The sequence below is a fragment of the Trachypithecus francoisi genome, unplaced genomic scaffold, assembly GCF_009764315.1.
Source record: "Trachypithecus francoisi isolate TF-2019V2 unplaced genomic scaffold, Tfra_2.0 Lachesis_group8, whole genome shotgun sequence".
Classification (NCBI taxonomy): domain Eukaryota; kingdom Metazoa; phylum Chordata; class Mammalia; order Primates; family Cercopithecidae; genus Trachypithecus; species Trachypithecus francoisi.
Genome location: NW_022681473.1, coordinates 80,775,818 through 80,919,996, shown reverse-complemented (window position 1 = coordinate 80,919,996; position 144,179 = coordinate 80,775,818). Strand labels below are relative to the sequence as shown.

At 35.6% G+C, this 144,179-nt stretch overlaps 1 long non-coding RNA gene across 2 annotated transcripts; it reads right to left on the bottom strand.

Moving 5' to 3' along the window:
• Positions 1-51,575: 51,575 nt before the first annotated feature.
• LOC117080330 lies at positions 51,576-135,919 on the bottom strand. 2 transcript variants are annotated; one of them, XR_004435785.1, is made up of 5 exons: positions 135,882-135,919; positions 120,715-120,792; positions 115,759-115,915; positions 112,627-112,718; positions 51,576-52,335 (listed from the first exon to the last, which is right to left on the bottom strand). It is a non-coding gene; the product is annotated as an uncharacterized LOC117080330 (long non-coding RNA). The 2 variants fall into 2 exon arrangements; XR_004435786.1 differs by lacking the exon at positions 51,576-52,335 and adding an exon at positions 109,682-109,787.
• Positions 135,920-144,179: the final 8,260 nt, after the last annotated feature.

The window sequence follows — 144,179 nt, the reverse complement described above, 5'->3', positions numbered from 1 at the left end:
GCTGATGTTATTTATCAGTTAAAGAAACGTTTGGGCTGAGACTGTGGGGTTTTCCATCTATAGGATCATGTTGTCTGCAAACAGGGATAGTTTGACTACCTCGCTTCCTATCTGGATGCTTTTATTAATTTCTTTTGCTAATTGCTCTTGCCAGGACTTCCAATGCTATGTTGAAAAAAAGTGGTGAGAGTGGCAATCCTTATTTTGTGTCAGTTTTCAATAGAAATGCTTCCAGTTTTTGCCCATTCAGTATGATATTGGCTGTGGGTTTTTCATAGATGATTCTTATTATTTTGAGGTATGTCCCTTCAATACCTAGTTTGTAGAAAGTGTTCAACATGAAGTAGTGTTGAATTTTATTGAAAGCATTTTCTTAATCTATTGAGATTGTCATGTGTTTTTTGTCTTTAGTTCTATTTATAGGATGAATCATATTTATTGATTTGCATATATTGAACCAACCTTGCATCCCACAAATGAAGCCTATTTGATCATGGTGGATCTTATTTCCCCTTTGCTTGTGCAGCTTAGTTTGACTAGAGTAAAATTCCTGGATGGAATTTATTTTCTTTAAGAGTGTTGAATATTGGCCCCCAATCTGTTCTGCCTTATAGCGTTTCTGCTGAGAGTTCTGCTGTTTGATGGGGTTCCCTTTTTAATTGACCTGACCTTTCTCTCTAGCTGCCTTTAACAATTTTTCTGTAATTTTGCCCTTGGAGAATCTGGTGATTATTTGTGTTGGGGCTGATCTCCTTATGGAGTATCTTATGGGGGTTCTCTGCAGTTCTGGAATTTGAATGTTGGCCCGTTTAGCTAGGTTGGGGAAGTTCTCATGGATGATATACTGAAATATGGATTCCAAGTTTCTTACCCTCTCCCCATCTTTGGGGACACCAGTGAGTAATAGTTTTATTCTCTTTACATAATCCCATATATCTTGAAGGTTTTATTCTTTCCTTTTGTCTCTATTCTTATCTGGCTGTCTTATTTCAGAAAGCCAGTCTTCAGGCTCTGAGATTTATTGCTCTGCTTGGTCTACTCTGCTGTTAATACCTGTGTGTACATTATGAAATTTTTATAGTGGGATTTCAGCTCTACCAGGTCAGTTATGTTCTTTTCTATACTGACTGTTTTGTCTGTCAGCTACTGTATTGTTTGATAGTGTTTCTTGGCTTACTTGGATTGGGTTTCCACTACTCTTGCCTCTCAATGGTCTTTGTTTTTTTCTAGCTTTTGAATTATATTTCTGTGATTTTAGACATCTCAGCCCAGTTCAGAACCCTGGCTTGAGGGGTAGCACACTCCTTTGGAAGCAAGAAGGTACTTTGGCTTTTTGAGTTGTCAGAGTTTTTGCACTTGTTCTTTTACATCTTTGTAGGCTTTCCTCAGTTTCTTCAAACTTTGAAGTTGCTGACATTTGGATGGGTTTGTTCTTCCTTTATCCCATTTGATGACCTTTAGGGTTTGATTGTGATATAATGTGGGCTCATTTGACTGGCTTTGTTTCTGGAAAATTTCAGGGGTTCGGTGCTCAGCTCTCAAGTCCTGTACTGCATTAGTGTTTCCTAATATAGAAGATTATTAATTCTGCATCTTTTTTCTTTTCTAATAGTCCATTCAATAGTATTAATTATCCTCTAAGCACTGATTTTGCTGCATCCCACATATTTTGATAAGTTATATTCATTATAGTCATTTTCATTTAGTTTGAAATATTTTTAAATTTATCTGAGATGTGTTTGACCTATATGTTATTTAGTAGAAGTGTGTTATTATCCAAGTATTTGGGGATTGAAACTATCTTTCTGTTACTGATTTCTAGTTTAATTCCATCATGGTCTGAGAACAGACATTGTATCATTTCTATTCTCTAAAATTTGTCAAGGTATGATTTATGGCCTAGAATTTGGTCTATTGTGGCAAATTTTCCCTATGTCCTTGAAAAGAAAGTATACTCTACTGTTGTAGAATGAAGTATTCTATAGGTGCCAGTTAGATCCAGGTGATTGACAGTGCTGTGCAGATCATAGTATATGCTTACTGATTTTCTCCATTCTAGTATAAGAACCTATTTTGTCTGATTTCTATTAATGTAGACTGATTACAATGGATTTATGGTCTGTAATGTAGCCTATCTTGGTTAATAGTCTATGTGAGCTTAAGAATACTGGATGTTCTGCTGTTTTTCAGTGAAATAGTCAATAAATGTTAATTATACCAAGTTAAATAATACTGCTGTTCAGGTCAACTATATTCTTAATGATTTTCTGCCTGATTGATGCATCAATTATTTACTAAACAGGGGTGTTGAAATCTCCAAATATTAGTAAACTTGTCTATGTCTCCTTTGAGTTACATCAGTTTTTGTCTCATGCATTTTGATGTTCTGTTTTTTGGTGCATGACCATTTAAGACAGTATGTCTTCCTGGAGAATTGGCCACTTATCATTATATAATGGCACCCATTATCTCCAATATATTGTTTTGTTCTGAAGTCCATTTACCCCTGAAATTAATATAGCTGCTCCAGCATTCTTTTGATTAGCATTAACATGAGGTATCATTCTCCATCCGTTCACTTTTGACTTAATTCTTTATAGTTAATTTTGGCTTCTCATAGACAATGTATAGATGCATCTTATTTCCTATCTACTCTGGCAATACTTGCATATAAATTGTGGTATTTAGACTATTTCCCTTCAAAATAATCATTAAAGTAATCAGATTAATATCAACCACATTTCTAACTCTTTTCCATTCATTGCATTTGTTTTTCTCTGTCCCGCAACTTTTTGATTTTATCTGAACATTTTGTATGATTTCATTTTGTTTCGTCTCTTAGTGTATTAGTTATCTTCTTTATAATTTGTTTTACTTTCTTCCTTAGATTTTATAATATATATTTGAACTAATATAAGACCACCTTCACCTAGCACTATTTTGCTTGAAGTGTAATATGGATGCCTTATAACAGACTACCTTCAGTGCTTCCCTCCTATTCCTTGGAACATTTTTCTTTATTTCACTTTATCCACATACTATAAACACTCCATACATTGTTATATTATTACCTCAAAAATTATTTTTTATTAAATACAAATAAGATAAATACAATATTTGATTTAACATTCCCTATTAATTCTCTGATGTTTCTCCTTCCTTTATGCAGATCCAAGTCTCTGGCCTGTATCATTTTTCTGATGCCTGAAGAAAATATTTTAACTTTTCTTGCAGGGAAGATTTGCTAATAACCTTTACTTACATTTTTTTGCTTAAAATAAAATTTATTTTTCTTTTACTTTTGAAAGATAATTTCATTTGCTATTGGATGATAAAACCTTTTCTTTTCCAAAACACAATACATATTTTAGACTATTCTGTTACTTGCATGGATTTTGAGAAGATACCTAGTTTCTTACCTTTATTCTTCTTGTTTACCTCAAATAATCAAAAGGATCAGAATCCAGTTTAAAAGGTTCTATTGAAGCATAAGGCTGAGAATAGATATTTAGGTAGCACAGACTCCAAAGGAAGGGGGTCAGGGCTCTGAAGTTAAAAGTTAAAGTCTTTCTTATCTAAGCCAAAAAGATAGAAATTTAATAGTATTGTAACAATTTTCTATACAAGACTGACTTATGAGTTACAACAAATTAATTTGTTATACCTTGTTTTCTTTTATGTACAGCTTTTGTTCATTTCTTTTCTGTTTTAAAAGAGTGCATTTAATATTTCTTCTTAGACAATGTGCTAGTCATAAAGTCTTTGAGTCAAAGGAGTAAGAGGAAAGTTAATTTATAATGAAGATTAACAATAAGAGAGGAAGATGTCTTCCCTGGCATTCTTTAGTCTTTAACATTTTATAAAACAATGTATGTAAAGAACAAGGTTAATCTATAAGGTAAATAATGATTATAGCTGCCTGTTTAGTTGACTGAGGTACCATAATTGTATTAAGGCTCAAAATATTTTAAAGTTCTAACAATTTAGATTTTAAATTATTTATTTTCATGTTACATAGTAAACAGTTTTTCCTTTCAATTTTCCCATTGTCTTTGATTTTCTACAGCCTGCGTATATTTGCCTGTGTGTCATTTTGTTTTTATTTTTAGGGGACTGGTTTTTAATGTTTGTTGTTTTCTGGCCTTCCTGAATTTGTGGTTTGGTGATTGTCATTCATATTGAAAAATCTCCTGCCATTATCCATTATTACTAGTTTTTGTTGTTGTTGTTGTTGTTTTTTGAGACTGAGCTGTCACCCAGGCTGGAGTGCAGTGGCGTTTTCTTGGCTCACTGCAACCTCTACCTACTGGGTTCAAGAGATTCTCCTGCCTCAGTCTCCCTAGTAGCTGGGATTACAGGCACACACCACAAAGCCTGGTTAATTTTTGTATATTTAGTAGAGATAGGGTTTTGCCATGTTGACCATTCTGGTCTTGAACTCTTGCCTCAAGTGATCCACCCGCCTCAGCCTCCCGAAGTGCTGGGATTACAGGCCTGAGCCACGACGCCTGGCCAACCATTATTACTTCTAATTATTCTTCTGCCTTGTTCTCTCTTTGCTTTTTGTAATATTAATTGTGTATATATTACAACCCTTTGAAATTATCCCACTGTTCTTAAATCTACTTCGTTCTCTCTTTCTTTTTGCATTTCAGTTTGAGAAATTTCTATTGACGTAACTTTATGCTCACTGATTCTTTTTTTTTTTTTTTTTTTTTTTGCTCCTGTTGTGTCTACTGAGGTGCTCATCAAAGGAACTCTTCACTTACTGTACAGTGTTTTTTTATTTTCTGGCATTTCTTTTTGGATTTTTCTTAAAGTCTTCATCTCTCTGCTTATGTTATTGAACTCTCCAAGAGAGAGTTCTTGGATCTCATGCAAGGAATAATTCAGGGTGGATCCACAGAGTAAACTGAAAGCAAATCTATTCAAGAAGTAAAGAGCCAAAATAATGGGTACTACATGCCCAGAGCAGGGCATTTCCAAAAGCAAGAAGAGGAACGCTCCCATTTTATTAGGTTCAATGTTTGTTTATATATGGGATAATAAAACGAAAAAAAAAAAAAAAAAAAAAAACATAGGGGAGGTGTGTTCTATTACACGGACTCCTGACAAAGTATTGTTCATCTTTGTGTAACTACTGACTTTTACAAGACTCTATATGGTTATCTTTAAAGTGAAACTTATTCTTAAATGAAGAATGCTTTTGCCTTTAAGATAACAGGACATCGGGACATTCCCTGAGTCTTTTAGGTGTGGGTCTGTTTAATAAACATATTAATCTGTTCCCTTCTTCGTAAACATCTTGTGGGCAAGAATGCCTAACTCCTGGTAATGCACCAAAGCAGGTCTCAGCCTCATTTGACCCAGTCCCTGTTCAAGATGGAGGCATTCTGGTTCAAATGCCGTGATGCTTACATGACTCCTCTTTTCTTGCATGTTGTCTATTATTTTCATGAGAGTTCCTAACATATGATTAATAGTTATTTTAAATTATTTATCTATTAATTCCAAAGTCAGTGTGATATCTGAGTTTGGTTCTACAAATGATTTTTTTTTTTTCTGCACACAATTTTTTCCTTGCCTTTTGGCATGTGTTGTAACTTTTTGTTGAAAACAGGTTGTATTATATAGAAAAAGAAGATCTGAAGAAAGTTGGCCTTTATTTTGCGAATTTATGTTAATAGAGCTAGAAGTAGTGCTGTATAATATTTGCAATATCCATAGGTACCTTAAAACATCAGAATTCTATTTTGCCCATATTTTTGTCTCTTATCTTCAGTTTGGACTTTTCTAAATATACTCATCACACAGGATCTGTATCTTGCAACTCTTTAAGCTGTTATTGATAGTTATTATAAATAATGGCCGGGCGCGGTGGCTCAAGCCTGTAATCCCAGCACTTTGGGAGGCCGAGGCGGGCGGATCACGAGGTCAGGAGATCGAGACCCTCCTGGCTAACACGGTGAAACCCTGTCTCTACTAAAAAATACAAAAAAACTAGCCGGGCGCAGTGGCGGGCGCCTGTAGTCCCAGCTACTCGGAGGCTGAGGCGGGAGAATGGCGGGAACCCGGGAGGCGGAGCTTGCAGTGAGCCGAGATGGCGCCACTGCACTCCAGCCTGGGCGACACAGTGAGACTCCGTCTCAAAAAAATAAATAAATAAATAAATAAATAAAAAATAAAAATAAAAAAATAAATAAAATAAAATAAATAAATAATGGAAGCCTCTTGGTGTGCAGGTGACATGTGGGAGAGAGAGGGCTTTCTATAGTCTTATAATTAAATCTCAGTCTTTTAATGGGCCTGTTTCTAAGGGCTATGATCTTCACATGTGTTACTCCAGTGGTATAACATTCTCCCTTCTGCCCCCAAACATTCTCATTACTTCCTCCCTAGCTACAGAACTCTAGTCTACCTGACAGCCTAAACCTCAGTAACTATGTATTTTATTCCCCACTGGTGAGATGAAAGACTCGAAGATACTGGGGTGAAAAAAATTCATTTCTCCCAATGGTATAAGACAATGACAGAATCTTTCCAAAAGGCAAAGCTCTGGGCACATTTCACAATGATTACTTTTTACCTCTACTTCCTGAATCATGAGGGAAACTTTTCCAGAGTTTCAGCATTTGAACAGGTTAGGAGTCCTGTTCACAAATGTGTGGGAGTTCTCTTAAGACTTCAGTCCATAGGAATTTCTCACTCTAATGCTAGTACACTCAGCCTCAGAAATTTGTCCGTTACCATTCCAGTGTCTGTACCAGATTATGGTGCCAGAGTTTTCTGCTCCAGGTAAAAGATGTCTTAGTTGTGACTATCTGAATGCGCTTATCTTTCCTCATTTCCAGATAGGAGTATGTCCTGCAACATCAATTTTTTGTTGGGTCCATGAAAAGTTATTAGTTTTCGATTTTCCTAGATTTATCTTGAAGTAAGAATGGGAGTAAGACTTTAAGCACTTTACATAGTGAGGCTGAAACCAGACTTTATCATTATTTTTTATTTAAAACATATTTTTTCCTTTAAACTGTGCTTAAAATATTCCCACTTTGAAATCCAAGTTCATTTATAAATTGTTGCCTTTTTCTGTTTTTAAAATATTATATTTATATTTGAATGAATATGGATGTATATATGTGCTTTATTTATTGTTTTATACCTGTTGAGTTATGTGGATATTAAGACTTATTACAGGCCGGGCGCGGTGGCTCAAGCCTGTAATCCCAGCACTTTGGGAGGCCGAGACGGGCGGATTACGAGGTCAGGAGATCGAGACCATCCTGGCTAACACGGGGAAACCCCGTCTCTACTAAAAACTACAAAAAACTAGCCGGGCGAGGTGGCGGGCGCCTGTAGCCCCAGCTACTCGGGAGGCTGAGGCAGGAGAATGGCGTAAACCCGGGAGGCAGAGCTTGCAGTGAGCTGAGATCCGGCCACTGCACTCCAGCCTGGGCGACAGAGCGAGACTCCGTCTCAAAAAAAAAAAAAAAAAAAAAGACTTATTACATGTTCATGAATTAAAAGAGTCTTTAATCTAGAGGAAAACGACACCGAACAGGGACTTTAAACGTCATAGGAAAGAAACTGAGCTTTTATCTTGGGCTTTTATTTCTAGTTTACCACTTGCTCATTGAGTCATCTTATAAACTGGAGTTTTCCATGCAGAATTGGAATGAAGGCTTACTGATAACAATGTGGTTAAAGAGCTTGCGAGAACTCAACTAAACTAATCTATTTCTATTAATATGAATTAAGATCATTGTCACTCAGGACTACAATTGCTTTAATTGGGATATTGACAGAACAGCATGAGAACGGAAGAAATCATGCCTTGTCCTGCCTTATAAGGTCAAGAAAGGTACAATGCAGAATGTAGGATATTCCTTCTCATTCTGTATCTGAAAGATGAGGATGAGTTTTCTAAGTAGATATGTTTGGAAAATGCTTCCCATGCAGAGAGAACCTTGTGTACAGGTATGCTTTACAATTTCAATAACACTGCAGCATTTCTCAAACATAAAATAAAAACTATAAAGTTAACAAAGATAAAGCTAAACAGGAAGCAGGAGATAATAATGGTAAACATCTTAAATCCAAATACGTTTAGATTTTTGTCTTAATGTATGGAACATTTTTATAGTAGAAAAGTGACATAATCTGATTTCAGAAACATCAATGTTTATTATAGAACAGATTTAGATTTTTTCATTACTTAATCGGGAACTTCAGAAGATATTCAAAAGACAACAAATGACTAATGTAGAATGAGAATTAAGATGTATGTAGATGAATTCTACATTAATAATCCCCTGAATTTTGAGCACTAGTTTCATGATTTCTCCAAAGTTTAGTTTCATTATTATAAAAATAGGGAATGTAAAGTATATTTTAAAAAATTAAAATATACTTATTAAAGTGAGAACTCTAAATCTTACATTAAAGAAGTAAATGAGTAATGTACATACAAATATCCTAAGCCAGTGCCTACCTAGCATAGTTCAGATTCTTCCCTGTTGGTGTTACTCATCAAAGCTTAAACTTTATCAAAAGGAGAACAGAAGTTACTTGATCTTTCTTGCTGTATTTTCCAAAGATAACTCACAACTTTCCCATATGGATAGTTCTTTATAACATCCTTTATTTTAATTCTGAAGTCATTTTTTTATGTGTTTTCTCTTCCAAAGCCTGTTACAAAAATTATCAGTGACTTATTTTCCAGGTTATACTTAGGAACACTTGGTCTCTAAAGGCACGAGAGCAAAGAAGATTTTGAAGCCAGGTGGCAAACATAAATGTAAGAAAATAGGTAAAATCTAAGAGTAAAAGCATTTAAATGGCCTTTTAAATTAAAATAGGAGAGAGCAAGAAGAGAAATCATTATGTTGGCAGCAAACCGAGAGGAGAAAAACAATGAAGAAATTGTAATATTTTCTACCACCTCCTGCTTCAATGAGTTTACATTTTGCTTCATTGATGATCATTTCGGTGGACTGTTTCAGTTTTTCCAAGAAATCCTTTATTTAATTGAAATACTTTGATCTTTCTCTCTTTCTCTCTTTCTTTCTTCTTCCTTTCCCTTTCCTTTTTTTTTTTTTTTTTTTTTTTGAGACGGAGTCTTGCTCTGTCGCCCAGGCTGGAGTGCAGTGGCCGGATCTCAGCTCACTGCAAGCTCCGCCTCCCGAGTTTACATCATTCTCCTGCCTCAGCCTCCCGAGTAGCTGGGACTACAGGCGCCCGCCACCTCGCCCGGCTAGTTTTTTGTATTTTTTTTTTTTTTTTTTTTTTTTGGTAGAGACGGGGTTTCCCCGTGTTAGCCAGGATGGTCTCGATCTCCTGACCTCGTGATCTGCCTATCTCGGCCTCCCAAAGTGCTGGGATTACAGGCTTGAGCCACCGCGCCCAGCCCCTTTCCTTTCTTTCGACAGGCTCTCACTCTGTTGCCCAGACTGGAGTGCAGTGGTAGGATCATACAATGACCGTATTTTATAACTCTTTCCCTACCTTCCTTATATCAATTTTCCTCTTCCTTACTCTTTCAATATAACTTATTGACTTTCAGCTCTGGTCTAACAATTGAGCTAGGTCATAGGAAAATCATGTGAGGAAACTGCAATTTCTGCCTATATGAAGAGCATAATCTACTGAAGGAGAAAATTCATCCAAACAAAATAAAAAATGAATAAATACCTTTGGCAGTAGATCTACTGTCTACCAATATAGCAAAGTTTATAGTAGATGGAATATAACGTGTCTATTATGGAATCCAAGCAGCATTTTTTGACACCTCTATGGGATAGGCTAAGTGCTGTTTATATTACTTTACTTAATCTTTATAATAATTCTATGAGATTGTATTATTTTCCCTATTTACAATTGAGGAAAATAATGTCCCAGAGCAAGAAAATTGTTGAGCTAATAAAATCAGCTCCTTTATGATATCGGTCCTTGACATTCTTAACTTTGAATTTCCCCTAGATTACAGTATGCATGGGACAGGCTGGCCCCTACATAAAGTGCATATTTTCTGTGAATTGAAATAATATGTGTTCAGGATGAAAAGTCTAGAAATCCTAGAGGTAAGGTGTTCGCTCTGATTTAGGGTGAGAAGGAATGTGGGTAAAAGAGAATTGAGGAAAGAGCTTTATTGTAATAGTTGATCTTTGATCCTGGTATTCAGTAAACATATGCTTGCATATAAATAGGGTCTTATTGCACACCTATAAAAAAGCATACTTATTTATTTGTTTATACCATTGGTTACACAAAATTGTATAGTTATATAATATCCTCAGGCCTCAACAGCATTTTTGACCCTCTACATGTAGGTAATCTTGAAAAAATGATTTTGTTTTGTTTTTTGTCTTGGTGACAAAATATAATTCTTAATATAATTCTTTGGAGAAAGTCATAATTTATTTAAGATTTTGTCATGTGATTATTTTCATATTTTGTGCTTTTTTCCTTTTTTTCTTATTAACCTTGTAACACATTTCTTACAAATTTCTTGTAATGCATGTTTATGAACACAGGTAGACTCAAGTTTAACAGCTTAACTTTCTTTTAGAAATACAATTAACCCACTCTTATTTTATTGTGTATTTAGTTAAACATTCTTTTAAATACCAAAATATGCCTAAAATCTAAAACTCAAGTATGAGGTTTTCATAAATATCTGAACTCTTGAGCTCTGATGTCTGTCTAAAAAACTCCATTTGCTTATCTTTAGGTTGGAGCACTATATTCACTTGAATAGTCGATAAAATATAAGCCATAGTCTATCATCGTTATTTTCGCAATGAAGGACGTCATAATTTGCCCACTTTGGTCTATTTAAACTTACCCAAAGAAAGAAATCTGCTGAAAAATGCCTTTAATCAAGCTGAACCATGTCTTACTTTTCTCATCATTTTAATCCTGCCAATTTTGGCACCTCATATTTGCGTTTGCTCCTTGATTTTCAGTATTTCTGCTCAAATTTCATCACCATCACTGCAAAGCAAATTATATCATTTAATCACTTTTAGGGAAACTGTTGGTTTTTTAGTTTTATTTTTTTAAAGATATTATTATGATTATTCTTACCTGCAGGGCTCTTAAAAGCAGACAGAGTATTATTATCTTTAGTAACTCATTTTATATTATGAATGTATTCCCATTATAATTGAGATGTATTATTTTCATAATCTATCAGATTTTGCAGCTTTGCAAATGTTGATAGTGGCTATTATCAATGCATCCACAAAATAAGAGATAATTTGCACGTCATATTCTATTCTTCCTTGCACTTAATGCAATAAATTCTACCTATCTCCAAACGTTCATTTTGTTCAAACTAGCTCTCCTATAAGAACTTGTCCTTTGATCTAACTTAAATGTCTCTTACTTAATTGACTCTCACTGTTTTTTGAATTCCTGAAGATATAAGCAGAGACCACTGACAATTGACTTCATTATTCTTCATACATACTTTTGAAATGTTGCTTGTTCTTCTCTAAACAAGCACTTTTCAATGCATATTCCATGCAACAATGGTATCTTACATACTGGGTTGGGATAAAAACCAAAATATTTTGTGGTCAAAGGAAGTCAGTAACTGCCAGAAAACATACACTTTTTTTGGATGCACATTAATTTATTAGTGATTCTGGGTCCATTTAACACAAAGAAGCATGTTTAACTTAAATTTCCTCAGCACTTCTGAATCATTTTTTGTTATAAGCTTCATTTTTCATATAGTATCTCTGAACACCCTGCAAAAAAGTGCTTTGAGAATTACTAAATTTGCTCCTTTTTAGATATTTTAACCATTTTGCCTAGTTTCCATGGTTTGTGCATTTTATTACTTTAATTTTTAATAATATTCTCATATTTTTGAATAATTATGTTATAGACTATATATTCTAGTAAGGGTCAGATTATTATGAAGTAGAATAGAAAAATGCTCTCAGACTCTTACAGAACTTCATAATTTTAAGACATTCTGATATCATGTTCACTTCTCTTTTTGTACTGAGGAAGAATACCACCACAAGGATACCAAAATAAAATGGTAATCTGTGTTTACCATAAAGTTCTTCTTATTCTTTAGCCATCCAGATAAGAATACTTTCTTTTCTTCTTGAAAATCTCATGGTTACATAGTAGAAAAATAGTATGAAGTCTAATTTTGTTGGAATTTTCCTTTCTCTATTACTACATTTTTTTTTCAAAGGATTGAATATTCCTGCAAGGTTATAAAGGTTAGCACTTCAGTTCTTATTTTCAAGAACAGGAGAACAAGATAAAGTGTTAAATGAGTTGAGCCAAAACATATCTTTGATACCGTTGGGTAACAGCTGGTCCTTCATCCGGTGAATTGTGCCACCTCTAAGCAAAGAACTAGCCATTATTCCAATAGAGATCAAGAATGAGAAATGTAAACCAAAGGAAAGAATAAAAAGTCAGTGAAACATTTGACAGTTTGATATGACCTATACTCTAATGAGTATAAAATATCAATAAAAATCATAGCAAAACAATTGTTGCTTTCATTCTGATAATTTTATATTCCCATATAAAGCAAAATGGTATCTAAAGCAAAATAATTCACATGTGAAGAAGTGTTTTAAGCAATAAAAACCGTCCCATTTACTACCTTAATACTCTACTTTACTAGAAATGGAAAAAGAGGTTTATGCTACCAAATAAGGAAGTTCAAAAAGTATTGCTTGGGAGATTGAAAAATCTTGATGGTATATCTTTATGTTCCCCATATAATTACTTATTTATATTGTATTTAATGTGTATATCAGATGTAATTATTGTATGGACCTTTATTCACAGGACCTTACAGTACATCCCTCATACTGTACTGAATCACTCCTTTCATCCGTTATATATTTCTCAATGTAGATTGGTTAATGACACTTATTTCTTTAAAAAATCATTTGTAAGACTCTAATGATTATGAAATAGATCCACATTATATGGAGGGGCATTCAATACTCCTCTCAACCTGGGATCAATTTGCCTGTTCACCAGCATCCTCAGTTCCCAACTAGAGGCCGCTGGTGCACTGTGGTCTTTGTAGGGTGTGCAGTGTACAGACATTCGCATAGGTTGCAAGGTGAACAAGCCCTCTAGTTGAGGAGCGTGATAGCTTTTCGTCTCACCATTTCTTGCTGTATATTGCATTGAATTTTTGTCATTTTATGAAGCTCTTGTATTCTCTTACTCTACTGTCAGTTTTTCAATTCACTTAATTTTTTTATCTGAAATATATTTTCTGTTGTTTGTAATCTGACAAATTCATAGGTATTCTTCAAGACCCAGTTCAAACATTTATTCTCTGAGGACTAATGTGACTCAGAATTTGTAACTACCTGCTACGTTTTCAGTCACTTGCCTGTAACCCCTACTATCATGTTTACTCCATGAAGGCAGAAATAGGTCTCTATATTGTTTTCCTGTTATTGTTATAACAAATTACCACAAATACAGTGGCTTAAGAACAACACAAATTTATTGTATTGCAGTTCCAGAGGTCAGACATCTAAAATTGGTGTTAGTAGGCTAAAGGTGTCCTTCTAGAGTCTCTGCAAAAGAATCCATGTATTTGTATTTTCCAACTTTGAGAGGTTGCTCACATTCCTTGACTCATGACCTGTTCTGTTTTCAAAGTCAGCAGTGTGGCGTCTTTAAGTCTCTCTCTCTGATTCTGATATTCTTTTACTTTTAGGACTCTTACGTGATTATATTCAGCCCACCTGGAGAATCCAGGATAATCTGCCTAACTCCATATCTTTAACTTAAGCATCTGCAAAGTCATTTTGCCATGCAATATAACATATTCACAGGTTTTGAGGATTGTGACATACATATCATTGAAGGGACATTATTCTGCCTAACAAACATACTAATCACATGTTTAATATTCAATATTTATTAACTGAGGGAATTTGTGAGATTTCTAGTTATTAGCATTTATGGTAGACTTTTACTAGATTATGAGGTTCTTTAGGCAAGGGAGCATGTTTTCTTTATCCCTCTATTCTCATGTCTTAAGTAATGCCTGTTGTATAGTTAATTCAAAAAATTATTAATAGATTCCTTAAGAGAGACACAACTAAATTCTACCTTTAATAAATATAGCTAAGAAAATATCTTTTTATGTATATAAAATAACACTTTCCAGAAGTTATGCATTTTGGGTCTATTAAATCTCATTTCAGATATAGCATCAGATCAGAAGGGAAAGCAGAAATTACTACACAGAACTGGCAGCCTTTCATTTGGAATTTCTAAGTTCTCTTTGATTCCCTTTTGGGGTCATTTCTAAGCTATATTCTCACTTATATTATCAATATTGGTGATGCTGATTCCAGTTCATAACTATATGTAACTCAGGTCAGTATAGATTTTATAAAGCAGTTCATATAAAATAATCATATGAAAGTGATAAATAAAAATTAAAAGATCACAATAATATAGGGAAGAAATATATTCTTTGACAGTAATATCAATGATCTGAGTTTTCTAAGTGGTTGCTGTATTTTACACTTAAGTTTTCCTGTGCTGGTGCAACCTATGTGTCACAAGCAATGAATTATTTGTTCAAGAGATGCATCTACAAGGTGTGCCAGAACAATATGATTAAATTACAGGCATTCTTTCCAACCTTGCAGCCCACAATCATGGTCCCATTATCACCTAAAAACAGTATTCATTTTTCTGATACTTTCAAGTTGAGTAGTACATAAATGCTACAATATAACAAAATCTCCTTCCTCTGCTGACATGTTACGCAGTGCCAGGATGAGAGTAGTTGCTGACTATGTAAATAGCTGTTGAATTAAATTGAATTTTTAAATAATAGATCCTTATCCCTTCCTGTTTTCAACCTATTTGTCTCATCTTGTATAAGCACTAAGGTAAATTTCTTTATTCTAGCTAAGTAAACACTATTCATGATTTAACATATACCATGTGCTACAGTCATCTAAAATGATATTTTATTTACTCCTATAAACACCTATGTTTCACACTATGTTACTTATTCTTCTACATTAGCAACCTTGTGTCAATCTAGTAACTCCAGCTTTTCTTCAGAATTTCTGAATGTGTTCTATAAAGGCAGCATTTTATTTGCTTATTTCATTTGGTGTACTTACCTTTTATATTTAAATTTCTAGATAGGAGAGATCATGCCTGTTTCTTATCATCCCTCTTTAAATGTTTTTAAGAGGAGAAAGTGTAAAAAAGAAAATACTGATCTTTGAATATACCTTAATCATTCCTCACTTTAAGACTCCTGAAATGCTTTTCCTCTTTTCTCTCCCTTTTTAGGTTTGTTTATTTTTCTAAACGCAGCTCTATGTCTTTCTATTAAAGCCTTTGCCAAATTGTGCTGTCCCCTTTGATCTGCTTCATTAATAAAATTGAGTATCAATTATTTTTGTATCATTTACTTCAGAGTTTGCCAATCTCCCCTTGAAGATTAGAATAACTTGGACGTAAATAAATATGTAGATTATCAGACATTTCTCTTATAAATTCTGATTCAGTAATACTGGGTGGGGCTTAGGAGTATAAGACCCAGATAATTTCTTTCTTCAGAGAAGTTAGGCAAATGCTACCGCCATTCATTGACAATTCATGGCATTAGCAGCATTAATGGCAGGTTGGGTCCTTACTGTCTATGGTTCAAATGTCCTATACACATTTCTACTGACTACTGGCCATTTTATGCCCCTGAAGAAATGTACTCTATGTTTTATGGTCTGAACATAAATCCTTTCTAATATGGAACTGAAATCCATTTCTTTATGGTTTCCACTTACTTCCTCACTTTGACCTTTGGGGACACAGCGACCAAGTTAGAGGTTTTTGATACAGGACAGTCCATCAATTAAGAGAAACTGGCTGCCATACCCACCCAACTCCTTTATTTAAAAAAAATCAAAATGTCAGTTCTGTTGACATTCTCCAAAGTCAAAATTTTACCATCCTAATTAACAACCTACCCTTGACCTATACTGTCCAATACAGTAGCAACCACCCACATGTGACAACTGAGGAAATGAAATGTGACCAATGTGTCTAAGAAACTAATTTTATTTAATTTTAACATTTAAAATTTACATTTATAGTCCAGGCGTGGTGGCTCACGCCTGTAATCCCAGCACTTTGGGAGGCCAAGGCGGGCAGATCACAAGGTCAGGAGATCGAGACCATGCTGGCTAACACGGTGAAACCCTATCTCTACCAAAAATACAAAAAAAGTTAGCTGGGTGTGGTGGCAGGTGCCTGTAGTCCCAGCTATTCGGGAGACTGAGGCAGGAGAATCGCTTGAACCTAGGAGACCGAGGTTGTAGTGAACCGAGATTCTGCTACTGCACTCAAGCCTGGGTGACAGAGCGAGACTCCGCCTCAAAAAAAAAAAAAGGAAAAAAACAAAACAAAACAAACAAAACACCATTTATATAGCCAGACATAGTTAGGTATAAATTTAGAGTACACAGAGACCACTTTAGGATATGGTTGCCTAGTTTCATAAAGGAATGAGATAAGCTGAAGCTTTAAAGTAGTTACATGTGAAGAATAACAATGATAGTTGCAATAGGGAGAAAGGTTATTACGTTTACAAAAGACTAAAGGTGTAAGTTTATAGACATATTAATTAGTTAATCTGAACTTGATTCATTAGAAAGTAGTTTTAGGAAAGCTACATAGTTGTTGATAATGTTTGGATAGTTTTGGTTGGACATTTATGTCATTGTGAGGAAACTCAAATTTATTATAGAGGCAATAGAGAATTATTGAGAATTTTTAAACAAGAAAGATCAATGTCCAGAGGTATTTATCTAAACAACTTGTTTATAATAATTATTAATAAATTTGTTTCTGAAAATAATAATACTAAGGCATTAGACTTCTTATGAAAGATCGAGTGAATATTTTTGCCATAGAAAGACAAATAGAAAAGGCAAAATTTCTTTTTTTTTTTTTTTATTATACTTTAAGTTCTAGGGTACATGTGCATGATGTTTATATCATGTATAACTCCCCAATGCAATCCCTCCCTCCTCCCCCCTCCCCATGATAGGCCCCAGTGTGTGATGTTCCCCTTCCCGAGTCCAAGTGATCTCATTGTTCAGTTCCCACCTATGAGTGAGAACACGCGGTGTTTGGTTTCTCTTCTTGTGATAGTTTGCTAAGAATGATGGTTTCCAGCTGCATCCATGTCCCTACAAAGGACGCAAACTCATCCTTTTTGATGGCTGCATAGTATTCCATGGTGTATATGTGCCACATTTTCTTAATCCAGTCTGTCACAGATGGACATTTGGGTTGATTCCAAGTCTTTGCTATTGTGAATAGTGCCGCAATAAACAAACGTGTGCATGTGTCTTTGTAGTAGAGTAATTTATAATCCTTTGGGTATATACCCAGTAGTGGGATGGCTGGGTCATATGGTACATCTAGTTCTAGATCCTTGAGGAATCGCCATACTGTTTTCCATAATGGTTGAACTAGTTTACAATCCCACCAACAGTGTAAAAGTGTTCCTATTTCTCCACATCCTCTCCAACACCTGTTGTTTCCTGACTTCTTAATGATTGCCATTCTAACTGGTGTGAGATGGTATCTCATTGTGGTTTTGATTTGCATTTCTCTGATGGCCAGTGATGATGAGCATTTTTTCATGTGTCTGTTGGCTGTATGGATGTCTTCTTTTGAGAAATGTCTGTTCATATCCTTTCCCCACTTTTTGATGGGGTTGTTTGCTTTTTTCTTGTATATTTGTTTGAGTTCTTTGTAGATTCTGGATATTAGCCCTTTGTCAGATGAGTAGGTTGCAAAAATTTTCTCCCATTCTGTAGGTTGCCTGTTCACTCTGATGGTAGTTTCTTTGGCTGTGCAAAAGCTCTTTAGTTTAATTAGATCCCATGTGTCATTTTTGCTTTTGCTGCCGTTGCTTTTGGTGTTTTAGACATGAAGTCCTTGCCCATGCCTATGTCCTGAATGGTACTACCTAGATTTTCTTCTAGGGTTTTTATGGTATTAGGTCTAACATTTAAGTCTCTAATCCATCTTGAATTAATTTTCGTATAAGGGGTAAGGAAAGGATCCAGTTTCAGCTTTCTACTTATGGCTAGCCAATTTTCCCAGCACCATTTATTAAATAGGGAATCCTTTCCCCATTTCTTGTTTCTCTCAGGTTTGTCAAAGATCAGATGGCTGTAGATGTGTGGTATTATTTCTGAGGACTCTGTTCTGTTCCATTGGTCTAGATCTCTGTTGTGGTACCAGTACCATGCTGTTTTGGTTACTGTAGCCTTGTAGTATAGTTTGAAGTCAGGTAGCGTGACGCCTCCAGCTTTGTCCTTTTGACTTAGGATTGTCTTGGCAATGCGGGCTCTTTTTTGGTTCCATATGAACTTTAAAGCCGTTTTTTCCAATTCTGTGAAGAAAGTCATTGGTAGCTTGATGGGGATGGCATTGAATCTATAAATCACCTTGGGCAGTATGGCCATTTTCACGATATTGATTCTTCCTATCCATGAGCATGGTATGTTCTTCCATTTGTTTGTGTCCTCTTTGATTTCACTGAGCAGTGGTTTGTAGTTCTCCTTGAAGAGGTCCTTTACATCCCTTGTAAGCTGGATTCCTAGGTATTTGATTCTCTTTGAAGCAATTGTGAATGGAAGTTGATTCCTGATTTGGCTCTCTGCTTGTCTGTTACTGGTGTATAAGAATGCTTGTGATTTTTGCACATTAATTTTGTATCCTGAGACTTTGCTGAAGTTGCTTATCAGCTTAAGCAGATTTTGGGCTGAGACAATGGGGTTTTCTAAATATACAATCATGTCATCTGCAAACAGGGACAATTTGACTTCTTCTTTTCCTAACTGGATACCCTTGATTTCTTTCTCTTGCCTGATTGCCCTAGCCAGAACTTCCAACACTATGTTGAATAGGAGTGGTGAGAGAGGGCATCCCTGTCTTGTGCCAGTTTTCAAAGGAATTTTTCCAGTTTTTGCCCATTCAGTATGATATTGGCTGTGGGTTTGTCATAAATAGCTCTTATTATTTTGAGGTACGTTCCATCAATACCAAATTTATTGAGCGTTTTTAGCATAAAGGGCTGTTGAATTTTGTCAAAAGCCTTTTCTGCATCTATTGAGATAATCATGTGGTTCTTGTCTTTGGTTCTGTTTATGCTGGATTACGTTTATTGATTTGCGAATGTTGAACCAGCCTTGCATCCCAGGGATGAAGCCCACTTGATCATGGTGGATAAGCTTTTTGATGTGCTGCTGAATCCGGTTTGCCAGTATTTTATTGAGGATTTTTGCATCGATGTTCATCAGGGATATTGGTCTAAAATTCTCTCTTTTTGTTGTGTCTCTGCCAGGCTTTGGTATCAGGATGATGTTGGCCTCATAAAAAGAGTTAGGGAGGATTCCCTCTTTTTCTATTGATTGAAATAGTTTCAGAAGGAATGGTACCAGCTCCACCTTGTACCTCTGGTAGAATTCAGCTGTGAATCCATCTGGTCCTGGACTTTTTTTGGTGGGTAGGCTATTAATTGTTGCCTCAATTTCAGAGCCTGCTATTGGTCTATTCAGGGATTCAACTTCTTCCTGGTTTAGTCTTGGGAGAGTGTAAGTGTCCAGGAATTATCCATTTCTTCTAGATTTTCTAGTTGATTTGCGTAGAGGTGTTTATAGTATTCTCTGATGGTAGTTTGTATTTCTGTGGGGTCGGTGGTGATATCCCCTTTATCATTTTTTATTGCGTCTATTTGATTCCTCTCTCTTTTCTTCTTTATTAGTCTAGCTAGCGGTCTGTCAATTTTGTTGATCTTTTCAAAAAACCAACTCCTGGATTCATTGATTTTTTGGAGGTTTTTTGTGTCTCTATCTCCTTCAGTTCTGCTCTGATCTTAGTTATTTCTTGCCTTCTGCTAGCTTTTGAATGTGTTTGCTCTTGCCTCTCTAGTTCTTTTAATTGTGATGTTAGAGTGTCAATTTTAGATCTCTCCTGCTTTCTCTTGTGGGCATTTAGTGCTATAAATTTCCCTCTACACACTGCTTTAAATGTGTCCCAGAGATTCTGGTATGTTGTATCTTTGTTCTCATTGGTTTCAAAGAACATCTTTATTTCTGCTTTCATTTCGTTATGTACCCAGTAGTCATTCAGGAGCAGGTTGTTCAGTTTCCATGTAGTTGAGCGGTTTTGATTGAGTTTCTTAGTCCTGAGTTCTAGTTTGATTGCACTGTGGTCTGAGAGACAGTTTGTTATAATTTCTGTTCTTGTACATTTGCTGAGGAGTGCTTTACTTCCAATTATGTGGTCAATTTTGGAATAAGTGCGATGTGGTGCTGAGAAGAATGTATATTCTGTGGATTTGGGGTGGAGAGTTCTATAGATGTCTATTAGGTCCACTTGGTGCAGAGATGAGTTCAATTCCTGGATATCCTTGTTAACTTTCTGTCTCGTTGATCTGTCTAATGTTGACAGTGGAGTGTTGAAGTCTCCCATTATTATTGTATGGGAGTCTAAGTCTCTTTGTAGGTCTCTAAGGACTTGCTTTATGAATCTGGGTGCTCCTGTATTGGGTGCATATATATTTAGGAGAGTTAGCTCTTCCTGTTGAATTGATCCCTTTACCATGATGTAATGGCCTTCTTTGTCTCTTTTGATCTTTGATGGTTTAAAGTCTGTTTTATCAGAGACTAGGATTGCAACCCCTGCTTTTTTTTGTTCTCCATTTGCTTGGTAGATCTTCCTCCATCCCTTTATTTTGAGCCTATGTATGTCTCTGCATGTGAGATGGGTCTCCTGAATACAGCAGACTGATGGGTCTTGACTCTTGATCCAGTTTGCCAGTCTGTGTCTTTTAATTGGAGCATTTAGTCCATTGACATTTAAGGTTAATATTGTTATGTGTGAACTTGATCCTGTCATTATGATATTAACTGGTTATTTTGCTCGTTAGTTGATGCAGTTTCTTCCTAGCCTCGATGGTCTTTACATTTTGGCATTTTTTGCAATGGCTGGTACCGGTTGTTCCTTTCCATGTTTAGGGCTTCCTTCAGGGTCTCTTGTAAGGCAGGCCTGGTGGTGACAAAATCTCTAAGCATTTGCTTATCTGTAAAGGATTTTATTTCTCCTTCACTGATGAAGCTTAGTTTGGCTGGATATGAAATTCTGGGTTGAAAATTCTTTTCTTTAAGAACGTTGAATATTGGCCCCCACTCTCTTCTGGCTTGTAGAGTTTCTGCCGAGAGGTCTGCTGTTATTCTGATGGGCTTCCCTTTGTGGGTAACCCGACCTTTCTCTCTGGCTGCCCTTAAGATTTTTTCCTTCATTTCAACTTTGGTGAATCTGGCAATTATGTGTCTTGGAGTTGCTCTTCTGGAGGAGTATCTTTGTGGCGTTCTCTGTATTTCCTGAATTTGAATGTTGGCCTGCCCTACTAGGTTGGGGAAGTTCTCCTGGATGATATCCTGAAGAGTGTTTTCCAACTTGGTTCCATTTTCCCCCTCACTTTCAGGCACCCCAATCAGACGTAGATTTGGTCTTTTTACATAATCCCATACTTCTTGCAGGCTTTGTTCATTTCTTTTTTTTCTTTTTTCTTTTGGTTTCTCTTCTCGCTTCATTTCATTCATTTGATCCTCAATCGCTGATACTCTTTCTTCCAGTTGATCGAGTCGGTTACTGAAGCTTGTGCATTTGTCACGTATTTCTCGTGTCATGGTTTTCATCTCTGTCATTTCGTTTATGATCTTCTCTGCATTAATTATCTAGCTGTCAATTCTTCCACTTTTTTTTCAAGATTTTTAGTTTCTTTGCGCTGGGTACGTAATTCCTCCTTTAGCTCTGAGAGGTTTGATGGAGTGAAGCCTTCTTCTCTCATCTCGTCAAAGTCATTCTCTGACCAGCTTTGATCCGTTGCTGGCGATGGGCTGCGCTCCTTTGCAGGGGGAGATGCGCTCTTATTTTTTGAATTTCCAGCTTTTCTGCCCTGCTTCTTCCCCATCTTTGTGGTTTTATCTGTCTCTGGACTTTGATGATGGTGACGTACGGATGGGGTTTTGGTATAGGTGTCCTTCCTGTTTGATAGTTTTCCGTCTGACAGTCAGAAGGACTGTCTGTTGGTCTGTTGGAGATTGCTTGAGGTCCACTCCAGACCCTGTTTGCCTGGGTATCAGCAGCAGAGGTTGCCGAAGATAGAATATTGCTGAACAGCGAGTGTACCTGTCTGATTCTTTCTTTGGAAGTTTCCTCTCAGGGGTGACGCCACCCTGTGAGGTGTGGGGTGTCAGACTGCCCCTAGTGGGGGATGTCTCCCAGCTAGGCTACTCAGGGGTCAGGGACCCACCTGAGCAGGCAGTCTGTCCGTTCTCGATCTCAACCTCCGCGTTAGGAGATCCACGGCTCTCCCCAAAGCTGTCAGACAGAGTCGTTCGCGTCTGCACCGCCCCTGCTCTTTCCCCTAATGGGCTGCAGCTGTGCGCTGTCCGCAGAGGTAGAGTCTACAGAGACAGGCAGGCTTCCTTGAGCTGCTGTGAGCTCCACCCAGTTCGAGCTTCCCAGCGGCTTTGTTTACCTACTTAAGCCTCAGCAATGGCGGGCGCCCCTCCCCCAGCCTCGCTGCTGCCTTGCGGATAGATCGCCGCAGATGCTGTGTTAGCAGTGAGGGAGGCTCCGTGGGCGTGGGACCCTCCCGGCCAGGTGTGGGATATATTCTCCTGGTGTGCCTGTTTCCTTAAAGCGCAGTATTGGGGTGGGAGTTACCCGATTTTCCAGGTGTTGTGTGTCTCAGTTCCCTTGGCTAGGAAAAGGGATTCCTTTCCCCCTTGCGCTTCCAGGTGAGGTGATGCCTCGCCCTGCTTCAGCTCACGCTGGTCAGGCTGCAGCAGCTGACCAGCACCGATTGTCCGGCACTCCCTAGCGAGATGACCCCAGTACCTCAGTTGAAAACGCAGAAATCACCGGTCTTCTGTGTCGCTCGCGCTGGGAGTTGGAGACTGGAGCTGCTCCTATTCGGCCATCTTGCTCCGCCCCCCCGCAAAATTTCTAAAATATGGAAATTATTTTGAGACTAAATGAAATGGCTTTAAGCAGTTCAATAAGATTAAAGACTCGAAACAGTAGGTTACACTACAAATGACACCTTTAGGAGAATCTCAGTTGGAAATTGAAAATGAATTGCATTGTATGAAATATATCAACTAGATTTCTATATTGGCATTTTATGTATGAACTTTCATTCTCTTCATTCTTAGGCTGTCTCCATAACTCCTGCCTTTGATTTCTTGCTTCCATGGCTAAAAGATTTAGAAGGTAAAGATAACATTATTTGGACATTACTTGGGATTCTAATGAGGAACAAATAGACACTGAATGACTAAATAAATGGATAAGGTGGAAAAATGTCACAAAAAATGATATAATTGAATATTTAAAATTTCAATTAAATTTGAATATTGAAGAAATCTACACAATTGCATTTACTCGTGATTTTTATATATAATATTACTATCACTATTTTATTTTTAAAATTTGAGCTATACAACTGGTCAATTTAAGAGCTTAGCTATTTTTCTATCTCTGTAATTGCTAATGTTACAAATCTAAATTTCAGTTTAAATTTTAAAAATAAGATTTAGACCATTTTTCTATTCCAAGTCTAAGGTGTGTTACTTTGAAGACTGCGTGTGTAGAGTGTTTCACCAGTGGGCATTTTGAAGGCAATTACCATGAGCATTTATAATAATTGTTAAATAAGTGTATTTATTTATTAATTATTTTAACACACAGTTACTGAGCTATCTACATGTTCCAAGCACTGATTCAGATAGAGGGATACATGGCTAAAAAAGAAAACCAGATAATTTTTTTCATCTTTCATGGAACTCACTTCTATTGGAAAAAACAAAGAAACAGCAGAGAAATAAACCATTAATATCATGTCATGCAACATAAAGGAGTATAATATAATATTAGTTAACAAATAGTAGAGTGAGTTTTCTTCAGGTCTGTGCTCAAAAGTCACCTACTTAGTGTTCCATGGTACTTTATATAAAATAGTATCCACTTTCTAGTATTTTATATTCTCTACTTGACATAGACGTATGCTTGCTATGTATATATCAAGAAGACTATTGATACATATTTGTATTTATATATATTAACCATCTCTAATATATTTAGCATATTTCATTTTTTACTTATTTAAATTTAAATCTTCTCCATTAGAATGTAGCCTCCAGGAGGGGAAGGACTTTTGTCTGTTTTTTACAACTATATACCTAACATTACAATTAGTGTTACCTATTAACAAAGGGCCAATAAATATTTTTTAATAAATAAATGTTGAATTTATATATTAAGATATCAATATTTTAGGGAGTAATTCTATTTTACATATTTATTCTGAAGTTTTAGTGAAGCAAAACTCTCCCTGTATGGAAAATGGCATTAATAAACGCATCACTTAAATAAGCCATTTTTTACTTAATCCTAAAGCATATTCTTACAGGCCAAATCACTATTTTACCACCTTATATCTTTCTGATTTTCTGTTTTTGCAGATTTCTGACAGAATGAGCCAAATACAAAGTAAATAGTGTATTACATGTAATAACAAAGTTTATAAAGAATCAGAATTTTATGAAGCTGAAGCTGAGTATTATAATGTGGATAAACATCTTTAATTTGTAGATCTGCAACTTTACAATTGATAAAGCAATTTTAAAAAGAAAATAGTAATAGGTCCTTGAAGTAAAAAGTATCTGGATTGATCACAATTAGTGATTCCTAAATTTATAAGCCCAGTGCCAAATCCTTCCCACATTTCTGTCTAATCAAGTGATTTTTCTCCTCAGAAATTGTAGGTGGAGCCATTACCTCCAATACCTTGATTTCCTCCCAGTGAAACTGATTTTGGACTTCTGAGCTCCAGAATTATAAAATAATAAGTTCAGTTGTTTTAAGCCACTAATTTGTTACAGCAGCAATAGGAAACTAATACATCACCCTCTAACAGAATACAAACTAGATGATGCAAATGAGAAGATATCCAACAATTCTGTTTTCTGTGTAACCACATGATCATCCTCCTCACATCGTCTTTGTCCTTCCAGATGTAAGGCATTATGTTTAGCTCACATGCCATGATTATGTGGTGATATAATGAGAGGATTTTTTAGTTTCCTTCGGTTGCTTTTTTACTGACTACTTGGTTTGTTATTTGAGGCACAGACAAATTGTCATCCTTCTTATTTTTGTTTCCAATTGCTGCCAGAGGTTTTACTACAGCTGTAAGGCAGGAACATGAACATTTTAAAGTGATGAAAACTAACAGTTTCTACAATGGGAAAAAATAATCCAAGATAATATTATTGTAATTATTTATTCTATTCACAATAAGATAATTAGTGCATTAGGGACCCATCAACATGTGAGAGAAAAGATCTCAAAAAAAAAAAAAAAAAAAAACACACACACAAAAACAAAACAATATCAGGATATCTGAATAATTTTAGAGAGCTCAGATAATTGGCTGGTCAAATGATCAGCCATGTACAAAACAAAGGGACAGCCATGCTTGAGAAAGTTGTGAAGCTGATTAAGCTTCTTTTAGGAATCCTCCTTGAAATCTTTTTATACCCTTCCTTCCTTCCTCCCCTCCCCTCCACCCTCCTCCCTCCTCTCTCCTCTCTCTCTCTGTCTCTCTCTCTTTTCTTTCTTTCTTTTTCTTTCTTTCTTTCTTTCTTTCTTTTTCTTTCTTTCTTTTCTTTCTTTCTTTCTTTCTTTTTCTTTCTTTCTTTCCTCTCTTTCTTTCCTCCCTCTTTCTCTTTTCTTTCTTTCTTTCTTTCTTTCTTTCTTTCTTTCTTTCTTTCTTCTTTCTTTTTTTTCTTCTCTTTCTTTCTCCTCCTTCCTTCCTTCCTTCCTTCCTTCCTTCCTTCCTTTCTTTCTTTCTTTCTTTCTTTCTTTCTTTCTTTCTTTCTTTCTTTCTTTCTACTTTCTTCATAGTCACACTGTTGTCACAATAGGCTGGAGTAAATGGCATGGTCTTGACTTACTGCAACCTCCACCTCCAGGGTTCCAGCAATTCCCCTGCCTCAGCCTCCTGAGTAGCTGAGATTACAGGTGCCCACCAACACCCAGCTAATTTTTGTATTTTTAGTAGACAGGAGGTTTCACCATGTTCCCCAGTCTGTTCTCTAACTCCTGACCTCGGGTGATCCACCCCCTTGGCCTCCCAAAGTGCTGCGATTACAGGCATGAGCCACTGAACCCTGCCCTACAACTTTTCTTACCACTGTATAGCCATTCAATTTAGTACATCTCTAGCCAACTAAGCTTTTAGTTAAAGAACTAATAAAACCAGGCCTATATTTGCATCATCGGTTTCCTATTACTAACTATAGCTCCTATGAACTAAATAACTATTTTGTACAGTTATTTTTTTTTCAAAATAAAGACTTTACTGTGGTTACTCATTTCATAAAATTAATATATAATCACATGGAAATAATAATGACGATTCTTGTTTAAGATAGATTATGCACTGGCAGCAAATAGTGCTTGGTACCACCTCAACATACCTCATTTGATGTGCACCATCTTCTCATTACATAGGAATTATTACTAATTCATTTTGAACATGAGAAAACTGAGCATCAGGCAGGTTAACAATGAGCTTAGATCTTGGAACTCTAAGGAGTAACAAAAACTAATTTAAATCCAGGTTTTTGAATTCTGCAAATTTTACCCTAATTATCATGCTTTACAGAAAATGTAGACAAGTAAAAGGTATATATTGACATTCATAATTCTATCGACCCAGAAATTACCACTGCTAACCTTTGTTTCATATACTCATTCAGGTTGAAGTACAGTGATGCAACCATGGGTCACTGAAGCCTTGATCTCTCAGTCTCAAGTGGTCCTGCCTCCTCAGTCACCCAAGTAGCTGTAACTACAGGCATGCTCCAACATGTCCACTTTTAAAATTATTAATATTATTTGTAGAGATAGAGTTCTTACTATGTTTCCAGGGGTGGTCTCAAACTCCTGTGCTCAAGTGATTCTTCCACCTCAGCCTCTCAAAGTGCGGGGATTACAGGTGCAAGACACCATGCCCAGCCATTGCTAACATTGGTGAGATTTCATACACTACACACACATACACGTGCAGTGCTCAAGGTGAAAATTTTAAATAATGTTAAAGTATAGAGGAAAAGTTAAAAGTTCCTAGCTTGAGTCCTCCCTTTTAGTTTCTCCTCATATAGTAACAAATATGACCAGATTCTATGTAGACCTCCATAAATTTGAAGAGATATATATTTGAAACTCATATTTTAAATTGACTGCTATAGCTGACTTAACAATTATTATACATTTAGCTTCACTACATAAAAATACAAAGATTCTATATGACATAAAACATAACGTAATATATTCACATCATGTTTGTCAATTTAGCTTTTGAAGGATATAGTTGACAAAAATCTACATATGAATGTTCAAAATGACAATGGCATTACAATAATCTGTAGCAATATTAGAACAAGCTACTGTTCATTGGATACCAGCTATTTTAGATGTGTACATGTAATTTTTAGTATTCATGATATCTGTACATTTTAATTAGTTTTATTTCTGTTGTACATGTGAGAAGGCATAAACTTAGCCAAACTGAATAATTCAATCTATGCTACATAACCAGCAGTAAAAAGAGATTTAGACTAGAATTTGTGTGACTATAAAGTCAGTTTTCTATTCACTGTAATACCTTCACTCTCCTGCTTTTTGAGGCTTTGGACTTTCCCTTCACAGCATAGAGTTTAACTTTGTATAGACAAACCCACATTTGTCAAATTTGCTAAGTACTTATCAAACTCTACTTTTCTTTGTACTATGTGAGAGTAAAAATCAGGTTTTGTAAGTGGTTGCAAAATTCAGTCAATGGAAGAGTCTGAAGAACCATATAGGTTTTTTATTTCAGATAAATATAGCGAGACAAATTTATCCAAAGGCCATTTGAAAGATTTTTTTTTATTCTATATATCTCCAATCAATTGATTAAAGCTTAGTCTTAAGTCAATATATCTTTGCAGCTTCCTATTATTTTGGTCATATCCATGAAGTATAACATTTGTTTAAAAGCTTTCAGTAAAAGCTTATGCAAGTGAGGCAAAGGAGAGAAATAAATACTTTTATTTGTTTTACACTTCTTTTTCTTATTGGATTACAGAGAGAGTTAATTGGAATAATATGCATTACAATTTGCTGCTTCTTTGGTTTAAAATGAAGAACAAAGAATGAATTATAAATGTATAAGAAATAATATACTCCTAGCAATTGTGTCAAAATCATTAACCAGGATACATGTTATGATATTCATTATTTAGAATATTTCTTGTTCCTATATCCTGCTTGCTTTCTGTTCTTTCTCTTTCTTTTCTTTTCTTTTCTTTTCTTTCTCTCTTTCTTTCTTTCCTTTCTTTCTTTCTTTCTCTCTCTCTCTTTCTCTCTCTCTTTCTTTCTTTCTCTTTCTTTATCTTTCTTTCCTTTCCTTTTCTTTTTTTTTTCTTTCTTTCTTTCTTTTCTTTCTGTTCTTTCTATTCTTTCTTCATTCCTTCCTTTCTTTTTTTCTTTTCTATCATAGCAAAATGTCTAGGGACTCAGAGTATAATTCAGAGAAGACTTGGAAGAAAGGAAGAAAATATCTGAAATAATGGTGGGAAATGGCCTAATCTTTGTTTGAGTGTTCCAGATCAGACTGTTAGCATCACACATAGCATCCAACTGAATCAAGTGAGGCACAAACTACCACACATATGAACATCACATGGCTCCAAAGGCAAATGCAAAGGAGAGTGTTACTAAATGACAGCTGAACAGGGGAGCTGAAGGCCAGAGCTAGTGAATTTATGTTAAGGAAATATATAAGGCTAAAAATCAGACACAGAACCAGAAAAAGGTCAGGAACTAAAGAAATTCAGTAATAGCCTAGAAAGTCAGATGTAAGAACCTAGAAAGAAGATTCAGAGTATTGGCAGTAAGTACAGTGGGACCTGGGGATATTCTTCCTGAATGTGTTGGATTCAATATACTTTGGTAGGGGAACTGAATTTGTAGGTTCAAAGTTGGGGAACAAAGAAAGCATTGCATACAAGTTTTGCCCAGGTCTCTAGAAATCTGATCATCCTTTATGTTCTATTCTGATGTTCTTGAGCTTATATAACAAATATACCATAAAGTAGGTAGCTTATAAAACACAGAAATTTGTTTCTCTAAGTCTAGGATCCTGAGAACAAGATTAAGGTACAGTAGATTTGATGCCCCGTGAGTGCCCCATCCCCACAGATGGTACCTTCTCCCTGTGTCTTCACATGGTGGAAGTGGCAAAGAAGCTCCCTTGGGCCTCTTTTATTAGGACTGTAACACCACTCATGAAGTTTCCACTCCTATAATCTAATCACCTCCCCAAAGTCTCAACTTCTCAGCATCAGCACCTTGGGATGATAACAGGGATTTTTGAGGGGACAAGCATTCAGACAATAGAAGATCTTTTAAAAATTCATTCTTAAGGAGCTTGCATTTCTTATGGTACAGTCTTTAACTGACCAAATCTTAATTAGCTCTTTCCAAGGACACCATTTGTTGTAAAACGTACTAACTGCCCAGTTTCTTTGTCAGGGAACTACAACTCTGTCTTTCTCGTCTCCCTGACCTCTATTCTCTGTTAAGTGCAAGAGTGGTTTAAGTAGAAAAAACTCTCTCCAGCATGTGCTATAACTATTAATCCTCCATTAATCAGAAGCATAGAAACTATAAATTTTTTCTTGCAATTCCAGTAAGCAGTGAGTCTATCTTGTGCATCCTATTACATACACTGACCAATGACTAATATTATAGCACTCACATCATAACATTTTATATGTGAATCCCTCCCCTTTCCTTTTCACGCTTACTTTAGAGCTCTGATCCCTCCTTAATTATCTTACTTTCTTTCACTCTCTGAGATTCAGTTTACTGATGACTGTAAGAGTAAGGGACCTGTACAACAAACAGAAATATAAAATGATTCACCTGTGATTCAGCACAAAGAAAACATACATTATAGCCATGTAGACTTCCTAAAGGCAGCATAGAGTGGTGGTTGAGCAATCTCTCTGCTAACAGAAATAACAGACTTTGAATCTTATTGTGGCTGCTAATTGGCTATATTATCTTGTTATTTAAACCCATGGGCCTCAAAATGGGGAACCTACAGTATCTAACAGAGTACGCAATAGAACTCGAGTTTAATGAGAAAATATACATAGAGTTTTTTTTTATGACTGATCCGTAGTAAGTGGTTCATAAAAGACAGCTACATGAGGAAAAATGTCGCTTTCCCTGGGGAGACTCATCTGCTAATAAACAGGGCAAACTTTGATGGTCAATGAAAGCCTGGACATATTATTTTAAGCACTCTATGGGAAAGCAGAGCTTTGGAAGTCCTGCAGCCGCTAGCCTAGATCCATGCCTATTCTTTTACTGAGTAGAAAAACTAAATTTCACTGAGTCTCACTGATCACAAGACCCTGTGGTTCAGAGACACTTGAGGATCTTCAGGGGCCAGCAAATAATTGTGCTTGCTTTTCCCAGTTCTATATCAGCATCACCCTCACAAGTTAAACTGCAAAGGGAATTGTCATTTACTTTACTCACATGTTCAGTAGATGAGAGGGGGAACATAGTTTTGCATAGATAACTTATTTATTTTTAGCTTCTGTTAACTCTTGCATGGTCCTTCATGAGGTTTAGCACAATAAAAACTACTTTCCTGGCCGGGTGTGGTGGCTCATGCCTGTAATCCCAGCACTTTGGGAGGCCCAGGCAGGCAGATCACGAGATCAGGAGTTCGAGACCAGCCTGGCCAACATGGTGAAACGCTGTCTTTACTAAAATTACAAAAATTATCTGGGTGTGGTGGTGGGTGCCTGTAATCCCAGCTATTAAGGCGGCTGAGGCAGGAGAATCATTTGAACCCAGGGAGTGGAGGTTGCAGTGAGCCAAGATCATGCCATTGTACTCCAGCCTAGGTGACAGAGCGAGACTCTATCTCAAAAACAAACCAAAACAAACAACAACTACAACAACAACAAAACACTTTCCTCTGGCTTCTAATTGTCTGTGATTTACACTCTTATTAACTTTTTCTCCAAAAGTATTCACCAATGTTGGCACCTACAACACTCCCTGACCTCACATCCTGCAATACCAATGAAGTGTATAGCCTTTTTCATGCATAACAGCCAAAAACTCTGAACACTTTCATGAATTCTTTTTACCACCATTTTCTGCCTGAGTTGCTGGCTTTGAGTGCACAGTGCATTATATGGTGTTTTTATTTCTGTGACTGGGATTTCTTAGATTGCATAGATGTTCATTATATTTTTTTCTCACAACCTACTCCTTAAGCCTCCCCTCCACTCATTTGGCAGAAGTAGGCTGTATTTTTGAAATTTTTGTCTTTCTTCTTTTCTGGTCAGCTTCATAGCATTATTCTACTGAGGATGTGAGCTCATGGGTAAGAGTCTCATCTCTTCTTCTTGTGGGTAAACTGCCTTCAGGTGTACAGTGATATGTCTGCTTTTCCAAGGGTTTCAGAGTTCCACTTTATCTGTATATGACTTCATTTCAATAGAAGCATAAATTGAATATAAGTTTTTTTTTCTAGGTAACTTCCCACTTATATGGAGGGTATTGCATCATTTGTGTATGCATTGTTCCCCTCTGATAATTTTCAAATCCCTATAGGGAGTGGGATAGTATGTAATTCATATTTTTATACCCTATAATATCAAACACATTCCTTGCACAGAAGAAGAAATAAATATTTTCTTTTGTTTTGTTTGAAGGAAATGCCTGCAGTCTGTGAGAAGGCACCAAATCTATAAAGTGGAGGCAATTCCTTGACCATTGGTTTACAGCAAAAATTAAATGAGCGATCTTAATTTAGATCTTTAAATTTTTATCCTCAATTTTATTAGTGGAATAGCTTATATTTGCTTAACTTTTTTTGTTGTTGTTGTTTTGTTTGTTTAAAACAGAATCTCAGTGTGTCACCCAGGTTGGGGTGTAGTGGCGTGATCTTGGCTTACTGCAATCTCTGCCTCCTGGGTTTAAGCAATTCTCATGCTTCAGCTTCCTGAGTAGCTGGGATTACAGGCATGCACCAGGCATGACAAGCTATTATTTGTATTTTTAGTAGAGAAGGAGTTTTGCCATTTTGGCCAGGCTGGTATTGAACTCCTGGCCCCAAGTAGTCTCCTTGACCTCCCAAATTGCTGGGATTGCAGGTGTTAGCCCTTGTGCTCAGCCTTATTGAAATGTTTTCAGAAGAGATACATTTAACTTCTCTGAAGTTTAGAAGGCACTATGTTATTTTGTTTTATTATAATCCCATGTTTATTTGAAGATTCAAAGAAATGTGCACACTGGAGTTGAAGAACAATAAATAGCCATCTTTCCTCTCTTAATTATGCAACTCTCAAATTCTATTTTATCAGCGTATTGGTAATTAACAGTATTTTTCCTTACATAATAGGGTGTAAATCTGGATGAATTTTAAGTCCCCAAAGGGGCCCCAGGGTGACCATATGCTGAGTGGTATTGAGCAATTTGCAATGCCTGAGTTTGTTTCAGCTCATATAAAGTAGTGGGTGATGATAATATCTCTCCATAGGATTGTCATGAGGATAAAATAAGATAATGCATATGAAAGTATTTTCTAAACATAAAACCACTTTCAAGTGTAAGATATTATTATAATTTTTGGCTTGCAAAATAATACAACACCCAAACTTTTGAAACTCAATTTAAATGCAATGGATAAGCTGTAATTATCTGCGTAGTTGTTACTTAGACTGTTGAAAAGGTTATAAAATCAGAAGTTTTATATCCTTTGAGGAAAAATTGCTAAATACAATTTCTATGTTCTAACAGGACCTTTGTGCTTGGGTTATTAGCTTACAGGATGAATTTCTGGTAACTTTTGACCTATTTAAAAATCTGTACCAAATTTTGAGAGTTAAATTAGCATTGCTAATTAAGCATTGACATTCAGTTGGATCTCAAAATTATGGTGGTCTGAAAAAAATTAATGCTTTTGAACAGGCACAAAATTGAAGCTATACGTTTGAAGTCTTCCAGAATTTGTAATTCCTGGTTCTTAAGTTAGCCAATCAGATAAATTTATAGAACATAATTATATTCCTAGCAAAGAGTTTCTTCATTTATCCTAAGGAATGGGAGGAAAATAAATTGATATCTTGAAAAGAGGAATGGATTTTCTTCAGAGAACTTGACTTTGAGTTTTAGCTCAATCACACTTGAGATATGGGATTCACATCTAGGCAAATACTTTAGTCCTATGAACTTCAATTTACTATTGGATTGTTTACAGGAATCAGATGAAACCATACGTATTGACTGAGTCCATATTTGTATGTATGTGTATACATAATTTAACATTGAAAGATAGAGGCAGAGTAATATTTTCCATTGAGGAAAAGGACAAAGAGAAGCTACAGAATATACAGGTATATATTTTTAAAAACTGTGTGCACAAAAAATCACAAGTATATTCATGTTTGAAGAATGTTATAGGAGGGGCAGGGAATGACTGAAGACGAAAGAGAATAGGAAGACATAAGCCTGATAATGGAGGGTTTTGCAAACAATGCTAAGAGAACTGGACTTCATTCATAATGTGATCATGAGGGTTTGAAAGGTTTTACACAGAAAATCAGAATGGTGTTATTTTCATTTTAGCTACATCTGATATTAGCCACAATGTTTGTTGTTGTTGTTTTTCTTTTTTCTTTTCTTTTTTTTAGTAAAACACACTTATATTACTTCTCTGTTTTAAATCATACATTGTTGCCCACCCGAACAAAAAAAAAAAAAAAAAAAAAAAAAAGGAATACTTGGAAGATCAAAATGATCTATAAGTAAATGCTTGGCAAAAAAAAAAAAAAAAAATCCACTATTTAAACAAAGACAATAAAATCCAACATCCTACAATGTAAATTAGTCATGTCTAATATCCACTGAAAAAAATCACTAACATGAGAAAGAAAGAGAAAAATGTGACTCGTAACCAGTGGATAAATTAATAGAAACAGACTCAGAAACTCTGACATGATAAAAGTGTAAGTTAAAGATTGAAACTTCTATTTCAAGGATTTAAAGAACATGACGAAAGTGTATGTTTAAACAAATTGTGGTTTATGAATACTGGAATCTGTATTTATTAAAAATAAATAAGAAAATGGTGCATGTAATCGGGATGTGTCTCAAAACTATTATGCCAAGAGAGAGAAATCAGGTCAAATATTGTATTCTATATGATTGTATTGTATTAAATAATTGAACAGGGAAAACTAATTCATAGCATGGGTTCTCAAGCAGATGCAACTTTGCTCCTCAGGGTACGTCTGGCAATATCTATAGTAATTTCTGGTTGTCACAACTGGAAGTGTGGGATAAGAATTCTACTGCCATCTCATAGGTACAGACCAGGGATGATGCTAAAAATCCTATGATGCACAGGGCAGCATCCATCTCCTCCAACAAGAAATTACTCAGCTCAAAGTATTAATATTGCTGAATATGAGAAACCCTAATCTACAGTTATTAAAAAAACTGATTTTCTACTGGTAGTGGTAGAGAGAAGATGGCTGCAAAGGACAAAAGGGAACTTCTGGAGAGCCATGAAAATATTTTAATTACAGTGGTGATTACAGGGGCACAGATATTTGTCAAAATTCAGTTTATTCTTAAAATGGATGCAATCTGTTGTATATAAAAATTTATTATATATATACACACAGTATAGTATATAACATATATATGTATATAGTGTATAAATATATTGTGTATAGTATGTACATTATATATGTGCATGTATAAAATACAAACACATGCAATATCTCTATAACTTAGAATAAAACTGAATCATGTATTATGATGTATAGGGAAATATTACTGATCTGGCCTTTATCTAGCATTCCCGTCTAAGCTATCCCACTCTGTGCCTTGCTCAGTATGGTCACTTTCACGTTCTCTGAGCATGCCAAACCCTTTCCTAACTGCTAGCACATGCCACTGCTGTGTCCTGTGCCAGGAATCCTCTTTCCCATCTCATCACTCCAAGCTCAGGAAAATAATGTCAGCTCCTCAAATAAATCTTCCCTGACACCTTTCTCATGTGTTTTTCTGACTTTTCTTTATGTTAGAACACTATTAATGCAGAATATTTCCATGATCCCTTCACAGGACTTGTCACAGGGGTGCCTCATTTACTTAGCATGCCCCTCTCAACTCCTCATGGGAAGGAGTGTGTGAGTAAACAAGGTGGGAACTGGAGTGCACAAGTGCTGGCCATTTTGGCACTGGCAGGAGTAAATTCCCACTAATTCAGACCTGCTGTGTTCCACTCATCGTGGGAGGGAATTTGCAGGTGAGAAGGTACAGGAGCTGGAGCAAGTGCTTTTGGGCACCAGCAGGGGCAAACTCTCTGCAGATCCCATTGTGTTCAGAATTGGTTCCTTCCAGTGGGTTCCTGGTCTCGCTGACTTCAAGAATGAAGCCGGCCGGGCGCGGTGGCTCAAGCCTGTAATCCCAGCACTTTGGGAGGCCGAGACGGGCGGATCACGAGGTCAGGAGATCGAGACCATCCTGGCTAACACTGTGAAACCCCGTCTCTACTGAAAAAATACAAAAAATTAGCCGGGCGAGATGGCGGGCGCCTGTAGTCCCAGCTACTCAGGAGGCTGAGGCGAGAGAATGGCGTAAACCTGGGAGGCGGAGCTTGCAATGAGCTGAGATCCGGCCACTGCACTCCAGCCTGGGCGACAGAGCGAGACTCCGTCTCAAAAAAAAAAAAAAAAAAAAAAAAGAATGAAGCCATGGACCCTCACGGTGAGTGTGAAAGTTCTTAAAGATGGTGTGTCCGGAGTTTGTTCCTTCAGATGTTCAAATGTGTCCAGAGTTTCTTCCTTCTGGTGGGTTCATGGTCTCACTGACTTCAGGAGTAAAGCCACATACCTTCGCAGTGAGTGTCACAGCTCTCAAAGGCCGCACCTCTGGAGTTGTTTGTTCTTCCCAGTGGGTTCATGGTCTCACTGACTTCAGGAGTGAAGTTGCAGACCATTGCAATGAGAGTTACAGCTCATAAAGGCAGTGCGGACCCAAAGAGTGAGCAGCAGCAACATTTATTGCAAAGATGGACAGACCAAGACTTCCACAGAAGCAGAACAACACCTGAGCAGGTTGCTGCTGTTGGTGCAGGTGGTCTGCTTTTATTCCCTTATTTGATCCCACCCACATCCTGCTGATTGGTCCATTTACAGAATTCTGATTAGTCCATTTTACAGAGTACTGATTGGTCTGTTTTACAGGGTGCTGATGGGTCAGTCTTTACAGAATGCTGATTGGTGCAATTACAAACCTTTAGCTAGACACAGAGTGCTGATTGGTGCATTTATAATCCTTTAGCTAGACAGAAAAGTTCTCCAAGTCCCCTACCTGATTAGCTAGACACAGAGCACTGATTGGTGCATTTACAAACATTTAGCTAGACACAGAGAGCTAATTGGTGCATTTACAATCCTTTAGCTAGACACAAAAGTTCTACAAGTCCCCACCCAACTCAGAAGCCCAGCTAGCTTCACCTCTCACTATGGCAGTGTGTAGGCAGGGTGCCTGAAACTCACAAAGTCCCAGAGGGTGTGTTACAGTTTTTATCTCTGCCATCGATGGATGGCTTAAGTGTTAAAAACTCAGTGGGCCTAGAGCTGCCCTCCACTAGCAAGGGCAAAGGGCCAGTGTTGACAACATTTTATATCTAGACTCATGGCTTCTGAGCTCTTGTATGGCATCCAGGAGAAATGAACTCACATGAACCAATGGAACGATAGTAAATGTAGGGGATTTTATTGCCAATGGAAATGGTGCTCAGTGGGAAGGGGAGCTGAAAAGGGGATGGGTTGTGTAGCTAATCTTTTTTGAAGTCTGGCCACGTCTGTCTGGATTCTTCTCCTAAGTTATGCCATCAAGCTCTCTCTCGGAAGTCAAGCCGCTTCTCTCTGATGTCCAGCTACTTCTCCTCTCTGTTGGCTGAGTCTCGGGTCTTTATAGGCACCAGATGGGAAGGGCCAGGGCATGGGTGGTTTAGGAAAAAGGCAACATTCAAGTGGGAAATCAGGGATATAAGTTGTCACGTTGGACTGCAGTTTCAGGCTTTTTGGCTTGAGGGTCAGTTTTTTGCCAGGGACCTGCCTTTTGCTGTGTAGAAGTTGTCTGTCTCGTGTCCCTATTATTTCCCCACTCTGAAGAGGCACATCTAAGTGCTGTTAGAACATGGACAATGACTGATCTCAGCTAATTCCTGCTGACAGTGGGTGTAGTTTTGAGGAGAACAACAGTCAGATTCCTCCCAGAGGTCTATTTAAGGGTTCCCAGTAAGGGGGAGCCATTGTCCAAGGGTCAGATTGCCTGCCTGTTTGGAGTTTGATGGCCTCTAAGTGAGAAGAAACAAGTTTCACAAAGTTAAGTACGCATTGATCAAATATGTGTATTATACAAAAAGGCATTAAAAGAAAAGAATCTAGTGCCAAAGATTACAGAAATAAGACGTGAAATACACTAATCATCAACATTGTGCCCAGTGGCATAGAACAGAACAAATGTAAGAACAGCAAGCATAGGCAAGACTATAAAGAGGATATCCATGGAAGGTCAATTATTAACACCTATCTTTTGTGATTTTTAGCTTGAGGTCCCTGGTCTCTTCACATTGGTACTTTGGGTGCTCTTCTGGGTTGAGGGAGGTAATTCCGTCAGCTTCCCAGGCCTTTACTCAGGTATAATAAATCAAGAATCTATTCTAGTGATGTATTGTGAAAGACTGAGGTGGTCACTTTCAAAAGGTTCTCAAAGTACTATCCGGTCCCAGGGCCTGTTTCTGCACCTTCCTCCTGAGTAATAAATTTATCCTTTAGCATTAGTTGTCTCTCAGCTGAAACAGGAGACTTAGAGGTGTGCTTTACCAAGGCCCCTCTTAGCCTCTCTGGGAGGGCAGAGGGATCAAATCCCTGGCCTATCATGGATAGCTTGGTGTAATTGAGCACTTAATTCTAGTCTTACATAGTCCCTCCATTATGCACACCTGAAAGTGTCTCCATTTCCATTCTCCCAACTTGTTATTGGGATCCCATTTAGGGTCATCCAGTTGATACTGCTTCTCTTCCAGTTGGATAAAGTGTGACCCCTTCCCTGACACTATATGTGATACAAAACTCATCCCCAAATCTCTCTGCTGCTTGCAGAGTAGCCTGCTTCTCAGTGTTAGTCAGGGTTTGATTCAAAAGTAACATATCTTTCCAGGATAGTTCAAATACTTTGGTTAAATACTAGAAAGCCTCTTTATATTTGTTAAGGTCATCTGAAAAGTTGTCAAGATCCCCCTTAATTTGCCTTAAGTCCTATAGAGAGAAGGAGAACTGAACCTAGGTTGCAGAAGCACCCCACCTGGGAGGGGAGTGAGTGAGGAAGTGAGCTGTCCTGTGCTAAACACACCCATGGCTGTTGAGGTGGGGGTGGAGGGTGGTCATCCCTCTAAGCACAAATGAAAATCACATTGTTCTGAATTGCATATCTGGTGACTGCGTCAAATGCTCATTCTACCTAGTAGCATTTTTTTCAGTTTGCAGTAACACACGTTAAATTATAAAAGAAGAGATAGGAGCCATTTCAAAACATAAACGATACCATGAAAAAGTCTGGAGGTCTTGGTTGATGCCCTACCAGGTAGTTGGAGATGAGGTCCAGTCTAGGGGCCTTCTGGCAACACCAAGGAGTGCCCTCTGCCAGATGTTGTCAGTTGTCCCAGGACTTTATTCCAGTCCCACGTGACAGCTAGACCTCCATGAAGGGAAACAGAGCCAACATTCCTTTTGCCCAAAAGAACGAAAGAGGTGGCAGGGTTGCATCCTGTCTTCTGCAAATGGCATAGCTCAGAGGAAAGTTGAGGACAAGAAGAGAGAGATCCAACAGATCTGCATTTACTCACCTTTCTGACATATGCCAGAGGAGACTCCAGATGAAGTAGGATATTTACCTGACCCCTTCGTAGGACTTGTGACAGTGTGTCTCATTTACTCAGCCCACCGCTGTCAACATGCATGGGAGGGAGCACATGAGTGAATAAGGTGGGAACTGAAGTACATGAGCACTGGAACCAGCTGGTCGTTTTGGTGCTGGTAGGATCAAACTTCACCCACTTGGACCCGCTGTGTTCCCCTCCTTATGGGAGGCAGCGCATAGGTGAGTGGGTGCAGGAGCCAGAGCAAGCGCTTTTGGACATGGCAGGAGTGAACTCTGTGCAGGCATCATGGTGGTGTCTAGTCACATTACCTGTGACTCCTGGAGCCCCAAAGTGTGTGTTACAGTGTTCTTTTCGCTCTTCCATCTGTGGACAGTGTGTTAACAGCTCAGTTGACCCACAGCTGCCCTCCACCAGAGAGGGCAAAGGGCTAGTGTGACAGCCTTTTGTATCTGCACTTGTAATTCCCAAACTCTTGTCCAGTATGCAGAAAAAAATGAGGTCACATGATCGAATGGAAGGATGGCAAATGTGGGAGATTTTATTGCCAATGATAGTGGCTCTCAGCAGGAAGGGGAGCTGAAAAGGGGATGGTGGTAGGGTATGTAATCTTTCCCTGAAGTCTGGCCATCTCCAGCCAGATTATTCTCTGAGATTATGCTGTTAAGTTGTCCCTCTGAAGTCAAGTTGCTTCTTTCCGACATCCAACCATAGTCTCTGATGTCCAGCTGCTTCTCATCTCTGCTAGATGAGTCTGTGGTCTTTATAGGCACAGGATGGGACAGGGCAGGGCCATGGGTTGTTTTAGGGAAAGGAACATTCAAGCAGAAAAACAGGAATATAAGTTCTCACTTCGGGCCATGGTCTCAGGCTTTTCAGCTTGAGGGTGGAGCTTCGCCAGAGACCTGGTCCCGTGTGACTGGAATTTCTCTGCCTCCCGTACCTGTCACTATCATATAAAGATTAGATTTGTAAAGGATAGGGCTAACTGAAGGGGGAAATTTAGGAAGATAACATCATAGTTCATGTGAGAATAAGCAGTCCTGAGTTAAGAGGAAGCTATAAACTCTAGTTAACTGCTTGCTTGGTCAGACCCTCTATTACCTGAATTATTTCCTATCAGTGTCCCACCTAATAGGAAAATGAGTCGAATTCAACTCAATGAGCATTCATTGAGTGCACACTATTAACATATTTTTGGCATGATGATAAAGGCTGCTTTAAACATTTGATATGATTTGGCTTTGTGTCCCAACCCAAATCTCATCTCAAATTGTAATCCTCATGTATTGAGGAAGGGACCTGGTGGGAGCTTATTGGATCATGAGGGTGCTTTCCCCCAGATTGTTCTTGTGATAGTGAGGGAGTTCTCATAAATCTGACGATTTAAAAGTGGCAGTATCCCCTGCACTCCATCTCTCTCCTGCCACCATTTAAGACATGCCTTGCTTCGCCTCCCACCTCTGCCATGATTGTAAGTTTCCTGAGTCCTCCCCAGCCATGCAGAACTGTGAGTCAGGTAAAACTTTTTTGTTTATAAATTATCTAGTTTCAGGTAGTATCTTTATAGCAGGACTAATACAATATTGTTCTCTATCTGTAACACAGTGTTAGCTAGCAGCTTTTCTATTTGGTCAGCTGTTGTTACCTGGTGGCTTCCAAACTCTAAGAATAACTGTGGGCCTTAGTTAAACTTCGTACATCTGTAGACAATGGAAAATGCGTAGCTGTGTATCATAAATAATATTGGCTAAGCATAAAATGAATTAATGTTAACTTACAGCCTTTTAAATCTGTTTGTAGGGATACTGATGCTGATGCTTAGTATTTGTAGGACCTAGACTCATCATATAAATAGAAGCAACATGATTGTCTAAGTACATAAAAATTATAAATCAAATTAACAACTTATTAAATAAAACATGTTGCATGCTATATCTTGGAACATGTCTTGATAATGACTTTAAAATATGCAATGCTGTAATGTTTATATTATACACAGACAATGGGCAAACATGATTGAATTTAATGTTTTTAACATGTCTCCTATTAGTGGACAGTGTTATTTAGATATGCAACAAAATAAATACATTATTTGTAAAATATTATAGTCCCATGTCAAATGTCATTTTGGTCAGCAACAAACTGCATATATGAAGGTGGTCCTATAAGATTATATGACACCTTATTTTTACCATACCTTATGTTCAGGAACGTTTAGCAAAACAAATATATACCATTGTATTACAGGTGTCTACAGCTTTCAATACAGTAACATGCTATATGAGTTTTGTAACCTAAGAGCAATAGGTTGTATCTTATTGCTTGTGTGTGTAATAGGTTTTGCCATTTAGGTTTGTGTTTGTATACTCTGTGATGTTCACGCACTGATGAAATAACCATGCTTCCTCAGAACAAAAGTCTGTTATTAAGGGATGCATGATTGTATATATTTAGTTCAAACATTGTTTTCTGGCCCTTAATATAATTTCATGTAAATATACAACTATCATATAAATGCGTAAGAATATATTGCATTATTGCTTTCTGAAAAATGTCAAATTACTTTTCTTTCTTTGTTCAAAAGCAGACTTCCGTCGCATCAATGGTAGCATTATCTGCAAACCTTAAAACGATTTAGATATAGCTGCCTTTCCTTTCAGGAACATAGGGCAAGAGTTGGGAATAATTGTTTCCCTAAGGTCTATATGGTGTTAAATATGAGAGTAGATAGTTTGGCTTCTGTGATGTATTGTGCCACAGTTGAGCACCATATCCTGAGTTCCTGGGACACCCGTGTTTCTTAAGAATATTCTTTTGTGTGAAGCTTTATGACTTTTAGGGCTATCTAAATGTGTGCCCCAAAACCAAGGATGCTCTTACCTGAGTCTAACATATTGCTGAGTAAATTTATATATATTACATATATGTAACAATATTATATATATTTATTACATATATGTAACAATATTATATATATTACATATATGTAACAATATATATTACATATATGTAACAATATATATTACATATATGTAACAATATATATTACATATATGTAACAATATATATTACATATATGTAACTATATACTACATATATGTAACTATATACTACATATATGTAACAATATATACTACATATATGTAACAATATACTACATGTATGTAACTATATATTACATGTATGTAACTATATATTACATATATGTAACATATATATTACATACATATAGATGTATGTATATTTTATGGCACTTCACAAAAAAAGTGACACAGAAAATACAGAGCTGTATAATTAGAAACTGGTACTCAATGAGAAAGTGATTCTTTCAACGGAAAGAAAATAAGCATATCACAATGGTACAGACAAAAGGGAATTGATCCTGGGTAAAAATAGAGCTAGAGGTGAGATTTCCACCACACCGTATGTCAAAGTTACATGTGAATTTCTAAGAAATATAGACCTTAGGGGTCTGTTCCTGAAAATTCTATTTTGGTGCACATAGGATGAGAATGAGGAACCTATATGCTTAAGAAGCTCTGCTAATGCTGAAACAGCTTATTTGGAAAACACATTATGGATTATGATTAAAAAGGAAACTGAAGAGCTAAGCAAACAGATCAAATATATTCCAAGGCATTAAATGATAAAGCAAAAAACCAGCATTTTACTAAATAAAAATAAAATAATATTTGCAAAATAAAACTAATCACTTGTTTTCCAAATCAAAAAATAATCATAAATAAAGAGGAGTGCAAAAATAAAAAAGCTGCCAAAATTAAAAAAAAATTAAAAAGAAAGTGACTAGATCTAACAAAGAAGGCATAGACTTAAAACGAACAAACAGAACATAGAGAGGAGTCTTATTCAAATCTCTTAGACATAGGAAGCAGATTCCAGGCCAGAGCAAAGCAGTGACCTAAGGTTAGAGAAGGCAAAATTAATTCTGTTTAGAATTCATTTTATTTAAAATGAGACAAGGAAATCTTTACAGAGAAGGTAATGTTTGCGCTGGACTTCGAAGAAAATACTCTGTTAATTGACAAGGAAAGAGGTTCTTTTTTTTAAAAAAAGTTACATATTCTAATTAAATGTGAATATCACTTAAAAAGTCCATGCAATTTTGTCTTTCCTTAATAATTTAAAAGACAATTCCGTATCTTAGTGTTGCCAAGTCATTACTTTTGACATATATTTTTATGGATTGTACTGAATTATTGATGTTTTTAACTTAAAGGAAAACCTACAGGGTATGAAATGCTACAAGAAGAAAAAGAGATATGAAACAACAGTAGATTTTAAAGGTGATTTAACAAATAATGATAGAGCTGTGCTCCTGAGAAATCAAAATGGAAACTTAAAATAGCAGCATTAAGAAGAAAGTGCATGAAGACATTGCAACACCCATAGTAGAATGTGTGATTGGTAGAGGGAGTGAAATCAATCACAATATAAGATGTCCATGATAATTTTTTAATCCATCATACTACTTTTATGACTTTTGATTATCTCCAGTAAAAATGATCAGAATAAAATTGCCCAATAAATAAACAACAAAGTTGTATATGCCTCTGGGACTACACTAAGAAAGAAAGAAAGGAATAAAGACAATACAAATGGATAATATTTTTCCATCAGAAGTCATACAGAAACGTTAAGAATGGGATTTTCAATAACTGTCCATGTATAGAATGCTTCAATCAACAAAGGCTGATGAAGAATAAAGTTTGGCTTTTTTTTCTTATATTTCATACAGGTATTTGATGTGATCCTAAATGCAGAAAGTTGAGTCAATCACTCTTCTGCTCCTTATAGGAACACAAACATGTCTCATTATTTTCTTGCCCCTTCATAGCTGATCTCCACTTCTATTCAACTCCCAAGCATGGCCAATGTATTCAATTGATATGTTATTACTTTGGTTACTACTATTTGGTCATTACTCTTTTTTTTTCCCATCAACATTAAGATCTACAGTGTTGCTGCCATTTATTGTTCCAATGGATTGCATAGCATTTGCCACCATGTATATGTCACATTTCATTTCTCCATTGCTTCCTGTCCCATCTTACCACAAACACCATTCTTGAATAGCCTCTCTTCTATAATCTATACAGTAAACACCCTTATGTATACCTCTCTTGCAGATATACACAAACACACACACATATACACATACACATACACATATATATACACATATATATCACATATACACAAATATTGCTATCATGTAATGTTTATAGATTTAATTATAAAAATATTGTCAGAATGCAAAAATTAACCAGGTGTGGTGGCATGTGCCTGTGGTCCAGGGTACTCAGGAGACTGAGGCAGGAGGATTACTTAAGTCCAGGAGGTGGAGACTGCAGTAAGCCAAGATTGTGCCACTACACTCCAGCCTGGGAACAGAGCCAAACCCTGCCTCAAAAATATATTAAAACAAGATCTTAAGACAGACAGACTCTTTGTAGCAATAAGATACCAAATACCAACCTGCTTCCAGTATGGCATCACATAACAGGCAGCATGCCCTGAATGAAATCAAAGTATTTTACCCTAAAATGTATTTCTTTGACATATTTTGAAATGGCCCTGAAAAGCTGTCTCTTATGAAGGAAATTTACATTCTGTAGAGAATCTCCTTCCCTTTCCAGGTCCCTTTCTAATCCTGAAGAGATTAGCTGAGAGTCTAAAATCTTTTAGAGGTTGGAATAGGAAACATTTGCCATCTATTGCCTCTAAGGCTGGCCACCTATGAGACTTCATCTACATAATAAGAATCTTGGTCTTCATAACCTCTTGTCTCAACCTGACACTCTTCTCTATTGATTTCAGGTGTTTAGATAGGCACTTAACTCTTTCAACCAGTTGCCAATCAGAAAATGAATCCACCTATGACCTGTATATAAATGTTTGTACACACTACACATATGCAATCATCCAGACACAAGGGGTAGATATCTTCACCTCTTGTTACTGATGTACATCTTTAAGATAATAGATCAATACCAATAGTTCAGAACAAAAGACCAGGGAATAGAGTAAATATACCTTGTTAACAGAGAAGTGGCTAATTGTAGTAAAAGTTTGATATTCAGAAGCCAGATGTCATAGATGGATTAGCTCAGCAATATTCAGATCAGATTTTCATTGACTTATTCAGTCCATGCCAATTTTTTTTTATTGTGTGCCTGTGTTTTATGCATTATGGTAGAATCCCTTTTCACATTTATGATTAAATACAAATGCTCCTCGATTTATGATGGGGTTAAGTCCCAATAAACCTATTGTAAATTGAAAATATTATAAGAGAAAATGCATTTAATACTCCTAAGCTACAGAATATTGTAGCTTGGCCTAACCTATTTTAAATGTGCTCAGTATACTTGTATTAGCCTGCAGCTGGGCAAAATCATCACAAAGCCTATTTTATAACACAATGTTGAATAACTCATGTCTGTTTGCCCTCCTGATTGCATGGCTGACTGGGAGCTGCCATATGCTGTCAGTACCCAGCATTGAGAGAGAATGTCTTGCTGTATATTGCTAGCCTGGGAAAAGAAAAAAAAAAAAAAAAATCAAAATTTGAAGTAGTTTCTACTGATTGTATACCCCTTTCTTTCTTTCTTTCTTTCTCTCTTTCTTTCTTTCTTTCTTTCTCTCTTTCTTTTTTTTTTTTTTTTTTTTTTTTTTTTTTTTTTTTTTTTTTTTTTTTTTTTGAGACGGAGTCTCGCTCTGTCACCCAGGCTGGAGTGCAGTGGCCGGATCTCAGCTCACTGCAACCTCCGCCCCCCGGGTTCACGCCATTCTCCTGCCTCAGCCTCCCGAGCAGCTGGGACTACAGGCACCCGCCACCTCGTCTGGCTAAATTTTTTTTTGTATTTTTAGTAGAGACGGGGTTTCACCGTGTTAGCCAGGATGGTCTCGATCTCCTGACCTCGTGATCCTCCCGTCTCGGCCTCCCAAAGTGCTGGGATTACGGGCTTGAGCCACCGCGCCCGGCCCTGTATACCCCTTTCTTAGCATTGTAAAGTAAAAAAAAAAAAAGGTTGAACCATTGTAAGTCAGGGACATCTGTAATTCTGTCTGTGCCCTCAAACATTTCATGGTTTACACAATCCATGAAATAATGATAATGCTGTGTGGCCACTTTTATGGATAAGAAGAATTATCAAATTTTCATAAGAGTATGGAGGACTCTGCCTTGAATCATTAGCTGTAAGTGAAAGTTATATTTTAAATATAGCATTTAATTTAGCCTTAAGAATAAACTGAAATATGACAAAAATGGGAGTGAAAATGTCATAGTCAAAACAAGGGCACTCTTTTATGCTATATTTATCTGTGAATTTCATGAAAATATGTGCTTTTTATGTAAATGGCTTGAGCAATCCAAATTCATGAAAGTATTGAGAACATGAAGGATTGCTGATGCTTCTGCAAAAGAAGCAAAGGAGGATTCACTCAAAAAAGAGAAAAAAAGGAGACAAGAATAGTGTAGCTTCCCCACCTGCTCTTTTCCATCCAGTGGACATCTGGGCCCACAAGTCACCTGAAAAGAACAACACTTACTGGACCCAATTTTATATTGTTAGTATTTTTCTACTTTGACAGATGAGCCAACTGTATTAAGTATCACTACAAAATATTTAAAGGAATTATTGATGTCAATAATGGGAACAGTCTTACAATATCTGATCTTTAAAACATTTGCAAATCTATCACCAAAAACTCTCAACAAATGTAATAAAAACAATGGCCCTGGCAGAATGACCATCGATATACAAACAGGATTAGAGGACAACCTGGTAACAAGGGTACATGCTGCATGAGCTGGCTGAAAACATTTCACTGCATTTCAATTATGTCTATATTATGTTTTGAGGGAAGCTACATAAGATCTATTTTTTGCCTGTGAACCAAAGCAAATTTAGCAAAACCAACTTTCAAAGTAGCCACAGGAGAATCTTTACGCAGGCTATAACAACTTTGAAATATATGCCCTCTAACTTTGGAAGTTAGACAGAGATTCAGTATTGGGGTTATTGTCTTGTGTGACTGACATTTCTTTCATTGTCTTTAAGCCTTTTGCTCTCTTCCTGTGGAAAGTTTATTCCCTGATAGTGTTGGCCAATTCGCTCCTTTCAATTTAAAACAACCATCACCTCCTGCTTTTAAATAAGATTTGCTCTTGGTTTCCTGCACTCAAATGAACTATGACTTATTTTTTGTTATATCATCCCATTTAAAATATTTCCTTTTGATATTTTATTTTCAAGCTGTCCAAATTTTCTTTCAATGTTGTTCTAATCTTCAAGATTGCCAATTTTGCCATCAGATTAGGTTTTTCTTTTCTGTTTGTGTTGATTACTCTCTAAATGATGCTCACCTAAATCTCAATTAATAACATTCAGAGGCAAACTGTTTTTAGTCACAGAGGCCTTTAAATTGAATACAGCTGTGCCATGTGCCGCTTTCATTGTCAATGGCATATGATGTGCCACTACCCTTTACTGTTTCCAATTTGGCAAATCAGTCCCATTATATCGGGGTGATGATGATTCCTGGTGGAAATATCTCTGAGGCAGATAAATGATAATTTCAATACGAAAGGATTCTAGTTCCATTAAGAAATGTTAAGATTATTAAGGACATTATTCTTAATCCTCAAGGAAACATATGATGGGACATAAATGAATGTATGCTCCGGAGTACATTTATTTATAAGACAGTGACTTCCATCATCTAATCAGTACATTTAAAATAGTCACTTTCTCTAGAGTTGGCTTCATGCTCCTGCATGGGGGTCTTTGTAGTCCAAGGCAAGAAAGAAAAATTGTAGGGCCGGGCGCGGTGGCTCAAGCCTGTAATCCCAGCACTTTGGGAGGCCGAGACGGGCGGATCACGAGGTCAGGAGATCGAGACCATCCTGGCTAACATGGTGAAACCCCGTCTCTACTAAAAATACAAAAAAAAAAAATTAGCCGGGCGAGGTGGCGGGCGCCTGTAGTCCCAGCTGCTCGGGAGGCTGAGGCAGGAGAATGGCGTAAACCCAGGAGGCAGAGCTTGCAGTGAGCTGAGATCCGGCCACTGCACTCCAGCCTGGGCGACAGAGCAAGACTCCGTCTCAAAAAAAAAAAAAAGAAAAGAAAAGAAAAATTGTAGTGTCTATATTAATGACTTTCTAGAAAATTGAGGCAAAAAATAAGCATACTAAAAAAAGCACATTAAACAATATGTATTTGAAATCCTAAACATTGTGTGTTAGAATTGTTCAATGTGATGAAAAGACTGATGAGTGACTTTATTGTCTTTAAGGATATTAAGAAGCATTACGAAGAAAATGTCTACCAGCTGTTCTACATTTCCAAAATGAGTATGAGCTAAGCAGTAAATGGAATTCAGATTCACCTGTTGGAAGGCAGGGAGCCAGATAAAAAGGACTTTCGAGATGACCTCCAGCTCCAAGATTATATAGAAAACAAAATGTCTTCCTTTAAGAGCACTGAACGATATATACTGTCAGACAAGTTGAGACAGTCTATGTATGGAATAATGTTAACATATTTCCAATGATTTCCTTCATACATATAAATGAAGTTATTAACCTTCAATCACAAAAGCATATACTTTTGGTTGATTGTCCACTAGTGGTGCTTTATTTATATTCTATTCAATGCAGATTTGTTCCCAACTTTAAGAGCAAGTAAACCTAACTGACTCACATGGGGTTTGAACTCATAACCCTTGACTCAGCATGAAGCAAAATGAGCTAGCCACCTGAACCAAGCCACATCAGAATATTTTAGACCAAAAATAGTTAATCTGTACATATTTTGTCAGAGGCAAAATAAATGAATTAGGCATTATAAATAAAGTAGGCATAATAAATTATTGAGCCCTTTTTATTTCTTGGGATTCTGAGCCTATATAGGGGCTTTATAGGAGACAGATATGGACAGAGTCTTTCATGACTGACAATTGATGAAACTTTTAGAATGAGGCAAAGGTTTTAGTCAGGACTCAAGATAAAATGACTGAAGCTTGCAGAAAGAAAAGGTGATTTTCTTTCTGACCCGATTTGCTGATTCCAAATGCAACCCACTGATTCTTTTTCATTAAACCACTAGCCACCATGGTAACCATTTTATATTATTATTCAACGTGGTCAGCAGTTGAGCCAGTTTTCAAGGGGCGATAGTTTTGGAATAGCATTAACAAAAAGAATTTCTCCTGTCAAGATACGCATTTTCTAGAATGAAAGACTTGGCTTGAAGCTTTTCTGTTTAGTGCAAAAAGGAAAAGATAAATCAGATATATTCCCACTGTGGAGTAAGTAGAAGATGGCAGTGTATTTTTGTAGGCATAGAAATGGGAATTAAATAACCCATATATCTTCTTCCTACAAAGCGAGGAAACCTTGGAAAGCAGACACATTTACCTTCTGCAGGGCTCCAAGTACCAAATTCAATTCAAAGAAGAAAGGCACAGAGCAAAAGTAACACTGTGGATTACAACAATAAAGAGTGATGGCAGATTCCCATTCCCATCCCAATGAAGTAAATGCTATCCTAGAGGGAGTTAAAATAGAAAATGGAGGCTGACAATTTTATTCACCAAGGGAATAAGTAGATAATACAATAATTTATTTTCATGTGTTATTTCTAGCATTCCCTTAGATACAATAGGGGGCAGACATTCTTGCAATTTCATAAATGCTTCCCAGAGGAAAGAACACGATGTAGTATAGATGTCTTTTACAAATGTCAAGTAGATATATTACTGGATTATAGAATTTATAGAAGTTAGGCAAGATTGCTAATAGAGTATGAATATTGAATGTCCTTTAGAGAATAACTATTTTCCCTTTAAATGGAGGATTTTTCCTCCTCTTCAGAGCACTAGCAAAGTTCACTGAGTCCCCAAGAATCCTGATTATGGGCTCACATGATTCATCTGAATGGCAGGAGGACTAGGAAAAGACAGAGAAGAAAGGCTGGCCAAGTTACCTACTGCCTTTGATCTCAATAGGAGCCAGTAAACCTGTTAAGGTATCTCTCATTTCTCTCTGAGCCCTGGTGAGTAGAGCCCGAATGGCAGACTGAAATTCCAGTCTGCCACAGCCTCCTAATACACACTTGACTGACCAGCTCTAGATTTCTGATGAGTCCTGTCAATTAGCTTCCTTAACCTGGAATGGATTCAGAATTCCTAGAGTTTAATCATCTTCATACAAAAGAGACAGTAGAATGCTTTTCTTTTCTCCAACATCTCTAAAATGTGCAAATACAATTATTATAATTTAATTCAGTCTGCCTGGTTCTCAATTATTTTTATTATTATTTTTTGAGACAAGTTATTACTCTGTCACCCAGTCTAGTGTGCAATGGTGCAATCATGGCTCACTAAAGCCTCAACTACTGGTCTGAGGGCTCCAGCAATTATGATCATCTCGCCTCAACCTCCTGAGTAACTGGGACTATAGGCACATGATACCACATCTGGCTAATCATTTAGATTTTTGTAGAAATGAAATCTCGTTATGTTGCCCAGGCTAATCATGAACTCCCAGGCTCAAGTGATCCTCCTACCTGAGCCTACAAATTGCTGGGATTATAGGTATGAGCCAACACATCAGGCCTCAACTTTGATATTATAGGACAATAAATACCCTTTCCTGTTGAATAGATGCCAAAGGAAGAAAAAAATCCCTTCTAAACAACAACTGTTTTTAAGGCCCATTTCTAATTGTGATGTGTTCAGATCTGACCATATGCATATTTATCAGTAAGGATTCCTACATAGAGAAGTTAGAATGGAAGATAATTCATATCGATTCATTGTCTGCTTTGGTTCACTACAATCGGGACCTTATATATTTGTTTATCCACATTTTATAGATAGTGGCGTCTATCCCTATGATTACTAAGAGGTAGAGCTGAGGTTGGAATTCAGCTACACTTGTTCTGATTCACTGCATACACAGAAGGTGAGAGGAATAAAGAAGTGGTAAGTATGTAATGTGGATGGTTTATCACCATCTGTATTACACCCCTTCTCTAAAATATAAATTTTAAGTGTTCTCCTTGACAGTGAGGATATTTTTAGTAGTGGAAAGACCACCAGGCATGAAGTCAATTGAGCTCCTTCTTAGTAACTAATTATCTTCCACAAACTCAGCTTTCCTTTCTATGAAACAGGAATAAAAATTGCTTGGCATAGAGGATAGTTGAAAGAGCATGAAGTGATTTTGAATTCACTTTGTGAAGGTGATCAAGTGACCCAACTTATCTGAGCTTCAGGTTTTAAATGCAGAAACTAAGTTTGGGTTTGAGAAATTACCTATACACACAAAGCCACAGGCTTTAATTTATGAATTTTGTTTCAACTATTGTGTTTCTTAATAGCATTTTATCGTGCTTTGAAGTCCTACGGTTTGCTCCAAATATTCCATAATATATCACTCAAAATATGCTAGTTTACACTGAGGCAACCAACAATCCTAATATCTCAGCTGCTTAGAGCAGCAAACAATACTTCTCACCCATGCCCACTGTGAGTCAGTCAAGGCCCTGCTCCAAACTGTCTTCACTCGGGATCCCAGGTTGGTAGAGTTTCTGTCTCGAATATTGCCATTTATTATTGCAGCCATAAAAGAGATAAGATGAATTCCATACTGGCTTTTAAAATTTCTGCTCCGAAACATTCAAGTGAAGCAAGTCAAGAAATCAATAGAAACACATTGCTAAACAAGTAAGAAGTCTTAGAAAAACAATCCTTTCCACAAAGGTCAAATTATTAATTAATTATTATTTTTTTAAATGGATGTGTATAGTGTATGCTAGGTATGGAGAACAAAGAAAAAAGCCATGAGCCCTACCTTAAGATGCCCTTGGTCTAGTGAAGGAGACAGATATATTGTGTTTTTATGTGAAATTGCAGGATTTGAAGTAGAAATGAAAATGGGCTTTTTTTTTTTTTTTTTTTTTTACTTTCTTTTTGAAGACTTTGGTGATGCTTTGGATCATGCTGTAGTATTAAGGACAGTGTCAGTCATATCCATCTGCTCCATGAGTGTTGAAACACAGAGGTTATCAATTAATCTTGGAAAGTCATTACAAGCACAGTTTGCAGGTCTTCAATCATTCACTTACTTTGTCCTAAGTGGGAAAACCACAGAAGAAAATTTAATATCCATCTGAATATTACTGGCAATAATCAAGCAGCATCACTTTGACTGTTAAATAATAAGTTTGGAAAGAACCAATCCTAATTCTGAAGTACCTGCTATGCTACTTTAAATAATTATTGTTTTAAATGCAAATATTAACATATCATGCATTTAATAATAATTAAAAGTCCCTTATACACTGTGGACTTACATATCATCTTAGTATATGATATCTCATCTAACAAAAATATGTTAAGTATAACCTACTCAGTGCCTAATCCGTCTGACTATGCATGCTTACTCTTGAAACCTAGGATGCATTAAAATTTCTCTACATTTAACCATGAATTAACAGAGAAAATGCCTCAAGTGCTGTCTTCCATTCTCTATCTTGAAGCTTTCTTCATTTGGCCTCCTATACTTAATCTATTGAGTTTTCACGTAGATTCAACACTCTGATGACCTTCTCTTTCACAAATGTCTTGGCGTATGTGCTTCTCTGTTGGTGACTCAGCACTTCCCTAGGTGGTTGTCTTACTCACCAGGTCTCTCTACCATGATTACAGCCAGTAAATGTACGGTGTCATCCTTCCAATTCTGGAGAGGTATAGGCTTGTGATGGTTGCTTATGATGTTTGTCACATATTTCCTGCTAACTTTTTAAAAAGCATATTCAAGATTGCCCACCACTGCTCCTTTTAATGTTAGGTATGACGATATGATGTTTTTTGACCAGTGAAATATGAACTGAAGCCGGGCGAGGTGTCTCACACCTGTGCCAAGGCGGGTGGATCATGAGGTCAGGAGATGGAGACCATCCTGGCTAACACGGTGAAACCTCATCTCTACTAAAAATACAAAAAATTAGCTGGACACAGTGGCGGGCACCTGTGGTCCCAGCTGCTTGGGACGTTGAGGTAGGAGAATGGCGTCAACCCGGGAGCCGGAGCTTGCAGTGAGCCGAGCCTGGGCGACAGAGCCAGACTCTGTCTCAAAACAAACAAACAAACAAAACAAACAAACAAAAACAAAAACAAAAACAAAAGAGCTGAATAGATGTATGTAATATGCTGCTAGAAGTTTTAAGAGCCAGTGCAAACTTTGCAACGTTCCCAAGTTTGTGCTACCCATCAAGTTATGGCCCCAATCACTCTAGGTCTGTGGATGACTATGAAAGCAGAGCCTACTTGCAAACCTCAGTTGAATGCTTACTGTGTATGAGATATAAATGTCTGCTATTTTGAAACCACTGAAATATTATGTTATTTGTTAGATTTTCTATAATGTCAGCATCATACAGCCTATTTCGACTGATACAACGCTGAAATGGGATAAATGGTTTAGTTGTTTTTGTTTGTTATAAATAAAAACATAATTATTTTGTAATTAGCTATATAAGTTTTAAAATGAGAGTTTAGAGCCTATTTGATATTTTTTGCCTTTTAAAAAAAACTTACATCATAAAAAGAGAAAAAATAAGCCTTCTGATGAAATTCTGTTCATAAGTAAAACTGAATCCCAAAAAAGGTAATTTTAAACATGTTCAGATAAATATCTTAAGTTTCTTCCAAGGAATTATATGCAGAATTTCTCTGCCAGAATGATTGTATCTCTAAGAAATACTTTGGCATTTACAAGGCCAACATAAACTTAGTATTGGAATTTGCAGATCATTCTCAGAGCATAAGATTAAAGGAGAGAGCTTTAAAAGTTTTCAGCTGGTATATATCAGCATGTCCGCCTAAATAAAGAGAAAAAGGCTGAAGGCTCACAACTTTGGTATTTTATATAAAGGAATAACCTTATTTATCTCCAGATCACTGATTTTTATCTACCTTAAGTCAATTTACTAAGGTTTTTTATGGCTTTTATGAAAAAGTTGGTGGTCTGGACTAGACATAATATCAAATAGGCAGATGTATAAGTCATAAAAGCAAAGGCTTGAAAGACTGAACATGTTGTGGCTACATAAAAGGAACTAGCAGCGAAGGGAAAGTGACCAGGTAAATCATGTCACTGGGCAGTTAATGAACATTAGGAAGAAAATGGCCTGAAGCACTTGCTTAGAGCATTCTTCTTTATCAGTTTCACTACATATATGTAAAAAAATTTCAAAATTAGAATTTACCTTGAAAACTAAGTCGTTTACTGACCATCAGCTCATTAACTGCTATTGTCTGTGTCCATATTTTGTTTTTATATATTGGTGAAAGACTAGCGAGATTGAGTAAATGTTCATATTTCCTGGCTCCATCTTTGTGACCTTATTCAAGGGATCTCTGTGGGCACCAGCAATCCTATTTTAAAGCTATTATGCTATGAAAGACTTTTATCTTATTTGCTTAGGAACAAGACCCAGGCTAATGGAACATCTGCATGTAGCAAGTACTCTGTCCATGTTTGCAAAAGTGCGCAGGTACATGCTTGTGCATTTAGATGTATGTCTATCTTCTGGGCATACTACATTAGACAATTTTGGTTCTTAGAGTAGGAAAGGACTGTTTCTCTTAGCCCGTGGAGTTAACTGCCCTACCTCCTTCTTAAAATAGAAGTGCTTTCTTCTGATGACATAACTTTCTTCAGAAACCATCTATTCCCTTGTTCTATTTTATAAGACTTTATTCCCTTTCTCTTAACTTTAAATTTAGATTATTTCAGTTTGATAAACAATAGCATTACGTGTATTTTATAGTCAGGGCAACATGGATAAAAAATATTTAAATGTAATCACTTCACCTTCACATAAACAGTAATAGTATTAGAGGATTTAACTGGTAGAAGTCCAGAGTGCATATAAATATTATCTAGTGAAATGTAATAAATAAAACAGTAAAGCTTCTAAATGAAAAAAAAAGTACTATAAATAAAATGATACCTACAGACACCTAGCTATGAAACTAAGCCAGGTTTAGATGTTTATAAATAATATTTATGTTGTAAACATAAATACTAATTTTTTAAATATGCCAGCTCCTCATAATTTGAGTCAGGAAGATGGCAAACTATTTGAAGAAAGAATACTCCCATATGGCCGGGTGCAGTGGCTCATGCCTGTAATCCCAGCATTTTGGGAGGCCGAGGCGGGCGGATCACAAGGTCAGGAGATCAAGAACATCCTGGCTAACATGGTGAAACCCCATCTCTACTAAAAATACAAAAAAATTAGCCAGGCGTGGTGGCGGGCGCCTGTAGTTCACTCCACACAACTTCCATGAGAACATCTAAATCACCAAGCAGAATGTTAAAAACATCGGAGGTGTTTTTGTCAAGCCCATGATTACAGAATGATCACTTTATCTGCTTTTCTTCATGACTGATTATGTCTTTCTTATTTTCAACGTCTTATTTTGCACCTGTGGGAAGTAGACATTAGTAAAAGCAAAAACAAAAGTGAGGAAAGGTCAGTGGCATCAATTCAGCATCAATTTGAAAAGAATGATCTGCCCTCATTCTTCTACAATGTCCCAAGGTAAAAAAATTATGTGAAACTATGAAAAAGTATACTGTGTCACTACTGAATTTTAGCTAAATCAAAGACTCTGCTCTGAAATTACAAGACAACTTAGTCAAGTAGAAGAAAACAAACTGTAGTCTACTTTCCAGTAAGATCCCCTTTTTATCCCAAAGTGTGTTGAAGGATGTTAATTGTCATTTTTAGCAGATTCAGTATCATCAACACTAATGCCAAGCACATTCATGAGGTTTCAATATGCTTGTGAAATATTTAAAGTAAAATGGTTTGGCACTCCAACTTCTAGAAGCAAACTTTTTGTAAATTCAGGTTTATTGAGATAAAATTTACAGATAATAAAATATATTCATTTTTAGATGTACAATTTTATAAATTTTGACAAATATATGTAGTTCGGTAACCACTCCTAAAATTTCTCTTATGCCCTTTTGTAGTTAATCTCCTCCTCCAACCCCTCACACTTAGAAACCATTGATATAATTTTTGTCTCTATTGTTTTACATTTTCCAGAATGTCAAATACATGGAATCATGCACTATATAGTCTTCTATATCTAGTGTCCTTCACTTAGCATAATACTTTTGACATCATTCTTGCTGTTTCATGTACCACTAGTTACTCATTTTTTATTGCTAAGTAGCTTGTCATTGGATGGTTATACTATAGGACTGTTTCTATGTAGCACTTGATTGACATTTGGTTTATTTCCACATGTGGACAATTATGAGTAAAGCTGATTTAAACTTTTGTATACAAGTCTTGATAATTTCAAGCTTTTAAATTATTACCTTAACCCAATACCACATGAACCTGTGATATAGTTTGGATGTTTGTCCCCTTCAAATCTCATATTAAAATGTGATCTCCAATGTTAGAAGTAGGGTCTAGTGGGAAGTGTTTGGAACATTGGGGAAGATTCCTTATGAATAAGTTAGTGCCCTCCCCGTGGTAATCAGCGAGTTCTGGTGGTATTAGTTCACACGAAAGCTGTTTGTTTAAAGGAGCCGGGCGCTTCCTCCCCTCTCTTACTTTCTCTCTTGCCACTTGACACGCCTACCCTCCTTTCACATTCTGCGATGAGTAAAAGCTTTCTGAGGCCTCATGGGAAGCTGAGCAGATCGTTGTGCCATGCTTGCACAGGCTGCAAAACTGTGAGCCAAATAAACCAATTTTCTTTATAAATTATCTAGCCTCAGGTATTTCTTTACAGCAATGCAAAATGGACTAATACACCATGAAATGTATACAGTAGCTGCTTAAATTTTTATATGGAAGGAATGATTTATAATTACAACAATAATAATGTTTTTTTATTTTATGTATTTTATTGTATTTATTTATCTATTTCTTTAAAACACATTGTCTCAGTATGTTTTCTAGGATGGAGAGCAGTGGGTATCCACAGGCATCATCCTAGTGCACTATAGCCTTGAACTCCTTGCATTAACTCATCCTCCTGCTTCAGCCTATTGAGTGGCTGGGACTATAGGCATGCACTACTGTGCCTTGCTTAATGTTTTATTTCACATACACAGAATAGCGTGTGTAGAACATAGGCTGAACTCTATAATGTTATTTTATATATATATATATATATATAAAGCATAATATAGTAGCATTTGTTCTGTTAACACAACAGCTATCAAAAGTAGAGGCATGCAGAAATGCCACAAAATTACCATCATTTATTGCTATTATTAACATTATTAGCATTATTTGTATTTCAATGACAATGTGAAGACTCTCACCTAATTTATACTCTCTACTATTCTTGACTTGGGTCTGTTCTTTCGATTAGAGAAGACTGTTTTGAATAAGAAAAACATGTTTACATAGCTCCAAGAAAATTAAAAAGCTTTACAGATATCATCAGCCCTGCAGTCATGTTCCAAAAACAAGAATGCTTAAATTTTCCATTCACCTGCAAAAGGTGATGGGATCCACATTTCTCTACTTAACCACTTCCCCTTCTACTGTTTCTTGCTAGGGAAAGTAAAGGACTTTGATACTCAGGACAATTGTTCTATCATTAAGTTTCTTAAAAAAAAAAAACAAAAAAACAGAGTTATGCAACTAAAAAAAGAAAAAAGTATGTTCTCCTTCTCCAGGTCTTACTACCTAAAATTTTGGGAGCTAAACTGGTCTGAGCTGACTACGTAGGTAGTTGTTTGTTTGTTTGTTTGTTTGTTTGTTTTTTGAGACGGAGTCTCTCTCTGTCACCCAGGCTAGAGTGCAGTGGCATGATTTTGGCTTACTGCAGCTTCCACTTCCCCAGCTCCAGTGATTCCCCTGCCTCAGTCTCCCAGGTAGCTGGGATTACAGGCACATGCCACCATGCCTGGCTAATTTTTTTTTTTTTTTTTTTTTTTTTTTTTTTTTTTTTGAGACGGAGTCTCGCTCTGTCGCCCAGGCTGGAGTGCAGTGGCCAGATCTCAGCTCACTGCAAGCTCCGCCTCCCGGGTTCACGCCATTCTCCCGCCTCAGCCTCCGAGTAGCTGGGACTACAGGCGCCTGCCACCACGCCCGGCTAGTTTTTTGTGTTTTTAGTAGAGACGGGGTTTCACCATGTTAGCCAGGATGGTCTCGCTCTCCTGACCTCGTGATCCGCCCGCCTCGGCCTCCCAAAGTGCTGGGATTACAGGCTTGAGCCACCGCGCCCGGCTAATTTTTATATTTTTAATAGAGACAGGGTTTCACCATGTTGGCCAGTCTGGTCTCAAACTCCTGACCTCGGGTGATCCGCCCACCTCAGCCTTCCATGGTGCTGGGATTACAGGGGTGAGCCACAGCACCTAGCCTCATAGGTAGTTATAAATTGGCCTATAATCCCATGATAAGAAGTTAGTGTTACAGAAAAACATTTTCTCATTTTACCAACTCACCCCATAATCCTGAAGAATATTCCCTTCAAGTCCACAGGAACTTCAATGCTCATCACTATATCCAACGATTTGATTAAGAATAGGGTCTCTCTAAAGTGCAAATAGCCATTTGCAAGTCTACTCTGTTTAATATTTCTTTAGCAGATTTCTCATTTAATATTAGGATTTATGATACTACTGTAAAATCTACTTGCACATGGAAAAATGGCACCCTCTAGAGGGTACCTAAGTCTTTGATACAGTTCTTAAGTGTAGTCCCTGCAGCAAATTGTGGTTTGAACATTTATTAGTCTTTAACAAGTTGGAAAGAACGTAAGTGGCCTCTATGAAGCCAACAACAGTTCTCTTTGACTCAAGTTTACTAACTGGATATCCAGTGCCTCTGAGGATGTCCACATTATCTGGGATAGACCATTTCACATTGTCTTGGGCTAACCTTAGGTCTACTAATTTATTTGGCTCCCAAGATGAAGCTTTGATATGCATTCTATAAATAGCTTCCAGAGTAGGCATTGATCCAAAATTTTCATGTTCAGCCAGCTACTGCACTCACTTTCCTATTTCACAATAGTATTAATATAAAAATATTTTAGAAACCATTCTGTCTAGTAAATAAATTCATGATAAGGGTATTGTATTGTTTTCATGAAAAGCAAGTGTTAAAACTTGGTATTCTTTGAAAGTATTCGAGGTAGCTCTGAGATCCACTAGTGTCAGAGGTCATATCAATTTTGATTCACAGAGGACTTATAAATACTCCATAAATAAAATATAGAAAATGAAAGTTTTATAACATCTGTTTCCTTCTAACAGTCCTCTATCCCCTGTAATATAAACTGTGTGTTATATTGCTGTTACCAAGATTTCATGTTTTATCTTCATTAAACTTCAGACCCCCCCATACGAAGTTGTTATTTAAAGCTTTCTATAGATGTAAAATAATTATAATAGTAAGAGATTATTTATAAGTGCACCACCTTCAACACTAACAGTTTCAACAATAACCGTTATTACAAGCAAGAAAAAATATATTTTATATTCCTAAATTGTTTACTAAATTTTGAAAACAAAGCATTCAGTCATCTTTCCTGCGTCTGGCAGTTTAAAAATGAGCATACTTGACTATTGCCTGCAAGCATCATAGATTAAGCATTTTTTTTTTTTTTTTTCTCATGAGCTCTTGGTTTTCAGGCATAGTTTGGCATGGCCTTGGCATCTATGAGAACTTCTACGTTAAAAAAGTAACTATTGTTCTTCTTACCAGAAGAGGTTTTCAATTCTCTACTTTTCAAGGGACGATGAACTGTTTTTATTTTTATTTTTTTGTTCTGGCTAGAAATCAAAGATTTTGCAAAGACTTGACAAAAAATAATTCTGTGTAGGAGGAAGAAGATCTGAACTCTAGATCTAGTTTACCGATAAGAACAGCAATTTTTTACATAACAATGAAAGATTTATCACGATCTGTTACAATTACTTGTTTGGCTTCTTTTTGCCAGAGTAGAGTTCTTGCTTCCATTCTATATATCTGGTCCAAAACCTAGTAGCGTTTAGCCTATTGTATGTCTTAAACAAATGAATAAATCCAAGTATAAATGTTCAGTTTCACTTAGCAACATAGTCAGTTTTTTGGTTTTTTATTTTTTATTTTTTGGTTCCTGGAATGAGGGTGAGAAAATGAGCTCTTTTCTGCAAGCCTGTTTTTATCCCTGCATTTCCAGTCTCTGTGAATAAAGTCACCGTTTACTTAGTAGATTGTCAAAATCAGAACCTGAGCTACCATAAATATCTCTTTTTTTCCCCCATCTCTAACTAGCAATCATCACCACGTCTCTCTCTCTTTATATTTCACTTTACCTAGCACTCCCATTCCCATTACATCAGTTAATCTCTTATAGCTTGAATTTTGGTCGCAGCCTCCTAATTTTTGTTCCTATCACAGTTATTCTCCTTCCTTCAATTCTGTCTCATTTGTAATCTGACAGAAAAGTTTTGGGGTTCTTTTTCTTATTTTAAAGTTTCAGTTCATTCATTAATATTTCCAGGAAATTTCTTTCACTCCTTGCCCTTGTTCAGCAGCTGATCTGTATATTATTGCCCTGCAGTCCCATGCCCTCCCTATGTGTGTATCTACCATGACACATGCCACACCGTTTTACTACACTATTTCTTCCATTAGAATGCAAACTCCTTATCATCAAACATAACACCAGATTTGATTCTATAAAATCTCATATAGAAGTCACAGACAGACAAATACTCGCCATTCAATATATATTTAATGAGTGAATACAATAATTAAAAATGGAATTCATAAGTGCAGTAGGTAACTGTTTTGGTAATAATTTAGGGCGGCTTTAGAAAATGATCATGAAATCCCAGGTTAGGATGAGTCCTTAACACATTTTACAATAACATTTTATCAAATAACAAATAATGGGAGCTGATCATTTCAAATCAGTCATCTGTGTAAGGAAGAAATACCCCAGACTCTAGGCTAGGAGTCAGCAATCATTTACTATAAAAGGTCATATAGTAAATGTGTAGGCTTTGAGGACCATCTAGTCTTTGTAACAATTGTCCAACACTGTCAATATAGAAGAAAAAGAGTAAGAAAAAAGCTAGAGATAACATGTATATTAACAGGCATGGCTGTGTTCCAATAAATTTTGTCCATGAATATAGGAAGATTTCTGAATTGAGATCAAAGGGGCAGTAGTTTGCAGAACACTGCTTCATACCGCAGAAAAAAATGTGCATCAGTAACAAGGTCATACAAGCGATTGCGTGAATGTATGTTTCTCATTTTTCTTGATTATTGGGAGTGGAATTATTGGGTAAAATTGTAAATCTATGCTTAAAACTTTGAGGAATTGCCAAACTGTTTTCCAAAGTGGGATTTTACATCCCTACCAGTAAGGTGTAAGGGATTCAATTTCTCCACATCTTTGCCAACAAATGCTATTGTCTTTCTTTCGGATTTCAGGCGTTGTAGTAGATAGGATGTGGGATCTTGGGCTTTTCATTTGCATTTCCTCTTCCAGTTCCCTAACGATTAATATTGTTGATCTTTTTTTGGAAATACTGATCTTTGCACATATTCTTTTCAGAAATGACTGTTCAAATATTGTACCAATTTAAAAAATTTGGGTTATACTTTTTATTATTGAGCTGTCATAATTTATTTAATTCTGAATTCTAGGGAGGCCCTTATATACATAATTCATAATTATTTTCTCTTTTTCTGTGGGTTGCTTTTTGCTTTCTTGATGGTACCCTTTGAAGCACAAAAATTTTTAATTTTAATGAAGTCTGGGTTTTTTTTTTTTTTTTTTTTTTTTTTTTTTGCTTTTTGTTTTTGAGACGGAGTCTTGCTCTGTCACACAGGCTAGAGTGCAATGGCAAGATCTCACCTCACTGCAACCTCTGCCTCCTGGGTTCAAGCAATTCTCCTGCCTCAGCCTTCCGAGTAGCTGGGATTACAGGCGCCCACCACCACGCCTGGGTAATTTTTGTATTTTTAATAGAGACGGGGTTTTACTATCTTGGCCAGGCTGGTGTTGAACTCCTGACCTCATGATCTACCCACCTCCACCTCCCAAAGTACTGAATGAAGTCTGTTTGTTTATTTATTTATTTATTTATTTATTTTAATTGCTTTGTTCCTTGTGTTTTGGTGTTGTATCTAGGAATCTATTGCCCATGATTTCTTGTAATGGTTTTATAGTTTTAGCTCTGATCAGAGTTTAGCTCTGACCTATTTTGAGTCAATTTTTGTGTATGGTAACTTAGTGGATCCAAATTCATTGTTTTGCACGTGGATATTCACTTCTCCCTATATCATTTATTGAAAAGACTATTCTTTCCCCCACTGAATTTTCTAGGCACCACTGAAAAAAAATGAATTAACTATAAATGTAATGGTTTATTTCTAAACTTTCAATTGTATTCCATTGACCTATAGATCTATCCTTATGCTGTGTTGATTATTGTAGTTTTGTATTGTTTTAAAAATCAGAAAGTTTGAGTATTTCAACTATTTTGTCTTCTTCAAGATTGGTTTAGATATTTTGGATACCTTTTATTCCCATGTGAATTTTAGAATCAGCTTTAAAATTTCTGTGGAAATTTTGATTTATATTATGTTGAATCTGTCGATCAATTTGGGGAATATTGCCTACTTAATGATGTTTAATATTCTGATTGATAAACGTAAATATCTATCCACTACTTAGATTTTTTCCATTTATTTCAACATTTTATAGTTTTCAGTGTATATGACTTGTGCTTGTTTTTTAAATTTTTTTCAAAAGTTTTTTTTTGTTTGTTTTCAATGCTATTATAGATAGGTTTTTTTTTTAAAGTTTATTTTTAGATTGTTCATTGCTAATGCATAGAAATAAAATTTAATGTGTATTAATTTTGTATCCTGCAACCTTGCTGGGCTGTCTTTTTGTAGAAGCCCCTTATTAGTTTAAGGAAGCCTGCAGATACTTCCAATTTGGTGATTGTTTTTGCAGTAAAAGGATGTTGGATTTTGTCCAATGCTTTTTCTGTTAATTTAGAAGAACACATGCTTCCTGTCTTTCATTCTATTAATATGATGCATTGAAATGATTACTTTTTGTTGTTGTGTTTTGTTGTTGTGAAATCAACCTTCTCTTCCAGGTATAATTATCCTTGCTCAAGGGATACAATACCTTTTATATGTTACTGTATTTGGTTTGCTAGTATTTTGTTGGAGATTTCTGCACTTATGAGAGATATTGATCTGTGGTTTTCTTTTCTTATAATATCTTTGCGTTTGATATCAAGATAATATTTGCCACCTGGAATTTTTTGGAGAAGGTTATGAAGGATCAGCATTAACTTATCTTTATTTCTGTAAAATCAGTAGTGATATCAGTCAGGACTTTAGCGATTTGGATCGTCTCTCTCTTGTATTTAGTCAGTAGAGCTAAAGTAGTTATCAATTGCATTTATTTTTCCAATGAACCAAGTTTGGGTTTTGTTGAATTTCTCTATTGTCTTCCGTTCAATACTGTAAAAATTTCCACTCTAGTATTTATTTTTCTGTTTCTTCTACTTGCTTTGGTTTAATTCACTCTTCTCTTTCCAGTTCTTCAAGTAGAGGTTTAAGATACTAATTCAAAATATTTTTAACACAGTCATATATAGGTATTAATTTTACCCTAATAATAGAATTTCTCTACTTGCAATTAAGTCATGTGTTTTAGTATATTGTGTTTTTGTTTTTATTCATCTCAAAGAGTTTTCTAATTCCCTTTTGATTTCTCCTTTCAGCCATTGTTTATTTATGTGTTTTTGTTGAATTTCTATATATTTGTTCATTTCAAAAAAAATTATCTTTCTTTATTGATATCTAAATAGTTTTATTTGGTTTAGGGAACATTCTAAATATAATTTTAAACATTTTAAATTTACTGAGTTTTTTTTGGCTTAATATGGTCTATGTGGTTTATAACATTGTTCATGTCTTTGATTTCCTTGTTGCTCTGCTGTCTTGTTCTTTCTATATTGAAAATGTGATATCCAAATTATCAGTGTTTAATTCCCTATTTCTGACTTTAATTCTGCCAAGTTTACTTGTATTTTTGGACTCAGTTGTTAGGTGCATATATGTTTTTAATTGTTATATCTTTATGGGAGATTTACTTATTAATTTCTATTAAATGCCATTACTTGTCATTAATTACATATTTTTCTTAAAGTCTACTGTCTGGTATTTGTGGAGTAGCTCCAGTTTTGTTTTATTTTGATAACTTTTGGCATAATGTAGCTTCTACTTTTAATCTACTCATGTCTTTGAAATTAAAGCCTCTTTTAGCATCATATAGTCACATCACATTTTTCGTGTATTTGTTGTATTTTCTGGCAATCTCTTATTTTGGATTGAAGTGTGAGAGAGAATTGATATCGAGAGTCATTCTAGAGAAAAATAATTAAAAAGGTGAATTTTCTATTGGGCGCAGTGGCTTGTGCTTGTAATTCCAGCACTTTGGGAGACTGAGGCTGGCAGATCATTGTACTTTCATCTTGATCTGCTATGCTGTTTCTCTACAATCCTTTACGGGGAAATTTGCAAAAGGGTTGTATGTATTCAATGCCTCTAATCATGGCCTGTCATTCTTTATTAAAGTACTCCAGTCAGACTTTACCTTTATCATTCTCTGACTCTCCTCTTGGGAACATCAACTGAAATCTTCATACTAAGAAACTCAACAGTAGATTTTCAACCTTTATTTTATTTGACCTACTAGTCGCATTTAATATTGTTAATCTTTTTTTTTTTTTTTTTTTTTTTTTTTTTTCCTGTTTTCTCACAGGCCATCAGCATATCACAGCCTCCCAGTTCCCCTCCTACTACTTTGGCTTTTCTTTTTCAATCTACTTTTCTATTTCATCCTTATCTCCCAGACCTCCTTGTAATGAACAGCCCTGATAATTATTAGGCCACTTATCTTCTCTATCTAGACTCCTTCCTAGGTGATCTCATCTGGATTCATGACTTTATCACCATAAAACATAATATATTTCTTAATGAATCCAAAATTTGTATCCCTAGCACCTCGTCTATAACATCCTTGGTCTAATATATTAAACTCTTGTCTTGGAGTCTCCACTTGGATAGGAAGCATTTTAACTGAAACATGTCCATAACTGAATTTTTCAGCATCTCCTTGAGTCTGTTTCTCCTGCAGTAATTTCATATCTGCAGTTACATCAGTCAAGACTGTTAAAATTATCATGGACTCCCTCTCTTTGCCTCACATCTTGTTTGATCTGTCAGCAAGACCGACTGAGTGTACTTCTAAATACAATTGGAATTTGACCAATTCATACCATGCCCACTGCTACCACTCTGGCCCAAAATGCCACCCTCTGTCACTGAAATCATTGCAATAGCTTCCCAACTCTTCTTACTTTCTGTCCTTGTTTGCCTGTACAGTCTATCTGAACCAAACTGCCACACTAGTTATTTTAAATCATAATTGAGAGATGACATTACTCTTTCATTCAAATCCTCCAAATAGTTCCCTACTTCTTGTAAAATCAAAGTTAAAGTCTTTATCAAAGCCCAAAAGGTCATAGACAATTTTATCATCCTGTCATCTCTCTGACGTCATCTTATTTTAGTTAACTGTGTCTGCATTTTGCTATGTCTTCTAAAAGCTAGGCCTGTGCCTAATTCAAGGCATTTGTATTATCTATTCCCTGTGCCAGGTATAGGCTTCCCTAGGACACCCTTGCTTTCAAATCTTCATTTAGATGCCTCTTACCCAGTAATGTCTTCCATACCTACTATTTTTAAAATTGTTACTACGTTCTATTCCAGCAACTCTTTATCCTACTTCCTCACTCTATTTTCTCCATAGTATTTATTATAATACTTAAAACGTTATAAATGTTATGCATTTATTGTTTCTTTTTGTCTGTGTCCTCCCACTGAAAATCCTAGTGTGTAAAGTTCATGATGAAATGAAGTTGTATATGTTCTTTCACTCCCTAATTCCTCAACTTATCAACACATAATGAGCACTCAATACATATTTACTGAATGAGTGAATGTTTATTTACAACTGACTTTCTCCTTTTATTATGTTTTTGTAAAAAAGAAGATAGAAGTACTCTTATGGTTGCAAACTAAAACAACCAGCCTAACTATAGAACGCCAAAAGTAAAAATGCTTAAAAGCTTTATCAAATTATAAGGCTATTTTAATAACAGAATAATCATCCGTCTTCCTTTTGTCCAAGGCCTTTTCTTTTTCTGTTATGCTATGCTTGGTATGTGGCAGAAAATCAGAATTATAAAAGCTTTAATAATAAGCACAAGTGTTTGTATCAATAAAACCTTGAGAGGTTATCAGTTCTTGGTTTGAGACAGAATATCATAAGCTCTCTTGCTTATCTTCTGTTTTCCAGAAGTGTTCAGTAGACTTCCCCTTACAACTCCTTAGTCAGAACTAGATCATATGCTAACTCTTGGTTAATTGATGGCATGAAGAAATAAAAATGCCATCATGGAGACGAATCATTATTTACTCCTTGGGTAGGAACAGGGGAATTCCTTTCCTGAGCAAAATGTTCCTTACCAATATCTGGAGAAATAGAGTTTTCATAGCAAGCATGAAGGGTGAATTGGCACTTTGATTAGCAATTACCAGAATATGCCGTAGCTCTTTCTTTCCTCCAAGACTAGAGTAAGTCCTTCTTTCATTAAAATTGGTAAACAAAGAACAGTATTTACAAAATCATGAGATTTATAAGACAAACCTGAATTAAAACCATGGCTCCTACACTAGACTGATGACCTTGAGCAATTTTCTAATTGTTAACTGCTTCCTCTTTAAACTAATTAGAATATATCCTGGATCATAGGGCTCTTGTGAGTATTCCATGAAATAACATGTGCATATGCTTATCAGAATACAACTTATAGGAAAAGCTTAGTAAATACTTTTAATATTATTAATATATATTCAAAAAAGCAAATGCATTTATAATATAACAATGTTCTTATATGTTTCACCTGTTTGAAAATCTCTATAACAGGTAGGCAAAGCTGTTATTTGTGTCTTACACTGTTGAGGAAAGTAAATCATAAATATTTGAATACTTGCTCAAAGTCAAACAGGTAACAACTGTTGACCTCTAACAAAGGTAGACACAAACCTCATGCCTGTGCGTTTCCTGTTCAGAATCATGATTATTATGATTTTGAAGGTAAGGATGAAACTAGCAATCTAAAACAATGAGATTATCCAAATAACTACACTGAAGAAAATAATTTTTTGAAGAACTAGATTTTGTTCAGTTGACAACGTATTTATTTTGCATCTACTCTGTTCTTGTTGCACTAGAGGTAGTTAAAATATTACTAATCCTTTTATAATTATCCAATCAAACATGATTTTAATCTTTCATATAAAATGACTTGGTCCAATCAATATTTCAATTAGAAACAATTATATGGGGGCCTAAAATCATGAAAAAATACACTTGCCCCAATAAAAAAAAAAATCTACTTTTGGGATTAAAACAAAATTTTGAGACGATGAAGGCAAATGTTGGCCAGGCCAAGTATAATCATACATAGAAACAAAAACATAATTAGCCCCATAAGTGGTTAATCTGTTCCTAACTATGACAAAAGTCTCACGCAATGCAGTTTCCTGTGACCACATAATGTCCTCAGTATTCTGCCTCTCTTCCTTGATTTTTAAGGTATCTTTCATACCATATAAAAATGTCCCAATAGATGAGTAAAGTAAGTAGCCTCCATTGATCCGCACCTACTGGTGTGTTTGTGTAATCTCCCTCCTCTAAGGGTGAGTTGGACTTCTTTTACTTGTTTCTAGTGAATGGGATATGGCAGAAGTAATGAGATGTCACTTGTAGAATTGGGTTATCTAAGGACTGTGGCTTATGAACCAGGGGCTCTCTCTAATTCCCTCACTGATGACTTGCTCTGCAATTTTGGAAGCCAGGTCCTCTATTATAATGTAGCCATGTGGGAAGGCCTACGTAAGTGAACTTGGAAGCAAATTTTCCCAGACCCGCCAACAGATACAAGAATGTACTCAGCAAACTAACACAGGAACAGAAAGCCAAATGCCGCATGTTCTCACTCACAAGTGGGAGTTGAACAGTGAGAACACATGGATACACGGAGGGGAACACCACACACTGGGCCTGTCAGGGTGTTGGGGGCAAGGTGAGGGAGAGCATTAGGACAAATACCTAACTCATGTGAGGCTTAAAACCTAGGTGATGGGTTGATAGGTATGGCAAACCACCATGGCATATGTATGTCTGTGTAACAAACCTGCACATTCTGCACATGTATCCCGGAACTTAAGGTAAAATAAAATAAAATTTTTTTTAAAAAAAAGAATGTACTCAGAAGCAGATCCTTCTTCAACCAAGTCTTGAGATATAGGAACCCCTAGTCAATCCTTTAGAAAGATGCTTATTCAGCAAAACTGCCCCCAGATTCCTGCCACACAGAAACTGAAATAATAACTGTTTTCAGCCAGTAAATTATGGGATATTTGTTACACAGCAACATAAAACTAACACAATGAGAGAAAATAGTACTTTTTACATTCTGAGTCTGTTTGAAACTATAGCATGAGTATATTAAACCAACCACCCTGGTGGTTTTGTAAATGTTTTAGTCATTCCAGGTGGATGACATACTCTCAAGGGTGGTGAATAGAGCAGTGATTCTCAAAGGATACAGAAGCATGCCTATTAGGGTGCATGAATTTGAATATCCAAGGTGAATATCCTACTCTCTCGGTGATTCAGAGATATTTCCTTCCCTGCCCATCAGGAATCACCATGTAACATAAATTGGGAATTAAAATGTTGGCACAAATTGTAACCGTATTAACCAACCATAAATAACCTATGAATGCTTTAGTATCCCTGGAAGATTTCATATTTACCTTTTGTTGTTCAGTCCTTCCAATGATGACTCTGTGTAGAGTGTGTGTGTGTGTGGTGTGTGTGTCTGTGTATGTGGCATTTCTGTGGGAACACTATAATATCTGAACAGGATATTACTCTTTTATTTCATTTCACTTTCTCTCTCTTGCTCACCGTTATTCCCTGTGCTCCTGACTTGTATATGAAATACCATTAGGCAAGTGTTGCCCAGGCATAGAATATTCAATAAATGTAATCTCCAGTGGTTCAAGCAAATATATTTTAAGATTCTACAGGATTTAAAATGAGAAATTAATTATGCCTGTCCTGAGAAATATCTTCCAGAGAATATGACTATATGTCTCAGGGGTCTTAACAGTCCAGGAATCCAAACAGGGCTGATTAAGAAAATCTTTGTAGAAATATTTGTATATATATTAACTCGACAGTTTAAGAAAATGATGGAAGAAGTGGAGTCTTTCTATCAAAGGAATGCTTTTAAAACAAAATAACATGATCCTCACCTTGAGTATTTATTTGCTCCACCTTAGCACATCATAGACAAAAAAAAAAAAAAAAAATTCACAGCCCTTTCACCTATTTAATTAAAACATTCACAGTTTGATGAAAAACACACAGTAGATGTAACTATTCCAAGTTTGTAGCTGAGAAAACTGAGATTAAAAAAAAAAAATGAACTGTACTTTCAAATCAGTATGCTAGCACCGACTTGTGTATTACTACAAAACTCTATGAAAGCCAGATGATCTGTATAATTCTAGTGAGAAGTGACAAAGAAGAGATTAGGGTTCCACTGTTGAGAGGCTGAGGAAATGAGATTGCCAGTGGTTTCAACAAATACATGAAACCCAAGATAAATGAACGTGTAGACACAGAGACTGGGCAATTGGGCGGCTTCCCTTCATACTTCTCCACATCCCTAAGATATCTTTGGCATACTGATACGGCATGTAAAGAAAGCAGTTACCCGGGGTAAAACTTAAAACAAATAAGCAAACAAAACACCAGAAACAATTTTGTAAACTCTCTATTCTAAGACAGACCAATCCCAGTGGATATTCCTGGCACAGGTGCACACAGTCCCTTTGAGCATGTAATACTACTTAATGCAATTATGTGAGTTATTCTATTATCTATACTTTAAATGCTAAATATGTTTTCAAGGAATTCACTGTTTGATAAATCACAATTAAAAGCTGAAATGAAAAATTATATGATTATTTCAGAATTAAAATGAGAAATAACAGAAAAGGGAAAATACTCTGCTTTTAATTTAAAAATCCGTACTACTTAAAGTGAATAGTGCAAAACCATATTATATATTAGTTGCAAATAATATAATCATATAGTTTATTAATGAAATATGTTAATTAGCTATACCATAGTTATTAAATTATTGTAATATGGAATAGTTATAATTAATATAAACTAGTAAAAACACACGCACTCATTTTAGGAAGGCTAATGTAAATGATCACTAAAATATTTGTTTACTCAAGGTACATAAATTATTTTATTTAGGTTTTCTGGGCATAATTGCCAATATGACAAATCTCAAATAGAAAACTGTCTTCCTCGAAATCTTGTCATCTGACAACCTTTTTAAGCAAACACTTGATTGACATTTGCTTTTTCCTATAGGGCCAGTACTCAAACCTGGGGTGACAGTTCACCTTTTTGTTGTTGTTGTTGTTGTTGTTGTTGTTTTTTGCCAATAATACAGAGTTAGAACTGAATTTCAAGGGATACTAATTGACTCCCTTTGAGGAAGGAAGGTAGGTGCAAATTCTAAGGAACAGCAGGGAAATTTGGTTTGGTGTGAATCTTAGTATCAGCCAGGTATGAGAAGCCAACAGAGAAGAAAGACATCACAGCAGGTAGCAACTGGCTTAGTGTGAAAACTACTCAGGATACTGGTTGAAAAAAAAGGTAAATCCAATTGAAGTCTGTTTCTGGTGAGAATGGTATAGCCCAGTTTTTGCCTACATTTGATATGCCCTTAAAATTGGTAAGTGTTCACTTTCCTTTTCTCCAGGAGCATATGTTGGTGGGGTGGCGGTTATTTGGAAAAGCATAGCTTTAGTGAAAAGAGATTTAGGCTTTAACTCAATGTGATAAATCACTTAATTAGCTACCATTTAACTCTCAAGTTGAATGCTCATTGAACAAAAACAACACCATTCAGAGAGGTTGGTATGGGAAATAAAGTTACCAACCATCACCTCTAAGTGATTTGTAGGAATTGGTAAACTTTCAGAACAAACTGAATGTACTGTGTATGTTGGTATATGTGGAAGAGAGCACTTTGTTTAAAATATTTGTTCAGAAGATATGCTTTTTAATCTCAAATAGCATATATTTTTAAGAAGGTTTTAGTATTCCTCATTCTACTTTTCCTCTTCTAGATGATTAATTTAACAAAAATTAAACACAGTGGAATAGACAAAAGTTGCTTTTAAAACTTTACCAAAATGAATAGCCTAATACATTGGAGAAGAAAGTGAAAAGTTAAATTTATAGTATACTCTTAAAAACTAGAAGGTGACACATAATGGATTCGATGAACCTATGATTACGTTATTAATACAATCATTTAGAGCCAAATCTAAGCTTGCACAGAATGTTAAGACTCATAGCCAAAATCACTCTGTAATATTGGCACAGCTCATCTATTTATGTTAGATTGGATCAATATAAAGATTTTTCTTAATGTGGATTTTATAGCCAAAGATAAAACCAAATGAACAAACAATATTGAAATAATTATTCTATGTTTAACTTCTCCAGAACAAAATTCACATTTTGGCTCTGTCCACATGATACTAATTGCGGGAAGAGGGAGTGAGAAAAAGTGTTTTTTTTTTTGGCATTGTGCCAAATTACCAAATGACCAATGATAAATAGCACTGAAACTTTATGCTTAGGAAGTTTATTATTACATTAAAGTATCTTTTTTACCTACTTTTTAAAAATAGAGGTGTGAGAGAGGGCATTAGTGCATATATTTAATAGGAAAGGCTAGCTTTTATCAAATCTAGCAGATGAGGTTTATTCATTTTAATTCTAGAATTTGGGGGAAAAGTTTATACATTTATATATGTCATGTTTTAAATAACATGTTTTTATGTTTAATTTGACCAATATAAAAGTAAAAACAATTCATTGCTCTTAAAGAAAGAATATCAAAATATTAGCTACAGGATAAAATATTCGTAAATTGATTTAAAAAGCAAATTTCTTAAGAACAATGAAAATTGACGAGGCGGAGCAAGATGGCCGAATAGGAACAGCTCCAGTCTCCAACTCCCAGCGCGAGTAACACAGAAGACCGGTGATTTCTGCATTTTCAACTGAGGTACTGGGGTCATCTCTCTAGGGAGTGCCGGACAATCGGTGCTGGTCAGCTGCTGCAGCCTGACCAGCGTGAGCTGAAGCAGGGCGAGGCATCGCCTCACCTGGAAGCGCAAGGGGGAAGGAAATCCGTTTTCCTAGCCAGGGGAACTGAGACACATAACACCTGGAAAATCGCGTAACTCCCACCCCAATACTGCGCTTTAAGGAAACAGGCACACCAGGAGAATATATCCCACACCTGGCCGGGAGGGTCCCACGCCCACGGAGCCTCCCTCACTGCTAACACAGCCGTCTGCGGCGATCTATCCGCAAGGCAGCAGCGAGGCTGGGGGAGGGGCGCCCGCCATTGCTGAGGCTTAAGTAGGTAAACAAAGCCGCTTGGAAGCTCGAACTGGGTGGAGCTCACAGCAGCTCAAGGAAACCTGCCTGTCTCTGTAGACTCCACCTCTGGGGACAGCCCACAGCTGAGGTCCAATAGGGAAAGCAGCAGGGGCGGTGCAGAGGCGAACGACTCTGTCTGACAGCTTTGGGGAGAGCCGTGGATCTCCCAAAGCGGAGGTTGAGATCCGAGAACGGACAGACTGCCTGCTCAGGTGGGTCCCTGACCCCTGAGTAGCCTAGCTGGGAGACATCCCCCACTAGGGGCAGTCTGACACCCCACACCTCACAGGGTGGAGTCATCCTGAGAGGAAACTTCCAAAGGAAGAATCAGACAGGTACACTCGCTGCTCAGCAATATTCTATCTTTGGCAACCTCTGCTGCTGATACCCAGGCAAACAGGGTCTGGAGTGGACCTCAAGCAATCTCCAACAGACCAACAGACAGTCCTTCTGACTGTCAGACGGAAAACTATCAAACAGGAAGGACACCTATACCAAAACCCCATCAGTACGTCACCAGCATCAAAGACCAGAGACAGATAAAACCACAAAGATGGGGAAAAGCAGGGCAGAAAAGCTGGAAATTCAAAAAATAAGAGCGCATCTCCCCCTGCAAAGGAGCGCAGCACATCGCCAGCAACGGATCAAAGCTGGTCAGAGAATGACTTTGACGAGATGAGAGAAGAAGGCTTCAGTCCATCAAACTTCTCAGAGCTAAAGGAGGAATTACGTACCCAGCGCAAAGAAACTAAAAATCTTGAAAAAAAAGTGGAAGAATTGACAGCTAGACTAATTAATGCAGAGAAGATCATAAACGAAATGACAGAGATGAAAACCATGACACGAGAAATACGTGACAAATGCACAAGCTTCAGTAACCGACTCGATCAACTGGAAGAAAGAGTATCAGCGATTGAGGATCAAATGAATGAAATGAAGCGAGAAGAGAAAACCAAAAGAAAAAAGAAGAAAAAGAAATGAACAAAGCCTGCAAGAAGTATGGGATTATGTAAAAAGACCAAATCTACGTCTGATTGGGGTGCCTGAAAGTGAGGGGGAAAATGGAACCAAGTTGGAAAACACTCTTCAGGATATCATCCAGGAGAACTTCCCCAACCTAGTAGGGCAGGCCAACATTCAAATTCAGGAAATACAGAGAACGCCAAAAAGATACTCCTCCAGAAGAGCAACTCCAAGACACATAATTGCCAGATTCACCAAGGTTGAAATGAAGGAAAAAATCTTAAAGGCAGCCAGAGAGAAAGGTCGGGTTACCCACAAAGGGAAGCCCATCAGACTAACAGCAGATCTCTCGGCAGAAACTCTACAAGCCAGAAGAGAGTGGGGGCCAATATTCAACGTTCTTAAAGAAAAGAATTTTCAACCCAGAATTTCATATCCAGCCAAACTAAGTTTCATCAGTGAAGGAGAAAGAAAATCCTTTACAGATAAGCAAATGCTTAGAGATTTTGTCACCACCAGGCCTGCCTTACAAGAGACCCTGAAGGAAGCCCTAAACATGGAAAGGAACAACCGGTACCAGCCATTGCAAAAACATGCCAAAATGTAAAGACCATCGAGGCTAGGAAGAAACTGCATCAACTAATGAGCAAAATAACCAGTTAATATCATAATGACAGGATCAAGTTCACACATAACAATATTAACCTTAAATGTAAATGGACTAAATGCTCCAATTAAAAGACACAGACTGGCAATCTGGATAAAGAGTCAAGACCCATCAGTCTGCTGTATTCAGGAGACCCATCTCACATGCAGAGACATACATAGGCTCAAAATAAAGGGATGGAGAAAGATCTACCAAGCAAATGGAGAACAAAAAAAAGCAGGGGTTGCAATCCTAGTCTCTGATAAAACAGACTTTAAACCATCAAAGATCAAAAGAGACAAAGAAGGCCATTACATAATGGTAAAGGGATCAATTCAACAGGAAGAGCTAACTCTCCTAAATATATATGCACCCAATACAGGAGCACCCAGATTCATAAAGCAAGTCCTTAGAGACCTACAAAGAGACTTAGACTCCCATACAATAATAATGGGAGATTTCAACACTCCACTGTCAACATTAGACAGATCAACGAGACAGAAAGTTAACAAGGATATCCAGGAATTGAACTCATCTCTGCACCAAGCGGACCTAATAGACATCTATAGAACTCTCCACCCCAATCAACAGAATATACATTCTTCTCAGCACCACATCGCACTTATTCCAAAATTGACCACATAATTGGAAGTAAAGCACTCCTCAGCAAATGTACAAGAACAGAAATTATAACAAACTGTCTCTCAGACCACAGTGCAATCAAACTAGAACTCAGGACTAAGAAACTCAATCAAAACCGCTCATCTACATGGAAACTGAATAACCTGCTCCTGAATGACTACTGGGTACATAACGAAATGAAAGCAGAAATAAAGATGTTCTTTGAAACCAATGAGAACAAAGATACAACATACCAGAATCTCTGGGACACATTTAAAGCAGTGTGTAGAGGGAAATTTATAGCACTAAATGCCCACAAGAGAAAGCAGGAAAGATCTAAAATTGACACTTTAACATCACAATTAAAAGAACTAGAGAGGCAAGAGCAAACACATTCAAAAGCTAGCAGAAGGCAAGAAATAACTAAGATCAGAGCAGAACTGAAGGAGATAGAGTCACAAAAAACCCTCCAAAAAATCAATGAATCCAGGAGTTGGTTTTTTGAAAAGATCAACAAAATTGACAGACCGCTAGCAAGACTAATAAAGAAGAAAAGAGAGAGGAATCAAATAGACGCAATAAAAAATGATAAAGGGGATATCACCACCGACCCCACAGAAATACAAACAACCATCAGAGAATACTATAAATGCCTCTACGCAAATCGACTAGAAAATCTAGAAGAAATGGATAATTTCCTGGACACTTACACTCTCCCAAGACTGAACCAGGAAGAAGTTGAATCCCTGAATAGACCAATAACAGGCTCTGAAATTGAGGCAACAATTAATAGCCTACCCACGAAAAAAAGTCCAGGACCAGATGGATTCACAGCTGAATTCTACCAGAGGTACAAGGAGGAGCTGGTACCATTCCTTCTGAAACTATTTCAATCAATAGAAAAAGAGGGAATCCTCCCTAACTCATTTTATGAGGCCAACATCATCCTGATACCAAAGCCTGGCAGAGACACAACAAAAAAAGAGAATTTTAGACCAATATCCCTGATGAACATCGATGCAAAAATTCTCAATAAAATACTGGCAAACCGGATTCAGCAGCACATCAAAAAGCTTATCCACCATGATCAAGTGGGCTTCATCCCTGGGATGCAAGGCTGGTTCAACATTCGCAAATCAATAAATGTAATCCAGCATATAAACAGAACCAAAGACAAGAACCACATGATTATCTCAATAGATGCAGAAAGGGCTTTTGACAAAATTCAACAGCCCTTTATGCTAAAAATGCTCAATAAATTCGGTATTGAGGGAACGTACCTCAAAATAATAAGAGCTATTTACGACAAACCCACAGCTAATATCATACTGAATGGGCAAAAACTGGAAAAATTCCCTTTGAAAACTGGCACAAGACAGGGATGCCCTCTATCACCACTCCTATTCAACATAGTGTTGGAAGTTCTGGCTAGGGCAATCAGGCAAGAGAAGAAATCAAGGGTATCCAGTTAGGAAAAGAAGAAGTCAAATTGTCCCTGTTTGCAGATGACATGATTGTATATTTAGAAAAACCCATCGTCTCAGCCCAAAATCTCCTTAAGCTGATAAGCAACTTCAGCAAAGTCTCAGGATACAAAATTAATGTGCAAAAATCACAAGCATTCTTATACACCAGTAACAGACAAGCAGAGAGCCAAGTCAGGAATGAACTTCCATTCACAATTGCTTCAAAGAGAATAAAATACCTAGGAATCCAGCTTACAAGGGATGTAAAGGACCTCTTCAAGGAGAACTACAAACCACTGCTCAGTGAAATCAAAGAGGACACAAACAAATGGAAGAACATACCATGCTCATGGATAGGAAGAATCAATATCGTGAAAATGGCCATACTGCCCAAGGTGATTTATAGATTCAATGCCATCCCCATCAAGCTACCAATGAGTTTCTTCACAGAATTGGAAAAAACTGCTTTAAAGTTCATATGGAACCAAAAAAGAGCCCGCATTGCCAAGACAATCCTAGGTCAAAAGGACAAAGCTGGAGGCGTCACGCTACCTGACTTCAAACTATACTACAAGGCTACAGTAACCAAAACAGCATGGTACTGGTACCACAACAGAGAAATAGACCAGTGGAACAGAACAGAGTCCTCAGAAATAATACCACACATCTACAGCCATCTGATCTTTGACAAACCTGACAAAAACAAGAAATGGGGAAGGATTCCCTATTTAATAAATGGTGCTGGGAAAATTGGCTAGCCACAAGTAGAAAGCTGAAACTGGATCCTTTCCTTACCCCTTATACGAAAATTAATTCAAGATGGATTAGAGACTTAAATGTTAGACCTAATACCATAAAAACCCTAGAAGAAAATCTAGGTAGTACCATTCAGGACATAGGCATGGGCAAGGACTTCATGTCTAAAACACCAAAAGCAACGGCAGCAAAAGCCAAAATTGACAAATGGGATCTCATTAAACTAAAGAGCTTTTGCACAGCAAAAGAAACTACCATCAGAGTGAACAGGCAACCTACAGAATGGGAGAAAATTTTTGCAACCTACTCATCTGACAAAGGGCTAATATCCAGAATCTACAAAGAACTCAAACAAATATACAAGAAAAAAACAAACAACCCCATCAAAAAGTGGGGAAAGGATATGAACAGACATTTCTCAAAAGAAGACATCCATACAGCCAACAGACACATGAAAAAATGCTCGTCATCACTCGCCATCAGAGAAATGCAAATCAAAACTACAATGAGATACCATCTCACACCAGTTAGAATGGCAATCATTAAGAAGTCAGGAAACAATAGATGTTGGAGAGGATGTGGAGAAATAGGAACACTTTTACACTGTTGGTGGGATTGTAAACTAGTTCAACCATTATGGAAAACAGTATGGCGATTCCTCAAGGATCTAGAACTAGATGTACCATATGACCCAGCCATCCCACTACTGGGTATATACCCAAAGGATTATAAATTACTCTACTACAAAGACACATGCACACGTATGTTTATTGCGGCACTATTCACAATAGCAAAGACTTGGAATCAACCCAAATGTCCACCTGTGACAGACTGGATTAAGAAAATGTGGCACATATACACCATGGAATACTATGCAGCCATCAAAAAGGATGAGTGCGTCCTTTGTAGGGACATGGATGCAGCTGGAAACCATCATTCTTAGCAAACTATCACAAGAAGAGAAAACCAAACACCGCATGTTCTCACTCATAGGTGGGAACTGAACAATGAGATCACTTGGACTCGGGAAGGGGAACATCACACACTGGGGCCTATCATGGGGAGGGGGGAGGAGGGAGGGATTGCATTGGGGAGTTATACATGATATAAACGTTATGCACATGTACCCTAGAACTTAAAGTATAATAAAAAATAAAAAAAAAGAAAAAAAGAAAAAAAAAAAAAAAGAAAAAAAAAGAACAATGAAAATTCAAATTTGCTGTGCACAGAAATATTTTTATCAATTTCCATAACCTACACAGCATTAATTATTTTGGTTCCTCTGAATATACACACACACATACACATTATGCCTACCTAAAATAATTAAATATATCTCTATTTAGTGGAATGTCATAGCAAATAAATTCAGATAAAAATTAAACTTCATGTTTCAAACTATTAAAGCACATTAAGAAATGTAGTGACTACACACAAAAGCTTTTTGTGCATTCAAAACTTATTTCCACTCTGACTCTGTCACTATCTAACCCCAATGACACTAAACAAATTACTTAAAGTTTCAGAACACCTATTCCCTTATCTGTAAAGGGGAGAAATATTATTTACTTCATAGGTTGTTAAAAAGAGAAAAAGTTGTTTGCCTGTGTAATAAAGTGCTTGTCCCAATGACTAGAAATGCCTCTCTATATGTTTGATGATAATTAATAAATATGACTAAGCAACTTATGTTATTGCTTTACTGGAAAAAACCTAGAAGACTCTCATATCTTTATTCGAATACCCCCATTTCAAGCCATTCTTTTCCTGAAAAATTATCTTACTATAACTCTTTTTAGTAGGCATTGTCTAGTGACAATAATAATCATAATATGGAAAGTACTCAATAGTGATAGCCATAATTTAAGGTTATCCTTACTAAGTACTTTCCACATGCTAGGCACTGTGCTAAACACTTCAATGTGTCTCTCTTTGTGTAACCTCACAGAGTCACTCTAATTCCAGTACAGCATTTAGATGAACAAATAGATATCCCATCTGGCATGATGGCAGTGAGTGAAGGGGGAATGCACTGAGAATCCATGCATACATCATTTTTAAAGAAACAATAGATGTGGACAAATATAACCACTTATATTGTGAATCTTCCATCCAGCATAATTGGTAGATTGCCAACCAGTAATACATCAGTGGAACATATTCTAAAGATACAACTATGGCAATGGACTTGGAATAAGAAGACCTGAGTATTTGTTCCTGACTTTGACATTTAGAAAACATGGAATTCTTAGAAAATTAATTATACTATTAATTCTTCAAGTTCTTCATCTATGAAATTAAAATAATCCATTACTCTTTGTCCTTTTTGTTGATCAAAGGGACAGACCGATTAAAGGATTAAATGTTAGATAGATGATGCTATTATGCATCTGCATCATCAGGTTGATTTTATTTGCATTTTAATAAACATTGATGAAACTTAGTGATAGTTTCAATGACTATTGCTGTGAAACAAACCACTCCAAAATGTAGTCACGTGAAACAGATTAGATTTTGAGACTCAGGAATTCAGGAAGATCACAGAAGAGATGGTATATGTCAACTCTACGACATCTGCACCCTCAGCTGGGATGACTCCATGACTGGGGGTAACTTTGTTACTGGAGGCATGGAATTATCTGGAAGCATCTTTTTTTCACATGTCTGGTGACTGATGTTCACTGTCAGCTGGGATCTCAGATGAGACTTTCAACTGGAGTACTTTCATGTGATTTCTACATGTGGATTGAATTCTTGTAGTATGACAGTTAAGTTTGTAGAGGACTCCCTAAAAGAACTTCTTAATAGAGAGCTTCTGAACAACAAGCATTGTAAGATGACCAAGTTAATACTACATGCCTTTTTCTGACCTTAGAAGCCATATGGCATCACTATTCTATGGGTTAAAGCAGCCGCAAATCACCTGAAATCCAAGTAGACAGGCCATAGACCCCAATGCTTAATAAGAGAACTGTCATAAATTTGGGGACCTGTGTACAGAACCACCAAAATCATATTTTAGTATTTATATTTTACTTTTTTCTTATTTCCTCCTCACTCTAAAATACAATATTCAAATGTTTCTAAATAGGAAATTTTTGCCTCAATATTTTAACTCCCTCTGACCCAAGTTTATGGGAAATCTCCATTAAACTAGATAAATCCCATTGTTTCAATAGCATGAAAATATTTTGAAATCCAACTTCTTTCAAAATATGAAATTACTGGCAAGTTTCCTATCTTTTATGTTTACGTTTATGTTGTGTTCCTATATTTTATCCTTAAAGATATATAGTAAACAAGCAAAATTCAGAACTAATAATTATTGACATAATTCAAGCACATAAAATCCCTTTAAAATATCCATGTAATTAGGAATGTGTTAATCAATATACCCTTGAATTATTGAGATACTGGTTTCTGTTGTCTTATTTGATTTGGTTTATTCATATAATACACATGTGGAATTATTTTTACAAATGCTTGTAGATAATTTCTTTGAGTTTATCCTATTACTAAAGAGATAATAAGTGAGTATGGCTCTAAAAACTTGTAAAGTTAAATGTTTAATAAGAGAAATGTTATTTTCTGTTAAGAAGTTGATTATTTGAAGAAATTCTAAGTAAAATTTCACATTGGTAGAGTGAATCATTAAAACACAGGTTTTCAAAATTTAAATGTTGGTATTTTTATTTTGCTTACTGAAAGGTAAATCAGTAGTTTTTAATATTAATGCCATAAATATATACTATATATATTTATATAGTACTTTTAGATGTTTGTGTGCATTAACATCTTATGTTTTAGGTATTAAGTGCCACAGGACAGGTGATTTTCTTTGTATAATATTGTGTGTAGGAGGAGAATTATTGCTTTTTGATCATGATGGATAATTATTATAATTAGTGTAATGGGAATCATAATTTAATATTTTATGTAGCACTATAAAATTCACACTGAGGTGCACCAATTAAAGTTGTGACTCAACAAATAAAAATTAAAAATTTATAATCCATGACCAAGTATTAAATACATAAGCCCAAAATGAATATATTTTACAAATTGTGTAGGAGTGTTAACTATTAAATGAGCATATTCAATAATAGGAAAAGTTCAAAAGTTCTTTGAAAAGGTCTTTGCAGTTTGTAGATCAGTCTGGTATCTGAGACTGAATATAACAGGCTGTGGGTTGTTTCTCCCTGAGGTGAAACAAAGAAGGCCTTTAGAATGGATGTTGAAGGTGAATAAAGTAAAATATCATTCATGGAGAAGGAAATGAGGACCAAGATTCCATTTGGAAAATATTCCAATATATTTAAAAGAGAAAGAAGATTATATGTGAAAGAGGAAAGCTGGGAAATCAATTGAGGACCTCTTTCAAGACTCAGCTCAGTTGTCACTTGACAGTTTAGAGTCTTTCAAAGGCTTCTTCTAGGTGCTAATTTAGCCCCCAGTACATATGTAGAGCTGACTCAATATATGTGGAAATTGGGTATTGTAGTTTGGATACTCCAGAAACAGATCCTCACAATAGGACACTACACAAAGTGGTATATTTGGAGGTGCAGGAGACATTGATATGAGAATAATGAAGTAAGGTAAGCAATAGAAAAAAGCCAACATGCAGTACATTAAAAAGGCAACGAGTGCTGTATGGCTGGAGCATAAGCCCATGGGGTAAGTCATTAGACAACCAACATAAAACTCACCCTTCAGAGTTGTGTCACAAGAAGGGCCATTAACCTGGGTACTTAGACCCTAACTCTTCTCAGTTATTGATTATGGGCTATTTGTGGGTATAAGCATTTCTAATTTCTGGCCTGTTTTGGAGAAGACCCTCGGACACAGAGATGCGTATCCCAGCAGAAGGTAGTATGCTGGAACACACTGGAGTAAGAAGGCCTACGGAATATAGTCTGGCACAGAAAACATCTGACTACCTGTGCAGGCTAAAGTTTAGCATTCATTTGAGTGGGTGTTCATGTAGGCATCTACTGTCTTTACTCATTAAATTCAAAGAGCTTTTTGACAAAAGACTAATACATGCCATTACAGTTTTTTGTTCTGTCAACGAGAGTGTCAAAAAAAGAAGAATATAATTAAAATACTGGCCATTCTTAACTGGATGTAAACATGCTTAGTAAGTAACATATTATGAAATCATTAAATGAATGAGTAAGCAAATAATAAACCCACATCCAAAAAATCCAACCCAAACAAAATTAATAAGTTAAATTACTGTAAGAGGATCTGTGAAGGAGAACAACAAAAAAATAATAATAAGTGACCAAATGGTGACTAAATGAGTAAGGCAACTTTCAATTCAGCAGTCAGAGAAGACCATGTTGATGTATGACATTCGAATTTTGACCTTGATAAAATCTGGCCCAAATTAACTTGGTTATGAAGAATGATTTAACTACTTGTTCTTCTTTTTTTGACACTTTGGTTGACAGAACAAAAAACTGTAATGGCATGTATTAGTCTTTTGTCAAAAAGCTCTTTGAATTTAGTGAGTAAAGACAGTAGATGCCTACATGAACACCCACTCAAATGAATGCTAAACTTTAGCCTGCACAGGTAGTCAGATGTTTTCTGTGCCAGACTATATTCCGTAGGCCTTCTTACTCCAGTGTGTTCCAGCATACTACCTTCTGCTGGGATATGCATCTCTGTGTCCGAGGGTCTTCTCTAAAACAGGCCAGTAATTAGAAATGCTTATACCCACAAATAGCCCATAATCAATAACTGAGAAGAGTTAGGGTCTAAGTACCCAGGTTAATGGCCCTTCTTGTGACACAACTCTGAAGGGTGAGTTTTATGTTGGTTGTCTAATGACTTACCCCATGGGCTTATGCTTAACTACATTGATAAAATCTGCCACTATTGTTACTGCCAAAATACAGATATAGACTAGCTATTCCCTCTCAAATTCCATACTCAAAAATTCAGACTGAAGAATAGATGTGAAGGATGATTCCTCCAGGCAGAGGGTGCAACAAGTATAAAAATCCAGAGAGGAGATAGAGCATAGTGTATGTGAAAACAAGAAAGTGGTTGTGATAAATTAATATATTATGACATTAATTCATTCAATAATATATCATTGCATAAATTAATATATCATCTATTAATATTCTAATTAATTTATATATTATACTTATATATTGATATTTAATGGTATAATATAATTCTAATAACATAATTATGAAGTAAATATAAAATATAATTAATATGTAAATAATGTATTATACATTATATATAATATAATAATATAATACACTGTGTATATATTTAATGATATAATATATATTAACATGTTATATGCTAATTATATATAGTATATAATATACAATTATATATTAATATATTAATATAATATGTATTATTCCAAGGGAATAATCCAGAATAGTAAGGCAGACGGAGATTGGAGAGAGAGAGAGTAATTAGAAAGAAAACACAGATAAATGAAGGATACAGTTCTAAAGAAGGAAAGAGTAATAAGATCCTGAGTACAAGGAGAGACACATACTTTTGACAGGAGCAGATGCACTTCCCTATTGGACTAGGAGGAAAGCCTTAGAAAATGAGATTCTGATCTAGGTAGGTTTGTGATATATCAATAGAAATTTAATAGAATCTCACTCCATTTGCATCTATATTATCAATGAATTATGATGCAATTTTATTCATTGATAACATACATAAATGGGGCTATGGTCATTTTGAAGAGACAGTATCACATGAAGTTAAGTGTTACATTAATATTTGTTTAATTTTATTTAGATAAGAGGATCTTCATAGTATAATAGTATAGTAAAAAGACATGGTGGAACAATACTTGTAGGGGCACTCCAACTATCCTCTCTCATTCATAATTCAGCTTTGGACCCGAATATGTGTGCTCCACCAAGTAAAACAAAAATTCCATAATGAACCCAATTTAGAAGACATTCAGTCAAAATAATATTCCCTTTGGAAATGTTATATTTCCATTTTCAGTGACTTATCAAAATTTTCCTTCCAATTATCTATAATAGTAATTCTGGCAGGCTATGCTGGTAAATGCAACGTTTCTGTTCTTCTTGGGGACGTTTTAACACTCCAGGTACTTTATTGGCCAGTAGAGATTGACATCCTAGGCAATTCCTTCAGTTCTTTCATTCAGATTTGTCTCTTTCTCTACAGTTATATTTTTGCTTGACCCTTATAGCCTTTAAACTAAGTGTTCTTCCAGAGTAGGGATTATTTCTTATTCATATTTGTCATTGTTACTAGAATCCAGTAGGTGCTCAACAAAGGCTTCTTGAATGGAAACACTAATTCAGGGCTAAACTACTAGAGAGAGAATAAATACGCCAAAGTAATCATTTATATCAGTTTAAGTTGGCCAATTCAACAACAATGTTTTAAAAACCACATATTATAGTAACTTATTCATTGTTTGAATTTTTGTATCAGAATTTCTGTTTATCTGTGTTATTTCTCCTAGGCCTGATTCAGAAGGGTAGTCTGTATGAGCTGTGACCATAGTCGAAGTAGAGTCTGGTTTCAGCAGAGTTGTAATTGGCACCCCTCTGACTTGACTTTGCTTCTCTGTGAGAGACAGACTAAGATTAAGTGCTGACAATGAAGACATTAGTCTAGGGAGTGGTAGGAATATTATTGACAGAAAGAGAGCAGGCAGATGGGGGAAGTAGTGCAACTGATTGTTGATTGATGTCCTGAGCTGAGAGCTATGGGCAACATAATCCAAGGAAATGTGGGTGATTCAACACTTCTTTTAGGCCAGGGAAATCAAGTTAGTACCAGTTGATATCTTGCCAGACTGCTCAGTAGGGCCTTTATAGCTTTGGGTACTTTATTTTGGCAAACAGGAAAGCTGTAAATTTTCACAGAAAAGACAAATGAAGTTGGCACAGAATAGGTGACTTTGTCACTCCTCTCTGGACACAGTAACCACCATGTGCATGTACATGCTTGAAGCACAGCAAGCATGCGCAAGGCTTCATCTCTTGGCCACTTCCAAACCTAAATATCACTTATTCCAAAAGGTCTTAATAACTTTATTGGCTCTGTAACTCTCTCTTGTGCTATGTGAGACTTTACCAACTGAGATTATAGTGCTTTATTAACTGGTTATGAATTTATTACTGAAAAATATCTTTACCCAACCTATATATAATTAATAATTGCTTTAAAATGGTATTTTCCAGCCAGCAAGACACTTTTATATACAGTATTTAATTCTCACTGGGATAAGAGTGTTTTCAATTAATTTTTGTAAAAATACAAAATTTAAAGCTCTGATATGTTAAGCAATGTACTTAATGCATAATCTACATTATACTTTGAGATAATTTCCATGTTTATGGTCTACAGAAGAAAGGACTTCTTTATCTTGTATATTTTATAGTGACTTCCTACTTGCTGTATAATTATATATTTTATTCATTGAGCTCCAATAATGCAATTGGTTCTTGTCATTCCTCACAATATTTCTAACAAATCTATGAGGTAGGTGACAGGAAGTGGTAATCAGTTCCTAGGTTAATTTGTTGCTGGTAAATTATATCTACAAAATATTATTTTGAAAAGTAAGAAATACAGTCTAAGCTCTCTAATTCCAGTGGGCTTGTTAACATATAATTTTAGGTCTTTCATAATCTGGCTCCAAGTTATCTTTCTAAATTCATTTTTAATTATATCATGCTGCATACCATAGTCTATCTCACTAATCTATTACCTCTTTCGGACACAGCCAATGACTTTCCAACCTCCTACCTTTGTCTTACTCCTCTTTCAATGTGGAACACTATGCTCCATTTTCTATTATTTGAAGTCATGCATGAATATTGAGATCTAGTCTGAATGGCCTAAAAACCTGAGGAAAAAAATTGACATATTCTTACTGTATGATAACAACATGTGTTGCTTATTCCTATATTTTATTATTGTAACATTTTACTACTGATATTATTACCCATTCTGCTTCTATACTAATAATTTCATATTTTGTGCTTTAGAGCTTAACAATTTAACAGTGTTTAATTTTGAGGTTTTTTTTTTTTTTTTTTTTTTTTGAGACAGAGTCTTGCTCTGTCACCCAGGCTGGAGTACAGTGGCACAATCTCGGCTCACTGCAGTCTCAGCCTCCTGGGTTCCAGCAATTCTCCTGCCTCAGCCTCCTGGGTAGCTGGGATTACAGGTGCATACCACCATGCCTGGCTAATTTTTGTATTTTTAGTAAAGACAGGGTTTCACCATGTTGGCCAGGCTGGTCTCGAACTCCTGACCTCAGGTGATCTGCCCACCCTGGCCTCCCAAAGTGCTGGGATTACAGGCGTAAACTTCCATGCCCGGCCTAATTTTGGTTTTTATAATACCCTTTGGAGAGAGAAAATATAGTATATTATTGTTATAATTTTAGAAATATTAAAGACAAAGATTACAGAAGTTAAATGGCTGTCTCAAATTCATTACATATGTGTATATACTCAGCCTTCTGTATCTGCACGTTCTGCATCCAGAGTCAACCAAGCACAGATTAAAAACATTTCATAAAAACATACAAATATAACCATACAACAATAGAAATTATACAAATAAAAATATGGTAGAACAACTATTTACATTCTGTTACATTGCATTTGGTATTATAAGTAATCTAAAGATAAACTGTACAGGATTATGTGTGTCAATTATATGTGAATGCTATATTATTTTATCATTTTATTTCAGGGACTTGAGCATCCACAAAATTTGGTAACCATGCATTCTGGTGTCCATGGAAATCCTGGAACTAAGCCCCTACGAATTCTGGGGGATGACTGTATAGATGTATGCCCACACAGACAAGCACACAAGAGAGATAGCCAGAAACAGAGAAAAGGGTCCTTTCTCTGTGTCACATATTTTGTTCAGCACTTTATCATGTATTGCCATGTTTGTACCATAATCACATTGTGAATAATAGGCCACTAATATATCCACATACAGATAAGAAAAGTTAGGAACAGAGATGTTAGTTATCACACCTGAGTTTATTATAGTATAAGATAATAGAATATGGATTTGAACCAAAGCAATCTGGCTCTGGGTCTCTTGCTCTTTTTCTTATGCAGTGATCATATTTTTACATCTCTCACTGTTTCTATGTTCTTAAATTCTAATAACTGAGTCTCCTTGTCACTTCCTCTTTGCCAATAATATACCATGAAAACTAGCCCAGGAGTCTTGTTTCAAGTCTGTGGGTTTTTGTCTAGAAATGTTGTCCAAATCATCCTCCACTCTAGGACTGGAGCTTTTCCACTGAACTGTAAGCTCATATTGAGATCATTATAGTTTGCTAAACTGTAGAGAGCTTTGGTTCAAATTAGTAAAAGAAAAAAAAGTTTTCTTACACAGGTGAATGTAGCAAAAGCACTCACTTGGTGTAATCCTAAAAATATTTTCCACCTAATGAGTCTGGCTACTTTCAGATCACAAACACTCCCTGAAGCATCCTGCAGTGTATTAGAGCGTTCTCCAGATGCAGAGAGATATAGTGGGCAGAGCCTAGATTTCGGCTATCTAGGGCTTGAATCTTGTCATTATTATCTCTAGGATCTTGGAAGAAGTACTTCTGTTGGCCTGAACATATTTCATCACCTGATGTAGAGATATTGGGGAGATTAGCAGTAATCCATTTAGAGTGACTCACATAGTGCCTGGTTTATAGTAGGTTCCAATAAAAGGGTTTTTATTATTTCACTTGTTTTACTGATAATCTGATAAGTTAGGTAGAACTTTAAAACTACTTTAGAATTTAAATCCAATCATACCAGTACTTAATTTAAAACATCTTAGTAATTTTTAATCACTGAAATAGAATAAGGTTCATACTTTCTATTCTAGAATGTTTTAGAGCTCTTTAAAACCTGGTTCATAACTACTTATTCACCTTATCTCTTTTGATGCTCTCTGAAACTTATTTTTTGCATTTTTTTCTCATTAACAATTTAAAGTTACTTTGTCATTATTTTCTTAAAGCACATATTAATATGTGAATTTGGTTTACTCGACCTAGAATTTTGTTTTGAAACCTTGTCTATCTAATGAACTCCCACATATCTTTAAAAGTCTGTCTTAAATGGCATCCCTTATATGACCTTTGTATTAGCCACACCACTCTACCCCATACCCACTAGATGAAGTGAATCATACTAGAGCTAATTGATCTGCTCCCACATGGAACATACTGCTAATGTTAGTGTGTATGTGTATAGTGTGTGTATTACACACACACTCCTAGAGCTTGACTCTGAGCTTCTTTAGGGCATGAATAATGTTTTACTCATTTAACCCTCAGGCCTGACATATAGTTTGAACTGAACTTAGAACTCTTGAATTATCCAAGGTCTAACAGGCAAAAAGTATTGCATCATGTTCTTCATCCTTATTATCTTAAGCTAGTTTCTTGAGATGCTCTCTTTGAAAGAGTCTAAGACTAGATCCAGATTCATAGGAAAGGGCATTATTTTTATTGTTGTTTAATGCTAGGGTTTTAAATTTTACCATGACTTTAGGAATTTTTTATTAACCGCTTTTTTGTTTATTTTGATATTGTCTATACATGAGGTTACTTTTTCTACATCTTCTGAGGTCACTCCTAATAGATTTGACTTTTGACTTTAAATCCATTCCCTTTATGCTAGAAGGTGTTATTTACAGATTGCAAATATAGGCTGGCATTATTTCAAAGCATGCATTTTATTTCAATAACTCAAATGGCTTATTACAACAAAATGCACTTCAAAGAGCAAGAACAGTGAAATCATTACCATAATCAATTTTACAACACCTTTATCATCCCCAAATGGAAACCCTGTACTCTTTATCTACCACACCCCAACTACCCCTTTTCCCCAGCCCTAAGCAACCACTCCTACTTTCTGTCCCTATAGATTTTCCTGTTCTGGACATTTCATATCAATGGAATAATATAATATGCAATATTTTGTGACAGGCTTCTTTCAGTTAGCATAATGTTTTGAAGGTTCATCTGCATTGTAGCATGTATCAGTACTTCATTCTTATTTATGTCTGAATAATACATCATTGTAGAGATGTATTCCTTTTTTAATTTTTGTGGGTACATAGGAGGTATATATATTTATAAGGTACATAAGATATTCTGATACGTGCATACAATCTATAATAATCACATCACTGTAAATGGGGTACCCATCACCTCAAGCATTTATACACATTCTTTGTGTAAGAAACAATCTGATTGTAATAATTTAGTTATTTTTAAATGTACAATAAATTATTTTTGACTGTAGTCACCCTGTTATGCTATCAAATACTAGATTTTATCCATTCTATTTATTTTTGTACCCATTAACCACACTGCACCACTACACTTCCCATCCTCTTACAACAAGCCCTCTAATCTCTATCTCCCTGAGTTCAACTGTTTTAAATTTTAGCTCTCACAAATAAGTGAGAACATGTGATATTTGCCTTTCTGTTCCTGGCTTATTTCACTTAACATAATGACTTCTAGTTCTATCCGTGTTATTGCAAATGAAAGGATCTCATTCTTTTATGGCTGAATAGCTATATTTCTCTATTCATTTATACGTTGATTGATACTTAGGTTACTTCTGAATCTTTACTATTGTGAATAGTGTTTCAATAAACATGGGAGTGATGATATATTTTTGATATACTGAATTTCTTTCCTTTGAGTATGTACATAGCAGTGGGATTGCTAAATCAGATGGTGATTCTATTTTTAGTTTTTGAAGAACATTCAAACTGTTCTATATAGTGGTCGTACTAACTTACATTCCCACCAACAGTATATGAGGATTCCTTTTGCTCAACATCATTGCCAGAATTTCTTATTGCCTTTCAGACAAGAGGCTTTTCCAATTATAACATCATACTATCTGCAAACAAAGATAATTTGACTTCTTCTCTTCCAAGTTGGATGCCCAACTTTCTTTTGTCTGATTGCTCTAGCAAGGACTTCCAGTACTATGCTGTATAACACTGTTGCAAATGGACGTCCTTGTTATGTTCCAGATTTCAGAAGAAAGGCTTTCAGGTTTTCCTCATTCCGTATGATACTAGCTGTGGCTCTGTCACACATGGCTTTTATTGTGTTATGTTCTTCCTATACCCAGTGTTTTGGGGGCTTTCATCGTGGAAGGATGTTGAAATGTTTTCAAATGCTTTTTCAGCATCAAGTGAAATGATCATATGATTTTTGTCCTTCATTCTGTTCATATGTGTCACATTGTTTGATTTGCATATATTGAAGCATCCATGGATACCAGGAATAAATCCCACTTGGTCATACAAATGATCTTTTAATGTGTTGCTTAATTTGGCTTGCTAGTATTTTGTTGAAGACTTTTGCATCAGTGTTCATCAGGGATATTAGCCTGTAGTTTTCTTTGTCCGATGTGTCTTGGTGTGTCACATTTTAAAAATTCATTCACCAGTTGATGGAAATTTGAGGTGTTTCTGCCTTTTGCCTTTTATGAATAAAAGTGCTATGAATATTTGTGTACATGTTTTTATATAAACAATTACATACATTTTTTCTTGGGAATCTACTTAGGAGTAGAGTTGCTGGGTCAAATAATAACCTGATGTTTAACTTTTTGAGCAACTTTCGGCTGTTTTCCAAGGTGGCTGCACCATTTTAAATTTTCTCTAGCTGTGAAAGAAGATTCTTATTTTACCACATGTTCATGAACACTTATTACAGTTATCCTAGTGGGTATGAGGTGGTATCTCATTGAATTTTTTATTTGCATTTCTCTGACAACTAATGATTTTGAGCATCTTCCTATGTGCTTACTGTCCATTTGTATATACTTTTTGAGGAAATGTCTAGCCAGGCCAATTTTTACTTAGGTTATCTTTGTATTATTGAGTTGTAATAGTTGTTTTTGTATTCTACACAGAAGTCATATAATAGATATATGATGGCCAGGCGTGGTGGCTCACCCCTATAATCCTGGCACTTTGGGAGACTGAGGTGGGCGGATCATGAGGTCAGGAAATCGAGACCATCTTGGCTAACACGGTGAAACCCCGTCTCTGCTGACGAGTTGATGGGTGCAGCACACCAACATGGCACACGTATACATATGTAACAAACCTGCACATTATGCACATGTACCCTAGAACTTAAAGTATAATTAAAAAAAGAAAAACCCGTCTCTACTAAAAATATAAGAAAAATTTGCTGGGCGTGGTGGTGGGCGCCTGTAGTCCCAGCTACTCGGGAGGCTGAGGCAGGAGAATGGCGTGAACCTGGGAGTCAGAGCTTGCATTGAGCCGAGATTGCGCCACTGTATTCCAGCCTGGGTGACAGAGCAAGACTCCGTCTCAAAAAAAAAAAAAAAAAAAAAAAGAAAAAGAAAAATAAAGAAAAGATATATGATTTGCAAATCTTTTCTCTTTATTTTTCACTTTCTTTATGGTATCATTTGAAGCACAAAAATTGTTAATTTTATTGTAGTTCATTTTAGCAATTCATTCTTTGTTGCTTATACCTTTGGTGTCTCATTTAAGAAACCACCATCAAATATGATCACGAAAATTTTTCCCTATGCTTTCTTCTGAGATTTTTTTTTTTTGTGGTTTTAGTTTTAACTCTTGCATTTAAGTCTTTGATTCATTCTGAGTCAATTATCACATATGGTGTGAGAAAGGAGTTCAACTATTAGTTAATATTTAATTTATATTAAAAAAGTAAGTGCAGGTATATCCTTTTCCTTTGCCAATCAAAGTCAAAGGATGCATTCCAGTTATTAGACAAGGATAAATATTGAAGAAGTTTTAAAACATCAAAACTTTATTTTATTCTTTTTACTTAGAAGTCAGTGTATTATGGAAAAGGACACATGTGTTTGCAGCCTATATAATCTGAATTTAAACTGTAATTATCAACTTTGTGATTGTAAAAAATAGAATATTTCTCTGAGCTCAAAATTTTATCTTTACAACAGAAATTGAATATATTACACTGTTTCATTAAGGATTTAATGAGATACTTTCTGTCAAACAGCTAGCACAGTTCCTGGAAGTAAATGGAAACATCTTAAATATTAGTTTTTATATTCTACCTTCTTGTATGCTGGCAATATTTCCTATGCCACTTGCCTTAGATCTCTATTGGATTTGTTCTTCCAACATCTTTCCTGCATGCATTAATTTCACTGACTCCCTCCTCGTGCCCCTAACACACATAATGTCTCAGCCTTGACAGTGTGGTTAAAATATGTGTATAAATAACAGCAAAGACAATAAAAATGAAGAAGCAAAAAAACTTCTTAGAAAGTGAAGATCAAAATAAACTGCTTTGAGAATAGAAGTAGAGGCCCAAAGATATGGCTTGGAAAAAGAACATAAGACAACATAAAATACCAAACTAAACTGTTCTGTTTTAATGTAATACACATGCAGCCATGCCTTGCAGCTAGTGCAAGTTGATTCTAGACCACTGCAATAAAGCAAATGTCACAATAAAGTGAGTCACATATTTTTTATTTCTGGTTTTCTAGTGCATACAAAAGAATTCCAATTGCACTGTGTCTAAAAAACAATATACATACCTTTATTTTATTGCTAAAAATGCTAAAAACCAGCTAAGCCTTCAGATAATAATCAACTTTTTGCTGTAAGAGTCTTGCCTCAATATTGATGGCTGCTGACTGATCAGGGTGGTGGTTGCTGAAGGTTAAAACGGTTGTGGCAATTTCTGAAAATAGGAAAACAATTAAGTTTGTTGCATTGATTGACTCTTTCCTTCATGCAGATTTCTCCAAAGCATACAATCTATCTATCTGGTAGAATTTCACAGTAAAACTTCTTTTAAAATTGGAGTCAATCCTTTCAAACCCTGATGCTGCTTTTTCAACCAAGTGTATGTAATATTCTAAATATGTTATTGTCATTTCAACAATGTTCATAACATCTTTACCGGAAGTAGTTTCCATTTCAAGAAACTATTTTCTATGCTCATTCATAAGAACAAACTCTGCATCTGTTGAATTTCTATCATGAAATTACAGATGTTCAGTTCCATCTTCAAGTTCCACATCTAATTCTTGTTTTCCTGCTATTTCCATTACATCTGCAATTACTTCTTCCACTGAAGGCTTCAATCCCTCAAAGGCATCCCTGAGAGCTGGAACTCACTTCGCTCACACTTCCATTAAAGTTGATATTTTGACGTTCTCCTTTGAATCATAAACATTCTTAATGCCATCTAGAATAATGAATTATTTCCAGAAGGTATTCAATTTACTTTGCCCAGATCCATCGGGGGCATTATAGCAAAAATTATTTCTTGGATAATGGATTTGAAAGTTTAAATTACTCCTTGATCCTCGTGTTGCAGATTTAATGTTTTATTAGTGGCAATGAAAACATACTTTGTATATCCCTATCAGAGCTTTTGGATGAGCACATGATTATCAATAAGCAGTAATCTTTTGAAAGGAATCTTTCTAGTTTCTGAGGAACAGGCCTCAGCAGTGGGTTTAAAATGTTCAGTAAATCATTTTGTAAACATATGAGTTATCATCTAGGTTTTGCTTTTCTATTGAGAACAGGCAGAGATAGTTTATTATGACTCTTAAAGGCCCTAGGATTTTCAGAATAGTAAGGATTGGGTTCAACTTAAAGTTATCAATTGCATTATCCCCTAAAAATAGTCAGCTTGTCCTTTGCAGGTTTGAAGCCAAGCAATGACTTGTCCTCTTTAGCTATGATCTTAGACAGTATCTTATTCCAATAGAAGTCTGTTTTGTCTACACTGAAAATCAGTTGGAAAGTGTAGACACCTTCATCATTTATCTTAGCTCTGGATACCTTACTACAGCTTTTCTATCAGCACTTGCTACTTCACCTTACACTTTTGTATTACAGAAAAAAAGCTGCTTTCCTTCAACCAAATGAACCCACCTATGTTAGCTTCAAACTTTTCTGTTGCAGCTTCCTCACTTCTCTCAGCCTTCATAGAATTGAAGAACTAGAGACCTGCTACAGATAAGGCTTTGGCTTATGGGGATGTTGTGGCTGATTTGTTCTATCCAGATCACTGAAACTTTCTCCATAGTAGCAATGAGGCCATTTTGCTTTCTTCACATTTGTGTGTTCGCTGGAGTAACATTTTAAATTTTCTTCAAGAATTCTTTTTTTAACTTTCACAACCTGGCAAACAGTTTTGTCTATTAGGCCTCTCTTTCAGCTTACCTCAGCTTTCCACATGCCTTCTTCTGTAAGCTTTATCATTTCTAGCTTTTGATTTAAAGTGAGAGATGTGTGACTCTTCATTTCACTTGAACACTTAAAGGCCATTGAAGGGTTATTATTGGACTAATTTCAATATTGTTTTGTCTCAGGGAATAGAAAGACATGAGGAGAGGGAGAGAAACGCAGTAACAGCTGGTCTGTGGAGCAGTCAGAATACACACATTTGCCAATTAAGTTTCCCATCTCACATGGGCTAAGTTTGTAACAATTACAGTAGTGACATTGATGATCATTGATTACAGATCCCTGTAACAGATATAATAATAATGAAAATGTTAGAAATAATCACCAAAATGTGGCACAGAGAAATGAAGTGAGAACATGCTGTTGGAAAAATGGTGTCAATATACTTGCTTGATGCAGAATTGCCACAAACGTTCAATTTGTTAAAACACACACGCACACACACACAAACACACAACATCTGCAAAGAGCAATAAAGTGAAGTGCAATAAAATAAGGTATTCCTTTATTTTTTATGTTAACATCTGCTTATTTAGTATTATTGTTTATCTGATTGAGGCATATTCTTGTCCATTTATGGCATGCTTTAACTTATTCAGACAAATTCTGCAAATCATAAACAACTATTTGGTATCAGAGAGATACACATTTTCCTTGGAACAATAAAATTACTTGCCACATGTGTATAATTAGAAAATTATTCTCTTAACTGTGAAGGATATGTATAAAGTAGAGCAAAACCAAGGCTATCATTTTTTAAGCTCTCAAAAAGTTAAAAAAAAAAAAAAAAAGCACCAGGCAGTAAGTGTTTTGAGAACAGTAATGTACATTTGTCCCAAAAAAGAACAATTCACTTGCTTTAATAGATATCCATTAAAAAGATCATTAAGTTGGAAAGTTAATATCCAATATATTTTATGGCAAGATATAAACTTGTAATCACGATTTAGGTATCTAATTTTGATACGTGGACTTAAAAATTATAAATTGTATAAACTTCTAGTTGTTGCAGAAAACTTGCTTTGTTCTTATTTATAGAAATATAAAAATTGGCACACAGCACAAATATAATATGAATATTTCAGTCAGAAAATAAAAAAGGTTTTAATTATCACATGTCTCCTGTCAAAAACACCACAGATGTTCATCTAAAAAGGCATATTTTTAAATTAGAATTTTCTACAAATAAAAGTGGTTCATCTTTTACTCCAGATCTTAGACAAATTGTGTCGCTTCTTACATGATAATAAGCCACTCTTTTAATTAGTAGTTGTCATTCACTCCAGCACACCAGTCTCTGGAAGAAAACAAGTAACATTTTGTACAGCTGCTCTCATGCTTCGCCTGTCATCTTTGTCCTGACTTTGAATTCTTCTCCCCAACCTTTTCCTCTCCTTTAGATAATCCCCCTCCTCCTTTTCCTTACTCCCACTGAGCTGTCAAGAGTCAAAATACTGTGATATGAAATCATTGCCTCTATGACTCTAAAAAAAGGCGAGCTTGCACTAGATTTTGATCAAAAGGAATCATTTATAAGATAGATGCAGCAAAAAACCTTAGGGAGTGTTTCCCCCCGCCCAGAGCATCAGTATTATGTGAAATAGAAAAGACAAAGAAACATATGTCTAAACAATTTTTTGCTCTTAACGACATGATGGATGTTCACGCTATATAATGTTTATTATTTTCACCTTGTTATTCAGACCACCTCAGAAAGATGTCTCCTATGAACATAATACTCCAGTAAAAATGGGGAGAATGAAGGATGTAAGAATTACAGCTCTCAGTTTTGAGAGCAAGAATGAATGGAGAATGAAGAAAACTATAACTATTTTGCAGAGGGAAGAAGACTTTTGGAGGAGATTCTTAAGGTGCCATTATCGGGTGATAAAAATTCGGGAGACTTCTTGACTGTTTGCAATTCTCCTTGCCATCGTTCTTACAAGGGTGTATTTATGTTGTGCCACATCACATTGCAATCTTTGTCTCTACAGTAAAACATGATGTTGCTAGTGTTTAGGTGAGAGAAGCAGGCCACAGTGCTTTAAGGGAGGGTGTTTGGTTACTGAATCCCACATGGTAATCTTTGCTGGGATCCTTCAAGTGAGAACATCCACAGTAAGGTCATAGCCCAATCAAGAGGTTATCCTATCTGTCTTCAAGTTGGATATCAAACATTAAAATTCTTATATCTCCTTTTTTTGGCAAAGGCATAACAACCAGAGAAAGTGACACCACAAATCCATTTCCGAGAAAGGATGATAATAAGAGTGAGTAATGGAAACATGGGCCATTTTTACCTCTGGTTTTGGGGTAACAGTCCTGATGCCTTCTTTAGATGTAGAAGGTGACATTTTAAAATTGTAAAGTGAAATAAAGAATGTAATTTACATAAATGAACTCTGTATCAGATTTTAAAATGTTTATTTATATTCTGGTTTTGAAAACGTAGTCATTTCCGGCTGGGTGCGGTGGCTCAAGCCTGTAATCCCAGCACTTTGGGAGGCCGAGACGGGCGGATCACGAGGTCAGGAAATCGAGACCATCCTGGCTAACACGGTGAAACCCCGTCTCTACTAAAAATACAAAAAACTAGCCGGGCGACGTGGCGGGTGCCTGTAGTCCCAGCTACTCGGGAGGCTGAGGCAGGAGAATGGCGTGAACCCGGGGGGCGGAGCTTGCAGTGAGCTGAGATCCGGCCACTGCACTCCAGCCTGGGCGGTAGAGCGAGACTCCGTCTCAAAAAAAAAAAAAAAGAAAATGTAGACATTTCCTCAGTCTCTGGGCTCCTGTATAGGAAATGATACATTCATTTATAATTTATTCATTTAATTTTTAGCTTTATAAAAGTGCACCCATTGCCATGATCTCTGAGTGATTATAAAATACTAAACATATAACAACAAAGACAAAGTTAAGCAATAAAGGTAAATTGCAGAAATGTTATGACTTTGAGATTGTGAAGTCAAGGAGCCAAGATATTTTCAGATTAATAATATAAAGGCAATAAAATAAATTCCTACTTAGATGTTCACATACACATAGAGAGAGAGAGAGAGACAGAGAGGGAGAGACAGGGAGAGAATCTATGATGAAAGCAAAGAAAGGAGGTGGAGGTAAGTGAAAGAAGACAAGATGATTAGTAGAATGAGGTGAGGAAAGTTAGAAGTTACAACGTGTAGAATTGTCAGTTATCTTGGCTCTCTAAATAGGCCCTTTGGCTTTGTTAGTGTCAGTTTGTATGTGTTTATGCATAAGGAGGACCATTTTAAGAGGATTATTGGATATGTGCTGGGAAAAATAAAATCTGATTAAGGTGGGATATTGACCATGGGGACAGAACTGGAGTGTAGGCTTTTTTTTCCAGAGACAACACAATACCAAAATATATATTGGTTCGGTGGGAGGTGGCAGGGACATCCAGGGTCAATTTGTAGGAAAATTCCAGTATTGGAGCATAGGAGAAGGCAAGTAAATTGCAAAGTACAATGACTCCAAACGAGAACAAAACAGAGCGGGGTACTGTATTTTCTCACCAGTGTTTTCCCAAAAGCTTGCATATTCTCAGTAATTATTTGTTAAATGAAAATGAAGGAACTGTGTCGGTTTGTAGTTTTTCATTATATACTGGAAAGTTCCTGTTTTATAAAATATTCAAATAGTGTTAAAGTGCTAGGGACAAATTATGCAAAGATTTGAAAAAGTTATAGTTGAAAAAGTTAATTGGATTTAAAAAATTATTTTTTATATTTTAAGTATGAACATGAAAGATGTATGTGCATAAAGAAACGTCCCAAATACAAAGTAGTAAAGAGGATATATAGAGAGAATATCCTCATAAGGAATATGGTATGCATGTGTGCGCATGTGTGTATGTGTGTGTTTCTGTTTCCTTAAAAGAATGTGTTTCCTCAAAGTTTTACCCTTGACTAGTGTTGGGTCTGATGATATGTGTTATTTCTCTACACATATTGCATGGTGTCCCCAAAGGCTTACATCTTGGTGATGAAAGTAGAGGGAGTTGGCAGTAGCACAGACACTGCAAAAAATGCCCTCAAAGCTCAGTAATTATTCCCAGGCAGATACAAGTGCCTGGCCTGAGAATAAGATCCAACTATAATAATGAGAATTAAGGCAAAGATGCCACAGGACAAAGACTAAATATGTTGCTGAGCTCACCCACTCTCTTCCCACGTACTGCCTTCCAGTGAGCCTTGGACCCTTTCCTCTTCCAAGGTCAAAAAAATAAAAATAAATATGTGTATTGAAAGAAAGATATAAATCTATTTTTTTCAGAATATCAAGGGTCTTCATATACAAATTAATAAAAATATGTGTTCTATTATCTGAAAGAACAGAAGAGAAAAATTCAGGCTAAAACTGGAATATGAATTTGAAATAAAATAGAAATGTAAGTATTTTAAGTAAAATAGAAATATAAATTTTCCAGTCATGAGGATTATTATATACTATGATGATTTATCAAAAGAAATTACAGAATAGCTTCCCTTGGAGGCCTTTACAATGATTTTTCATTGAGCATTGACTCCACTCTTCAAAAACATTTTTGTCCATAAGGAGCTGGATTTAATGAAATAAACCAGCTTTGAAATAAACTGAAAAAAAGTAAAATAAAAACCTACTTGTTCTACGTTTTTAAAAAAAAGGCCTGACTTTTTTTAATAATGTACTCTGCAAGTAATTTTAGAACATGTTATGTTACCCAGGGATCTAAATAGCGCTCTGTTCCAAAAACTAATACTGATGTTCACCACTTGTTGTCTACTTTACTTAGGTTTGTGGATCTTATGAGTCTCTACTTTGGATTAATATACTGAAAAAGTCATTAGAGACATGTGTTTCTTTAGTGTCATATTTCTATTAATGCTTACAAAATGGGATTTATTCATATTACTGACACATTGGTGATGTAACTTTTTCCAGGATTATGCTCTTTCATTTAAATGCATGTATTTTAAATTTGAAATGGATCTCTAAATTATTTTTATTTCCCCTTTAACATTAGAATATTGCCTTTGTGCAGTTGTGAGTATGGGTTAGAGAGGAGCCTTTGTGACCAGAAAACTATATTGACTTTCAGTTTTCAGTTCCTTCTTGGAGACTACAATACTTTCTTTCAAATGGATTTGTTCTGGCTGACTTATTGATGAATTTCCATAATGATGCAGTGGTTTAAATATGTATGGACACTATACATATATGCATAAAGATACTTGATTACTTGTGTACATATATAAGCACATTTATTTATTTATTTATTTTTTAGACAGAGTCTGGCACTGTTGCCCAGGCTGGAGTGCAGTGGCGCAATCTGGGCTCACTGCAAGCTCCGCCTCCTGGGTTCACACCATTCTCCTGTCTCAGCCTCCGGAGTAGTTGGTACTACAGGTGTCTGCCACCACGCCCGGCTAATTTTTGTATTTTTAGTAGAGATGGGGTTCCACCATGTTAGCCAGGATGGTCTCGATCTCCTGACCTCGTGATCTACCCTCCTCAGCCTCCCAAAGTGCTGGGATTTCAGGTGTGAGCCACTGCGCCTGGCCACACATTTTTAAAATTATTTTTTCCATAAGTTAGATAAAACATATCTATGATTTAAAAAAAAAAAAAAACACAGAATATTAGGAAGAAAATGAAGCTTCTTCACTTTAATGCAAGGCATCTATAAAAAAAACTATAGTTAATATCATATTAAATGGAGAAATACTGAATGCTTTCTGAATTCTTTCCCACTCAGATCAGAAACAAGTCTCACGATTCTGGAGACAAGAAAGTCCACAATCAAGGTGCTGGCAGATCCGGTGACAGGTGGGTATCCTCTGTGTATCCTTTGTAGATGGCCATAGTCTGGTTGTATCCTCACATGACAGAGAGAGAGAGTGCGCTCTCATATCTTTTCTGATAAGGGCCCTAGTCCCATTCATAAAGGTGCTACCATCATATCTTAATAACTTCCCAAAGGCCCCACCTAAAAATATCATCACATTGTAGACTAGGCATCAACATAGGAATTCGGGAAAACACAAATATTCTGTTCATAGCTCCCTCTCTTACCACTATTATACAATATTGTGTCAGGATCTGAGTAAGCACAATGTCTAGAAAGGAAAATTTAAAGGGCAAAGGAAAGATAAAAGATAAATTTCTTTTTATAACTTTTATTTTAGGGTTAGGCTTCATTGCAAGATTTGTTACTTGTGTCATGGGAGTTTGTTGTGCAGACTATTTCATCACCCAGGTATTAAGCCTAGCACCCACTAGTTACTTTTGCTGATCCTCTCCCTCCGCCCACTCTTCACCCTTCCATAGACCCCAGCGTGTGTTGTTCCTGTCTTTGTGTCCATGTGTTCTCATCATTTAGCTCCCACTTATAAGTGAGAACATGCAGTATTTATTTGGTTTTCTGTTCCTTTGTTACTTTGCTAAGGATAATGGCCTCCAGCTCCATCCACTTAGTGCAACCATTGTGGAGGACAGTATGACAATTCCTCAGACCTAAACACAGAAATACTCTTTGACCCAGCAATCTCATTACTGAGTGTACACCTAAAGAAATATAAATCACCTGTCATAAAGACACATGCACGTGTGTGTTCATTGCAACACTATTTACAATAGTAAAGACATGGAATTAACCTAAAAAATCTATTTTGTTTTACCTGTAGTAATTTCTAATTATTACATGATTGCTTAAATAATTTACACATGAATTACTATAATTAATTATAACATTTACTGAGGCTACAAGATTCAGGTTCAAGATACATAAATTCACTGTATTTCCATAATATGCTTGCAGGGAACAATAGAAAATTGAATTGATGAAATATTTGATAAATCTAACAAAATTGATGAGCATGCTGAAAATAACAGAACATTGTAAGATAAAGAGCTAAGTAAATGGGGAGATATATTTTGTTTATGAAGCACATCTAATAAGATTTTTAAGATGGCCATTCTAAATTAACCTGTAGATTAAACTGCATTTTTATGCAAACCTTAGCTGGCTCTTTTATTTACCAAAAAAACAAAAAAAAGGAGAAGACCTGGAAGAGACAAAATAATTGCGACAATAAAGGAAAACTGAAATAGACACTATCTTATTTTAAGTCTTACTGTATAATCAAATAATAGTTAAAACAATTTGGCTTTATTGTAACTTGTAAAGATAGATCAATGAAACAGATTAGAACATGCTAAAATTGACATATACACACCAATTGTTTTTTGAAAAAAAGTCAAGGTATTTCAATGGAAAATAATAGTATTTTTAACAATTAGTACCTGAACATTTGGACATACATATTCAAAAATGAACCTTGACAACTTTTACCCCATACTATAAACTAAAAATGGATCATAGACTGAGATGTTGAAAGCTAATACTATATAACATCTAGAATAATATATACGAAGATATCTGTAAGACTGGGTAGAATAATAAAGCTGTACAAGAAAATAAATATATATACACATATGTATATATAATACATAGTTTTAGAAACTGATTCTACTCATGAAACCATGACCACAATAAAGATAATGAACATGTTAGTCACTCAGTGTTTCCTGATTCACCTTTATAATTTTTTGGACATCTTCCCCTTATCCCTAAACAAACAGTGATTTGCTTTCTGTCATTGGAGATGAATTTGCATTTTCCATAATTTTATACAAATGAAATAAGAAAATAGGTACCATTTTCTTGTCTGATTCCTTTCACTCATTAACATAGGTTAGAGACTCATCAATGTTATTTCCATTACTTTAACAAAGTTTTTTAAAGATTGTCTTTTCTTTAAAAATATTTTTATTGGCCGGGCGCGGTGGCTCAAGCCTGTAATCCCAGCACTTTGGGAGGCCGAGACGGGCGGATCACGAGGTCAGGAGATCGAGACCATCCTGGCTAACATGGTGAAACCCCGTCTCTACTAAAAAATACAAAAAAAACTAGCCGGGCGACATGGCGGGCGCCTGTAGTCCCAGCTGCTTGGGAGGCTGAGGCAGGAGAATGGCGTAAACCCAGGAGGCGGAGCTTGCAGTGAGCTGAGACCGGCCACTGCACTCCAGCCTGGGCGGCAGAGCAAGACTCCGTCTCAAAAAAAAAAAAAAAAAAAAAAAAAAAAAATATTTTTATTTTATTAATATTATTTTATTAAAAATAAGATTATGAAATAAAAGACTTCATTGTCTTTTATTGTTGAGTAGTATTTCATATCAGTATACCACAGTTTGTTTGTTCCTTCACCAGTTGATGGACAGTTGGTTTGTTTCTATCTATCTTTTAGGTATCTATCTATCTATCTTTTAGGTATTTGTGAATTAAGTTGCTATGAACACTTATGTATATGTTTTTGTGAGAATAAATATGTTTTTATTTTTCTAGTTGAAATGCCTTGGAGCAGAATGACTACTACATGCTATTTAATTTTTTAAAAATGTCTAACTGTTTTTCAAAGTAGTTGTGCCATTTTACTTTTTCACCAGAAGTATATGAGAGTTCTGATTCCTTCACATCATTGCCAACACTTGGTATGGTTAATCCTTTTCATTTTAGCTGTTTGATTGGTGCATATTCATTGTGGTTTTAACTTGAATTTTCTTTCTTGTAAACTCATATTATTTTAGGTGCAGGGATACATGTGCAGTTTTGTTAAATAGGGAGACTCGTGTTCCTGGAGTTTGTTATACAGACTATCTTGGCACCAGTGTACTAGGCCAAGTACCCAATAGTTATTTTTTTCTGATTTTCTCCCTCCTCTTCACTCTCCAAGCTCAAGTGGACCTCAGTGTCTGTTGTTCCCCTTTTTGTGTTCATGTATTCCCATCATTTACCCATGTGGCTCCTACTTATTAGTGAGAACATGCAGTATTTGGTTTTGTGTTCCTGCATTAGTTGCTAAAAATAATGGCCTCTAGTTTCATTCATGTTCCATGTTCCTGCAAAGGACATAATCTGGATTATTTTATGGCTGCATAGTATTCCATAATGTATGTGTACCACATTTTCTTTATTTTCTTTTTAATTTTATTATTATTATACTTTAAGTTCTAGGGTATGTGCATAACGTGCAGGTTTGTTACATATGTATACTTGTGCAATGTTGGTGTGCTGCACCCATCAACTCGTCAGTACCCATCAACTCGTCATTTACATCAGGTAAAACTCCCAGTGCAATCCCTCCCCCATGCCCCCTCCCCATGATAGGCCCCAGTCTGTGATGTTCCCCTTCCCGAGTCCAAGTGATCTCATTGTTCAGTTCCCACCTATAAGTGAGAACATGCGGTGTTTGGTTTTCTGTTCTTGCGATAGTTTGCTGAGAATGATGGTTTCCAGCTGCATCCATGTCCCTACAAAGGACATGAACTCATCCTTTTTTATGGCCGTATAGTATTCCACGGTGTATATGTGCCACATTTTCTTAATCAAGTCTGTCACTGATGGACATTTGGGTTGATTCCAAGTCTTTGCTATTGTGAATAGTGCCGCAATAAACATACTTGTGCATGTGTCTTTATAGCAGCATGATTTATAATCCTTTGGGTATATACCCAGTAATAGGATGGCTGGGTCATATGGTACTTCTAGTTCTAGATCCTTGAGGAATCATCATACTGTTTTCCATAATGGTTGAACTAGTTTACAATCCCACCAACAGTGTAAAAATGTTCCTATTTCTCCACATCCTCTCTAGCACCTGTTGTTTCCTGACTTTTTATTGATTGGCATTCTAACTGGTGTGAGATGGTATCTCATTGTGGCATTGATTTGCATTTCTCTAACGGCCAGTGATGATGAGCATTTTTTCATGTGTCTGTTGGCTGTATGAATGTCTTCTTTTGAGAAATGTCTGTTCATATCCTTTCCCCACTTTTTGATGGGGTTGTTTGTTTTTTTCTTGTGAATTTGTTTGAGTTCTTTGTAGGTTCTGGATATTAGCCCTTTATCTGATGAGTAGATTGCAAAAATTTTCTCCCATTCTATAGGTTGCCTGTTCACTCTGATGGTAGTTTATTTTGCTGTGCAGAAGCTCTTTAGTTTAATGAGATCCCATTTGTCAATTTTGGCTTTTGCTGCTGTTGCTTTTGGTGTTTTAGACATGAAGTCCTTGGTTATGCCTATGTCCTGAATGGTACTACCTAGGTTTTCTTCTAGGGTTTTTATGGTATTAGGTCTAACATTTAAGTCTCTAATCCATCTTGAATTAATTTTCGTATAAGGAGTAAGGAAAGGATCCAGTTTCAGCTTTCTACTTATGGCTAGCCAATTTTCCCAGCACCATTTATTAAATAGGGAATCCTTTCCCCATTTCTTGTTTCTCTCAGGTTTGTCAAAGGTCAGATGGTTGTAGATGTGTGGTATTATTTCTGAGGATTCTGTTCTGTTCCATTGGTCTATATCTCTGTTTTGGTACCAGTACCATGCTGTTTTGGTTACTGTAACCTTGTAGTATAGTTTGAAGTCAGGTAGCATGATGCCTCCAGCTTTGTTCTTTTGACTTAGGATTGTGTTGGCAATGCGGGCTCTTTTTTGGTTCCATATGAACTTTAAAGCAGTTTTTTTCCCAATTCTGTGAAGAAACTCATTGGTAGCTTGATGGGGATGGCATTGAATCTATAAATGACCTTGGCCAGTATGGCCATTTTCAGGATATCGATTCTTCCTATCCATGAGCACAGTATGTTCTTCCATTTGTTTGTGTCCTCTTTTATTTCACTGAGCAGTGGTTTGTAGTTCTCCTTGAAGAGGTCCTTTACATCCCTTGTACGTTGGATTCCTAGGTATTTTATTCTCTTTGAAGCAATTGTGAATGGAAGTTCATTCATGATTTGGCTCTCTGTTTGACTGTTACTGGTGTATAAGAATGCTTGTGATTTTGCACATTAATTTTGTATCCTGGGACTTTGCTGAAGTTTCTTATCAGCTTAAAGAGACTTTGGGCTGAGACAATGGGGTTTTCTAAATATACAATCATGTCATCTGCAAACAAGGACAATTTGACTTCTTCTTTTCCTAACTGAATACCCTTTATTTCTTTCTCTTGCCTGATTGCCCTAGCCAGAACTTCCAAGACTATGTTGAATAGGAGTGGTGAGAGAGGGCATTCCTGTCTTGTGCCAGTTTTCAAAGGGAATTTTTCCAGTTTTTGCCCATTCAGTATGATATTGGCTGTGGGTTTGTCATAAATAGCTCTTATTATTTTGAGGTACGTTCCATCAATACTGAATTTATTGAGCGTTTTTAGCATGAAGGACTGTTGAATTTTGTCAAAGGCCTTTTCTGCATCTATTGAGATGATCATGTGGTTTTTGTCTTTGGTTCTGTTTATATGCTGGATTACATTTATTGATTTGTGAATGTTGAACCAGCCTTGCATCGCAGGCAGAGCAAGATGGCCGAATAGGAACAGCTCCAGTCTCCAGCTCCCAGCGGGAGCGACACAGAAGACAGGTGATTTCTGCATTTTCAACTGACGTACTGGGTACATCTCACTAGGGAGTGCCAGACAGTCGGTGCTGGTCAGCTGCTGCACCTGGGAAGTGCAAGGGGGAAGGGAATCCCTTTTCCTAGCCAAGGGAACTGAGACACACAACACATGGAAAATCGGGTAACTCCCACTCCAATACTGCACTTTACCAAGGGTCTTAGCAAATGGGCACACCAGGAGATTATATCCCACACCTGGCCGGGAGGGTCCCACGCCCACGGAGCCTCCCTCATTGCTAGCACAGCAGTCTGTGATCTAACAGCAAGATAGCTGCGAGGCTGGGGGAGGGGCGCCCGCCATTGCTGAGGCTTAAGTAGGTAAACAAAGCCGCTGGGAAGCTCGAACTGGGTGGAGCTCACAGCAGCTCAAAGAGGCCTGCCTGTCTCTGTAGACTCCACCTCTGGGGACAGGGCACAGCTAAACAACAACAACAATAACAACAACAAAAAAAGCAGCAGAAACCTCTGCAGACGCAAACCACTCTGTCTGACAGCTTTGAAGAGAGCAGTGGATCTCCCAAAATGGAGGTTGAGATCTGAGAAGGGACAGACTGCCTGCTCAAGTGGGTCCCTGACCCCCTGAGTAGCCTAACTGGGAGACATCCCCCACTAGGGCCAGACCGACACCCCATACCTCACACGGTGGAGTACATCCCTGAGAGGAAGCTTCCAAAGCAAGACTCAGACAGGTACACTCGCTGTTCAGCAATATTCTATCTTCTGCAGCCTCTGCTGCTGACATCCAGGCAAACAGGGTTTGGAGTGGACCCTAGAGCTGAGGGGTCGTGACTGTTTGTTAGAAGGAAAACTAACAAACAGGAAGGACACCCACACCAAAACCCCATCAGTACGTCACCATCATCAAAGACCAGAGGCAGATAAAGCCACAAAGATGGGGAAAAAGCAGGGCAGAAAAGCTGGAAATTCAAAAAATAAGAGCGCATCTCCCCCTCCAAAGGAACACAGCTCATCGCCAGCAACGGATCAAAGGTGGACGGAGAATGACTTTGACGAGATGAGAGAAGAAGGCTTCAGTCCATCAAACTTCTCAGAGCTAAAGGAGGAATTACGTACCCAGCGCAAAGAAACTAAAAATCTTGAAAAAAAATAGTGGAAGAATTGATAACTAGAATAATTAATGCAGAGAAGGCCATAAATGAAATGACAGAGATGAAAACCATGACACGAGAAATACGTGACAAATGCACAAGCTTCAGTAACTGACTCGATCAACTGGAAGAAAGAGTATTAGCGATTGAGGATCAAATGAATGAAATGAAGCGAAAAGAGGAGAAACCTAAGGAAAAAAGAAGAAAAAGAAATGAACAAAGCCTGCAAGAAGTATGGGATTATGTAAAAAGACCAAATCTACGTCTGATTGGGGTGCCTGAAAGTAAGGGGGAAAATGGAACCAAGTTGGAAAACACTCTTCAGGATATCATCCAGGGGAACTTCCCCAGCCTAGTAGGGCAGGCCAACATTCAAATTCAGGAAATACAGAGAATGCCACATTTTCTTTATCCAGTCTGCTGATGATGAGCTTTTAGGTTGATTCCATGTCTTTACTATTGTAAATAGTGCTGCAATGAACATATGCATACATGTGTCTTTATGGTAGAATAATTTATATTCCTTTGGGTGTATACCAAGTAATGAGATTGCTGGGTCAAATGGTAGTTGTTTTTAGCTCTTAGAGGAATCACCACACTGCTTTCCACAATGATTGAACTAATTACATTCTCACCAACTGTGTGTACACATTTCCTTTACCCTCCATCTGTGCCAGCACGTTTTGTTTTTTGTTTTTTGTTTTTTGACTTTGTACTAATAACCATTTTGACTAGTATGAGATGTTTTCTCATTGTGGTTTTGATTTGTATTTCTCTAATGATTGGTGTTATTGAACTGTTTTTCATCTGCTTGTACACTGCATGTATGTCTTCTTTTGAAAAGTTTCTATGTCCTTTACAGTAACAGTAACCCAAACAGCATGATACAGGTGCAAAAACAAACAGAGAGAGCTCAGAAATAAGTCTGCATACCTATAACCATTTGACCTTTGACAAAACTGACAAAAACAAGTAATGGGGAAAGGACACCCTATTCAATAAATGGTGCTGGGATAACTGGCTAGCATATGCAGAAGATTGAAACTGGACTCCTTCCTCACACTATGTACAAAAAATCAATTCAAGATGAATTAAAGACTTAAATGTAAAACCGCAAACTATACAAACTAACTCTGAAAGACAGTCCAGATAATACCATTCTTGACATAGAAACTGGCAAAGATTTCACGATAAAGATGCCAAAAGCAATACAACAAAAGCAAAAATTGACAAATGGAATGGAATGTAACTTAAGAACTTCTGCATAGCAAAAGAAACTATCAACAGAGCAAACAGAAAACCTTTAGAATGGGACAAAATATTTGCAAGGTATGCATCTGACGAAGTTCTAACATCCAACATCTATAAGGAACTTGAACAAATTCATAAGGAAAAAACAACCCCAGTGAATTTTCTGATGACTAATAATCCTGAACAATAATCCTGAACACCTTTTCATTTGCATATTTTCCATCGATATATCTTTAGTGAGGTTTTTTCCCAATAATTTGCCATTTTAAAAATTAGATAGTTTGTTGTCTTGAGTTGTGAAAGTTTTTATGTATTCTGTCTTTTACAGATATAAGGTTTGCAAATTTGAGATTCCTTTTACTCTCTCCATATTGCATGTTTCCTTCTAAAATAAAGTTGTAACTAAAGAGATCGAACTACTGAATACAAACTAACAAATGCATGATTTTAAGACTTTTTAAAGACAATTATGTAATGTTAGAGCAAATGGCTATTACTGAACTAGTTGCTTAAAGAAATTGAGTAAAAAAAAATCTCTAACCATACAAAAAAAGGTAATATTGCAAAAAGTATAGAAATGAGGGAAAATTTCTCTAACCTTAAGCAAGACATCATACTGTCAAATTAAATTTTTAATTGTGGTCTAGACAGCACTTATTTTAAAAGACTTTATCATACCCTGTACAATTGTTAGATTATCAAGACAAGGAAACAAAAAATCTTTCTGACAGAGAGATAAAGTGTATGACTTTTCTGCACTTTAGCTTACTGATGTAATCTATTATGGCAATACATTTTCTGATATGGAAAAATTAACACATTCCTGACATCTGTTTCTTCAATGCATATTCTTTTTCTGGTTTCTTTCTCCATCTATCTTATTCATGTTTTAGTATTTATTTAGAATCTGCTAACCGTCTAAAACAAACAAACAAACAAACAAAAACTTTTATCTTGAGACAGACAGTCACTCTGTCGCCCTGGCTGGAGTGAGTGCTGTGGTGTGATTTCAGCTCACTGCACATTCCACCTCTTGGGTTCAAGTGATACTTATGCTTCAGCCTCCTGAGTAGCTGGGGTTACAGACGTGTGCCACCATACCCGGCTAATTTTTGTATTTTTAGTAGAGATGGGGATTCACCATGTTGGCAAGGCTGGCCTTGAACTCCTGACCTCAAGTGATCCACCTACCTTGGCCTCTCAAAGTGCTGGGATAACACGCATGAGTCAGTACGCCCGGTTGTCAACTTTTACCTTTTCTGATAACCTGGAATAGTTTCATGAGAATTTTTTAGTTTCATGAGAATTTTTTGTTTTTTGTTTGTTTGTTTTGATATTAGAAAAACCTCTTCTTCTGTGAAATTATATTGTCCTGGAGCCTTTAAACAAAATGCACACACATGCACTCTTTAATCACCTTTCCAGTCTCTTCTAAAATCACTTGTATATTTTAGTGTGCTTTTCTTTTTTCTTGGGTCAATTTTGGAAATGTATATTTTACTAGGATATAATCTATTCTATTACAGCTTTTGCTAGAATCACTAAACATGTTGAATCATCGTATTTTAAATTTGTAAAAAGTCAGTTGTGACTGAAGAATATTTACCATATGGAAACAGAAGCAGAGAAGATCACAGACAGTTTACATTCAATATGATGAAAAATAGAGAGCCACCATGCTCTCTGTTCCTTCTCCTAAGGTTTTCAATCCAGTCAAAACACCAGTGATGACATTTTTTATTCCTAACAGATGCTTGCTGCATTTTCAATTTGATTACAAATTCAGAGGAAAAAACATGACTTGTCAGCCCCCTTAAACCAAAAAAAGAAAAAATTATTAATTAAAAAGTAATAATAGGGACCATGAAAGAGCAAGAGTACATACAACCTATCTAATATGTATGCCTCTTCAGCACTGTACTGTGTTCAAGATCGAGCATAAATAAAAATGTCATTTTTCAATTTAAAAGAAAATTTAAAATTAATACAATTATCAATTCACCAGTTTACCAATTAAGGTATGTATTAATCAGACATCTTCACTGTCATTAATAGTTCATTAAGACGGTTATTTAGTGATAATATCTTGTGAGCAATTTCTATTAAGCATCTACCATATGCAGATTTTATGCTTGACTTTAGGGATTCAATGCTGTGCTTTTTCATATTACAATCCTTGAAGAGCTTATGTTCTAGTGCTTGTTACTGTACTACAGGCTATATCAAAGATAAGCCTTCAGAGATGTTTTAATTTGAATTTCTTTTAATTAAACAAATTAAAAATTATCTATACTGTTGAAATACCTGTTTTCTTCAACTTTTCTTTTCCTTTGCATTCTACATTTATTGGTAGAAATTTGAAAAGAAAAGAACAATGCTGAGCTCTCACATTTGGAAAAAAAAAAAAAGGAATGTTGATTCCTCAAAAATACTATTCGTCCGCATAGTCTGTTTGATACACCCAAGAATACTACCAAGAGGCCTCTAGGGGCTAAACTCATTTTTTTGATTAATGTATTAAGCTTCAGATCTGGTGCAGCACACTGATTTCATCAGCACATCAAGGGGCATTAATATCTCAGAGGTATCTACACATGAAGCAAGCTCTGAGGACACGTATAAATTCAGAGGCAAGTGATTAACTCACTATGAGAACTATAATTGTCACAGGACCAACATTTGCACCCCTCATGATCAGTCTATTTTCTCTCTCTAGGTAGACCTACATAAGCTGTTCAGTCATAGTCTGAGTGTCAACCTACCTTTCCACAAAACATAATTATCATAGGTACCATAAAAACTTCAGGTTTGTATGACCAGGAATTGTATTTGATCTGAAATGCCTAAGTGGACACAGTTCTGCCAATAATGAGCCACATCCACCTGTGATCAAACAGAAGGGCTGGATGGATCCACATGATGTATAAAAGAAAATTTTTTTAATAAAAATAAAAAATAGCAACTGTATTAATCAAGATTCTTCAGTGAAATAGAGCAAATAAAAATTTATTTCTTCTCCCACTGGAAAATGCCTTTTGTTTTTCCTTTTCTGAGTGTCTCCCTTCCCTCCCTTTCCTTTTTCCTTTCCTTCCTTCCTTCCTATTTTAACTGTTGACTAGAGAGATGCTTATTATTTCTATACAGAGCACTTCATTATTTTTCTCCCTAAACGTTTCACGGATTCTCTCCTAATGAGATTTCTGTCATGATAGTTAGTTATATTTTCGTTGTTGCTTTGTCTTATTTTGATTCCTTTGGTTTACTTAGCACATTTGTTAGCCTGGATTTATAAACTATTATATGTTGTAAGGACCTGGAGAAAAGCATGGTTCACATAGTGAAATGTTAGAATCTTACATTAATTCCACTGTAGTTCTCTGATGATGAAGCTGCCCTGGGATTCAGAGAACCTTTCTTCTCATAGTATTTATATAATAAACAAACTGCACACATCTCCAAGAATTCATTTCTCAACCAATAAATGTTTTCTCAAGTTACCTCAGAGAGTTGATGGATTTAATATGGAAACAAAAAGAAACCTCTTTGAAAAGAATAAAGCACTTTTGCTATGAGTTTGGGGAATTATTAATTATTGATGTTTATAAGCCTAATTAGGAACTACCCTTTAATAATTTATCTAATTCTATAGATCATGTTTCTTGAAATGCTCTCTCGTTCTATCAACAGCTAATATTTGTTTTATGACTGAAACAAGAGTGTTTTCCAAAGTGTAATTAAAAATTCTTTCTATGAAGAACATTTTCTTTGAAAATATAAATCAACCTTTGAAATCAAGACCCAACATGATTCATCTCTGTAAGAGAACAGGTATTGTTTTAAATATGCATTTGAAAATCATATGTCACATTAAAAAACTAAAAATAGTCAATATTTGTCACATTCATACTCTAACAATTTATAAATGAAAATTTATCATATGTATTAATGCATGAAAATTATATAGTGTACTTTTTATATTTTTACAAACATTTTTCTTTGGATGAAATTGATTGTCTCAAAGTACCCAACATATCAAAAATGATGCAAAAAGATTTAGAAAATCTACGTATCTATTATAGCAATTGAATCCGTGATTTGAAACTTACCAGAAAAGATATCTTCAGACCCAGGTAGCTTCTTCATCACAAACTTTTTCCAAATTTTTAAGGAGAAATATATCAGTCTACCAGAAAATATTCTAGAGAATATAGAAAGAGAAAATACTTCAGGCTTATTTTGTGAGGTTATCAATAATACAAAAACGTAAAAGAAATTATAAGAAAGAAAAATTGTGTCATTCATAAAATAGATGTAAATTCTAACAGTCTTAGCAAATCAAAGAACTATATTAAAAAGGATAATATATCATATTCATATTAGATTTATACTCCAAAACAGTGTTTAACTTCCAAAAATCAATCAATGCAATTCAACATAATAATGTTAAAAAATTATATGATCGTTTTGCTACATTCAGCAGGTGCAGTGCACAGAAATCAGTCTCATTCATTTTACTTTAGCTTGTTGCAGCCATTGGAGAATCTTCTACAGAAAGCCAGGATGATTTTGCAGCTAACCTCATGAGTTCTCCTTCTTTCAGTTGTCACATTCTTCTATTGGATATTGTACAATGCCTGGATATATTTTGTTTTCTTATACTTTACTCAGGTTATTAGACCAGAAAAAATATCAGCGCCCCACTTCAGTAGTCGGGCAGTTTTTAAAAATTATAATTATTAAAATAGAATTACTTTTTAACATCTTAAATATGTGACAGCTTCACTAACAATGCATCCTCCTCCAATTTCTCATATATGTGAATGCTAACTACATTCCAGTGCATTATAGGGCTTGCTAAAATATGATATATTACAAAAATATATCATTCAAAAATAAGAAAATTATGTTTTTTAAATAGTAGGTGAATTTGATTTTCTAAAATTTGTTCATTAATGCTCACAATCTAGTGCGGCAGAATACTATATAATTAATGAGAACCAACTTCAGAAAAAGTAAAATAGTTAAATAAGCTGTAATGCACATTTTTACATACCTTTATTCAAGTAAGCACATTGACAATTATGTGCTTCTGTTCATGATTTGAAGACAGAACTATGTTTTCATGTTTCTATGTGATAAGTGGTGAATGATTTGCATTCTATTTTTATGAATGCAAATCAAATTGTCTATATATGTAAGAAGGTATTACTGAAACTTTTGACAGCATTGAATCCTAATTTACACTTCAGAAATACTGTAATGTTAGGCAATGATTTCAGGAGTTAGCAGCTGCAAAATCTATAGAGTTTGTAAAACTTCCAGCCATAAATATAACTGTATTTTGTAGAATAAGTGATAAAAAGAGAGCATTTCTACCCAGAACTATATTTCTTACACTCTCTTTCAAACAAGTAATCTTCCAAGTACTGAGTCAGCAGAAAAAATATTTTAGTAAATTATATATAGCGCATTAAATTTCACTGCCTTTAAACCTAATTCAGATATTTATATATATTCTCTCTGTAATATCCAGTTACATGGCAGTATAAATTTTCTGTAATAATATTATGTCTCTGAGCTTGCTTTGGTGGATCTGTGTAGAAAAATCTTTGTTGTATTTTTTATCATCATACATTATGTGAAGTATATTGTTCTCAAGAGACTATAGGATTTTATAATATCTAAACCAGCAGTTTTTGTGTTACCTCAAAATACACAAAATGGCATTTCCTGCAGCCATAAGTAGGCCCAAACTTCCTACTTTAGCCCTAGAGGATGCAAACCAGTTTGGATGAATTAACTGTGAGTTGGGAGAGCACCATGGTTAATGATAAGAAAACACATCACAAGCGAGGAAAATATACATTACCCAGGTTGCAAACACCTTCATCTCATGGGCATTGACGCAAAGTCAACTTAAACCTCTGGGGATTTGAGATGAGGTCTCGTTTGCTTCTCTTGAGAAAAATTGGTTTCTTATTTCAATAAAGTTGGTACCACAGGGATTATATAGAATAAGCCAAAGCACTTCAGGGATTCAAAATTGCTTTTCCAGAGCAACATTTTGGAGAATTGAATGTAACTGCTAATCAAACTCCAGATACATAAATATATATACATATATATGTATATATACACACACACTCATATATATATGACAGGATCACTTGAGATATATTATATATATTATATATATTTATATATTAATATATATGTATTTTGTGTGTGTGTGTGTGTGTGTATGTATGTATGTATATGGCAAGACCACTGGTTAACTTAATAGTAGGGAAAAATCTCAGATTCTTCCCAGTTGTTGACACTGATGTAATTCTAATGCTTATGAAAGTGTATATATGACCCATTGAAGGTACTAAATAAATATTTGTTGTTAGTAATTAGAGAATGAACAAGAAATGAACTACAGCATACACACACACACACACATATTTTTTTCTATCTCTAATGATCACTAAATATGAAAAATGATGGTTTAGAGAGGCTTTCTCTTCTACACTATTCTTACCATTCTCATGTGAAGACTTAATACACAATAAACAAAATTAGAAATATGTTTCATTTTAAGTGCATTTATTTTTCCCAATGAAATTAGGATAAAAGTGAAAAATATAATATTCAGGGAAACTATTTTTAATTATTTGCATATATTACTTTATTTTCTTGGCCTACCCTAACCAACCCAAATTTAAACTACACTCTCAAATACTTCCAGTCTCCTTTATCCAGTTTTTTTTGTTTTCGTTTTTGTTTTTGTTTTGTCTTAGCATTGATTACCTGTAATCTAATAAAAATCTTTTAAAAAATGTGTTATATTTACTGGGCTTTTTTCCTAAAATGTAAGCTTCACAAAGAAGAAATTTTTGTCCATCTGTTTATTGAGAAACAGTTCTCCATGAGTCATTTTGATTTCTGTACATCTTATAAGCATAGACACTACAGCCTTTTGCTCTCTACTCTCTTTTCAAGGATATGTGTATAGCAAACATTCTTGGAAGAAATCATAGATAGTCCCTTCCTTCAAAACAGAGGACGTGTTTCTTTTCTTCCCAGTATAATAAATGTAATATATCCCTTTATGGCCAAAGTTTGGCATATTTAGTTGCATACCATTATAAAAGATTAACCCTAATCTTTCACAATGTTATGCAAGCTTCTTAAACTTGTATAATGGTGTGCAATCTTCTTAAACTTGGGGTTCCTTAGCAGTGATGCAGACTTACTGTGTGCACAGCGTTCTCCAAAGTCATTCTGTGTCACTCTGTATGACTTAAAAGGCAATTGAAACTGGAACCAACATGAAGGTCATATTGTCCATTGTGCCATGAGTTATAAATTCCTTTGCCTCTGCCCCAGAAGTCTTGCTTTCTCTGTCGCCATCTATGAAACCATGGCAGGAAAACTTGTTAACTTAATAGTAGGGAAAAATCTCAGACTCTTCTCAGTTATTGACACTGATATAATTCTGATGCTTATGGAAGTGTATGTATGACCCATTGAGGGTACTAAATAAATATCAGTTGTTAGTAAATATGTGAATGAATATGAAATGGCTTACAGAATTTATGAGAATAAGTGACAATATTTGTGAAATGATAGACCTTGACAACTGTAATTTTTTAAACTAAAATGAAATACAGGTGTCAACATGATTGAGATATTATAGAAGTTAATGGTTAAGAGTTTGACTCTTACATCAAGTAAACATAGCTCAGTCGTGCCTATTACTGTGTAACCTAGAACAAGACATTTCAATCTTAATTTCTCATTTGTAAATTAGAAGAAATAATTGTATAATACATGTACCGTTGTTGAGTGAGTTGGGATAATAAACTGAGTTTATTACTGAAGTTTTATTATTATTTTGCTCAGATTCCTTTCTGAATTATCCTTGTCCAAACACAATAGTATGACTTGTGGAGCCCATAAATAACTCACACAATATGTAATCTGACCCTCTTTTCTTGTCTCCCAGGTGCCAAAACACTCTACTACATGCTCCAGTTCATAAAACTGAATCTGTAGCTTGATATCTTTCATCCTTCTAAAAATATCCTCACCCATTATCTCTTCAAATACTGATTCAGCTTTATTCCCTTCTATTCTCTTTCCCCTATTCCCTTTTTCTCTTTTCTTTTCCTCTCCCCTCTTCTTCCTCCTTTTTTTTTTTTTTTTTTTCGTTTCTCTTCCTCTCCTCCACCTCTCCTCCTCTTTGCCCTTTTTCTTCTTCTTTGTCTTTCACAATTGAGGTCATACTCTAGAACTACAATCACATGTATGGTAGAATTCTAAAATATTACATGCCCTAGGCATCTTATAATCTTTACTGTGTTTTGTTTTACCATTTTATCTCTTAATGCTTCATTCCTCATATTTTCTAATAACCTATCTTCCAATTCCTTCTTCACATGCATCTAACAACGGTTAAATCTCTTGAGATCTTAAATTTTATTATTACATGTTTCGGCTCAGTAATCTTTATAGTTTCCCATTCTTTGGCAAGGCTATTAACATTTCCTTTTATTTCTATCAGCATATTAATCACATTAATTTTAAAGTATCTGTGTGATAATCCTTTATCTAAATATCCTGATGATTTGTGATTTGTGTGTTTTCTTGGATTTTGGTCACATATCTTATCCTCATATGCCAGATAATTTTTGTTTCAGTGATAGGCATTGCATATTTTAAATTTAGGGAAAAAATAACTAGAGACTAAGTATACTCTTATCTTTCTTCAGAAAAAATTTATATTTACTTCTAGCAGATGGCTAGAGACACTAGCCACTTGGATCACATGAATCTAAATTTAGGAAATAAAATAATGCAAAGTTATGCTTCAGTCCTTGAGAGTAGTTCTACTTATGTCTCTTTTTAAATTCTATAATGTATTTCTATGGGGACCCTGCCCAAAGTACTAGGGATTTTTTAGGTCACCTTCTCCCTAAATGGCCTTCAACTCTAATTTTTGTTCTGTTAGGCCTAAAAGACAGTCAACATTCCTTTCCTCCTTGTTGACCTCACAGATATTCTTCTGCAATGCCTTAGGGGCAATGTGGTCCCCAATACTAAACATTATAGGTATCTTTCTTCTGCATCACAGCCCTTTAATTTTCCACTGCTATTAGCTTTCCAGGGCCTTCACTGGATCTATAAAATCTCCTAGCTGTCAGAGCTATTTTCAGTAGATGAATTGCCACTACTGGAAGCCCAATGCACTCTACATTTTTTAATTACATCTCACTTCACATACTCTTTTATATAAAACTACACAGACCAGCAACACTTCAAAAGCCATTTATGCCTGATATTACAATTTTTTGATGTTTTGCGTGAGTGAAAAAATCAGATTTTGGCGATGACCTTGAGCAGTAGGATATAAATAACTCCCACATGCTTAGTATTTCAATAATGGAACATTAGGCATAAGTGGGTTAAATTAGAAGACATTACTTAAAATATAAATTACTTATATGAAATTATACATTTCTGAGTTGCCTACTATAACATCTGGAACTGTATTTGTTAGGTATCTCATTATAGGAAAAGGATAAAGTATAAAAATAAAAACTTTGAAAAATGTATGTTATAATTTTAACTTTTTTAGATTCAAATCTATAATCTCAAGAGAACAGAAGCCCTTGGAAATAGAATAAATAGTTATCAAGTTAAAGAAGAGGGAAAGAAAGATCAATTTCTTGGTCTCCACTAGATGAATGAATGTTGCACTGAAGTCAGCCTTAAAATTTTAGGTAACCCTGAGTAATTCAGATGAGATAAATATGTGATAGTCTTAAAACTTTTTTTTTTTTTTTTTTGGGAAATCATGGAGAGAGGCTGGAGTGAGGGGAAGAGAAAGAATGGTGTGTGTGTGTGTGTGAGAGAGAGAGAGAGAAAGAGAGAGAGAGAGAGAATAAGAGTGCTATGAGTTGTACAAACACTCATGGATGAGTATCAGCCCTGGGGAACAACATTGAAAGAAATATGGCATGCAAAGTTGGACCACTTGTCTGCTCTGCCTGGAGCCAGCAGCTTTGCTCATACCTGAACTATTATGCTCAGAGGAGATAATGAACAGTGTTTCCAGTAAATTTGCCTGTGGATACAAACTGATGGAGCAATGTAACAGATAAACCTCCATCTCATATAAAGTCTTAGTGTCTCTCCAGAGGATTTTCTTATGGTTTCAGGAACATTATTTCATTTTATGAGAGTTATAAGTTAACAGTCTTGAAATCATAGTTTGCTTTTCAGGACACTGACCAGGACTCTCTGCCCGAATTACAAGCAAAAATAAGCAATTCTATTCAGCTCACTGACTAAATTATTTAACAACCAAAGGAGAGAGTTTATCTTATAAATGATATCCAGGTTTCTGTCCCAATTCTAGACTCATTTTTTTAATATTGGTGAAGAATAGTTTCTTTTTCAGTAAACTTTGGGATAAATTATATTTTAATTTTCAATTATGTTTTAAAATGTATTCCTTGACTAAGTTTTTTTTAATGAACTTGGCTAAATTTAGATCAAGGATGTCTTTAAATTGCAATACCTCATACTTGTGATAGGTTATTCTCTTTAGATGTTTGATATCTTCTTTAGATATGTTGATTTTTATTCTATCAATTTCTTTTTTTTTTTTTTTTTTTTTTTTTTTTGAGACGGAGTCTCGCTCTGCCGCCCAGGCTGGAGTGCAGTGGCCGGGTCTCAGCTCACTGCAAGCTCCGCCTCCTGGGTTTACGCCATTCTCCTGCCTCAGCCTCCCAAGCAGCTGGGACTACAGGCGCCCGCCATGTCGCCCGGCTAGTTTTTTGTATTTTTTTTTAGTAGAGACGGGGTTTCACCATGTTAGCCAGGATGGTCTCGATCTCCTGACCTCGTGATCCGCCCGTCTCGGCCTCCCAAAGTGCTGGGATTACAGGCTTGAGCCACCGCGCCCGGCCTCTATCAATTTCTTTTCATGAGTAATTAAACAAATTTTCCTAAGGAAACTTTCAAAATAATGGAGAACTTTTTTTAATTAAGAAAAATATCTTGTATGCATATTGTACATACATACTGTTGAATCTTATTTCAAGTTCCGCATCTACAGTATTTGATGATAATGTCACCTTCCGTTTAATTCATACAGCATAACTGCACATTTGCTGATCTGCTTAAGACAAGCAGCTAATTACACCCAAGGTATAGATTTGATTTCCTTATAGCCTAATTCTCAAAAGGAATGCCTTCTTTAAATGCTCCATGTGTCTGCCTCTTTTCTTTTTCTCTCTCTTTGTATTTTCTTCTTTTTAATCTTATAGTAGTTTATTTATTCTTTCCTGCCCTCCCTTACTTTCCCTCTTTCCTCTGCAGAGATTTCATAAGTTTCCTGTAATGTGTGAGACATATTAATGAATTTCAAAATATTCAGATACACAAGGCAATAATAATACAAATTGAGGTACACTGATTTTTCTTACATTCTAACTACCGTTGCTTTATTACATTTCATCTTTCTAATTGCAGAGTATACACACACACACACACACACACACACACACACATTACAAGACCCCTAGCAAATGCTATGCTGTTTCCTATACATATATACCTCTGATAAAGTTTAATTTATGAATTAGTCACAATAAGGCATTAATAGCAATAACTACAAATAGATATATTTTAGTTACATAAAAGACTATAAAAACAATTGTTATAAAAACAATAATAACAATATGCAGTGATAAATGTTATGTAAATATCATCTCTCTCAGCTGCTAACAGGTGGATAGCATGTACAGTATGAATATGCTGAGCAAGGGGATGATTCATATCCTAGACAGGACAGAGCTGAATAGTACGATGAGATTTCATCATACTACTCAGAACAACATGCAATTTAAAACTTATGAATTGCTTGTTTCTGGAATTTTCTGCTTAATCTTTTAGGACTACATTTGCTTTTTAATACTTATTATTCAACATTTGTTTTGAACTTAGGGTTACACAATTTTATGGATTAAGGGGTACAAGTGCTGTTGTGTTACAAGAGTCATTGTTTAGTGGTGAAGTCTGGACTTCGTTTTTGAGTGTGTGTTGTTATTTGTTTGAGACAAGGTCATTCTGTTACCCAGGCTGGAGTATACTGGAATGATTGTACCAAATAAATAATATTTCATCCCTCACCCCCCTCTCACCTGCCCATCTTTTGGAGTCTCCAATGTCTCTTATTCCAGTCTGTATATTGGGCCACATTTGACTGCAGGTAACTGAAACTGTGGGTAAGAGGAAAGTACTGTATTATGATAAATATAATGCATATGCATCTATGTTTTATAACATATTGAATATAGCATATAGAATCATGCTTTTTGCACATCCACTTTTATAGTTAAATAATTACACATTTGTCTGACATTAGAGTGAATTATTTGACATATACAAATATAGTCCAATGTGTCTCAAGTCATTTAGAATAGATTGATTACTAAGAACAAATATGAATATGCTTCCAGATCTGTCCAACAGAGTCCTAAATCGGGAAACATTAAACATGTTACTAATATCCGACTCTATAAAGAAAAGTCTTGTTAAGTTATACATATTATTATGTCACCTTACATATCTACTAGTAAATGACACTTGAAGACAAAAATACAAGGCAAATGAGGAAAGCCTCGGTAATTTGAATCCATGACACTGTTAAGTCAGGTAAAGATTTGAGATATTTGTTCAATCATAAACTCATGGGCTACATAAGTAGATGCTGAGTATGACTGCTCAGTAAAATACAACTTCTTACTGAATGCATTTTTAACTTTCCTATCCATGAATATGCAGTAAAAAAAAAAAAAAAAAAAAAAACTGATTCTCAAGATACCTCCCTTATGCTATATTTTCCATTGGCCAAATTCGGCGTGTTTCAAAAATAGGTATGTTTGGCATGTTTGATGTGCACTCTACTGTGAGCAGATTGGTGGATTGTAAAATAGAGCAAGTTTCATGGATTGCTGTATTTTCAGTCTTGGTAAAATAGAGACAGTTTTTCAAATACATGAATAATATACATACCTATTGTTTTTTACCTTCTTGAGTATATGATTTAAATGTCATGTAGTTGGTTGATTAGAATATCCCTGTCTGGACTATGCATCAACATTTTTTAAAGAAGTAATGAAAAGAAAGAAAAATAATACTTTTTGACATTCAAAATCGAATTTGCAATAACCTTACAGTCAAGCTGTTGATTTGAGAAAGTGCATATCAGTAATCTAGCCTAGTCTTCAAATTATAGTTTCTTTAAAGCCTATTTAAAGTTATCTATTTTTCTATTAAAGCTTAGCCAGAAAGTTAGCCAGAATGAAGGAAAAGAAAATTTGAGTTAGGGGAAAAGAGAATTTGAAGCAGAAGAAACTCTCCCTTTCTGGCTCTGGAGAATTGTGAGAATGAAGAGAGAGGTATTAGCAGTGCTTCTTATTCCACTGAGGACAGAAATACTTGTCCCAATCCAGGAAATATCCACATAAAAATGTAAGTTTCTTCCTTTTTTTCCCAGAAAAGTTGGTGTGGGGAGGGTGGCATAGAGAAGAAAAACAGGTAATTCTGGGAAAAACATGATTATTATTTTCTCAATTAACCATACCCAGAGGAATTGTGATATATTAGATTGGGAAATTGCTACTTTGTGGTAACATGTATCTACTTTCTCACAGCCAAAAAAAAAAAAAAAACACCGGTTTTTGTGTTAATTTGTTTTGTGTGTGTGTGTGCGAGTGTTTGTTTGTTTTCCAGATTGTGATGAGCTGACCGAGTGGGTCTCTGGATGATGTTGGAGGACTTCTGTGATGGAATGAGGAAAAGGGGAGGCTGATATCAACTCAAACATTTCAAAGAAATCACATCTGATGTGGAACCCACAGCCAATGCAAAATAAAATAGGAAATTACAATTGAAATAAAAAAATAAATAAAATGTGAAGGCAAATACCTAGGTGGTAAGACTACAGGCTTACATATCTAGTCCAGCATTACTGGTCAGCTTCAAGTTTATGAAAGCAGAACTTACAAAAAAAACAATATCTCAAAGCCAATAGAATTGAATTAAGCCTTCAGCAACTCTCCTTTCTGTCATCCAATTTGATTGAAGCTCTAAGACTGTGTCTGAGCTTTAAAGTTAGAGATCATGTGACTTACATTTAAAATGCACTGCTTTAAATATAGTCCATGTCTTAGTCCATTTGGGCTGCTAAACAAAATACCATAAACTGGGTAGCTTATGAATAACAGAAATTTATTTATCACAGTTCCGGAGGCTGACAAGTCCAAGACTTAGGAATTGGCAGATTTTGTGTCCCATGAGGTCTGTTTCCATAGTGGAAGCCTTCTTTCTGTGTCCTCACATGGAGGAAAGGATAAGGTAACTCCCTAGGGTCTCTTACATAAGGGCACTGATTCCACCATGAGGGCTTCACCCTTATGACTGAATCACCTCCCAAAAGGTCCAACTTCCTAATACTTTCACCTTTGTAATAAGGTTTCAACATATAAATGTATGCATGTGGGGGCAAGGCAGGGGAAACAAATCTTCAAACCATAGCAGCAATGTGACTTAGCTTCCTAAACCTACAACAATTTTCAGAACTCAATTGCACTGGATAATTACAGAATTATTACAACACCTTCCCTTCAAAAAAATCATTCAAAGACTATATAGCCCCACAAAATTAATACAACAGTATTTTAAAAACATGGCTAATACATTTAGAACATTCTAAGTCAGAATTTTGACAGGATTCTCAGAATCCTAAGGATTTAAGGATTGTAATAAGACTACAGTGGTTGAAAAATTCCAACAAAAATTCTGATAGTATCAGAACTAAGCATTAGTTATTCTGAATTCAAAATATACAAAAATAGATGTAACACAACCATATCATATTTAATTTCTTGCATATGTTTCAGTCATGGAAACAACAAATATGTTTCAATTGGGCTACTGTAATTTCTATGGATTCAACCAAATGCAATGCAAATACCATGTTTGTATTATAATAACATATCCCTAATAATGGAAGTATGCAGAAGTGGCCAACATACTCCTTGTCCCTGGGGTCTCACAGCCTAGTGAGACATAATTTAAAATTCATAAATGGGAGATAATGAAAAAAAAATCTTTTACTCTATTTTCTTATCTATGATGGATCCTTACTTCCTCTTCAAACTTGCTATCTATATACATTTACATTAGAAAGCTGAAAAACAGAATGTCTACCAATATGGAGTCACAGAACTATCACCTAGTTGTTCCTAGCTCCTGTAGATCTTCAGTAAATGAAGCCCTGTTTTACACACATACTTCTTTAGCTCACAGAAAACCAGGGCCCTCACCAAGCCCTCTTATGAAGTCTTTGACTTCCTGTGCTATGTGTTAGCAATTGTGGGTGTTAACATCGGAGGTAATATGTATCTCCTTTTGTGAATTTCACACACACAACCTTACAGCATAATTTACAAAATCTATTAACTACTATGAATTATTGGAAAATTTTAGAGAAATATATGTAACAACAAAGTTTTATTACGCCACTTGGCTAATTCAACAACAGTAATTTTCAGTGTCCTTCAGTTTATTATCATCCTGCCTCAATTTTGATAGCTCCTCTCTCTTCCCTTCTCTTAGTTTTTTATCAATTATTTTACTGAAGATACTAAGTATTTGTCAATGCCATTTCAGTCTGTCAGTTGTGGGTGTGTGTAATTCTGTGTGTCCATATGTATGCTGTAGTGGTGATACTTGTTTGTGGGGTGTAGTAAATACTTATTTTTAGAATTTTGCAGTCACAAGACAAATCAAGTTAAAGTCAATTTGGGAATTAGGGTAAGTTATATTTTTCTGAAAATTTATACATTTAGTCTTGTATTGTTAAAATTCATTGTCATAGATCTGTCCATAATGTTTTCTTATTGAAATACTTTGTTATATATTTATAATGTACATAAATCTTAAATATACAACATAATGAATTTTTACCTATGCACATATTCATGTAATTACCACCCAGATCAAGATGAAACACAAATCCAGTGCCCCATTAGTTTTCAATATGCCACTTTTGGGCTGATACCCTCAATAGTAACCACAATTCAGCTTTCTATCTTCATCATCAACTTTGACTAATTTTGAACTTGATATAAATGAAATCATATGATATGTATTTTTTGTGCATGGTTTAATTTGCTCAATGTTAAGTCTGGAAGAAGTACCCATGATGTGTATAGCCATAATTTTTAACTTGTATATAATTTATTATAGAAAATATTACAATGTATCTATCCATTTTACCCTTGATAGGCATTTGAGTTGTTTTCAGTGTTTGTATTGTAAGGATAAAACTTCTACACATATTTTACTGAAATATGAGTTTATATTGTGAGTTTTATTATTGTTTTAATGTCCACGTCATCAAACGATATCCCTCAATTATGTTGTTGGTACATAATAGAATTATTTAATTCTATTTTTGGTTATAATTAAAAATTTTTTGATGGATTTCATCTAAAAGTTGCCAAATTTATTATTTCTTACAGAGAATCAACTTTTTGATATGTTGATTTACTGTGGGTTTGGGTGCCTGTGTGTGTGACTCTGTGTGTATGTGTGTGTTTCCTCTCATTAATTTCTGCTCTTTACTGTTTACTTCATACCAACATTAGGATAATGTGTTCATTTTACCATTCATTATGTAAATTCATGATAGTTTAAATATTAGTGATTAGTCCTTCTTATCTAATTTGGACATTTCAAGCTAATGTATTAGTACATTTTAAACTTTAAAATGTAGTAGTATTCCAATTGTTGTGTTCAAACTATTTTATAATCTCCATTTTTATTACATAATTGAGCCTTGAATTATTTAGAAATATGTTTTGTAAATTCTAAGAGTATCAGACATTTCTACTCATGCTTTTATTATGGATTTCTAGCTTAACAGCGCTGTTGTCAGATAACACACTCTGATCATTTCAATCATTTCAAATTTGTTGAAACTTGCTTTGCAACCCAGAATAGAGTCCACTTTAAACACTTACTGTCCATGCATTAAAAGAATGCACAATTTAAACTTTTTTTTTTAATTATTATACTTTAAGTTATAGGGTACATGTGCATAATGTGCAGGTTTGTTACGTATGTATACTTGTGCCATGTTGGTGTGCTGCACCCATCAACTCGTCAGCACTCATCAACTCATCATTTACATCAGGTATAATTCCCAATGCAATCCCTTATGGCTTGATATCCTATAAAAGGCTGTTCACTGAAGAGTGCTAAATGTACTGTTTCCTTACATATTTCTACTAGCTTTTTCTGTATTTCCTAAGTGTTTTAAAATATCCAAATATATTAAGAATTTGTCTATATCTCCTTATGTTTTCTTATTTGTGGCTTTATATATTTTTATACCATTATATCAATCATTTTAATTATTATGCCATGTTTTAATTTTTCTTAAGTTATGAAAGAAATTTTCTATCTCTAGTCATGCAATTTGCCTTAAAATTAATTTTGTATCTCCTAATTCTATAATTTTTCTCTTTACTGTTCTTCACATATTTTATCTTTTTACTTTTACTCTTTGTGTATTCATTCTTTATATTCTAAATATCAAATAAAATAGGTTTACTTTTAAAAACTCCAGACTAAAATCCTTGTAATTTTGTTTGAGCATTTATTTAATTCCCATTTAATATAATAAGTAATATAGCTGAATTTGTATCTACCATTTTCCTTTGCACTTTGTAAGTGTCCAGTTCAATCTGCTTCCTTTTTTTTTCTATTTTCTTAACATTTTTCACTGGTTATTTTTTCCTCATCTTTAATTCTTTCTCTCAGGTAGTCGTGGAAGTACAATATTGTTTGTTTGGTTATTTATTTACTTATTTATTGATTGGTTTCCTTAGGAATAGTGACATACATATTTAACATGAATGTCTAAAACTAACAAACGTCTTTACTTTTCTCCTGAGAGCTAAGATAATCTTAAGTATGTTTATGCTCATGTATCCCTGCTAATTTACATGCATTCTCTTGCTATGTATTTTAATTCTATCTCTGGAACCCCTTCACAAATCATTCAGATTATTTTACATAGTGGCTAATCATCTTTTATTTACCTACTAATTTTACAACTTACTTTCCCCCTCGTTTCTTCTTTCATGTAAAACTTCTTTTGTGCTATCCTAATGCTATAGATACACCTAATGTAAATGATAAGTTAATGGGTGCAGCACACCAATATGGCACATGTATACATATGTAACAAACCTGCACGTTGTGCACATGTACCCTAGAACTTAAAGTATGATAATTAAAACAAACTTCTTTTGTGTTAAATACAAAACAATATTTTCAAATTTAATTCAGTGAGTACTATTATGAGCATTTCTGGTTTTGCTTTTTCAAAATGTCTTTATTTTTCTTCACTTTTAAAAGTAATTTTTTGATGAAAGTAAAATTCTAGATTGGGGACTTTTACTTTAAACATTTTGGTGTTATCAAAGCTCTGTTTTTGAATTTCATTTTTGCTGTTGAGAAATTAGCTGATAATCTAATATTCCAACCCCTGGAGATAATCTCTCTTTCACTTCTCTCCCTTCTCTTTGACTTTTTTTGTTTGATTTTGCTATTATTTTTAGTATTCTAAAGTTCATAATGTTTCTAGATGCGCCTAGTTTTTTATTTATGTTGCTTGATATTCTTACAGTTGCTAGAATCAACAGAAGGTATTTGGAAAGATTCATATCTCTTTTCCACTTTGTATGTGTCATATTCTTTCCTTCCCATCCTCTTGGAACTACAATTAAATGTATCTTTAGGAAACTTACTATATTTATTTTAATCTCTTAACCTTTTTTATTCTATGTTCCCTCCCTTTTCTCTCTATGCTATATTAAGAATAATTAATTCTAATATATTTTCCAGTTGGATTTTTAGTTTGTACACATCTGTTGTTATTTATATTTTCATAAGAATCTCATAAGGAAATGTTATTAATGTTTTTATTTTACATATTAAATAATCAGGCATGTTGTCAGTTACAGAGTTGGTCTAGGAATCTATATCTACCTTTAAACCATGTTTTTAAACATCATAGTGTATTTCTCTGGTTCCTTGAAGTGTTCAAAGAGTTGGAAAAATCACTTTTTTAAACAAAATATTATTTTAAGTAGTCTTATTTTTTTTAAAAGTTGTGATTACCATGTCAGGAAGCTTGGGTTCCAATACTATTTCTATTTTAGCTTTTAAACCTTTGGCAGGCAAAACCTTCAAAAGACCTCATTTATATAAAATTAGAAGATCATACAGATCATCCAGCCCAGATCTACAAAACTATTTAAATACTAGATTTCTTAATACAAATATATCTTAATGGTAATCTCATAAATAAAACAAAAAATTCTGACTAAAGTGATGTCAAGAGATAGACTTATGTCTCTATCACCAAGCCAGTCACTATTGAACAAGTTTCTCAAAATTTAGTGTCTACTATGTGCCAAGAAATGTCAAGAAACTGAAAAAAGAGTGGTAAGTAAGTAAGAGTATGTAAAAGCTTTCTCTCATGAAGTTTGGGTAATGGCTCAGATACTTTTTTGGAAACCCCTGATCTGACAGTAGGTGGAGCTCCGGCAGTGATGCTCCCTAGTCCCTGCTTCCCCACGGCTTCATAGACTGGTACCAGTGGCCCAGGAGTCTGGGGACCCCTGCTATAGATGAAAGGAGTAAAGCAAAGTTTCAAAGAAGGGGAAATTGTTTATGTGGGTCAAACAGCTAATTTGTGGCACAGTCGGTACAAGAATCTTCATCTTCCAAGTGTTAACTCATTCTGTTAGAGTACACTTCTACAGCATGTATGAATTGTTATGAAAATATTATAAATACTTGCCTTGTTTATCTTAGACTGTTAGGAGAATTTTTAAAAAAAGGTGAAAGGGCTTTGAACATCCCTTTAAAATACATTCACTTTTACTCTTCTTATGATAAATCTCACCCCCATACTCATATTCATTGCTTTATTATTTTCTGAAATATGACTTTCCCACTCTAGGAACAGGATGTATGGCTCTACCAAGCATGCAGTTACAAGGAAATGTGTTGAAATAATTCAGTTAATCCAATAAAATCAGTTAGTTTGCTAAGTATTGATTGATAAAATTCTTAGTATGTTAATTGGAGTTTTTACCATTATTTGTTTTCTTATAATATAGACATTATTCCTCCCACCCTCGAATATAACAAAGATTTTTACAAAATTCATTGTCTTCACTTTCATAATTATTTTTGATATGTTAAGCTATATTTTCAGAACCAAAGAAATAAGTTTCCCATGACATTATAAAGTGTAAACATGGAAGGTACTATATGAAGTTAAGCAGAGTACATTTACTGTTTAGATATAGGCAGGAATTAATGTAAAACTATATAATCCACTGAGACTTCTATTTAAAAAAAATAATTGTGATATTAGTTTTACACTTACAGTGTCAAGAAACAGAGTTAAGGGCCAATTATCAATTGCACCTACACTTCTGAAAAATAATCTGCATCTTTTTTATAGTTAACTAAAACTCTACACACAAATATGAATTGCTAGTATTTTTAGGACTAGCGTTTTCACATTCCATAATTTAAATGAATCTTTAGCTTTTGAAATGGTAGCTATTTCTGAGCACATTGTAATTCCCAATTCTGTTTTCTTAAAATGAAAGGTTACCCAGGAATCCCCAGGAAACTATAAATTCTTAATGACTAAAAAGGCAGTCCAAATGGTCTGATACATTAGGTAACTAAGAAATAGAGTGTGGCAAGATTTTTAAGACGCATTGACTTCATTTATGATCATCAATAACATCTGTGGCCATGAGTGTTCGCAGAGAGTGACCGAATTTGAATGTGAATTGATTATCCACATGACAATAGAGGACTACACTGCCAATGAAAAACAACACAGTGTCATTTTGATACTGCAATGCATTTTTCTCCCAGTCATTTCAGTTTTCTTCAATTGTTGACAGAAACATGAGACCAGGCTGGATACTAATAACATAATCCAGTATGGCAACAACTCAGTGTAGTGTTGAACTAATGAGTGCACCTAACTCATCCAATGAATGTGCACCAGAAAAATTCTACTCATTCTGGTGTCCAAGACACAAAAGTTCTGGAGGTCTTCTGCTAGTTAGTCTCTGTAGGGGCAGACTGCATTCTCAGAATGAGCCTTTTTATGTTCCCTTCGGCTCTTTTGCTAAGTCATAATCTTTATTTGCATAAGCATTTTGTTAGTGCAGAGCTGTGAAATGTCTCCTTTCAGCATTGTCTGCATAAACCCAACAACACAGCAAGTAAAACTATTCAGTGTCTGGACTAGAAGGAATAGGCTCTCAAATCTGAGATAGTTCATAATGGCTTATAGAAGTTATAAAGTCCACAACTGAAAGCCAGCTTTATATCTTCAGATATTTACTTTTATTTATTAACAAATACAGAATTCAGAGCTTGAGGAATGAGAAGTATGAAATTGGTAAACTCAGAACATGCTTTTGTCTTCATGTGTTTTCCATCTATGTGGCACACACTGTCCTGCTCTCTGTGCTTCTAAATTATATTAATTCATTGAGTCACATTAGTGATATTGTGTAAGAAGCCTAAGAGTCCAGTGATTTAACCCAGACATAAGGACTTAGCCTAGTCAATCTCCTATTCATGTATACCTTTGAAAACTAAATAAACTTATATTTGATTTATAAATGCCTTGTGGTTTTGGAATTTTTCTCTGGTTGTTAACTTCAATTATATAAAATTATTATACATTATTCACCTATTTCTATTATTTTCCTTTCTTTCTATATATATAACATTATTATAGACCTTTTAAAAACTTGGTTTTAAAACTTATCTTAATTTTATAAAAGTATCCATAATGATTTTTACCAGAATTCAAAGGGGATTTATATTCATTACTATATATATATTTTTATTCTCTCATTCATAATTTGTACATAAGGAAATGGGAGTGCAAACAGATGCAGCCCTGAAAGTGATCAAAAGGAAGAAAAGACACATATTTACTTAAAGACAATACTTTAGAAATGCTGATTTATGAAAACTATTAAAGTGCACTGTGTTATTAATAGTTTGAGTTTACAGTGACATTAGCAAGTATACACGCATGTAAAATCAGCAACTGCAGCAACTGCAGCTGATAGTTGCTCAAGTAGGGTGTCTAAGCAGCCCATTAACAGAACTTAGTTGTATGCACTGGTCCTTCTTGGACACTTTCACAATTGTACCAAGCCCATTTTACTATGGACTACTGCTTAGATGGCCTGATTTTATGACTTGGTAATTACAACAAAGCCAATCTAGTAATAGGTAGTTCTGAATGCATGGTCACTTTGTGTACCTTCATTAAAGTCATCTAACTCTACTGTGCCCTGAGAGCACAGACTGTTTCTGGGAGCACCTTGCTGAAGAAGGCATGGCCTTACTTTAAACTTCCAGGATGTGTATTGTGACTCCCCTTCAGATACTTTTTACAAGCTCCATACTTTATCTCTCTCTTTGACCCCTCTAACATTTTAGGTTCGCAGATCACATGTCCCAAGAAGGAAGACTGACTGTTCTGTGGTTCTGCCTATGACAGTGCCCTCACTAGGTCCCACTCAAAGCTGGAAACGTTCTGTGCTAATAATATTGATAGGAATATATTCCCTCCATGACTCACGGAGACCTGCCAGGCACTATGCTTCTTCCTTTTTGTAGGGCATGTAAGATACAGCAATTTGTTTCCTTTTTTTTTTTTTTTTTTTTTTTTTTTTTTTTTTTTACTTTGGAGAGGGTACCTTGACTTCTAGACCCTCTGTAATTTGAAGCAGCCAGTTCATGAATTTTCGAAGGGTTTTTCTTCCACCATCTCAGGAATCTATCTAGCTTCTACAAGAGCCAGCCTGGCAAGTTACATAGATATAGTATGGACCCCACCACCCCTGCTCAGTTGAGGTCTTTGTTGATAGGACTACCATTCCTGAAAAATAAAATGGTTTTTGTTTATTTATTTTGTTGACCTATGTGTATGTATGTGTATGAGGTTAGGGCAATTAGAGGTTTTCATTTGGCTTTCCTCACAATGATTGATAGTTCTTATTCCACAGAGCAAGTCCCTAAAGTAAAGGTTACTCTGGTAACTCAATGAATGTCAATGATGCACTCAGGGACTGATGACATAACCACTGGGTGGGCTCATGAACACACACTGTGAATTGGACTGTATACAAGGGCCCATTTTAAAATTTATCCTCAGGCCACTATAGACCCTAATAGTAACATGAAGACATCATGGCCCTTTGGGTCTCCATATTAGGTGTCAATTGGGCTCCATCTTTGTCTGTTTTTTACTGCTGTAACTGAATATCTAAGACCAGGTGATTTCTAAATTAAAAAAAAAAAAAAAATTGCAGTTCTGGAGTCTGGGAAGTCCAAGGTCAAAGAGCTACACCTGCTGTGGGCCTTCTTCTGGTGCAAGTGCTCTACAAAGTCCCCAGGCTACACAGGACATGACATGGTGAGGGAGCTCATGAGAGAGCCAACCAGGCTTTTTTAACAAGACACACTCTCATGATAACTCATTCACCCCCATGATAATCCATTAATCCATTAATCCATGAGCCTGTTAATCCATTAATTCATCAGTCTATGAACTAATTCATTAATCTGTTAATCTATGAATGGTTGACATTCATGAAGGAAAGCCCTCATGACCCAATCACTCTGAAAACCTCCACCTCCCGGCGGGGTGCGGTGGCTGACGCCTGGAATCCCAGCACTTCAGGAGGCCAAGGCGGGTGGATCACGAGGTCAGGAGATTGAGTCCATCCTTGCTAACACGGTGAAACCCCATCTCTACTGAAAATACAAAAAATTAGCCGAGCATAATGGCAGGCGCCTGTAGTCCCAGCTATTCGGGAGGCCGAGGCAGGAGAATGGCGTGAACCTGGAGGCGGAGCTTGCAGTGAGCCGAGATCTCGCCCCTGCACTCCAGCCTGGGTGACAGAGCTAGACTCCGTCTCAAAAAAAAAAAAAAAAAAAAACCTCGACCTCCTAATTCCTAATACTGTTATATAGGAGATTAAGATGCAACATGAGTTTAGGAGGGGACAAACATTCAAACCACAGCTGACCTCTATGCTCCGTAGTCCTCAGAATGGCTTATTATTCCACTTTTACCGGGTATATGTTACTTAATTGGCTGTAGGTGCTCCTGGGTAAAACCTAGGAACCATATACTATGTATTTGCCATGACAACACAGGATCCTTCCCTCTAGGGACCTGCTTCCACAATTCCACTACCATTGACGAGAGACTATAAGCCACCACAGAAGCTCTCTGCCTCTTATTTAGCCATTATTAGCCTTTGCTTTCCCATTTTGCTTCTTCAGGCAGGACATCAAGGCAATTTAGCAAAAGTCAGGCCATCCCTCCCTCTCCCTCTTTATAGACATATTTTCTCTATATTATTTTAAATACCTGAACCTGTTAAAGCATTAGCCACCTCTGAGCAGAAGTCAGGCATTTCCTGTCTACCCAATTATCATCTGTTGAAGATTTTTTACCTTAGTTCAGACACTCAGATAACAGCCAACGTCTAGAGTAAATCGTAGTTGTGGGTATTAGTCCAGGATGGTTTACAATAAATAAGTGCTTCTAATTTATTTGAAGGTTGTATATCAATTCATCAGCAGATATTTTTATCCAACAAAAATATGGTCACTGAGGTGAAAGGACAGATGGTATTGCAGGTATCTCAGACTCAACTGACTGTATTGTTAAAGATTATTACAAGTTGTATCTGAATGTGTCAAGTAAATCAGAATTCAGGGTGTTTGTTAGTACAGGATAGTTTTCTGTAGTGATAGGTAGTTTTCAGTCTTCATAGAATTCCCTAGTTTGTCACATTGCTTCAACCCACATTTAGAAGATAGTGAGAAGTACCTGAGTGCAGGGTGAGGGTTCTGAAGCATTTCCTAGTCAGAATTGTTAACATTCTGTGTGTATCTCAGCGGTGACTTCCCTAAAAGAAAAAGGGAGGTCACAGCTGGGGAGCAAATTCATTTTAAGCTACTTTGTGTGTGTTTGTGTGTTTTTTGTTGTTGTTGGCTTTTTTTTTTTCTTTTTGAGATGGAGTCTCGTACTGTTGCACAGGCTGGAGTGCAGTGGCATGATCTCAGCTCACTGCAGCCTCCACCTCCAGAGTTCAAGCAATTCCCCTGCCTCAGCCTCCTGAGTAGCTGAGATTATAGGCGCCTGCCACCATGCCCTGCTATTTTTTTTTTTTTTTTTGTATCTTTAGTAGAGACAGGATTTCACCATGTTGGTCAGGCTGGTCTTGAACTCCTGACCTCATGATCCACCCTCTTCGGCCTCCCAAAGTGCTCAGATTACAGGCAGGAGCCACCATGCCTCTCCTTTTTTTTTTTTTTTTTTGGAGACAGAGTCTCACTCTGTCACCCTGGCTGGAGGGCAGTGGCTGCATCTCGGCTCATTACAACCTCTACCTCATGAATTCAAACAATCGTCCTGCCTCAGCCTCCTGAGTACCTGAGACTACAGACATGTGCCACCATGCTCAGCTGATTTTTGTATGTTTTGTAGAGACCCTTTTTTTTTTTTTTTTTTTTCTTTTTTACCATATTGCCCCGGCTGGTCTCAAACTCCTAAGCTCAAGGGATCAACCTGCCTTGGTTTCTCATTAAGCTCTGTTTTTGAATCACAACACTATGAAAACCTAGTAAAAACTATGAAACCTCTACTTAGAAAAATGAAAATAAATATCTGTTTACAAAAATCTCCACTCAATTTATCTGAATTCCTAACTGTTTCAAGTTCCTAGGGCAAGAATTCCTGCTTTAGAATTTGGGTTGGGGGTGGGAATCTAAACACTTTATATGAGACACATTTGAAAAAAAAACATCTTGTGGGTATATAGGAGTATATATTTATGGGGTATTCAGACACATTTTTATGTCAGAGCAAAAGTACTAAACTCATCATATACTGGGAGATCTTGAACTTACATTAAATTATTTTCAACTACAGTTTAGAGAATAGTTCCTGGGACAAAACTATCATTTTTCAGAAAATCTGGCATCCTTGGAATTGAGGAAAAACCTGTCTCTTGGTGAGCAAATCTTTTTTATATTCATATTAATCATCTGACTAAAAATTATGTTTTTAAAAACAAGAAGATAGATATATTCCTATGGATAAGCTTTAAAACATTATATTCAGGATACGAAAAATCTGATAGTTTTGCAAATGCACTACCTCATTCCCGAAAACATTCCTTATACTACATTTTTCTGTTTACTCCCTAAAGGTATCTCTTTTATTTATATACATAATAAGAATTGCAGGTGAATTAAGAACAACATAGGAATAAGTGATTAATCCTTATGTCCTGGGGCTGAAGTGTACTTGGTCCATTTGCATCCTCAAAGAGAACTCTCGCCCTATAGCAGGTGGAGTGATACCAGTTAACATAGAATTTTTTAGTTCCCTGTATTCAAAGAACTCATTGCCAAGTGAAATGCTTCCTAGGATTGTTGGGAAATTATATGATATATCAAAAGCTGACTGGCCTATCCTACATGTTAAAAAAAAAAAAATGGTAAGCTACTCTTCTAATATTAGTTATCAATATAGTACATAAGAACAAATATAAAACGTTATTAAGTTAATGAATGTATAGTTATATTAGTTTTCTACTACTACTGGAACAAGCTACTACAAACTTGGTGGCTTAAAACAACAGATATTCATGTTGTCACAATTCTGGAGGTCAGAAGTCTGAAATCAAATGTGTCAGCAGGGCCACATTCCATCCAAATGCTCCATAGGAGCATCCATTCCTTGCCTCTTCCACCTTCTAGTGAATGCCAGCATTCCTTGGTACATGCCTCTGTCACTCCAATTCTTGCCTTCATCTTCATATTACCTTGTCCTCTGTTTGTACATCAAATCTCTCTCTGCCTTTTTCTTATAAAAGAACTTGTAATGACATTAAAGGCCTACTAAAGGAATCCAGAATAATCTTCCTATCATAAAATCCTTAACTTAAACACATCTGCAAAGGTTAATTTTCCAAATAAGAAAATATTTATAGGTTCCATGGGTTAGGACCAGATACTTTTGGTGACTAATTTGTAGTCTACCTACCACAATACTAACATATAAAATAAAAACAATGAAGTAGGTACCAGAGACTAGAATCTTGACATGTAATGCCCAGACCCGCGATGACCCAAAAGCAACCACCAGAGTCCAGAGACAAAGCCAAGCGGCAGGGATCGCTTTATTTCGAGTTCGAACTCGGTTCCCTCCAGCTAGGTATCCGATCCTAGGGAGAGACCCCGAGCTCGGTGTTCAGCAGTCTTTTATAGTCAGACACAAACGAGTTACAGCAAGTTACAGGGTCACTGGGGATTTTTACAGTTGTAGGTTTACAATTGGCTGACATTTAAAGTTAAACATTAGTCAGTTGCTCATTGGTTCCCGCCCTTTGACCAAACCACAAAAGGCCGCTTGCCCTGCTAGGGACTTTCCAGATAACCTTGTTGTTTTAGCATTAAGGGGAGTTTCCTGACTTTTCTGACCTCTGATATTCAGTATTTTTCCACTCCTCAGACACATGTAATAAAACTGGTTGATATCCGATGAATGTTTACTCTCTTTCAGGCACTAAGCAGTGTTTTTTATATATATTCCCTAATTTGTATTCAAAACAACCATGTAAAATAGATATGGTTATTGTCATTGTACTAATAAAGACAGTGAATTGTAATCAACTTACAATTAATCAGTTAATTATACAGTAATAACATTGTCAAAATTGAAACCCTGGCATGCTTCACTCCAGAGTCCATGCTTGTAACCCCTACACTACAGTTACACTGCCTCTCCAGCATCTACTTGCTCTGATTAATGGTTTTGGTCCTTTCACTTACAAAATTTGTCATTTATTAATACTTGTCTAACACTCTCCACAGGAAATGGTAAGATTAACATTTAAAAAGCATATGTAAACTTTGTAAATTGTTGCATTCTATAACAAATGTCAAGTATTAATTAGGATTTTTAAATAACAGTTTCCAGTCTTTTGTCAACCCAATTAACACAACATAGCATTTGAAATGGGCTGTCTCTTGGTTCTGTAAATAAAATTCTGTCTCTGTTATTCATTCACACAGGGGAATTTTGGTTTTAGTTCCTGAGTCTTCCAATTAAGCCTGGCCATGGTAACAAAATCTTAACCATTGTAGACTGGAGTGAGATTTTAAACAATGACAACAGCAACAACAACAAAAGTACCACATATGTTCAAAAAGAACCTTTTCTTTCTTAATGTCCATGCTGCCTTTTGAAGGTAAAATCAATAAAAAACCACGTATGCCTCATTCCTACAAAAGACTGAATCAATGAATGAGAATTTGCTCAGTTTGGATTAGGGATGCGGTTTCCGCTGGGTGCTTTTGGTATTTGATTTTGGCAGCACTAAGTGATAGAAAGATCGTTCACTTGAATATATCAAGCGGTGGGACTTGGAGAAAGAAATAAAGGAAGTCACTGTAGCTCCAGTGTCCATTAATTGAGGAAAGGGTTTCTCCTGTTCACTTTTCAGATTATCAGACTTGACTTCCAATCAAGACTTGCTAATAGTTACTAAATAACAACCCAAGAAATGACATTTGGGTTTAACACTCATAAGTTGTATGACGATTTTAAATAATTTTTATTAGAGATCAAACCATGAGTCAGCCATTGCTCTGGGTTACTTACATATTATCATATTTAAGAAACTAATCTGTTAGAACAATATTTTGGGCTCAAATATTTATTTGTACTCAATGTGAGAAAGGCATATCTTTATTAGAAGGTTTTTAAAAAGGTTTTCAATCATTAATCACATATCATTTACACATATCACTGCCTAACCCAGTGAGATACCCATCTCTTTTCTCAAGCTAGTTGCAGTGCATGTGGTCCAAATCCTCTGCATTTTTTTTCTATCTTCTACATTTACACTAGATTACCATTGCTTCTTATAAGCTAGGGCAGGTAAAACTTCTTCAATCTGTGCATTTTCAGTGGTCATTGCTGGACCTAGCACTTAGAAGATTCTCAGTAAGACAGCTTATTTTATAAAATCCTTTTCTAAAAGCAGTTGATAACACACTTTACTTCTAGGATGTAGCTGTGGCTCCTTTAAATTTTTATGGAAGGATCTTCATTGTCCCTCCCAATTTCACTGCTCCACCTCACCTCCTGCCACTCCTTGCTTCATTCACACTAGCAACAAAAACCTTCTTGTTGTTCCCTTTTACAAATTGTGATGCATAGATTTTTGTTGGTATAGAACACAACTCTGTTCTTTTTGAGGACCTACGGTCAAATAATTGTCCAAGATAATGAAAAGAAACAAACTGAACTTACTTAGTAATTGGCATTTGTATAATGCAATTACTTGGGTCACTTTTTAATTTTTGGATACACTGTGATATGATCCAAATGCAGTTTTAAAACTTGTAATCTGGAAATTATTTGAGACTTTGGAATTTTTTTTACAAAAGGTAGAGTAGCATTTGCTCAGCACAAGAACAGCAAATATGCTACATAGCTCACAGTACTGTCTACCTTATGCCAAAGGCTACATTACAGTGGGATTCTAGCTCTCTTTTTGCTTTGTTGATGATTCTTTACAATTTGATGGGTTGCTGAATAAATCACAGCAAAATTATTAAAGATGACTACATTATGAAAGTTATATGCTTCATTAGCCAGTCAGACTTAAATAAAGTTAAATATAGAGTTGAAAAGAATTCCAGATGTTACCATATTAAAACTAAGTAAATATACACCTAAAAAATAAATACATTCTAAAGTTTACAACATTGCAACAATCAGCTAGGAAAATGCTAAAATAATGAAATGATTTGGATAACATCAGTTAGTAATAATAGGAATAGTTAACAGATTTTGTATATTATGTGTATTTTGTATGTTTACTGTATTCTTACAATAAAGCAAACTAAAGAAATGAAAATGTTATTAAGGAAACTATAATGAACAGAAAATATATCTGTGATTCACAAAGTGAAAGTAAATAATCTTAAACGCTTTCATCCTCATTGTCTTCACCTTGAGTAGGCTGAGGAGGAATACAAAGAGGATGGATTGTCCTTGCTGTCTCACGAGTGCCAGAGGCAGAAGAAAACCTGTGTATAAGTGGGATTTTTTTGATATTAAAAATATCATAATAAATATTGCCTTTATCATTAAATATTATTCTACCACAACAGCTTAATGACTATATAATATTTTCTAGTAGAAATATAATTTGGGCTATTATTACTTGACATTTTTGCTGTTTTTGTCTCCATACTAGTAAAAACATCAACATTAAGATCCACTGTTTAATGCAAATATAAGTTGATATCCTTAAGATATATTCCTAAAATAACTCTGGAGGTAAGCAAAATTCTAAAGCATTGCCAATTTTCTCTCCTTATTTCTTTACTAATACAGACATCCAATAGTAGAATAGAGATTTCTCTATAGTCTGCAACTACATAAACATCATTCTTTTCATTTAAGTCCAGTTAATTTGTTAACTGTAGAAGGATATTGTATTAAATGGCCATTATTTTATAGCCAATAAGATTAAACATGTATTAATATAATTATTAGCAATTGGGAGATGTTTTGAATCTTTTCTCTATGCTTCCTTTGCATATTTTTATATCCTTTAGTTGTTGATTTGTAGGAACCCTCTCCATCTGAAGAAAAAGAATGCTTTTTCCAGGAAAAATATTTAAAACACTGTTCCAAGTTTGTTATTTGCCTTTTTGTTGCTGTAATTTCTTTTCTGATGTTTGCAATTGTTGCTATTGTTTTAGTTGTAGTAAAATCCATGAAATGATCAGCTTTATACTTTCTATTCTTGTTTTCTGGTATAGCAAATTTTTTATACAAAAGAATGTGTAAATAAATGCTTTATTTTCTTCTTGAGATTTTATTTATTCTTTTTATGTATGTATTCCATTTAAAATTTGGTGTAAGAATGTTACAGAAGCTATATTTTTCTACAATTGCTTTATCACAAGGTTAAATCAAATTTGCACAGAAATTTTATAATGCAATTTGGCAATATTTAAAAATACATAATTATTATTACATTTATGATAGTAATTTGTCTCAATGAAAAATACTCAAAGCAAGGAAAAGCTATAGAGCTATACCATGACAATTGCATAAATTACGAAAGAGTCTATTAAATGCCAACAACTGTGTTAAGGATATGATCCTATATAATTAGCATAAAGCTAGTTGAGGCAGCAAATTATATTGTACACAATTTACAGATGTGAAAATTGAGGTTCCAGTAGTTACGCAGTTTTTATGACAGCAGTTTATAGTGTTTATACTATGATTGCAACTGTTAATCCCAGATATATCAGATTATTGCAAGAAAAAGAAAATAAGCCAGAAATTAAAAAAGAAAGAGAAAGAGAAGAACAAAAGGAAGAAAGGCAGAAGGAAGGAATACAGGAAGGAAAGAAAGAAGGAAGAAAAATAGAATGAAGGAGAGAGGGATGAAAGGGAAGTAAGGAAACACTAACCAATTCCATAAATTATGCAATTTGTATAATGCATAGGGACAGTAGATGGAAAAAAAAGTGATAGTAATCATTTTTAGAGTTGTTCTATATAGGGGCATTATCCCCTTTACAATTTTCTGAAATGTTGTCTCTTTATAATAATAATTAAAGACCCTCCATATCTTCTTTATTCCAAGTTAGCTATTATAACAGAGATAGCTATTCTTCTTTTACTTTTAATTCTTTCTTTTAAAAAGTATCCCTTTAAGCTTTCTTTGTACTGTACCCCAGCTCTTCTATGATTCTTCCAGACAGTCTCAAGGGCAGCTGGAGCAAGAGTGGTTTCTAGACAGTACAATGAGCTCAATTGAGCCTGGCACATTCACTGTATTTTTTTCTTTTTCTTTAACACCTGGATGCCAATTTTGAACACACTTCCCTGATGTGCCTTACATAATAGCTAAGCTATGGAAAAGAAAAACCACTGCTGCCACCCGTCTATGTGTTCTAGCAATGTGCAGTGGCTCATGGTCCTCATAATCAGAAGGCATGCTGGGCTGCCACACAAGTGGGAGGCCAAAGAGGCTGGGAGGTCCAAGGCTTACAGTGGCGATTTATAGTTTAGCTTCTAAAAGAAGGATAATGATGCTTTACAATTAGGGCTATGTGTGCAACACACAATAGAGAATGAACCAATTAGGGGGTTCTTCACTTCATTATAATTGACATAAGTATGGTTTAGAGCTTAAATTACTTGATAATTATACCTCCATTCTTTATCCCACCAGCTCCTCCATCTTTACTCCAATAAAATTCCATGTTAGTCGCATAATGACATAAATCTCAGTATATTCTAGTTATTGGTTCTTTACCAACCACCCCTTCCCCAAGACTTGCCTCTGGGAGTACCTTAGGACAGATTTTTTTTTTAAATTTCATTTATTTAGTTCTCAGAATCTAAAACAGTCTTGCGTATAATACATTCTCAATAAACATACATTAGCTAAAATTATTTAAATGTAAATTCTTAGCATGTTTTTTGTTTTATTGAAATTAGTTGATAGACCAAAGTTTACAAACAGAGGAATCTGAAAGCAAATAATTGCTGTACCTTATAGCTATCTTCCCCGTAGACACAAGACAGAACAAAGTGGAAAATATTAGATCTAATACAGAAATCTTCAATGTCTTCAGGTTGTGAAGGCTCCTTTGAAATTACTCATTTTCCATTATTTTTAGTTTGTAAAAATAATTTTGCAGTTTTAATCTTTATTCCCCATTGGCCAATCCAAGAAAATAGAAACTACTACTCAGAGGGGGAAAAAAAAAAAGATTCCTGCTGGTTCTCACAACTGCATTCTTTCTTCCTGCCAGAGACATTTACATTTTGTAATGCTAAACCCATGGGTTTTTTTTGTTTTAGTTTTCAATTTTTCATATACCTTTTTCCTTTTCTCAAACTGCTTCTTAACATATATATGTTAGCGGTATTAATTTTAAGAACATGCCATATCGTATAATATTGGGGCCAAACCACAAGAGACATGTTTGTTTTTTATTATTTATATACCTTATTATTAAAATTTAGTGTTTGCTGATGCTACACTGAGGTACATTTTCTTCACTAGGTATGTTTGTCAAGTTAGCTAGTAGACAAATGTTCTGCCAAAACATCTTTTTTCATGACAGTGTTTTCCCTAAAGGCTATAGTAGTCATGGAAAGATTAATTCAATGAAGACTCCTCCCAAGTTATTAACCTGTAAACATCAATTCCAAGTAGGAAATTAAAGTATAGATACTCAGTACCTTCACACTACATACCCCCCATAAGATATTTTCAATCATATTTTGCTCAGTTCTGTATTAAAGAATATATTTGAGTACTATATATTGAAAAATTGAAGATAAAAATAGACTAAAGATACATTTTCCTCTCTCAAGGAGTTCATAGTCTACTAAATGCCAGAATTCAAAATATCATATTCCACAGTATGGTGCCTTGACACACTGAGTATTTTTTAGCTGAAAGGGACAGGAGGGCCTCAGAAGCAAGAAGATCTCTCTTACATTCTTCAGCCTTCCTGTCTCCTTTACCTTTTACTCCTCTGAACCATGTCATAAAACCTTGCAAGTTCAATCTCTGACCTACCTTCCCTTAAAGAAGGTTATAAGACCCTCTTGTGACAGATGTACTACGCTATACCTGGAGGAAAGAACTGCTACATAGAGAGACCAAGAAGAATCTGAACAAACAGGCTTTGATGGATTCTTCCATTAAATCACACTGTACTTTCCAATTATGCTTCTTTCTCCACAGTTATCCACTTATTTCATCAGACTTAGCATAAAAATATACAGTTTTCCTTAGGTCTTTGGATCTTCATTTCTAAAGGCTTCCATGTCACATAAAACTTACATTAATAAATCTGTTATACTTTTCTCTTGCTAATCTGTCTTTTGTGATTGGGATGTCAGCTGTAAACCTTGCAATGGGTGAAGAAGAGATATTACTTTTTTTGTCATACAAAAGACAGACTAAGTAATAAAATATTATATGCTGTGCTGTAACGCAAGTCAAGTATTTAACACGTTGTTGGAGGACACATCTGGAAAGTCTTCCAAGATTAATGGACAAGTGAATTAAATCTTAAAGGTTTTATGGGATATGACTAGCTATAAATGAGGGAAGAAATATTCGAAAGAAAGGAAGCCAAATGGTTTGCTAGGAAGGCCTGTGAGAACAGAACAAAATTGAGGAACAGCTGGATTCTGCAAAGATGGGTTGCAGCTGGATTAAGAGGGATGTTGCATGAAAGTTTGGACTTTAACCTGTACTTAAAGAAGATTTACCAAAGGATTAAGTAGGAAAGTGGCATGATGGAACTTATTTTATAACGATTGCAACAGATAAAGCAAGAAATAATGAGACATAATGACATTCTAGTTTCAGGCAGTAAAAAGCCTAATACTATGCCTAGTCCACAGTTGTTCAGTATATGACTGCTATGTAAATGAATAGTTGAAAGGTTGGGATAGGGAAGGGACATATGAAAAATATACAGAAATTAGAAATATGAAATTGACAAAACTTTAGGAGTATTTGAATATGGAGGCTGAGCTCTAAGTTTCTTACTTGTATGACTCTTAATTGAGGTGCACATCATTGAATAAAGCAAACTAGTAGAAGTAACAGATACACAGAAAGAGATGATTTTAGCATATTGTTTGTTGACTTTTAGGTGTTGCATGCAGGAAGTTGATTATATAGATCTGAAAAAGTAAGGACTGGATTCAAATTGCAGGTTTGATAGACACATGCATTTGGGAAGCAAATGTTTGAAATTTTGGGTATGGATAACATTGCCCACGGTGAGAGGGCAAAGAAAAGGGCTAAGTAGAGAACTTTTAAATATAACTATAGTTAATTTGATAGAGAATGATATATGTATAAAGAGTCCCCGATTTTCCCTAGGAAGAGCAAGCAGATAACTTTGAGAAAAAAAAAAATAGAGTCGAGATATAAGAAAAGAAGAGAATCTCAGGGATAGGAATTATTTAAAAATGTCATGTGCCTAAGAACATTCAGTTGAGACTAATTCAACTGATCCCTATCATAGGATCTTGAAAAAGAGTAGAAATTTCTTGTTCATGAGACTAGATGAAAGAAAGAAAGAAAGAAAGAAAGAAAGAAAGAAAGAAAGAAAGAAAGAAAGAAAGAAAGAGAGAGAGAGAAAGAAAGAAAAAGAAAGAAAGAAAAAGAAAGAGTTTGTTTATAAAGAAGCTCAGATGTGAGAGGTTTAATAAAGGGCAGATAATTAAGTTGTTCCACTTCTATTTAGAGTAGGAGATAAAATAGTGTGTTGAGATGAAGATTTTCCCAAGGAAGAGCAAGCAGATAACTTTGAGGGGTAAAAAGGGAAATAGTGTTGAGAAAATAAGAAAAGAAGAGAATCTGAA